General features: G+C 43.0%; 1 protein-coding gene across 2 annotated transcripts; it reads left to right on the top strand.

The window, feature by feature from the left end:
* Positions 1 to 19611: 19611 nt before the first annotated feature.
* On the top strand, positions 19612 to 117493 carry trappc8 (trafficking protein particle complex subunit 8). Of its 2 annotated transcripts, XM_014123258.3 has the most exons (30): positions 19613 to 19920; positions 23548 to 23760; positions 25683 to 25766; positions 30332 to 30421; positions 32346 to 32520; positions 43759 to 43912; positions 54791 to 54899; positions 55674 to 55939; positions 56081 to 56196; positions 60433 to 60583; positions 62141 to 62241; positions 62436 to 62541; positions 65009 to 65140; positions 65705 to 65929; positions 66757 to 66862; positions 70261 to 70455; positions 79859 to 80034; positions 80252 to 80326; positions 81897 to 82023; positions 82191 to 82348; positions 85235 to 85704; positions 89805 to 89961; positions 96023 to 96119; positions 98468 to 98536; positions 98626 to 98684; positions 98921 to 99124; positions 106536 to 106637; positions 114366 to 114508; positions 115120 to 115209; positions 115799 to 117493. In XM_014123258.3, exons 1-30 carry the CDS (start codon positions 19764 to 19766, stop codon positions 116031 to 116033), a joined length of 4542 nt encoding a protein of 1513 aa, XP_013978733.2. In that variant the 5' UTR covers positions 19613 to 19763; the 3' UTR covers positions 116034 to 117493. The 2 variants fall into 2 exon arrangements, with proteins under 2 accessions (XP_013978731.3, XP_013978733.2); XM_014123256.3 differs by lacking the exons at positions 106536 to 106637; positions 114366 to 114508; positions 115120 to 115209; positions 115799 to 117493 and having other exon boundaries at positions 19612 to 19920; positions 85235 to 85749; positions 98921 to 100414.
* The last annotated feature ends 6464 nt before the right edge of the window (positions 117494 to 123957 follow it).

The following is a 123957-nucleotide window of genomic DNA, read 5'->3' as shown; positions in this document are numbered from 1 at the left end:
TACACAAGCTGACAGAACACAATAGTTATCTTGCTGTCTGTCTCCAAGTCCACACAGCCAAACATAAATTGTATTCAGGATACGTACAGCTAACACGTTAACACATACAGTGCCTTCGGAAAGTATTCAGACCCCTTGACTTTTTCCACATTTTGTTACTTTACAGTGTCATGACGTGGCCCTTTCTGGATATAGATCGTGGCTTCCCCCTCTCTCACTCTCTCCTACACACAGGTTCTGTTATCTCAGGTCGTAAATTCCTGGTGGAGACTCTCTCCCCCTGGTCATGCAGAGAGAAAGACACAGAGAGAACAAAGGATTTCACGTGGCCAAACTCCTAAATCCCCAAAATGTGAAAATGAAACAAAATGCCCACTTGTGAGGAGGTGGGAAGGGTCCGTGGACACTTAAGGGACGTTTATGACGAGTGTGTTTCATTTGGTGACCTCAGAGAGGACAGGAAACACACATAACTATATATCTGAATGTGGACATTTCTCAGTTATGGGGTTTGCATTTCATTCTTGTATAAAATGAATGAGTAAAGATGAAACTATTTGTGAAATGATGTAATGTGATGTTAAACCTTTAATGTGAGAGAATTGTATTCCCTTTAAAGTTTAACTAAGTCATTAGCCCACCCCAGTGAGCACAAACATGATCAGGCATCATAGAACTGCCTTTTCTACTGTTACGAATAAAACCCCCTCCTGAGGAAATCCTCTTCAAACCACGCATACCTCGGTGTAAACTGAGGTGGCACAGGTTTGAGTACCAAGACTAAGCAAACCCACAGCATGAGCTGTGATTGCGAATAGTTATTGAATTCCTAACCATACCACGTGGAGCATTGGCTACACGGCGGGAAATTGTTAAACTCTGAGACTATCGATCCCTACAGAATAAGAGCAAATCTTAGATACTAATTACTAGTCCGCAGCTAGAAATTATGGAAACCTGGGATGCGAATACCAACAACCGACGAAACTTCTATTCTATGAGAGCATTTGTGAATGGTACTCTGAGGTATCCATTCTAACCACTTAAGACTTTGATCTTCAGGGAAACAGAAAGAGAGAGAGGAACTCGGATGGACTCTCCAGCAGACGGACCGGATTCCAACAGAAAAGATCACGACACCTGGGCGTAAATACAGTTGAAGTCAGAAGTTAACATACACTTAGGATGGAGTCATTAAAACTCATTTTTAAACCACTCCACAAATGTCTTGTTAACAAACTATAGTTTTGGCAAGTCGGTTAGGACATCTACTTTGTGCATGACACAAGACATTTTTCCAATAATTGTTTACAGACAGATTTTCACTGATAATTCACTGTGTCACAATTCCAGTGGGTCAGAAGTTTACATACACTAAGTTGACTGTGCCTTTAAACAGCTTGGAAAATTCCAGAAAATTATATCATGGCTTTAGAAGCTTCTGATAGGATAATTGACATCATTTGAGTCAATTGGAGGTGTACCTGTGGATGTATTTCAAGGCCTACCTTCAAACCCAGTGCCTATTTGCTTGATATCATGGGAAAATCAAAAGAAATCAGAAAACAACCGAGGCCCCCCCCCCTTGGGTTGTGTGCGAGCAAGGAGGCCTACAAACCTGACTCAGTTACACCAGCTCTGTCAGAAGGAATGGGCCAAAATTCACCCAACTTACGGTGGGAAGCTTGTGGAAGGCTACCCGAAACGTTTGACCCAAGCTAAACAATTTAAAGGCAATGCTACCAAATACAAATGGAGTTTATGTAAACTTCTGCCCCACTGGGAATGTGATGAAAGAAATAAAAGCTGAAATAAATAATTCTCTCTACTATTATTCTGACATTTCACATTCTTAAAATAAAGTGGTGATCCTAACTGACCTAAGACAAGGAAGTTTTACTAGGATTAAATGTCAATTGTGAAAAACTGAGTTTAAATGTATTTGGCTAAGGTGTATGTAAACTTCCAACTTAAACTCTAATTACTCCTGTCTAAATAAAACAATTCAAAATACTTCACCAATAAGCACCAGCTTATTTAAGTTAAAAAATTGCTGTGGATTGTTTCAAATCACAAGTGAGTAGGCCTATGCCTATTTGGGAAGCCTGCAATTTGGGTAGTGCGCTTGGCAATAGGTCTTGCTGATTGAGTTGCGGCTGTCAGTGAAAATGATCTAAAATATGTGTGAAGATATGGTGCGTCTCTCTCTGGAATGCATGCATATGTAGGAAAGTGCCCATTTGGCAATGTCTGATTTTTGATTATCTTAACTCACCACGTACACTACTAATAAACATAAACTATCAGTAATTTTATCTTCGCCTCACACAAGTCAACAAAGTATTTTTTTTATCCATTGCAAATGATAGTTACTCAGTCATTTAAAAATTCTTCCAACACTCCCGGCCTCGATAATCCCCAAGCCTCGTCTGAAAGAGCAAAATATCATGATATGATGGTCCCATATATCCATTGGAAATGTCCTAAAAAAAACAGCTGTCTGTCCAGAGCTCACTTGCCCAGGAAATTCTGAGGTGCCAGCCCAGCCGCTGTAATAGGCTAGTTGATGCAATGTTGCAAGTTCGCAAGCGACAGCTTCTGGCTGGACCCAGTGATCATACAATGTTGAACTTCACTAACAATAGCTCAAGTCAAGACAGATATAAAGGGAGGCAGACAGGCGGAACTGAGAGATGAATGTGATTAAAAGAACCAGAATTATCATCAGGATATTTTCAACAGTTTTTATTTATCGGCTTTAGGCCTATGTATTTTACTTAGTTGATGATGGGTCTGTGCTCTCATTTCTGTATAGGTCTGTGCTCTCATTTCTTTAGCCGATGTTGTACCGAAAATCTCCCCCCTGACAGAATTCTCCTCCCTTTCGCTTTGTTCATTGCTGCGACTTGTTTGCTAGTTGAGATTTCTTCTCTTCACTCTGTCAGTTCAGCCTACATTTCACTGATTTTAGTAGCAGAAAGTATTTTTGTCTGCAGTTTTCGGTTTGGCTATTTGTTTCAATTGTATGTGGTGTTCTAGGTTGTATGGCGCCCTGGGCGAACCCCCCCTTCAGCGCCCGCCCGCACCCAGGGTGCCTCGGCAAGATGTCGCCCGTACCTAAATCCGCTACTGATTTTGTATTAGTCTATAAGTAAATCTCTTTACCAAAATTCGTCATCTCTCCCATGTCTTATTCGACTAGTATTTTTGAAAGTGTAAGGATAATAATTCAGCCATAGTTGTTCTGAAACGTGTATTGCTTGCCAACATTTTACTCCCTCCTCTATGTTTAATATAACACACACATGAATTATTCATTTTGGTTGCCTATCCTGACGTGAAGTTTGTTCTTTAGAAAGTATTTGACTGATGTGTGCCACAGAAATTATATGACTCTAGAGACAAAATTAAGGAAATTAGAAGGGAATTCTGGCAGTGGGGATATTTTCGGCACAACACCGGCAATGGATCCCAGTGTATCAGTGTGTCCATGTGGCAGAGGCTGGTGGGCTCGCCATAGTTACATTTTTAGTTTGAGATTTTTAGCATTTTACTTCAGATTTTTATGATTAACCACATGACAATGATTTTGAGAAACAAAAACGTTATTATTGAAATGAAACTGTTGCACACAACAAGCGGCAGACAGGATTTTCAAGAGTGTCTGCCCCAGATAGTTTCCTTAGAGGCGATGAAAAGAATTACCAAGACATCCTTGATCTGATTGAGGAGTAAGTATATTTAAGTTGTGATATTGTTAGGAAATATTTAGGTTTACTGTGTTGATCAGGCAAATGTGGTTTATTTGAAAATAATTACTTTTTGCTAAGTTGATAACGTATTGTCTAAGGAACATAGGCAATATAATTTACTGTGTCGATAGGGGAGTAGGCTAGTGTACATTAATAACGTCATTTGATGTGCTATCATTATTTATTTCATGGATGAATTAAATTGTTAATAAAAATATACACACATGGTGCAATAGGATATGCATATTTTATATTGTAATGCACTACCCTTTCATGCCATTATGTGATGGAGCTATGGGTTTATTTGACCACTGTCAGTAAGCCTACACATTCACACCAGCACTGAATTGAATGGGTGATGCATAACTACTTTCCCCTGAAGGAGGGAAACAAGGTACAACATACAACTTCGATTGAAGACCTAAAATAATGCCTGACAAGACCAATGAAATCATAATGTTATCCTATTATAGTGTGGATACAGGAGTAGCCTATTTTACAATAATGTAACTGTATGTGCTAGTATTGTTTATTTAATTGATAAATGAAATTGTAAATGTGGATGGGTACGCTACTTCATTCAATGATTACGGTATTGTGGGCGGCAGGTGGTAGCCTAGCTGGATCAAATCCCTGAGCTGACAAGGTAAAAATCTGTCTTTCTTAACCTGAACAAGGCAGTTAACCCACTGTATTGTAAATAATAATTTGTTCTTAACTGACTTGCCTAGTTTTATAAAGATTAAATAAAAAATAATAATAATAATAATTTGTACAAGGTAGACACAGGAGTAGTTTATAGTCTAAAATAATAATGTAATTGAATGTGCTATAGAATCATTTATTTAATAGATTAATTAAATTGTAAATGGGGATTGGTATCCTACTTCATTCAGTGAATACTGAAAGTCCTGCTATCTCTGGGAGCATCTTAATGAATGATTTTCATCTGTTGAACTATGGAAATGTAGAAAATGAGTGTGGGGTGCTCTCTTTCGTCTTCCTTTTGTCATTGCTGATGAAAATTGATGTCAATGATGAGAGGAATGTAGCTTAAAAATAAATATGTACGTTTTAGTTGATTTCAGTTTGAACTGTTGCAAAACGGATGTGGGCAGTAGTACCTAGCATATGTATTTGTATGTTTCATGGATTTTATTTTGCCCCAAACACTGCTACAGTAATATTCAAGAACTGGGGAACCACAATCTGGTGTTTAATATCTTATTGGTAATGGTTTGCTTTCACACTAAATACCAAATAATGTTGACTTGTGTCATAAAACACTTGATTCTTCTAATCAGGAAGAGAACTCTAAAAGCCAAAATTCCACGAAAATAAAACACCTTGAAAAAGGGTTCCAACAGGGTTCTTTGGCTTTCACCAAAGGAGAACCCTTTTTAGTTACAGGTATAACAATTTTGGTTCAAGGTATAAGTCTTTTAGGTTCCAGTAAGAACCCTTTTGAATTCCATGTAGAACCCTCTGTGTAATGGAACCCTAAAGGATTCTACATAGTAACCGCAGGGGTTCTACCTGGAACCAAAAAGACTTCTTCAAAGGGTTTTCCTATGGGAACAGTGGAAGAATCCTTAGGTTCTAGATAGTTGAACCATTAGTTCATTGGTGGTGGTGAGATAAGATAATCAGAAATACTATGAAATATCCCCACTTTTAGCACACACTACTTGCAAGCAGGCAACGTAGTGTACTTCTATGCATGCTGAGGCATGTGTGATCAATCAACATTGACAGGACCGACAAGCCTTGATCACACCGACAGTGTCATTGCGCAGAATAGTACCCAGCATCATCTAGATATGTGTGCAACAAAAGTGCAACATTCACCTTCTGCTACCATTTCTGTCAAGCCGTCTATGCATACAGTTTGAGCATATGCTCGATAAATACAACTCCACACAGAACATACTGTAACACTTCCAACACACCGACATCGTATTTGCATTTTGTTACACCAGAATTACATGAATTTCCAATGAAACACTGCCTTTGCCTTGCAGCATTGCGTTGCAGAGGCAGTTGCAGTGTGTTTGGTGTGGTGCATATGTTGGATTTATCAAAGTATGCGTCAAACTGTATATGTAGATGGCTTGACAGAAATGGTAATTTCTGTCAGAAGGTGAATATTGAATTTTTGTTGAATACCTATCCAGATGACGCTGCTTAACATTTTGCGCAATGACAATGTCGGTGTGTTCGAAGCGTAACTGCCTCTGCAATGCAATGCTGAAAAGCAAATGCAGCGTTTCATTGGAAAATAATGTAATTCTGATGTACCAAAATGCAATGATGCTGTCATACCTGCATTTTGGTTCATACATTTCCAATGGATTCCAATAGAACTCTGTGTTTGCCTTGTAGTATTGCATTGCAGAGGCAGTTAGCTTCGAACACACCTACAGTGCCATTGCGCAAAATCTTATGCAGCATCATATGGATATGTATTCAACAAAAGTTCAACATTCACCTTCTGTTGGCATGTTCTATTGGAATCCATTTGAAATGTATGAACCAAAATGCAGGTATGACAGCATCATTGTATTTTGGTACATCAGAATTACATTCATTTCCAATGAAACGCTGCGTTTGCCTTGCAGCATTGCGTTGCAGAGGCAGTTGCAGTGCGTTCAGTGTGGTGCATATGTTGGATTTATCAAACATATGTATCAAACTGTATGCAGTAGACTGCTTGACAAAAATGGGAAATGTGTCATGGTTTTCGCTGCTGGTCATTCGAGTCAAGTGCAGGAGAGCAGAGAATAGGTGATCAGGCAACTTTATTAGCCAAGAGCAACAAACAGACGTGCGCAAACAGCTAAAACTCAAGTCAACCAGCAAAAGTGACAAGAGCAAAATACAGTCAATAATATAACAATAAGGCTCACCAATAATTCCCCAAATAGGGTACAGGCAAATGCCCAGGGTGAAAAACCAGACTGAAGCGATACAACAAACACAAAACAAAACAATTGCACACAAAGACATGGGGGGACAGAGGAATATATATATGCAGTGTGATTAGGGAATGTAAACCAGGTGTGCAGAGAACAAGACAAAACAAATGGAACAATGAAAAATGGAGCGGCGATGGCTAGAAGACCGGTGACGTTGACTGCCGAACGCCGCCCGAACAAGGAGGGGAGCCGACTTCGGCGGAAGTCGTGACAAAATGGCACCTGTTTTGAGTGTTATTTTGGCATTAATACCTGTCACATATCAGTTTGCAAACAATGTGAAAAAATATATCTATCATTGAGTTAATAAAGCTGTATACAAACATAATCTCTTTTTTGTTTTCTTGAGTGAGAGAGCTCCAAAATGCAGGTGTTTCAACCTGGCTCAGTGCTTTCTGTGGTGGTGGGGCAAGCCAGTGATTGGCTCAGTGTTCTGTCACTCATGGGGACACTACGTCACCGTCAAGTCTAAGGGTAGAGCTAAAAAATTCAAGCCCCTTGGGTGCTGCCATAGAGTTACATTAGAAGTGCCCATCCAAGAAGGCTCAAGGTCATTGGCCACAGATAAAATGACGTCAAATGATGACGTTATATCTACAGTAGCTTTGATTGGACTGCCAACATCATACTTTCAAAATCTTAGCTAGCAGTCATCTTCATGAATCATGTCGACAATCTACTGGCAAATCCTTTTTAATCCTTGTCATTTAAGAGAAACAATTAAGAGAAATTATAGATAAAACGTATCGGTGCTCATCGGCCATTGGACATAAACATTACACAACAAGTTGTAAATCGCAAATTCAACAATGAGTGGTTTGAAAGGAATCAGTGGCTAACATAGCAATCATTAGCCTGCTATTCAGAGGAGTGGCTGTGTGGTCCCAAGACTAAGATTAAGGGTCTCTTTTCCTAGTTTAAAATTATAAACATTCAACATTGGCCAGGCTGTCAATTAAGCATGATTTGTGCCATGCTCAAAACAACTGTTAACTTGGAACTGTAAAATCTGACTTCAGTGAGTTCAACACAACTGGGAACTCGGGAAAAATGAGCTACGACTGAGAAAATATGTTTTGAACTTTCATCCAATTCTGAATTGTGAATCGGGAACTCTTGCATCTTTCTAGACCTATGACTTGAAGATCACTGACATCATCATGATTCAACCTTTTTTTCCAGAGTTCCCAGTTGTCTTGAAAGCACCATAAATCCAGAGAATGCCAGACTTTGATGACAAAGTTTGATGACAAAGTTTGCCCACGAAGGACCACCGTGCCACCTTCCTGTTCAAGTGAACACAGCACAACAAGGTGAATCCAAAAATGTATTGTATGCTGTTGCATAATTTATTTAATATGCCAGGGAGCTATGTACAGTGGGGAAAAAAGTATTTGATCCCCTGCTGATTTTGTATGTTTGCCCACTGATAAAGAAAGGATCAGTCTATCATTTTAATGGTAGGTTTATTTGAACAGTGAGAGACAGAATAACAACAAAAATATCCAGAAAAACGCATGTCAAAAATGTTATAAATTGATTTGCATTTTAATGAGGGAAATTAGCAACGCCAGCATGGTGTGTGCAATGCCAGGGTTGTGGGTTCAATTCCCACGGGGGGCCAGTACAAAAAAAAAGCATGAAATGAAATGTATGCATTCACTACTGTAAGTCGCTCTGGATAAGAACGTCTGCTAAATGACTAAAATGTAAAAATGTAAAATTATTGGTCATAGTATGGATATAGTTAATATGCCAAAAGTACGTAATAAATTCACCAAAATACAAAGTATACATGCAGTGGACACTATTTCCGTGCTTTTAGGGCCCATAATGCAATTCTTCAGAAAATGGGCGTGGCTTCATAACTTTTCAGATTTGAAGAAAATGGTGGGAAACATGCAGCCGAAGTCTATCTACTCCGATTTCAGAGCACTCTTGTGCAGAATAACTCATGAATTTACAAACGCTCAACACCCGTTGAATATGGCCGGTGTCAGTAAACGTTGGCAAAAAAATGCTAATTAAATTGTTGCCAGCAGCACAGTTACAGTCACCGAACCAGCTCTGCTAGGGCGAGTAAAATGGTCAAAGTGAGATGTTCTCTCACTTGTGTCTGGAAGTAGCTAGCCAACATTAGTCAGTTAGCTTGGGTGTTTGACTGCCGTTGAACGCTCGCATCAACCCTATGTAACAGTTTTGGTTCTGTCCCTCTCTTCGCCCCAACCTGGGCTCGAACCAGGGACCCTTGCACACATCAAGAACTGACACCCACGAAGCATCGTTACCCATCGCGCCACGGCCCTTGCGACGCAAGGGGAAACCCAACTTCAAGTCTCAGAGCGAGTGACGTCACTGATTGAAACACTATTAGCGCGCACCACCGCTAACTAACTAGCCATTTCACATCGGTTACACTCACCCCCCTTTTGACCTCCTCCTTTTCCGCAGCAACCAATGATCCGGGTCAACAGCATCAATGTAACAGTTTAGGTTCCGTCCCTCTCTTCGCCCCAACCCGGGCTCGAACCAGGGACCTTTGCACACATCAACAACTGACACCCCACGAAGCATCGTTACCCATCGCGCCACAAAAGCCACGCCCCTTACAACGCAAGGGGAAACCCTACTTCAAGTCTCAGAGCAAGTGACGTCACTGATTGAAACGCTATTAGCGCGCACCACCGCTAACTAACTAGCCATTTCACATCGGTTACACCTACTCCAGTGTGTGCTCTGAATGCCCCGGGAGTGAAAAGCTCTGAATTTACGAACGGACAATTTGACAATGTTCTGGATTTATTAATGCCCAGAGCGCACTCTGGCACTCCAGATTGAATTTACGAACACATCCAAAATCGTAAAATGTTTATCGAGTCATTTGTTGCATAACAACAGCATCAACTTCCGGCAGACAGGCGAAGCTCTAGTACGCTCAACTGAAACGATACCATTAGATTACAGTATATTAAAATTAACTAATAGTATATAGTGTCGTGACGTGACTTTCATTAATGTGATGACTGTTATTTAACTAATAATTACCTACTATGTTTAATAATTACCTACTATGCTGTTTGCCTCAGGGGCATAGGTATGAGTGGGCCTGGATGGACACATGCCCAACCACTGGGGAGCCGGGCCCTGCCAGGCCCACCCAATCAGATTGAGCAAAACCAAAAACATATACATTATTAGTACAAAAATATTCCTCAGACCTCCAAAATGGTGTCCTGGTGTGGTTTAACCTCTAGGGGCTAGGGGGCAGTATTTTCACGGCCGGATGAAAAACTTACCCAATTTAAACAGGTTACTACTCTGGCCCAGACTACTCTGAATATGCATATTATTAGTAGATTTGAATAGAAAACACTCTGAAGTTTCTAAAACTGTTTGAATGGTGTCTGTTTGTATAACAGAACTCATATGGCAGGCAAAAAAACGGAGAAAAAGTGTATCAGGAAGTGGGAGAATTTAGAAATGCAGTTTTTGTTTAGAATCCCTTGGAAAACTACAGTGACATAGGATTTACGTTACACCTCCTAACTCTTCCATTGGCTGTCAACAATCTTTATGAACAGGTTTCAATCGTCATCTGTTACCGGGCAGATCATTTTGGCTCAGTCAATCACAGGCCAGTCTGAGGAGAGATGTCTTATGATGCGCGTACACGTGACGTCGTCTTTTTATTTTTCCTCTGGGATGAATAGCTATTGCCCGGTTGTAAAATTATCGCAATTTTACGTAAAAAAATACCCTAAAGGATTGATTGTAAACATTGTTTGACGTGTTTCTACAAACGGTATTGGAACTTTGAACATTTCGTCTATGGATTTGCGTCCACGGACTTTGCAGAACAAATGAACATTTCTTGTGGAAGTGGGTGCCCATCCGAGTGCATTCCGCCGAAGATCAGCAAAGGTAAGTAAATATTTCGAACATATTGTTAGAGATTTGTCGACGCCGTGGTTGTAGGCTAACTGTATAGCTTAGCATTGAAGGCTAAGTTCTGTACTCAGAATATTGAACAATGTGCTTTTTCCGTAATGTTATTTTGAAATCTGACAAAGTGGTTGCATAAGGGAGTAGATTATCTCTAATTCTTTAAATAATTGTTATAAACTTTTTCAACGTTTGAGTTCTTCCGTAAATTAATATAAATATAAACTTGATCGAACAAAAAATGCATGTATTGTCTAACATGATGTCCTAGGAGTGTCATCCTGATGAAGATTGTCAAAGGTTAGTGCTTAATTTTAGCTGTATATCTGGTTTTGTGATGGCTATCGTGCTTGGAAAATAGCTTTTTTTTCCTTTGCTGAGGTGCTATGCTAAAATAATCTAATGTTTTTCTTTCACCGTAAAGCCTTTTTGAAATAAGACAATGTGATTGGACTAACGAGTTGAGTATCTTTAAAATGCCGTATAATACTTGAAGTTTAATTTTGAGATTATTTTGTTTTGAATATCGCGCCGTGCTATCTCAGTGGTTGTTGTGCAACCAATCCCATTAGCGGGATTGTAGCCTCAAGAGGTTTTAAGCATTGTTGTGGACTTAGAACATCACATTTTTGTGATTTTGAGAGTGAAAATCAGAAAGATATATTGGAAAACTAATTACAAAACAAAGGAAATCATAGGATTTTTCAAACCGTTTGCCTTTCTTTCGCTGGGCAGGTCATTTTGGGATATCTTTGGCAAAATTGGAGTATACCCACTTCTCCAGGTACCACTACACCACTGTATAGGATCGATGGAAAGAAAACAAAAACTGAAGAGATTAAATCAGAACATAATTGAAAAGAATAATATAATAATTATTATTATTTTATTAATCCTTAGCCCTTCTCTGAAGCCTATAGGGAGACGCCAGGACAACAATCTCTCTCTCAATGTGAGCAAGACAAAGGAGCTGATCGTGGACTATAGGAAAAGGAGAGCCAAACAGGCCCTCATTAACATCGACGGGACTGAAGTGGAGCGGGTCGAGAGTTTCAAGTTCCTTGGTGTCACACATCACCAACAAACTATCACGGTCCAAACACACCAAGACAGTTGTGAAGAGGGCACGACAACACCTTTTCCCCTCAGGAGATTGAAAAGATTTGGCATGGGACCCCAGATCCTCAAAAAGTTCTACAGCTGCACCATTGAGATCATCCTGACTGGTTGCATTACCGCCTGGTATGGCAACTGCTCAGCATCAGACCGGAAGGCGCTACAAAGGGTAGTGCGTACGGCCCAGCACATCACTAGGGCCAAGCTTCCTGACATCCAGGACTTATATACTAGGCGGTGTCAGAGAAAGGCCCAAAAAATTGTCAAAGACTCCAGTCACCCAAGTCATAGACTGTTCTCTCTATTACCGCACGGCAAGCGGTACCGGAGCGCCAAGTCTAGGACCAAAAGACTCCTTAACAGCATCTACCCCCAAGCCATAAGATTGCTGAACAACTAAACATATCAAATGGCTTTTACACTGCTGCTACTCGCTGTTTATTATCTATGCATAGTCACTTTACAAATTACCTCAATTAAGGTTAGGTTTCTTCCTAGTTTCTGGCCTTTCTAGGAAGTTTTTCCGAGCCACCGTGCTTCTACACCTGCATTGCTTGCTGTTTGGGGTTTTAGGCTGGGTTTCTGTACAGCACTTTGAGATATCAGCTGATGTAAGAAGGGCTTTATAAATACATTTGATTGATTGATTAACAGGTACCCCCGCATATAGACCCGGTACCCCCTGTATATTGTTTCATTATTCTTATGTATATTTCTTGTGCTAGCTTGTGATTGATTAGATTTTTTTTAACTTTAGTTTATTTAGTAAATATTTGATTAACTCCATTTCTTGAATTGCATTGTTGGTTAAGGGCTTGTAAGTAAGCATTTCACGGTAAGGTCCACACCTGTTGTATATGGCGCATGTGACAAATACAATTTGAAGGCGTAGAAGGCCCTCATTGTTCCCCACTGTGTTTGGGTAGGTAATAATTTGTGGAATGGGTATATTTGACCTCAGCATACATTTTTCACCATTCTGAATCTCTAAAGAATCAATATGTTCTTCTGAAATATGAACACAGAAATACTGGACATTTTTCACTCTTATTACGGTGGCGATTTGACAAAATTATAATCATGGTCTTGAATTGGACTCACATTTTTCTTGTGAAGGTCTTGGCTCGGTATCGGACCCCTTGTCCCCTCCCGGAGACCCCTTGTCCCCTTCCCGGTCTTGGTCATGACTCAGTCTCGCCCCCCTCTGGTCTTTGTCTTGACTCAGACTCGATTTGCTCCGGTCTTGGGCTTGAATCTGTCTCGCTTTAGGTGGTCTCATACAAAACATTGATGTACACATAGAAGTCATATAGACATTTTTAAGGCATTCATGGTGAGATCTTTCATAATAAACGTACACGCAAACTGACACTTGACATGTCAGTGTCACGTGTCCACAATGTGACACTACGTCTACATGACATGTATGTCACAGGAGGTTGGTGGCACCTCAATTGAGATAGGACCCAAGATAGTGTAGCAGTCGGACGTGTGTTTGTCTTGTCCCGTGTAAATAGTCGGTTTCTTCGGTTTTTTTTCGTATGTATTTTAATCTCACTTTCCATCTACGAACTAAATATACTTTCCTGCAACCCGCTTCACCCAAGGTGGTACGGATCTGCTATTTTTATACTTTATAACTGGAACCCCCATCAGAAGCTAGCCAGCTAACTAGCTACTAGCTAGTAGTCACTTAGCCACTGCTAGCGGTCTTCACCGTTAGCTCGGACACCAGCCAGCGTTAGCTCGGTCAATACCTGCCAGTCTGCACAGCGTGATATCAACCCAGAGCATATCGGACTGCTTTTCTCTACCACATCACCGGATTCCTGCCGCAAGCTCTGGACCATTACACCGGATCATCGCAGCTAGCTAGCTGCAACCGAGGGGCTATTGCTGGCTAATGCCTCTGTCCTGAAGCAAGCACCAGTTAGCCTTGAGCTAGCCTCGAGCTAGGCCCATCTCCCGACTAGCCGAAGAGGTATACCAGCTAATTCTTGGGCTACAATACCTCTTTTGACAATTGGCCTGGACACTTTATGGCCGACACGGCCATCAAGACTGGTCTGCCACGTAATCGATGTGGTTTTAACAGGATTTTCCATTGCGATGTTGCCAAAGACCCATCTGCTTGCCCCGGCCCGCTAGCTTTCTGAACGCCGTGTCTCCCGCTCGCCTAGCGGAGTAGCGACTACCGAACAGCTCCCTGACTAATCTATCGCTGCTCATTGGACCCTATGATCACTCGGCTACACATGCCTCTCCCTAATGTCAATATGCCTTGACTACTGCTGTTATGGTTAGTTATTATTGTTTTATTTCACTGTAGAGCCCCCAGTCCTGCTCAACACGCCTTAGATAGCTCTTTTGTCCCACCCCCCACACATGCGGAGACCTCGCCTGACTTAACTGGTGCCTCTAGAGACACAACCACTCTCATCGTCACTCAATGCCTAGGTTTACCTCCACTGTACTCACATCCTACCATACCCTTGTCTGTACATTATGCCTTGAATCTATTCTTCCGCGCCCAGAAATCTGCTCCTTTTAGTCTCTGTTCCCAACACACTAGACGACCAGTTCTTATATCCTTTAGCCGTACCCTTATCCTACTCCTCCTCTGTTCCTCTGGTAATGTAGAGGTTAACCCAGGCCCTGTAGCCCCCAGCACTACACCTATTCCCCAGGTGCTCTCATTTGTTGACTTCTGTAATCGTAAAATCCTTGGTTTCATGCATGTTAACATCAGAAGCCTCCTCCTAAGTTTGTTTTATTCACTACTTTAGTACACTCCGCCAACCCTGATGTCCTAGCTGTGTCTGAATCCTGTCTTAGGAAGGCCACCAAAAATTCAGAAATTTCCAACTACAACATTTTCCGACAAGATAGAACTGCCAAAGGGGGCGGAGTTGTAATCTACTACAGAGATAGCCTGCAGAGTTCTGTCACACTATCCAGGTCTGTGCCCAAACAGTGCAAGCTTCTACTTTTAAAAATCCACCTTTCCAGAAATAAGACTCTCACTGTTGCTGCTTGTTACATACCCCCATCAGTCCCCAGCTGTGCCCTGGACACCATATGTGAATTGATTGCCTCCATCTATCTTCAGAGTTTGTACTGTTAGGTGACCTAAACTGGGATATGCTTAACACCCCGGCTGTCCTACAATCTAAGCTAGATGCCCTCAATCTCACACAAATTATCAAGGAACCTACCAGGTACAACCCTAAATCTGTAAACATGGGGACCCTCATATATATCATCCTGACCAACTAGCCCTCTAAATACACCTCTGCTGTCTTCAACCAGGATCTCAGTGATCACTGCCTCATTGCCTGCGTCCATAAAGGGTCCGCGGTCAAACGACCACCCCTCATCACTGTCTAACGCTCCCTAAAACACCCGAGTATCCTGGAAGGATATTGACCTCATCCCGTCAATAGAGGATGCCTGGTTGTTCTTTAAAAGTGCTTTCCTCACCATCTTAAATAAGCATGCCCCATTCAAAAAATGTAGAACTAAAAACAGATATAGCCCTTGGTTCACTCAAGACGTGACTGCCCTTGACCAGCACAAAAACATCCTGTGCTGTACTGCATTAGCATCGAACAGACCCTGCGATATGCAACTTTTCAGGGAAGTCAGAAACCAATATACACAGTCGGTTAGGAATGTTAAGGCTAGCTTTTTCAAACAGAAATTTGCATCCTGTAGCACTAATTCCAAAAAGTTTTGGGACACTGTAAAGTCTATGGAGAATAAGAGCACCTCCTCCCAGCTGCCCACTGCACTGAGGCTAGGAAACACTTTCACCACCGATAAATCTACGATAATCAAGAATTTCAATAAGCATTTTTCTACGACTGGCAACGCTTTCCACCTGGCTACTCTTACCCCGGCCAACCCCCCCCCCCCCCCCCCGCATCTCCTTCACCCAAATCCAGATAGCTGATTTTCTGAAAGAACTGCACAATCTGGATCCCTACAAATCAGCTGGGCTAGACAATCTGGACTCTCTCTTTCTAAAATTATCTGCCAAAATAGTTGCAACCCCTATTTCTAGCCTGTTCAACCTCTCTTTTGTATCGTCTGAGATCCCCAAAGATTGTAAAGCTTCCGCGGTCATCTCCCTCTTCAAAAGGGGAGAAACTCTAGACCCAAACTGTTATAGACCTATATCCATCCTGCCCTGCCTTTCTAAAGTCCTCGAAAGCCATGTTAACAAACAGATCACCGACCATTTCGAATCTCACCTTACCTTCTCCACTATGCAATCTGGTTTCCGAGCTGGTCATGGGTGCACCTCAGCCACGCTCAAGGTCCTAAACGATATCATAACCGCCATCGATAAAAGACAGTACTGTGCACCCGTCTTCATCAACCTGGCCAAGGCTTTCGACTCTGTCAATCACCGCATTCTTATCGGCAGACTCAAATGACTGCCTCGCCTGGTTCGCCAACTACTTCTCAGATAGAGTTCAGTGTGTCAAATCGGAGGGCCTGTTGTCTGGACCTCTGGCAGTCTCTATGGGGGTGGCACAGGGTTAAATGCTGGTAAAACTAAGTGCATGCTCTTCAACCGATTGCTGCCCACACCTACTGCCCGACTAGCATCACTACTCTGGACGGCTCTGACTTAGAATATGTGGACAACTACAAATATCTAGGTGTCTGGTTAGACTGTAAACTCTCATTCCAGACTCACATAAACATCTCCAATCAAAAATTAAATGTAGAATCGGCTTCCTATTTCACAACAAAGCCTCCTTCACTCATGCTGCCAAATATACCCTCGTAAAACTGACTCCTACTGATCCTTGACTTCGGCAATGTAATTTACAAAATAGCCTCCGACACTCTACTCAGCAACTTGGATGTAGTCTATCACAGTGCCATCTGTTTTGTCACCAAAGCCCCATATACTACCCACCACTACAACCTATATGCTCTCGTTGGCTGGCCCTCGCTACATATTCGTCGCCAAACCCACTGGCTCCAGGTCGTCTATAAGTCTTTGCTAGGTAAAGCCCCGCCTTATCTCAGATCACTGGTCACCATAGAAACACCCACCTGTAGCACATGCTCCAGCAGGTATATTTCACTGGTCATCACCAAAGCCAACACCTCCTTTGGCCGCCTTTTCTTCCAGTTCTCTGCTGCCAATGACTAGAACGAATTGCAAAAATCACTGAAGCTGGAGACTTATATCTCCCTCTCTAACTTTAAGCATCAGCTGTCAGAGCAGCTTACCGATCACTGTACCTGTATACAGCCCATCTGTAAATAGCACACCCAACTACCTCATCCCCATATTTTTTATTTGTTTTTTTGCTCTTTTTCACCCCAGTATCTCTACTTGCACATTATCATCTGCACATTTATCACTACAGTGTTAATGCTAAATTGTAATTATTTCGCTACTATGGCCTACTTATTGCCTTACCTCCTTAATCTTACTACATTTGCACACACTTGTCATGATGTTGGCCTGTGGGTAAGGTTTATCACCCCCCCATAAATACCTTTCTCCCTTCCCTCGCTCTCTGAAGGACTCTTGAATAGCCTTTGTTAAACATAGAGAGTCTGGGAACATCAAACAAGTGGGTGAAAGGAACCATATTTCGGTAATAGAACCAGTTGAAAATATGCGTTGGTACTTAATGTATATAATGTCTGTTCGGTTGTCATCTGAGACATTATGACTGATGACAGGACAACATAAACTGTATCTGGGAAAGTATACACCCTCTAGTTATCAGATTCACATGGAATTGTTGTGCAAATTAAATGTTTGAATATGAAACAATTTATGATAAGATTAAATGTAATTTTAGCTTCCAAATGAGAGAATTGGGTTTTCATAAGGTTAGAGCCTGCTCAATCAGTGGCCCGCCCCTGTGAAGAGACATGGGTTATAAACTATGAAACACACCCTTCTCCCCCTCCACTATATAAGCCCTTGACAAAAATGTAACCTCCTGTTCCGGGTACGTGAGGTCTGCAGCCTCTGCGTTAAAAAGGACTAACATGTCAATTACAGAACTAAGCCAACCTCAGCGTGAGCTTTGGTTGTGAATGGTATGAACTTTGAACTCTTATTCACTACAGAAGTGATACCTCATAGCCGTTGAGTTTGCAGCGGCCACTGTAAACGTGGCTAGGAAAGGACGGACGACGTATCCAGTCTAACACGCAACGAAGATACTACAACGTATCCAATTTACCACCAGAGATATTCTTCCAAGGACAGGAAGATCTCTGTTGGCCAACACGGCCAGCATCTACGACCAACTTACCGAAGCGCAGCTCAGAGTAAATATTTATTGCATTTTCCTTTTCCAAATGGGCGGTAATTTAGAATGCATAAGATACTGTATTTACGATAGCACAGCTTCTCCCTTTGTTCCTCAGTCTTCCCGCTCTTTCATTCAAGCCCAACCCTCTCTCTTTGTGTAACAAGCCTCATTCAGGTTCCGTCCACCAGGGACAGGTTCCGTCCACCAGTATGACATAATTTGTATTATGTGTATATGTAATTCTGTGTGATTAGTTAGGTATTTGGTAAATAAATAATTAAACCCAATTTTGCATTGCTGATTCAACTTGTTAGCCAGGGTTCGTGAAGATAACCAAGAATTTACAACTTTCATATGAGACTGAAATAAGGTGAGGATTAATATTGACTGCTATTGATGTAAAATATTACTAGGTCTTTAAGAGTTTATTCGGAAGATAACAGCTCTATAAACATTCTTTCGTGGTGCCCCGACTTTCTAGTTAATTACATTTACATGATTAGCTTAATCAGGTAATATTAATTACAGAGAAAGGATTTTATAGAATAGCATGTCATATCACTTAATCCGGCATAGCCAAAGACACAACACACTGTACATGGATTTTTCTATTGTGTTATTGACTGTACGTTTGTTTATCCCATGTGTAACTCTGTGTGGTTGTTTTTGTCACACTCCTTTGCTTTATCTTGGCCAGGTCACTGTTGTAAATGAGAACTTGTTCTCAACTGGCCTACCTGGTTAAATAAAGGTGAAATAAAATAAAGAAATAAAATTAGGGAGGATGGCTGGAGTGGAATAAGTGGAATGGTATCAAATACATCAAACACGTGGTTTCCATGTGTTTGATGAAATTCCATTTGCTCCATTCCAGCCATTATTATGAGCCATCCTCCCCTCAGCAGCCTCCACTGGTGTACGTGTCATGTGACATGAACGTGTCAGCAGTTTGATGCCTTCTAAAAAACTTGTCTCCGTTAATTCATGGTGGTATCTTATGGGCTAGGGAGATGTTAGGTGACTTGGTGAGAGGTATCAGTAGCCTCACTAGGCTTAATTTTGACATGTATCAGTCCCCATAGGCATGAATCAGAATCACACCCATTAAAACAGTACCCGACAAACTGGGTGAAGGACACTGTCTACTGTTGTAGCCCTCGCTTCTTCTTTTGTGGGGTTTATCGGCGATTGGCATCCAACTGGTACCTACTGTACAGCTGCGCCCCTATCTCTCGCCTATTGTAGTTTAAACGTTTACCAATATAAGTATAAAGAGGGGTTCCTGCAGATGCAGGAACGCCCTGAATTGCGGACTGCAATTGCATATTTCCAGGAAGCGAATGGTTTCCACTAAATAGCATAGACACAAAGTCACATTTGGCTATATCGTAAAAATGCATTTAATTGTATTTATTTTTGTCTTAATTTAAGGTTAGAGTTACGCATAATGTTAGTAGTTTGTTAAATAACGAAGAGACATTTAAAAAATAGGCGGAGTTTATGACTTTGTGGCTGTGGTAACTAGTCACGACCGAAGCGAATCAGGCAACTGTAGAATTCAACATGGCTGCCTTGCACTGTCAGTAGGGGAGTTGTTTTCAACTCAGAAGTGGATAGCTTTTCACTATCTAAATCCAGAGAGAAATATAATTTCGTAGTCTGGGCCTCTCAAGCAGACCACAATGGCTCAGTGCGTACAGTCTGTGCAGGAGTTCATCCAGGACTCGTTTGTTCCGATGGTGGCTGTCCTGTGCAGCGAAGATGCGGAAAAAGTGACTCGTAAAAACAACCTTAATTTCTCGGAGCTGTTAAGACCTTTCTGCCGGTTAACCTCCGAAGGTGAGGGCTTTGATACACAACAACTTGAAGTTTTCATGCTAGAACTTCCACACTACACAAGGGGAATCTAAAATCAAGCTTTTGCGACATTTGTGTGTTTGATGTCCACAGTTGTTAGCTAGCTACTTATCATTAACGTAACATGTTATCCTAGCCAGCTAAGCGTGCTAACGTTAGCAACACTAACTAGCTAGCTACACTCCACAGCTACTGCCGTCACTTTGACAGTCAAGTCAAGTGACAGGAATGGTTAACCAGTAGCAGATGTGGTGCTGAAACAGAGGCCTTTGTCTTGTTTCTTCAATGTGTCACCCGATAGGACACGATATGTCCGCCATTGTCGTACGTCTGCAACCGTCTTGGGTGTCTTTGCAGCTAATGCCGTTAGCAAATTAGGCTTTCTGGTGTCAAAGGGCTGGGAAGAGGCCCAGCTAGACTAACGTTAAGTGGGGCTGGCAGGGACGTGGGAGTTAAACTTCGCCTGTCATACTAAGTTGTTTAGCTGCAACTTCAAAGTAGACTGTCTGCTTTCTATCTTAGCCAATTTCAAAGGTACTTAGCCAGCTAACAGCCAGTCATCTTGTGGGACAGTGTCACTGACTGAACAACGCCCGACCATATTTGACATAGTATACGCTAAAAAGCTGGCTAACAGGAGGAAGATGGAGTCTGAGACAGAGATGGCCATTCAGTTGAACTTGGATTAAGCAGCTACAGTTGAAGTCGGAAGTTTACATACTTAGATTGGAGTCATTAAAACGTTTTTCAACCACTCCACAAATTTATTGTTAACAAACTATAGTTTTGGCAAGTCGGTTAGGACATCTACTTTGTGCATGACACAAGTAATTTTTCCAACAATTGTTTAGACAGATTTTCACTGATAATTCACTGTGTCACAATTCCAGTGGGTCAAAAGTTTACATACACTAAGTTGACTGTGCCTTTAAACAGCTTGGACAATTCCAGAAAATTATGTCATGGCTTTAGAAGCTTCTGATAGGCTAATTGACAATTTGAGTCAATTGAAGGTGTACCAATGGATGTATTTCAAGGCCTTCCTTCAAACTCAGTGCCTCTTTGCTTGCCATCATGGGAAAATCAAAATAAATCAGCCAAGACCTCAGAAAAACAATTGTAGACCAAAAGTCTGGTTCATCTTTGGGAGCAATTTCCAAACGCCTGAAGGTACCACGTTCATCTGTACAAACAATAGTACGCAACTATAAACACCATGGGACCAGGCAGCCGTCATCCCGCTCAGGAAGGAGACGCGTTCTGTCTCCTAGAGATGAACATACTTTGGTGCAAAAAGTGCAAATCAATCCCAGAACAACAGCAAAGGACCTTATGAAGATTCTGTAGGAAATAGGTACAAAAGTATCTATATCCACAGTAAAACGAGTCCTATATCGACATAACCTGAAAGGCCGCTCAGCAAGGAAGGAGCCACTGCTCCAAAACCACCATAAAAAAGTCAGACTACGGTTTGCAACTGCACATGGGGACAAAGATCGTACTTTTTGGAGAAATGTCCTCAGGTCTGATGAAACAAATATAGAACTGTTTGGCCATAAAGACCATCGTTATGGTTGGAGGAAAAAGAGGGAGGCTTGCATGCCGACGAGCACCATCCCAACCGTGAAGCACGGGGGTGGCAGCATCATGTTGTGGGGGTGCTTTGCTGCAGGAGAGACTGGTGCACTTCCCAAAATATATGGCATCATGAGGAGAAATTATGTGGATATATTGATGCAACATCTCAAGACATCAGTCAGGAAGTTAAAGCTTGGTTGCAAATGGGTCTTCCAAATGGACAATGACCCCAAGCATACTTCCAAGTTGTGGCAAAATGGCTTAAGGACAACAAAGTCAAGTTATTGGAGTGGCCACCACAAAGCCCTGACCTCAATCCTATAGAAAATGTGTGGGCAGAACTGAAAAAGCGTGTGCGAGCAAGGAAGCCTACAAACCTCACTCAGTTTCACCTGCTCTGTCAGGAGGAATGGGCCAAAATTCACCCAATTTATTGTGGGAAGCTTGTGGAAGGTTACCCGAAACGTTTGACCCAAGTTAAACAATTTAAAGGCAATGCTACCAAATACTAATTGAGTGTATGTAAACTTCTGACCCACTGGTAATGTGATGAAAGAAGTAAATCATTCTCTCTACTATTATTCTGACGTTTCACATTCTTAAAATAAAGTGGTGATCCTAACTGACCTAAGACAGGGCATTTTTACTTGGATTATATGTCAGGAATTGTGAAACTGAGTTCAAATGTATTTGGCTAAGGTGTATGTAAACTTCCGACTTCAACTGTACTTGTATTAGTAATTCGGCTTAGTGCTAGTTTACCACTGGCATTTACAATGCCAGGTTACTCATGGTCTGACAATGAAATGTCCTGGCTACCTTAGTCTTAATGCAAGCTAGCTAGCTAGTTAGCTATGTAGTTTCCAACCGATATCCATAGCTACCGTATAGTCTTGCTACAAAGGCCTAGCAACCACATCCATAGCTACCATGTTTGTTTTTGCTATGGCTCATGTGAAATTGGAAAACTATGTTTTGGAATAAACAAGACTGGGTTTTAATCATCAGGCTATGATAAAATCACATCCATTACATTCACTGACCTGTAATAACCCTGGTTGTCTTATAATTACCCCTATCGGGCTTCCCGAGTGGCGCAGTGGTCTAAGGCACTGCCCATAGGTAAAATAATAAATAAATAAAAATAACCGCCTCTCATCGAGACACAAGACACCATTTACATTAGATTTGTGGAATGCATAGCTTACATATTCTGCTCAAGAGAAGAGGAGTTGGACTAGGGGTTTCCTATTGTCCTCCTGCACCTGTCTCCCCAGAGGGTCAGTCAGCCCTACATTACAGCACAGTTGTCACAGCTACCTGTAGAACAACAATAGACTAACAATTTAGAAGCTGCTGAGCTGGTGTTGATGTGTGTATTCTGGGGGAAATTCCTCGAATTAGTGATGTTACTCCCGCAAACGGGTTGTGGCATTCTCACAAATTTCTTACACACCACTGAAAAGCAAATTCTCTGTATGTGTGTCCCTGCTTTTCAGTCAAATGTAATCTAATTTCTGTAGGAATGTTTCCAAATTGTTGACAGGCCAGACAGACTTAGAGGGGGACACAACCCTTCTCTTCTCTATGTAAAAAATGAGAAGTGCCATAAGAGTTAGGCTACATGACCGTTTGAATGTGAGTGTATGCTTTGATGTCCGGGCTGTCCAAACATGCTGCTTCATGATAATGTTCTTACTGCATGAAGTTGTAAGGACGCTGTTTCTGTGGAGCCTTCATGCAGTAGTCAAAAGTAGTTGGGTGTTTTGTACGACCTTAATTTAGTCTCACGTCCACGTCTCTTCACACGTTTAGTATCATCCCCCACTTTCGTTAAAATTTTGAATTATTTTCTTCCTTTGACTGTCTGTATCTGAAAGGAAAAAGGAGATGCACACTTCAATCAACGCTCTCATGTGGTTTATTGGTAACATCTGAATAGCCTATATTTTCTCATGTCCAGCTCAAAGACATATGATGTATGATTGTGCGTATGTAGCCTAATCTTGTCCCATACGGGTCTCTCAATAGGTCACATGAGGGACCCTAACAACCAGGTGCAGGTGGTGAAGAACCTTCGCATCAGTGTCAACAACGTGGTGACACGCCCGTCTGTTCCCACCTCCGGCGTCCATGGCCCCGCCCAGCGACGGCTGCTCAGCGAGGTGGTGTCGGCGTGCCAACCAGCAGAGGGGGGTGTGGCCAATGTCATCACCGCCGGAGACTATGACCTTAATATTAGTGGTGAGTAATTTGGACAGAGAAAGAAGGGGATGAGCGTGACATGGATAAAGGATGGAGTGTTTAATGAGTTGTAGGAATGTAGTGTTTATTGGTGATGAACGTGAGACTTGTCCTGTAGTTTCATAGACTGTCCTGCAGATGGCAGCAGACACTCGAGAGGCATGACTGGAGGGATTTATTAAAAAAAAATCCAGACGGACAATAACAGCAAACATATTGCAATATGGGAGTGATTTGCTTATTCTTTTCTTTTGCTCATTTTGTAATTTATGAACTTCTCTCGTTTTATGTTCTCTTTTATTGACCTGGACGACCCTTGGGTAAGAGCCTACTTCAACCTCTAACCTACAACGTTACAGGTCAGGCCGTTTGACAGTGGAACAGAAATATCCCTAAACACTTTTAGTTACCTGACATTTAGCTCAGAGAAATGCTTTTTGCAGGACATATTATTTTTCTGTGTGTATAGCTTGGTTTCCATCCAATTGGTGACAGATTTTCATGCGGATATTCACAAATCTGCATAAAAACAATATGCATATTTTCCCACCAGGTATGTGTTTCCATCAAATTGACTTGTTGCAGATAAAAGGCTGTGTGAGGTGACAGTGCACATAAAAATAACTTTTGTAGTTAAATTCCCATGTATCGAGAAAAAAACCAGAACAAGTTAAGTGGGTTTCCATCTAATTTTCAAATCTACTGATGGTTTTAACACATATGCCAACTCTGGAATAGGCACGTGCGTTCAAGCCAACAGCTCGCAGATACAGTGTGGGTATAGCCTACATGATGATATTATGGACAAAGGAGTTAAATTATTTTTAATTGTCAATTGGCAGCCAAGCATTGATCATCATATCACCAGAATAAGACCCTTGATATTTATTAGAAAGGAACATCAAGCTCATCACCTTGCACTTTCACCAGCCTGTGAAGTTCATCATAGCTTATTTCATCTGTAGCCTAATAAACTGCATGCTTTTCCGAGTCGTAGTTTGAGAGCCACACATGTCATCGCGTGACTCCATGTTTACTTTGATATGATGGTTGTTATATTCAATATTTGCACGTAAGAGTTAACAACTCGATTTCTTGCATAATTAATTTTACCAACAAGAAAAGATCCCACCTTGTCTAGCGTATTTTGTTTTGTGGACATTTGTAAAGTTTAACAACAACATTTGCTGTTTCCATCAGGGATGTCGTAATGTTTTAAAAAACATTTGTTTTTATCCAGCATGTACTTTGCTCACAAAAATGTTGGATGAAAACCTGGTTCGTTATATGAGTACAGCCTGGAGAAATTTCTGGAAAGTTAATGGAGATTCCTGTTCCATTTTCACAAGGAATGACCTTTGGGTAGCAGTGCAGGAACTTTGTGGTGACTATCAAGCGTGTGTTTCCCCCTGCTGGTCCACATCCACAAACCTCTCCAATCCACTCTATTGCTCCCATACTGTTAGTGGACCTTGCTTGGATCAAACAGCCTCCTCTAACCCTAACCTACAGTTAAGTTAACCCAACTATGGCTCTCCTATTTCTCCCTTTGACCTATGAATGGAGCATAGAAATTGTATATTATGTCGTCACTGTTTTGTTGAAAGCTAAACTGGAAGCTAAGCTTATGATTTGGGCTAACCTTTTTTCCAAGCTATCTATAGGTCACATTTGTAGGTCAAAGTGGAAGCCATGGTTGTGAGAATGACCCTCTCCAGCAGCACAGTCTCATATACTGCTGTTCTTCCCTGGTTTTCCCTACAGTGGTCAACTAGCTACAATGTGGTATCTACAATGTGATGTATACTATCTATGATATTGGTACTGTGGATGAGCTATGAATGGTAAACATCAGTGGGAGATCTTGTACAGGTAATGGGATGTTGCTAACGCTAGTCACTGACTCTCTCTCCCCCCGTCAGATTGCTCTGTTAAAGCTAGCGTCCCCTGGTACAGTGACTGGAGGGACACACTAACGGAACTCAGCACCTCCAAGCATTATACAGGTACCTGTACTCTCGCCTCACCCGACATAACCTCACAATATCTATGTAGGGGGTGGCCCTACCTCTCCCCCTCTCTTCTTTCCGTTTACAGCTATCCCTCTCTCCGTTCTTCTTTCTCTCCGTAGCATAGCTGTTTCAGACTGTCCTTCTCTCATAACATCCTCCATTTTTATAATTTAAACTGGCCTATCCTTGGTTGGTATATTGGTTCCATTGTGCCAGGCAAGATCAATCAAGCACAGCTAATGTATTTGAAATGGTTTCAAATAGGTTTAAAATACTATGTATGAGCATTAGTAGCATATAACTCCTGTGTCCTTCTGTTCTCTCTTAATCAGCTTTAACCTGCGGTCCTCTCTGAAAAGTAAGGGATAGGAAATGATTATGGGTGACATAAGGTTTGCTTGTTTGTAAACATGGTACAAACTACGCTAATAAAAGTAACAACCAATCATTCAATGACTAATTTCAGGTTTGGCTAATTTGCCTTAGTACATACACTGCTCAAAAAAATAAAGGGAACACTTAAACAACACAATATAACTCCAAGTCAATCACACTTCTGTGAAATCAAACTGTCCACTTAGGAAGCAACACTGATTGACAATACATTTCACATGCTGATGTGCAAATGGAATAGACAACAGGTGGAAATTATAGGCAATTAGCAAGACACCCCCAATAAAGGAGTGGTTCTGCATGTGGTGACCACAGACCACTTCTCAGTTCCTATGCTTCCTGGCTGATGTTTTGGTCACTTTTGAATGTTGGCGGTGCTTTCACTCTAGTGGTAGCATGAGACGGAGTCTACAACCCACACAAGTGGCTCAGGTAGTGCAGCTCATCCAGGATGGCACATCAATGCGAGCTGTGGCAAGAAGGTTTGCTGTGTCTGTCAGCGTAGTGTCCAGAGCATGTAGGCGCTACCAGGAGACAGGCCAGTACATCAGGAGACGTGGAGGAGGCCGTAGGAGGGCAACAACCCAGCAGCAGGACCGCTACCTCCGCCTTTGTGCAAGGAGGAGCAGGACGAGCACTGCCAGAGCCCTGCAAAATGACCTCCAGCAGGCCACAAATGTGCATGTGTCTGCTCAAACGGTCAGAAACGGACTCCATGAGGGTGGTATGAGGGCCCGACGTCCACAGGTGGGGGTTGTTCTTACAGTCCAAACACCTTGCAGGACGTTTGGCATTTTCCAGAGAACACCAAGATTGGCAAATTCGCCACTGGCGCCCTGTGCTCTTCACAGATGAAAGCAGGTTCACACTGAGCACATGTGACAGACGTGACAGAGTCTGGAGACGCAGTGGAGAATGTTCTGCTGCCTGCGACATCCTCCAGCATGACTGGTTTGGCGGTGGGTCAGTCGTGGGGTGGCATTTCTTTGGGGGGGCCGCACAGCCCTCCATGTGCTCGCCAGAGGTAGCCTGACTGCCATTAGGTAGCGAGATGAGATCCTCAGACCCCTTGTGAGACCATATGCTGGTGCGGTTGGCCCTGGGTTCCTCCTAATGCAAGACAATGCTAGACCTCATGTGGCTGGAGTGTGTCAGCAGTTCCTGCAAGAGGAAGGCATTGATGCTATGGACTGGCCCGCCCGTTCCCCAGACCTGAATCCAATTGAGCACATCTGGGACATCATGTCTCGCTCCATCCACCAACGCCACGTTGCACCACAGACTGTCCAGGAGTTGGCGGATGCTTTAGTCCAGGTCTGAGAGGAGATCCCTCAGGAGACCATCCTCCACCTCATCAGGAGCATGCCCAGGCGTTGTAGGGAGGTCATACAGGCACATGGAGGCCACACACACTACTGAGCCTCATTTTGACTTGTTTTAAGGACATTACATCAAAGTTGGATCAGCCTGTAGTGTGGTTTTCCACTTTAATTTTGAGTGCGACGCCAAATCCAGACCTCCATGGGTTGATAAATTGGATTTCCATTGATTATTTTTGTGTGATTTTGTTGTCAGCACATTCAACTATGTAAAGAAAAAAGTATTTAATAAGATTATTTCATTCATTCAGATCTAGGATGTGTTATTTTAGTGTTCCCTTTATTTTTTTGAGCAGTGTATATGGCACTAAATGAATTGTGCAGAACAGTGGACACTAACAATTATGTGTGAGTTATGCTTGTTTTGACTTTTCAAATGAATGTTTATTTAGGCCTTTGTCTCGACATTTTTCAAAAACGGAACTGGTGTTGTCACGATATGCAGATCATTATTTTTTACATATTTTATACTTCGATATCTGGTTTAGTATCATAATACCAAAACGATACTGGAATGATACCATGGCAACAAAAAAAAGAAAACATATTAGCTGAAGTCACAGAATAACCACTCGGCTTAATTTTTTGAAACGTTGAACAATATGTTGATAACTAGTAGAATAAATGGAATATATTCCATATTCAGTAAAAAAAAAAGAGATCATGCACCATATTAAATAACAAGAATATCAAAAATGTTAATTATGCAAAAACATATGAGACTCAGGGCATACAAAATGATTTTACAAAAACTGTTTTGAAATATAATTTGATACATATCAGGGTTCATTTTCTCATCTATGGCCATAATATTGGGTCAAAGGACATTCTTTAGACCTAGGATTCATTACAGCTAAATATTTTAATGTATTAAATTAATAGTTACAAAACAACAAACACTTTGAAGCTACTTTCTGAAGCTTCTATATTGTAATAGTCTACATGCAATAGAAATGCAATGGAATTTACACAGCATAGTACATTTCACTTCCCAGGGTGCAATTCTCTGCCCAGGGCTGCTGGCTGGCTAGTGGCTACTGGTAGCAAGCCCAAACTAACGCAAAGTGGTCTACATATATTGCTGTCAAGTTTGAGTGCATTTCACATGATTTTTGGCTTGTGTAATCATATTATAATGCTCACGTGAATGTCATGCTGAATATAGGCAGGTAGCCTTGTGTTTAGAGCGTTGGACTTGTAACTGAAAAGTTGCAAGATCAAATCCCCGAGCTGACAAAGTAAAAATCTGTCGTTCTGCCCCTGAACAAGGCAGTTAACCCACTGTTCCTAGGCCGTCATTGAAAATAAGAATTGTTCTTAACTGACTTGCTTAGTTAAATAAAGGTTTAAAAAATATATATGTTCATGTCATTGTCACTCAAAAATAATTCAAACTTAGTAGAATAATAACAGTTACATTGCAAATGTCATTTGTAAAAATGTTTTTTTTTGTCGTTTTAGAACTATGGTCTATGATCTTTTGCTTGCTTTTCAAAAGCTTGCGCTGTATGCATTAGTGCAGCCTGGCAAGCTACTGCCCCCTTGAAAAGATTCAGACAAATTACAAGACAGACTCGATCCTCTCAATTGGTATATGACGTGAGACACATTTGACAGATGTAGCTAAAGTAACAGAAATTCTGGTACCAAACCGTTTTTCATGTTCTAGTATCGAAAAAGTACTGAAGTTTTGGTGTATACCGTGCAACACTAGACTGACCTCTGGTGGTTTTAGATTCCCTTTCTCATGATTTCTCTGCCATACAATGATTAATGTAAATGTCTTGCTGCCTAATCTTTTGGAAAATGGACTGGAGCCGTGCCCAGAGGTTTATAGGTTCATCTTCCTCATTGTGCTGTTGTGCCTGTGTTCTACTATAGTAAATGTACTGCTATATAACCAAATTATTATTGTTTTACTGGCAGTCTTGGTTGAAAGTTTCTCCATCCATAGTCAGATTGAATCTGAGATTCAATGGTCTCTTTTGATTTGATTGTTGCTTCTTGCTGTGCTATTTATTTAGGCCTATATTTTTGTAGAGCTGACGCGTAGAGCTGTTCTCTGTCCAAAAATATACGTGGGTCTGTCGGTTTTTGCTTCCACACATGGAGCGAGACACCGGCAGCTCTGTACAGTTCACTTATCAGTTGATCTAGTCCAAACACACAGCCTGCTGTCGTTGTGTTGTGATGAATGTGAAGAGGGAGAGAACCAGAGATGGTGGAATTACCGGGATGTATTCATTAGGGCACACCTTTTAAAGATCACGAGAGCTTCTTATTGGACGAGTTCTGATAGTACCTGAGTCAGTATGCAGACAACACTATTTCCTCACTCTCATACGTAGGTGTCTACACTTGCTTTGATCCTCATTGTCCTGTCAATGTTACTGCCTGACAATACTGGGTGTATCTCTTGATGACAAATATAGTCTGCAATAAGCAGCAAGATGCTCTCTGCATCTCAATGGGATTTAGGATAAAAGAAGTATTGACTGCTGGTAAAATCCTTCCTCTCTTTCATCTGGCTAATCATTCATTTATTTCTCTCCCTGAGTATCATTTGTTGCAGCTACACAATCAGACCCTTCAGAAATCAGTGTATGTGTCACTTCCCAGCCTCTCCTGTCTGGTTGAGCTGGGTGTGTATAGACCTCTCTCAGCAGCGCCCCTGGGTGTCAGACTTCAGGTGGTCTCGGTGCAGCTCCACCCTCTCAGGGTTGTGTTGCATGGAGGTCAGGTTAGAGTGATGTTCTTGCTCTCATTTTGTTGTTGTCCTCTCTCCAGCCACGACTCCCTGGTTTGAGGCGTACAGGGAGAGCTTCCTCCAGTCCATGCCTGCCTCTGACCATGAGTTCCTCAACCACTACCTCGCCTGTATCCTTCTCTGCTTCAACATACTACAATAAACACTATGATCATGATAAATCAAATCATTTTTAGGTAACAATTAAGTACCTGACTGTTTATTTTTTTATTACAACAAATGACATATTACGAGTGTGATCATATACAGTGCATTCGGAAAGTATTCAGACCCCTTCCCCTTTTCCACATTTTGTTACGTTACAGCCTTATTCTAAAATGGATTCAATTAAAAGAAATCCTCATCAATTTACACAATACTGACGAAGCGAAAACAGGTTTTTAGACATTTTTACATAAGTATTTAGACCCTTTGCTATGAGACTCGAAATTGAGCTCAGGTGTTTCCTGTTTCCATTGATCGTCCTTGAGATGTTTCTACAACTTTATTGTAGTACACCTGTGGTAAATTCAATTGATTGGACATGATTTGGAAAGGCACACACCTGTCTATATAAGGTCCCACAGTTTGCAGTGCATGTCAGAGCAAAAACCAAGCCATGAGGTCGAAGGAATTGTCCGTAGAGCTCCGAGACAGGATTGTGTCGACGGACAGATCTGGGGAAGTGTCTGCAGCATTGAAGGTCCCCAAGAACACAGTGGCCTCCATCATTATTAAATGGAAGAAGTTTGGAACAGCCAAGACTCTTCCTAGAGCTGGCTGCCTGGCCCAACTGAGCAATTAGGGGAGAAGGGCCTTGGTCAGGGAGGAGACTAAGAACTCGATGGTCAGGGAGGAGACCAAGAACTCGATGGTCACTCTGATAGAGCTCCGGAGTTCCTCTGTGGAGATGAGAGAAGGACAACCATCTCTGCAGCACTCCACCAATCAGACCTTTATGGTAGAGTGGCCAGATAGAAGCCACTCCTCAGTAAAAGGCACATGACAGCTCGCTTGGAGTTTTCTTAAAGGACTCAGACCATGAGAAACAAGATTCTCTGGTCTGATGAAACCAAGATTGAACTCTTTGGCCTGAATGCCAAGGGTCATGTCTGGAGGAAACCTGGCACCATCCCTACAGAGAATCATGGTGGTGGTAGCATCATGCTGTGGGGATGTTTTTCAGCGGCAGGGACTAGGAGACTAGTCGGGATTGAGGGAAAGATGAGCGGAGCAAAGTATGGAGATCCTTGATGAAATCCTGCTTCAGAGCGCTAAGGACTTCAGACTTCCAACAGGACAACGACCCTAAGCACACAGCCAATACAATGCAGGAATGGCTTCTGGACAAGTCTCTGAATGTCCTTGAGTGGCCCAGGAAGAGTCTGGAATTGAACCTGATCTAACATCTTCGGAGAGACCTGAAAATAGCTGTGCACGATGCTCCCCATCCAACCTGACAGAGCTTGAGAGGATCTGTAGAGAAGAATGGTAGAAACTCCCCAAATACAGGTGTGCCAAGTGTGTAGCGTCATAACCAAGAAGACTCGAGGCTGTAATCGCTGCTGAAGGTGCTTCAGCAAGGTACACTGAAAGGGTCTGAATACTTATGTAAATGTCCTAGTTAAGTTCTGCAAAAATGTCCAAAAAACTGTTTTTGCTTTATTGTTATGGGGTATTGTGTGTAGATTGAGGGGGACGGGGACGATTTAATCAATTTTAGAATCAGGTTGTAACATAACAAAATGTGGGAAAAGTCAAGGGGTCAGTGATAATGCGTTGAGCCTATAGTTCTGAGATTTGTGCGTAGGCTATCTTTAAAGGTCAAATGCAGCTTTTGTATCTCAATATCAAATCAAAAGATGGTCTTTTCAAACAGCTCTTACACTAAAAGGGCATTCATTTTTCAGTTTGTCCCTCTGTCAATCTCCAGCTATTTCCCCTTCTCTAATTTCATCCTCTCTCCCCACCCTCCCTACTCATTCTCTTCTCCTTTTGCTGCTCTCTCTCCCCCACTTCTCTCTGGTTGTGGTTCCTTGACTGGTGCTCCTGCAGGTCTGTTGGTGGTGTCGTCCAGTGAGCCTGTACCAGTGGAGCAGTTCCTCAAGCTGTCTCAGGAGCAGCACAGGATCCAGCACAATGGAGAGTACACCAACCCCAAGTGGTTCATCCCCAACACACTGAAATACTACGTCCTCCTGCACGACATGAGCCAGGGGGACGAACAGAGGTGGGCAATACACACGCTCTCTCTCATTCTCTCACACTCTCACACTCTCACTCACTCACTCTTACTCACTCACTCTTTCTTACTCACTCTTTCTTACTCACTCTTTCTTACTCACTCTTTCTTACTCACTCTTTCTTACTCACTCTTTCTTACTCACTCTTTCTTACTCACTCTTTCTTACTCACTCTTTCTTACTCACTCTTTCTTACTCACTCTTTCTTACTCACTCTTTCTTACTCACTCACTCACTCTTACTCACTCACTCACTCTTACTCACTCACTCACTCACTCACTCACTCACTCACTCACTCACTCACTCACTCACTCACTCACTCACTCACTCACTCACACACTCACACACTCACACACTCACACACTCACACACTCACTCACACACTCACACACTCTTAGACAGCCAAGTCTATGACCTCAGCGCTTCTCTTTAATCCATTGACCTCGGCAAACTCCTGTGTGTGTGGCCCTCTGCATCATTAGACCAAAAGCAGTAAAGAGGAGGGTGTTGATTCTGTTCCCCACCGGCAGTTATGGATTCCTTTCATTTTTGCCAGTACACGACCTTCAATTAAAACTTCACTATTAGCATAACCTTGATGCATGAATGAACCAAGGGATGATTAATGTGGATTGAGAATGTATTTTTATAATAAAATTATGGCGGGATGTAAATCATTTGATTTTATTTAACTGGTTTTAAAAAATATGGCCGGATGCTGTTTACTGGTTGAGTTAAGTAGTAGTAGCCGTTATTTTTTATTCTCTCTCTGAGTCTATGGATTCGTCTCCGTCCATTCATACGTTTCAAAAATGACTATTGGGGGGAGGGACTATAGATCTGTCTCCATACGTACAGTGAGGGAAAAAAGTACACTGCTCAAAAAAAATAAAGGGAACACTAAAATAACATCCTAGATCTGAATGAATGAAATAATCTTATTAAATACTTTTTTTCTTTACATAGTTGAATGTGCTGACAACAAAATCACACAAAAATAATCAATGGAAATCCAATTTATCAACCCATGGAGGTCTGGATTTGGAGTCACACTCAAAATTAAAGTGGAAAACCACACTACATGCTGATCCAACTTTGATGTAATGTCCTTAAAACAAGTCAAAATGAGGCTCAGTAGTGTGTGTGGCCTCCACGTGCCTGTATGACCTCCCTACAACGCCTGGGCATGCTCCTGATGAGGTGGCGGATGGTCTCCTGAGGGATCTCCTGGCCAGTCTGTGGTGCAACGTGGCGTTGCATGTCTCGCTCCATCATGGAGCGAGACATGATGTCCCAGATGTGCTCAATTAGATTCAGGTCTGGGGAACGGGCGGGCCAGTCCATAGCATCAATGTCTTCCTCTTGCAGGAACTGCTGACACACTCCAGCCACATGAGGTCTAGCATTGTCTTGCATTAGGAGGAACCCAGGGCAAACCGCACCAGCATATGGTCTCACAAGGGGTCTGAGGATCTCATCTCGGTACCTAATGGCAGTCAGGCTACCTCTGGCGAGCACATGGAGGGCCTTGCGGCCCCCCCCAAAGAAATGCCACCCCACACCATGACAGACCCACCACCCTCATGGAGTCTGTTTCTGACCGTTTGAGCAGACACATGCACATTTGTGGCCTGCTGGAGGTCATTTTGCAGGGCTCTGGCAGTGCTCGTCCTGCTCTTCCTTGCACAAAGGCGGATGTAGCGGTCCTGCTGCTGGGTTGTTGCCCTCCTACGGCCTCCTCCACATCTCCTGATGTACTGGCCTGTCTCCTGGTAGCGCCTATATGCTCTGGACACTACGCTGACAGACACAGCAAACCTTCTTGCCACAGCTCGCATTGATGTGCCATCCTGGATGAGCTGCACTACCTGAGCCACATGTGTGGGTTGTAGACTCCGTCTCATGCTACCACTAGAGTGAAAGCACCGCCAGCATTCAAAAGTGACCAAAACATCAGCCAGGAAGCATAGGAACTGAGAAGTGGTCTGTGGTCACCACCTGCAGAACACTCCTTTATTGGGGGTGTCTTGCTAATTGCCTATAATTTCCACCTGTTGTCTATTCCATTTGCACAAAAGCATGTGAAATGTATTGTCAATCAGTGTTGCTTCCTAAGTGGACAGTTTGATTTCACAGAAGTGTGATTGACTTGGAGTTATATTGTGTTGTTTAAGTGTTCCCTTTATTTTTTTGAGCAGTGTATTTTGATCCCCCGCTGATTTTGTACGTTTGCCCACTGACAAACAAATTATCAGTCTATATTTTTAATGGTAGGTGTATTTGAACAGTGAGAGACAGAATAACAACAAAAAAATCCAGAAAAACGAATGTCAAAAATGTTAAAATTATTTGCATTTTAATGAGGGAAATGAGTATTTGACCCCTCTGCCAAACATGACTTAGTACTTGGTGGCAAAACCCTTGTTGGCAATCACAGAGGTCAGACGTTTCTTGTAGTTGGCCACCAGGTTTGCACACATCTCAGGAGGGATTTTGTCCCACTCCTCTTTGCAGCTCTTCTCCATGTAACTAAGGTTTCGAGGCTGACGTTTGGCAACTCGAACCTTCAGCTCTCTCCACAGATTTTCTATGGGATTAAGGCTAGGCCACTCCAGGACCTTAATGTGCTTCTTCTTGAGCCACTCCTTTGTTGCCTTGGCCGTGTGTTTTGGGTCATTGTCATGCTGGAATACCCATCCACGACCCATTTTCAATGCCCTGGCTGAGGGAAGGAGGTTCTCACCCAAGATTTGACGGTACATGGCCCCGTCCATCGTCCCTTTGACGCGGTGAAGTTGTCCTGTCCCCTTAGCAGAAAAACACCCCCAAAGCATAATGTTACCACCTCCATGTTTGACTGTGGGGATGGTGTTCTTGGGGTCATAGGCAGCATTCCTCCTCCTCCAAACACGGCGAGTTGAGTTGATGCCAAAGAGCTCCATTTTGGTCTCATCTGACCACAACACTTTCACCCAGTTGTCCTCTGAATCATTCAGATGTTCATTGGCAAACTTCAGACGGGCATGTATATGTGCTTTTTTGAGCAGGGGGACCTTGCGGGCGCTTCAGTCCTTCAAGGTGTAGTGTGTTTCCAATTGTTTTCTTGGTGACTATGGTCCCAGCTGCCTTGAGATCATTGACAAGATCCTCCTGTGTAGTTCTGGGCTGATTCCTCACCGTTCTCATGATCATTGCAACTCCACGAGGTGAGATCTTGCATGGAGTCCTAGGCCGAGGGATATTGACAGTTCTTTTGTGTTTCTTCCATTTGTGAATAATCTCACCAACTGTTGTCACCTTCTCACCCAGCTGCTTGGTGATGGTCTTGTAGTCCATTCCAGCCTTGTGTAGGTCTACAATCCTGTCCCTGACATCCTTGAGAGGTCTTTGGTCTTGGCCATGGTGGAGAGTTTGGAATCTTGATTGATTGATTGCTTCTGTGGACAGGTGTCTTTTATACAAGTAACAAGTTGAGATAGGAGCACTCCCTTTAAGAGTGTGCTCCTAATCTCAGCTCGTTACCTGTATAAAAGACACCTGGGAGACAGAAATCTTTCTGATTGAGAGGGGGTGAAATACTTATTTCCCTCATTAAAATGCAAATCAATTCATAACATTTTGACATGCGTTTTTCTGGATTTTTTGTTATTCTGTCTCACTGTTCAAATAAACCTACCATTAACATTATAGACTAATTTATTTGTCAGTGGGCAAATATGCAAAATCAGCAGGGGATCAAATACTTTTTTCCATCACTGTATGTTAGTCACACACGATAACTCAGACACCACTGGCCTGACTTTGACAAGCTTTGGGGAATGATGCGTCTGCCTTGGACAGTATAGAACAAGAAGGCCCGCACACTGTTAAAGCTCCCAGTTCACCACTTTATTGACAACGTTTCGAGTGCTCATATCCCAAAATGTACACATTTCACCTCACATGACCAATTTGTATCTGTAATAATTTAATTACAATGAGATGTGTACATGTAGTAGTTCCAGGGATTTTTATTTTACATGATGATACTTTGATTTGTCTTGCCTTCCAGTATTTTTATTTATATATATATTTATATTTATATTTATATTTATATATTTATAAAAAAAATACTGGAAGGCATGACAAATCAAAGTGTCCATGTCAGAAATGTTCTGATATCAAACTCTTGGTTCAGACCTCTAGGAGACATGGTACACAAACGGTGAATCCAATATAATTATTTTCTCAATAATAGATTATAAGTACACACACTGCCCCCCCACCCCCCCAGGAGTCTTAACATGTTCGACGCTAATGTTGTGACAAGCCTCCATGAAATGCACAGCCACAGGGTTTCTCTGGTCAAGGGTCCTGATATTACTCCTGTGTTCAGCTATCCTTGTTTTCAGAGCTCGTTTAGTTTTTCCTACATAGACCACAAATACTCTTTATCAGGAATATGACATTTTTTGTGGAACATGTAATGATGGCCTTAATCTTAATGGCCTAGCCTGTAATAGGGTGATTGAACGTTGTGCATTTGTTCGTAAAGTTACACTGGGTATATTTGCCACCATCTACAGTTACCGTCTAGGACAGCCAACATTTGCACAATTACACTGATTGGCCCAAGGGGGGCGTTATAGTAATCAACTGAACTTTTGCTAAGCAAATCTCCTTTCCTGTTTGAGCTGCAGTCATGAAATGGTGTACATATATGCGCGCCCCTCATAACAACAAAGTTTCCCCTTAAGGACATATAAGCTCCGCCCATTGATTTCCAGCAAGGGGGATTTTTATTACTTTTTTTTCTTCTCATTAATCCATGCAACATAAATAATTGTCACTAATTGGCCCAAAGGTGGGGTGCTGCATCATTTGTGGGGGATGACATTTTTACTGTTTCACCTCACTGTAAACCAGTGGTCACCAACCGATCGACTGGCCGATCTCCAAGGCTTTCCTCGTCACCAAACATTCCTGTAAAAAGCCCAATGATAGGAACATAAAACTATTTTTTTATTCGGTAGGTGCACTTGATTCAACGGCCCTGCACGCTGGTTAATTGAAGTGTTCCCATTTTGAAACGTTTCATGTGTCTGAAGGTACAAACTCTGCCTACCCGGCGCGGCCTGGAGAGCAAATCAAGTTCACCTGTCGGGCGACCACTGGCTAATCGGATAGCTCGGATCTTCCACGAGCCTATAGCAAAGTTGATGGTCAACTCTATTAATTGAGATTTCAAAAAAAATGAAAAAACATGACTAGAGAGAGACTGTCAACGAATACAGCAAAAACCTGCTGTTTTCTTTGGGCGAGTTCATGTTTAAGATTTTAGTCAGCACTGTCAACACTTTTATAAGCCATAAAACACCCCTTCTATCCACTCGCACTACAAAGTCTCGATAGGCTTGCGTTGTTATTAGTGGCTTGTCTTTCTCATTTCGAGGAGTATTTCATGTTCTCTGGTCATATGAGTAACAACATGAATTGGTGCATGAGCTAGAAATAAAGAAGTGTAACTTGAGTTTAGCCATCAGATGGAAGACAGTGACCCCTTTTTGGTCAGTCAGCTGAGGGAGGAAGAGCAGATGGGACAGTGAGAGGCAGCCTTTCCGCTGCTCTCTTACTCTCGTCCCCTCACACTCTTTCTCTCTCTCCCTCCATGATGCACCATCAGTCCAGTAAAATAAAGACAAATCTATTACTCGAGGCATAAATGTAAATCAACAAATTATATATTACCAGTGTGATCATATCTCATGTTTTGAAATATAATTTTAAATAGTTTGAGAAGAAGAACATTGGCAAGGCAATTCAAGAATAGCCAATATGCAGTGATAATGTGTTAAACCTATAGCCTACTGCACAAACCTCATTAAAGGTCCAATGGAGCCATTTTGATCTCAAAATCAAATAATTTCTGCGTAACAAATAAGTACAATTTATTTTTATTTGATTGTATTAAAATGGGGAAAAAAAATAATAGCTTCTTAGCAAAGAGCAATTTCTCAAGCAAGAATTTTGCTAGGACTTTCTGGAAGTGGGCTGCGTGGTGCGGAGAAAATTGAAAACTAGCTGTTATTGGCAGAGGTTTGGAACTCTTTATTGGTCTATTAACTAAACTCCATCCCACCAAAACAGGTTGAAATTTCAGACCGTCTTCTCGAACAGCTCTTACACTAAAAGGGCATTTCATTTGATTTTTTTTACTAGGAGAGATTAAAATGTATTTAATTGTCATTTTTGTCAATGACCTACACAATATATAAAGACTGAAAGAGATTTTGCCTGTGCTTAGCTCTATTACGGTTATTTTATCAACAAAAAAAAAACTCCTAGTCCTTGTCAATGATAAGCATACCCATAACATGATGCAGCCGCCACCATGCTTGAAAATATGATGAGTGGTACTCAGTGATGTGGTGTTAGATTTGCCCCAAACATAATGCTCTGTGTTCAGGACATACAGTGCATTTGTAAAGTATTCAGACCCCTTGAGTTTTTCCACATTTATTCTAAAATGGATAAAAAAATATAAAAAAATACTCATGAATCTACAGTTGAAGTCGGAAGTTTACATACACTTAGGTTGGAGTCATTTAAAACTCGTTTCTCAACCACTCCACAAATGTCTTGTTAACAAACTATAGTTTTGGCAAGTTGGTTAGGACATCTACTTTGTGCATGACACACGTCATTTTTCCAGCAATTGTTTACATACAGTGAATTATAAGTGAAATAATCGGTATCACAATTCCAGTGGGTCAGAAGTTTACATACACTAAGTTGACTGTGCCTTTTTTTTAAACAGCTAGGAAAATTCCAGAAATGTATGTCATGGCTTTAGTAGCTTCTGATAGGCTAATTGACATCATTTGAGTCAATAGAGGTGTACCTGTGGATGTATTTCAAGGCCTACATTTCAAACTCAGTACCTCTTTGCTTGACATCATGGGAAAATCAAAAGAAATTAGTCAAGACCTCAAAGAAAATTGTTGACCACAATTCTGGTTCATCCTTGGGAGCAATTTTCAAACGCCTGAAGGTACCACGTTCATCTGTACAAACAATAGTACGCAAGTATAAACACCATGGGACCACGCAGCTTCATACCGGTCAGGAAGGAGACACATTCTGTCTCCTAGACATGAACGTGCTTTGGTGCGAAAAGTGCAAATCAATCCCAGAACAACAGCAAAGGACCTTGTGAAGATGCTGGCGGAAACGGGTACAAAAATATCTATGTCCACAGTAAAACAAGTTCTGTATCGAGATAACCTGAAAGGCCGCTCAGCAAGGAAGGAGCCACTGCTCCAAAACCGCCATAAAATATCCAGACTCCGGTTTGCAACTGCACATGGGGACAAAGATTGTACTTTTTGGAGAAATGTCCTCTGGTCTGAAGAAACAACAAAAATAGAGCTGTTTGTCCATAATGACCATCGTTATGTTTGGAGGAAAAATGGGGAGGCTTGCAAGCCAAAGAGCACCATCCCAACCGTGAAGCATGGGGGTGGCAGCATCATGTTGTGGGGGTGCTTTGCTCCAGGAGGGACTGGTGCACTTCACAAAATAGATGGCATCATGAGGAGAATAATTATGTGGATATATTGAAGCAACATCTCAAGACATCAGTCAGGAAGTTAAAGCTTGGTGGACAATGGACAATGACCCCAAGCATACTTTCAAAGTTGTGGCAAAATGGCTTAAGGACAACAGTCAAAGTATTGGAGTGGCCATCACAAAGACCTGACCTCAATCCTATAGAAAATTTGTGGGCAGAACTGAAAAAGCGTGTGGGAGCAAGGAGGCCTACAAACCTGACTCAGTTATACCAGCTCTGTCAGGAGGAATGGGCCAAAATTCACCCAACTTATTGTGGGAAGCTTGTGGAAGGCTACCTGAAATGTTTGACCCAAGTTAAACTATTTAAAGGCAGTGCTACCAAATACAAATTGAGTGTATAAACTTCTGACTCACTGGGAATGTGATTAAATAAATAAATAATTCTCTAGTATTATTCTGACATTTCACATTCTTAAAATAAAGTGGTGATTTTAACCTCTCTAGGGTCGGCGGGACGAAATCCCGTGGCGCGTTATTCAAATACCTTAGAAATGCTATTACTTCAATTTCTCAAACATATGACTATTTTACAACATTTTAAAGACAAGACTCTCGTTAATCTAACCACACTGTCCGATTTCAAAAAGGCTTTACAACGAAAGCAAAACATTAGATTGTCAGCAGAGTACCCAGCCAGAAATAATCAGACACCCATTTTTCAAGCTAGCATATAATGTCACATAAACCCAAACCACAGCTAAATGCAGCACTAACCTTTGATGATCTTCATCAGATGACAACCCTAGGACATTATGTTATACAATACATGCATGTTTTGTTCAATCAAGTTCATATTTATATCAAAAACCAGCTTTTTACATTAGCATGTGACGTTCAGAACTAGCATTCTGGTGAATTTACTAAATTACTCACGATAAACATTCACAAAAAACATTATTTTAAGAATTATAGATACAGAACTCCTCTGCACTCGATATGTCCGATTTTTAAAATAGCTTTTCGGTGAAAGCACATTTTGCAATATTCTCAGTAGATAGCCCGGCATCACAGGGCTAGCTATTTAGACACCCACCAAGTTTAGCAGTCACCAAAATCAGATTTACTATAAGAAAAATGTTATTACCTTTGCTGTCTTCGTCAGAATGCACTCCCAGGACTTCTACTTCAATAACAAATGTTGGTTTGGTTCAAAATAATCCATAGTTATGTTCAAATATCCTCTGTTTTGTTCGTGCGTTCAAGACACTATCTGAATGGTAAAGAAGGGTGACGCGCACGACGCATTTCGTGGCAAAAAATTCTAAATATTCCATTACCGTACTTCGAAGCATGTCAACCGCTGTTTAAAATCAATTTTTATGCCATTTATCTCGTAAAAAAGCGATAATATTCCGACCGGGAATCTGTGTTTAGGTTCAAAGACGAAAGAAAATAAAAACATGGGGTCGACTCGTGCACGCGCCTCAGCCCATTGTCCTCTGATAGAGCACTTGCCAAAAGCGCTAATGTTTTTCAGCCAGTGGCTGGAATTACATCATTCAGCTTTTTCCCGCCTTCTGAGAGCCTATGGGAGCCGTAGGAAGTGTCACGTTACAGCAAAGTTCCTCAGTCTTCAATAAACAGAGTCAAGAAGCTCAAGGAATGGTCAGAGAGGGCACTTCCTGTACAGAATCTTCTCAGGTTTTTGCCTGCCATATGAGTTCTGTAATACTCACAGACACCATTCAAACAGTTTTAGAAACTTTTTAGGGTGTTTTCTATCCAAAGCCAATAATTATATGCATATTCTAGTTTCTGGGCAGTAGTAATAACCAGATTAAATCGGGTACGTTTTTTTTTTATCCGGCCGTGTAAATACTGCCCCCTACCCCCAACAGGTTAATTGACCTAAGACAGGGAATTTTTACTAGGATTAAATGTCAGGAATTGTGAAACTGAGTTTAAATGTATTTGGATAAGGTGTATTAACTTCTGACTTCAACTGTACACACAATACCCCATAATGAGAAAGTGAAGAGGTTTTTAGACATTTTTGCAAATATAGAAAATAGAATTACCTAATTTGCATAATTGTTCAGACCCTTTGCTACTAGACTCGACGTTGAGCTCAGATGCATCCTGTTTCCATTGATCATCCTTCGTGTGTCTACAATTTGGAGTCCACCTGTGGTAAATTCAATTGATTGGACATGATTTGAAAAGCCACACACCTGTCTATGTAAGGCCCACAGTTGACAGAGCATATCAGAGCAAAAACCAAGCCATGCGTTCGAAGGAATTGTCCATAGAGCTCCGAGACAGGATTGTGTCGAGGCACAGATCTGGGGAACGGTACCAAAACATTTCTGCTACATTGATGGACCCCAAGAACACAGTGACCTCCATTATTAAGTGGAAGAAGTCTGGAATCACCAAGACTCTTCCTAGAGCTGGCCGCCTGGCAAAACTGAGTAATCGGGGGAGAAGGGCATTGGTCAGGGAGGTGACCAAGAACCCGATGGTCACTCTGACAGAGCTCCAGAGTTCCTCTGTGGAGATGGTAGAACCTTCTGACAACCATCTCTGCAGCCCTCCAACAATCAGGCCTTCATGTAGAGTGACCAGACTGAAGCCACTCTTCGGTAAAGGGCACATGACAACCCGCTTGGAGTTTGCCAAAAAGCTCCTAAAGACTCTGACCATGAGAAACAAGATTCTCTGTTCTGATAAAATTAAACTCTTTGGCCTGAATGCCAAGCGTCGTGTCTGGTGGAAACCTTGCTCCGTGCCTACGGTGATGCATGGTGGTGGCAGTGTAATGCTGTGGGATATTTTTCGGTGGCAGCAACTGGGAGACTAGTCAGGAAAGATGAACAGAGCAAAGTACAGAGAGATCCTTGATGAAAACCTGCTCCAGAGCACTCAGGACCTCAGAGTGGCTTCTGGAGAAGTCTCTGAATGTTCTTGAGTGGCCCAGCCAGAACACGATCGAACATCTCTGGAGAGACCTGAAAATAGCTGTGCAGCGACGCTCCCCATCCAACCTGACAGAGCTTGAGTGGATGTGCAGAGAAGAATGGGAGGAACTCCCCAAATACAAGTGTGCCAAGCTTGAAGTGTCATACCCAAGAAGACTCGAGGCTATAATCGATGCAAAAGGTGCTTCAACAAAGTACTGACTAAAGGGTCTGAATTCTTATGTAAATGTAACATTTAATTTTTTTTAATTTAACACATTTGCAAACGTTTCTAAAAACCTGTTTTTGCTTTGTCATTATGGGGTATTGTGTGTAGATTGAGGGGGGAAAAAAACGATTTAATCCATTTTAGAAAAGGCTGTAATGTAACAATATGTGGAAAAATTTAAGGGGTCTGAATACTTCCTGAATGCACTGTTTATCAAACACAGAAAAGTCATGTTTTTGACTGCACTTTGCCTCGAATAGTTTAATGTTGCATTGGCTAACGTTTTTAAGTCATGTAAAAATATATATATATATATATATATATATATATATATATATATATATATATATATATATATATATATATACTTATACTTATACTTGATTTTGGCCCAAAAGGTCTGCTTTACCACTGCTTTAAACTGTTAATGTGTCATTCTTAGCCTGTCATTGTAATTGTATATATTTTTTTCTCTCTTGTGCTCTCAGAGCTGACTCTGTGTATGAGGATATGAAGCAGAGGTATGGTTCTCAGGGTTGTTACCTTCTGAAGATCAACTCTCACACAGCAGCAGCAGGAACAGATGAACAGATACCGGACCCATGGAGCCAGTACCTTAACAAGAGCAGTCTGCAAAGCCAGGTACGGTAGAGCCCAGACAAAGTTTTCCATGTATCTAATTCAGTGGTCACCAACCGGTCGACCGCATTCAACTTGTCGATCTCCGAGGCATTTCTAGTCGATCACCAAACATTTCTGTAAAACTAGAGGCGGCGTTCCTAGTGGCCGGAGACTTCAATGCAGGGAAACCTAAATCAGGTCTACCAAATTTCCATCAACATGTTAAATGTGCAACCAGAGGGAAAATAATTCTAGATCACCTGTACTCCACACACAGAGACGCGTACAAAGCTCTCCCTCGCCCTCCCTCCATTTGGTAAATCTGACCACAGTTCTATCCTGATTCCTGCTTACAAGCATAAATTAAAGCAGGAAGCACCAGTGACTCGGTCTATTTAAAAAAGTGTTCAGATGAAGCAGATGCTGAACTACAGGACTGTTTTGCTATCACAGACTGGAACATGTTCCAGGATTCTTCCGATGGCATTGAGGAGTACACCACATCAGTCACTGGCTTTATCAATAAGTGCATTGAGGACGTCGTCCCCACAGTGACTGTACGTACATACCCCAACCAGAAGCCATGGATTACAGGCAACATTCGCACTGAGCTAAAGGGTAGGTGCTGCTGCTTTCAAGGTGCGGGACTCTAACCCCGGAAGCTTACAAGAAATCCCGCTATGCCCTGCGACGAACCATCAAACAGGCAAAGCGTCAATACAGGGCTAAGAATGAATCATACTACACCGGCTCCGACGCTCGTCGGATGTGGCAGGGTTTGCAAACTATTACAGACTACAAAGGGAAGCACAGCCGCGAGCTGCCCAGTGACACGAGCCTACCAGATGAGCTAAATCACTTCTATTCTCGCTTCGAGGCAAGCAACACTGAGGCATGCATGAGAGCATCAGCTGTTCCAGGCGACTGTGTGATCACGCTCTCCGTAGCCGACGTTAGTAAGACCTTTTAAACAGGTCAACATACACAAGGCTGCGGGGCCAGACGGATTAACAGGATGTGTGCTCCGGGCATGTGCTGACCAACTGGCAGGTGTCTTCACTGACATTTTCAACATGTCCCTGATTGAGTCTGTAATACCAACATGCTTCAAGCAGACCACCGTAGTCCCTGTGCCCAAGAACACAAAGGCAACCTGCCTAAATTACTACAGACCCGTAGCACTCACGTCTGTAGCCATGAAGTGCTTTGAAAGGCTGGTAATGGCTCACATCAACACCATTATCCCAGAAACCCTAGACCCAATCCAATTTGCATACCGCCCAAACACATCCACCGATGATGCAATCTCTATTGTACTCCACAGTGCCCTTTCCCACCTGGACAAAAGGAACACTTACGTGAGAATGCTATTAATTGACTATAGCTCAGCGTTCAACACCATAGTACCCTCAAAGCTCATTACTAAGCTAAGGATCCTGGGACGAAACACCTCCCTCTGCAACTGGATCCTGGACTTCCTGACGGGCTGCCCCCAGGTGGTAAGGGTTGGTAGCAACACATCTGCCACGCTGATCCTCAACACTGGAGCTCCCCAGGGGTGCATGCTCAGTCCCCTCCTGTACTCCCTGTTCACCCACGACTGCATGGCCAGGCACGACTCCAACACCATTAAGTTTGCAGACGACACAACAGTGGTAGGCCTGATCACTGACAACGACGAGACAGCCTATAGGGAGGAAGTCATAGACCTGGCCGGGTGGTGCCAGAATAACAACCTATCCCTCAACGTAACCAAGACTAAGGAGATTATTGTGGACTACAGGAAATGGAGGACTTAGCACGCCCCCATTCTCATCGACGGAGCTGTAGTGGAGCAGGTTGAGAGCTTCAAGTTCCTCGGTGTCCACATCAACAACAAACTAGAATGGTCCAAGCACACCAACACAGTCGTGAAGAGGGCACAACAAAACCTATTCCCCCTCAGGAAACTAAAAAGATTTGGCATGGGTCCTGAGATCCTCAAAAGGTTCTACAGCTGCAACGTCGAGAGCATCCTGACTGGTTGCATCATTGCCTGGTATGGCAATTGTTCGGCCTCTGACCGCAAGGCACTACAGAGGGTAGTGCGTATGGCCCAGCACATCACTGGGGCCAAACTGCCTGCCATCCAGGACCTCTTTATCATATATGCATAGTCACTTCAACTATACGTTCATGTACATACTACCTCAATTGGACCGACCAACCAAAGTTCCCGCACATTGGCTATCTGCATTGTGTCCACCCGCCAACCTCTCTTTTACGCTACTGCTACTCTCTTCATCAAATATGCATAGTCACTTTAACCATATCTACATGTACATACTACCTCAATCAGCCTGACTAACCGGTGTCTGTATGTAGCCTCGCTACTGTATATAGCCTGTCTTTTTACTGTTTTATTTCTTTACCTACCTATTGTTCACCTAATACCTTTTTTGCACTATTGGTTAGAGCCTGTAAGTAAGCATTTCACTGTAAGGTCTACACCTGTTGTATTCAGCGCACGTGACAAATAAACTGATTTTGATTTGAAAAACCCAATGATAAAGCCTTTTGTTCCTATTTTTATTTTTTTATTAGTCTCTGGTTGTTGGTGGTAGGTGCAGACAATTCCGCTGCCCTGCGCGCCGGGTAGTCAAACTGTACCGGGTAGGCAAACTGTACCTGTCTGAAGGTACAAACTCTGCCTTTTCGGTGGACTTGGAGAGGAAATCAAGTGCACTATGCCTCCGCTGGCCAATCAGATTGCTCAGATGACCGAGTCTGCAGTAACGAAGCAGGCATAAAAGAAAGCTACGGCAAAATTGATACCGTGACATTTTAAAACGTTTAAAACCATGACCAGAGAGAGACTGTTAACGAATACAGCAGAGCTGCTGTTTTTGAGTGAGTTCATGTTTAAGTTCTTACTCAGCACTGTCAACACTTTGTATTCAACACTTTTATAAGCCATAAAATGCGTGTTCTTCCTATTTCCACTCAGCGCTACAACAAACAGTGGAGCAGTAATGAATGAGTAGGAAAGTGTATCTATAAGCTTGCGTTGTTATTAGCGGCTTGGGTCTTTTTTAATATCAAGGAATATTTCACTTTCTCTGTTCATAGGAGTTACAACATGAATTTGTGCATGAGGCAGAAGTAATGCGGTGCGACTCGTTTGGCCATCAGCTGGAAGACGGTGTCCCTTGGGTCAGTGTCAGTGGAGGAAAGGTGGAGAGCAGAGGGATGTTGAGAGACGGCCCCTCAGTCTGCTGCTCTCTTCCCTCCGCTGAGACTGACCATCAGATGCAGGCACCATCAGCCCAGTAAAATAAAAATATAATTATTTAAATGTATCCTTACTCAGCTGTGCCTCACAAGTAATACAACAATGGATCTATTACCAGTGTGAGATCATATAGCCTACCTCAAATTTTGAAATATAATTTAAAAAAATGTCCCAAACAACAATGCATTGGCAGGTAAATTCAAGCAAAGCCAGTATGTGATGATAATGTATTGGGCCTATAGCTTAGTGCACAAAACTCATTGCTACAGTACTGTTTTTAATTGGTTAATGTTGCATAGGCTTACATTTTTTGGTAATAAAAAAATCAGAGCGGTAGATCTCGGCATGCATTTTGACTCAGAAAATGATCTTGACTCAGCAAAGGTTGGTGACCACTGATCTAATTGTCAGTTGCTAATGTACTGTAGCAGATAACTGACCATACCATTGTCCGGTTCATTTGGACACTTCGCAAAGGAAAAGGAGTGTAGCTTATTACATAATTCAGTTAGTACCTTCCCCTTTTACTCAGTTACTGAGCACTTTCTTCTTGAGCCGACCAATAAATTGGTTGACTGATTTATCGCCTGTTATCAGCCATTCACAGAAATATTTGTGTCGGTCTATATTACGCCGATATTATATACATATGGAATGAACAAATGCGTTTGCTCATTTGCGGTTATTTTTTTAATAAAAAAAAAAATGTTTTCCTAAAGAGGGCGCCCTACGAGCTGCTCACTGAACATCATTCAGCCCGTAAGTCACCAAGCAAGCAGCCCTGTCCTCATCACATGCTCACTTGGTTAACATTAGCTGGCTAGTTAGCCAGCAATGTAGTTGTGCTGTATCTAGCCAGCAAGGTAGTTCGCCTAGCTAGCAATCTGTGCTATTTATGTATGAACACTGGACTGGTGCCAAAGTGAACACCGACTCATCCTTGATACAAAAATAACAGTGTTATTGTCTAAGTGTATTATGTTTGTTAGTTGGTTTATTTAGTTAGTTTTCCAAAATATACATTATGCAAAAAGCACGACCGTTGGCGCAGATCTATCATTCAGGCCATGTGCTTACATTTAATGATGAGATCAGATTGTTAACTAGCAAGCAACATTTCAACGTGTCTGACTAAAACCAATGGGGCAAGCATTTATCAGCATGAACGTTTTCAGTCATCAGCTTATGCCATTTTCAGTTGAAATATATAGCCAATATATTTTAGATTGAATAACTGTAATTTACTTCATGGTTTCAGGAAGAAAACGTTTTTGTAATGAACACTTAGCGTATGCTTGTCCTAACAAGCTCTCATTGTGAGGTTGCCATGAATTGTTTCTTTACATGACCTTGTTGTAAAGCACTAGTGAATCTACTCAATACGAATGCTGATTCTAACATCTAGTGGTGACATTATGAACTGCATCTTCTTGGGTTTCACTGCATTCTTATTGAAAAATGTTTAGTTTTAGGTTTACTTTGTGACAAAGTTTAGTTCATTCAACCCTTGTGTATTAGGGTACTTGTGGTGCTTCAGTACAAACACTTACGCATTTTTATCCAGTGCCATAGATGTACAAATCTTTACGTTTTACTTAAGAAGGTAAACTGAACAAGTGTTTCGTATTTATAGAGGATATACATTGCATTCGGAAAGTTTAGAACCCTTCACTTAAAAAAAAACTAAACAAAAAAAAAGTACGTTACAGCCTTATTCTTAAATTGATTAAACTCAGCAAAAAATTAATGTCCCTTTTTTTTCAGGACCCTGTCTTTCAAAGATAATTTGTAAAAATCCAAGTAACTTCAGATCTTCATTGTAAAGCGTTTTAACACTGTTTCCCATGCTTGTTCAATGAACCATAAACAATTAATGAACATGCATCTGTGGAACGGTCGTTAAGACACTAACAGCTTACAGACGGTAGGCAATTAAGGTCACAGTTATGAAAACTTAGGACACTAAAGAGGCCTTTTTGCTGACTCTGGAAAAACACCAAAAGAAAGATGCCCGGGATCCCTGCTCATCTGCGTGAATGTGCCTTAGGCATGCTGCAAGGAGGCATGAGGACTGCAGATGTGTCCAGGGCAATAAATTGCAATGTCCGTACTGTGAGACGCCTAAGACAGCACTACAGGGAGACAGGACAGACAGCTGATCGTCCTCGCAGTGGCAGACCACGTGTAACAACATCTGCACAGGATCGGTACATCTGAACATCACACCTGCGGGACAGGTACAGGATGGCAACAACAACTGCCCGAGTTACACCAGGAACGCACAATCCCTCCTTCAGTGCTCACACTGTCTGCAGTAGGCTGAGAGAGGCTGGACTAAGGGCTTGTAGGCCTGTTGTAAGGCAGGCCCTCACCACACATCACCGGCAACAATGTTGCCTATGGGCACAAACCCAATGTCGCTGGATCAGACAAGACTGGCCAAAAGTGCTCTTCACTGACGAGTCGCGGTTTTGTCTCACCAGGGGTGATGGTCGGATTTGCGTTTATCGTTGAAAGAAGGAGCATTACACCGAGGCCTGTACTCTGGAGCGGGATCGATTTGGAGGTGGAGGGTCCGTCATGTTCTGGGGCGGTGTGTCACAGCATCATCGGACTGAGCTTGTTGTCATTGCAGGCAATCTCAACGCTATGCGTTACAGGGACGACATCCTCCTCCCTCATGTGGTACCCTTCCTGCAGGCTCATCCTGACATGACCCTCCAACATGACAATGCCACCAGCCATACTGCTCGTTCTGTTCGTGATTTCCTGCGAGACAGGAATGTCAGTGTTCTGCCATTGCCAGCGAAGAGCCCGGATCTCAATCTCATTGAGCACGTCTGGGACTTGTTGAATCGTAGGGTGAGGGCCATTCCCCCCCAGAAATGTCTGGGAACTTGCAGGGGCCTTGGTGGGATAGTGGGGTAACATCTCACAGCAAGAACTGGCAAATCTGGTGCAGTCCATGAGGAGGAGATGCACTGCAGTACTTCGTATCTGGTGTGGCCACCAGCTGCATTGAATGTTACTTTTGATTTTGACCCCCGCCCCTTTGTTCAGGGCCACATTATTCCATTTCTGTTGGTCACGTCTGTGGAACTTGTTCAGTTTCTCAGTTCTTGAATCTTATGTTCATACAAATATTTACACATGTTAAGTTTGCTGAAAATAAATGCAGTTGACTTTTTATTTTATTTTACTGAGTTATTTTTTTTTCTCTCCAGAGATGTTGGATCGGGTTCAAGTCTGGGCTCTGGCTGGGCCACTCAAGGACATTCAGAGACATCTCCAGAAGCCATTCCTGCATTGTATTCGGGTCATTATCCTGCTGGAAGGTGACCCTTTGCCCCAGTCTGAGGTCCTGAGCCCTCTGGAGCAGGTTTTCATCAAGGATCTGTCTGCACATTGCTTTGTTCATATTTCCCTTGATCCTAACTAGCCTCCTAGTCCCTACTCCTAAATAAAATCCCCACAGCATGATGCTGCCACCACCATTCTTCACAGTACGGATGTGTCCTCCAGACGTGACAATTGGCATTCAGGCCAAAGAGTTCAATCTTGGTTTCATCAGACCAGAGAATCTTGTTCCTCATGGTCTGAGAGTCCTTTAGGTGCCTTTTCGCAAACTCCAAGTGGGCTGTCATGTGCTGTTTTACTGAGGTGTGGCCACTCTACCATAAAGGCCTGATTTGGTGGAGTGCTACAGAGATGGTTGTCTTCTGGATGGTTCTCCCATCTCCACAGAGGAATTCTAGAGCTCTGTCAGAGTGACCATCAGGTTCTTGGTCACCTCCCTGACCAAGGCCCTTCTCCCCTGATGGTTCAGTTTGGCCGGGTGGCCAACTCGAGGAAGAGTCTTGGTGGTTCCAAACTTCTTCCATTTAAGAATGATGGAGGCCATTGCATTATTGGGGACCTTCAATGCTGCAGATATGCTTTGGTACCTTTCCCCAGTTCTGTGCCTAGACACAATTCTGTCTCAGAGCTCTACTGACAATTCCTTTGACCTCATGGCTTGGTTTTTGCTCTGACATGCACTGTCAACTGTTGGACCTTACATAGACGTGTGTGCCTTTTTACAAAATCATTTCCAATCAATTGAATTTATCACAGGTGGACTCCAAGTCGTAGAAACGTCTCAAGGATGATCAATGGATCGAGTCTCATAGCAGAGGTCTTAATACTTATGTAAATAAGCTATTTCTGTTTTTATTTTTAATACATTTGCAAACATTTAAAAAAAAAAAACGTTTCGCTTTGTTATTGTGTGTAGATTGATTGGGGGACAATTTTCTTTTTAGAGTAAGGCTATAATGTAACAATGCGGAAAAAATCAAGGGGTCTGAATTCTTTCCCGAATGCACTGTAGTTTGTAATTGTGGTTTACTTGATAACCACCAAAAATTGTTCTAAAATAATGTTTATTTTAATATTTTGTAAAATTATATTTGAGTATCTGTTAATCAGTTGGACCACAATTTGTGATAAAAAGGCCTGTTTTTCATTACACCTAAAACATACTGTACAAGTCAAAAGTGTGGACTCCTACTCATTGCAGGGTTTTTCTTTATTTTTCTACATTGTAGAATAATATTGAAGACATCAAAACTATGAAATAACACACATGGAATCATGTAGTAACCAAAAAATTGTTAAACAAAGTAGCCACCCTTTGCCTTAATGACGGCTTTGCACGCTCTTGACATTCTCTCTACCAGCTTCACAAGGAATGCTTTTCCAACAGTCTTGAAGGAGTTCCCACATCTGCTGAGCGCTCGTTGGCTGCTTTTCCTTCACTCCGGTCCAACTCATCCCAAACCATCGATATTGGGTTGATGACAGGTGATTGTGGAGGCCAAGTCATCTGATGCAGCACTCCATCACTCTCCTTTGTCAAATAGCCTTTACACAGCCTGGAGGTGTGTTTTAGGTCATTTTCCTGTTGAATAACAAATGATAGGATGGTGTAACGCTGGTGTGGTAGCCATGCTGGTTAAGTGTTCCTTGAATTATAAATAAATCACTGACAATATTACCAGCAATTCACCATCACACCACCACCTTGCTTCACGGTCGGAACCACACATGAGATCATCCATTCCCCTACTCTTTTTCTCAATGCATTGCAGTTGGAACAAAACATTTCTAATTTGAACTCATCGTACCAAAAGACAGATTTCCACTGGTCTAATGTCCATTGCTCGTGTTTCTTGTCCCAAGCAAGTCTCTTCTTATTATTGGTGTCCTTTAGTAGTGGTGTCTTTGCAGCAATTTGACCATGAAGGCCAGATTCTTGCAGTCTGAACAGTTGATGTTGAGATGTCTGTTACTTGAACTCTCTGAAGTATTTATTTGGGCTGCATTTTCTTTGGCTGGTAACTCTGAACTTATCCCCACTTGAGGTTACTCTGTGTCTTTTCTTTCCTGTGGCGGTCGTCATAAGAGCCAGTTTCATCATAGCGCTTGATTGTTTTTGGCGACTGCACTTTGACCTTCAAGAACTTTGAAAGTTTCTTAATCATTCCGGAAAATTTCAAGTAATGGACTGTCGTTTCTCTTTGCTTATTTGAGCTATTTTTGCCGTAATATGGACTTGGTCTTTTACCAAATATACTGCTAAAAAAATAAAGGGAACACTTAAACAACACATCCTTGATCTGAATGAAAGAAATAATCTTATTAAATACTTTTTTCTTTACATAGTTGAATGTGCTGACAACAAAATCACACAAATATAATCAATGGAAATCCAATTTATCAACCCATGGATGTCTGGATTTGGAGTCGCACTCAAAATTAAAGTGGAAAACCACACTACAGGCTGATCCAACTTTGATGTAATGTCCTTAAAACAAGTCAAAATGAGGCTCAGTAGTATGTGTGGCCTCCACGTGCCTGTATGACCTCCCTACAACGCCTGGGTATGCTCCTGATGAGGTGGACAGTCTGACAGTCCTGGACAGTCTGTGGTGCAACGTGGCGTTGGTGGATGGAGCGGGACATGATGTCCCAGATGTGCTCAATTGGATTCAGGTCTGGGGAATGGGCGGGCCAGTCCATAGAATCAATGCCTTCCTCTTGCAGGAACTACTGACACACTCCAGCCACATGAGGTCTAGCATTGTCTTGCATTAGGAGGAACCAAGGGCCAACCGCACCAGCATATGGTCTCACAAGGGGTCTGAGGATCTCATCTCGGTACCTAATGGCAGTCAGGCTACCTGTGGCGAGCACATGGAGGGCTGTGCGGCCCCCCAAAGAAATGCCACACCATGACTGACCCACCGCCAAACCGGTCATGCTGGAGGATGTTGCAGGCAGCAGAACGTTCTCCACGGCGTCTCCAGACTCTGTCACGTCTGTCACATGTGCTCAGTGTGAACCTGCTTTCATCTGTGAAGAGCACAGGGCGCCAGTGGCGAATTTGCCGATCTTGGTGTTCTCTGGCAAATGCCAAACGTCCTGCACGGTGTTTGGACTGTAAGCCCAACCCCCACCTGTGGACGTCGGGCCCTCATACCACCCTCATGGAGTCTGTTTCTGACCGTTTGAGCAGACACATGCACATTTGTGGCCTGCTGGAGGTCATTTTGCAGGGCTCTGGCAGTGCTTCTCCTGCTCCTCCTTGCACAAAGGCGGAGGTAGCGGTCCTGCTGCTGGGTTGTTGCCCTCCTACGGCCTCCTCCACGTCTCCTGATGTACTGGCCTGTCTCCTGGTAGCGCCTCCATGCTCTGGACACTACGCTGACAGACACAGCAAACCTTCTTGCCACAGCTCGCATTGATGTGCCATCCTGGATGAGCTGCACTACCTGAGCCACATGTGTGGATTGTAGACTCCGTCTCATGCTACCACTAGAGTGAAAGCACTGCCAGCATTCAAAAGTGACCAAAACATCAGCCAGGAAGCATAGGAACTGAGAAGTGGTCTGTGGTCCCCACCTGCAGAACCACTCCTTTATTGGGGGTGTCTTGCTAATTGCCTATAATTTCCACCTGTTGTCTATTCCATTTACACAACAGCATGTGACATTTATTGTCAGTGTTGATTCCTAAGTGGACAGTTTGATTTCACAGAAGTGTGATTGACTTGGAGTTACATTGTGTTGTTTAAGTGTTCCCTTTATTTTTTTGAGCAGTGTAGTTTTATCTTCTGTTTACCATAGAAAGAAATTCCACGAATGAACTTTTAACAAGGCACACCTGTTAATTGAATTGCATTCCAGGTGACTACCTAATGAAGTTGGTTTAGAGAATGCCAAGAGTGTACAAAGCTGTCAAGGCAAAGGGTGGCTACTTTGAAGAATCTCAAATATAAAATATTTTCATTTAACACTTTTTGGGGTTACTACATGATTCCATATGTGTCATTTTATAGTTTGGATGTCTTCACTATTATTCTACAATGTAGAAAATAGTAAAAATAAAGATTAACCCTGGAATGAGTAGGTGTCAACTTTTGACTGGTACTGTATTTTGGCAGATAGCTTTAGTCGGTGACTATTGCATCCCTAAAATCGGTATCAGTATTGGATCTAAAAATCCCATATCGGTCAGGCTCTACTGTCTTCAGTTTCGTGCTGTGATCATGACCCATATATTGTCATGTTTGCTCCTGGCTGTTCTAGGATCAGTCTGAGGAGCCAGCCCCAACCCCTGTAGTGGTGAACAACACGGCTGTAGAGAACAATGTAGGAGGAGCACCAGAGATGGACGGACATGACTCAGCAGACAATGGTGAGCTTAGCCACTTAGAAATACCCAGGAGCTGAAGGTTTCATATCATTAGTCACTCCTGGGGCGGCAGGTAGCCTAGTGGTTAGAGTGTTGGACTAGTAACCGAAAGGTTGCAAGATCAAATCCCCGAGCTGACAAAGTAAAAATATGTTGTTATGCCCCTGAACAAGGCAGTTAACACACTGTTCCTAGGCCGTCATTGTAAATAAGAATTTGTTCTTAAGTGACTTGCCTAGTTAAATAAAGGTATAATAAAAAATAAACAACTCTGACTGAACATACACATACTTGTGGTCCTGTGTGGCTCAGTTGAACAGAGCCTGGCGCTAGCAACTCCAAGGTTGTTGGTTCAGTGGGAGTGTGTGTGTATATACGGAGATGGGGAAGAGGTTTCACACATACAAATGTTAATTTTAAAATACTCATTTGTACGTGTGAAACTTCTTCCCCACCTCCGTTGTCTATGCGTCTCATTCTCCCTTACTGAAAGATTGATGAAGGATCAAGAAAGACACTGCTATAGTTGAGTTTAATTATTTAATCCAGATGGAGAAATTATATGCTCATTACTAATCCATCTGAAGCATGCCTGGGTTGACAATGTATTGTTTATTCAGATGTAGTTTCCATGAAGTCTGGACACACACCCTCATTTGAAGTGTGCCTAGGTTCTTGACAATACTTTGTTTATCTAGACGGAATCTCCCAACAGTCTGGACACACACCTTTACATTGTTGACATTGTGTTGTTGTTCACAATGTTTTGTTTATCAGACGGAGTCTCTGTAAACAGTCTGGACAACACCCACCCTCTCCAGCTGGAGACTGCCATTGACATGCCCGGTAGCCTGGACTCCCTCAGGGCCGTCGCCGTGGAAACCAAGACTACGACAGTCTACACGGGAGTGGCGGCGGGCACCAGCCATGGGGCATGTCTAACGCTGAACGACCACAACCGCCTCAGATTATTCATCCAGGAATTTACCTTCAGGGGACTACTACCTCACATAGAGAAGAACATCAGACAGCTCAATGACCAGGTAGACACACACACAGGAAATAGCAGCGGAATCCTGGAAGGACTGGTAAATGATAGATGGACACAATCTATTATATGGCCTAAGGCATTCTAATGATCTGATCTCATTCCCTCTCTCTCCCTCCTTCCCCTACATCTGTAGCTGGTCTCCAGGAAAGGCTTGAGTCGTTCTCTGTTCTCAGTCACTAAGAAGTTGTTTGGAGGAGGGAAAGTTCCAGAGAAGAGTATTGCTGAATTGAAGAACACTTCCGGCCTTCTGTAAGTACATCACCACCCTCCTTCTCCTCTTCTCTGTCCCCTTCCTCCTCTCCCTCTGAGATACCTACTCCAGCCCTCATCGTCCACATACAACACCCGTTCTGCCATTCACTTTTGGTTAAAGGTCCTCAAAGCACACACATCCCTGGGTCGCTCCTCTTTTCAGTTTGCTGCAGCTAGCGATTGGAACGAGCTGCAACAAACACTCAAACTGGACCGTTTAATCTCCATCTCTTCATTCAAAGACTCAATCACGGACACTCTTACTGACAGTTGTGGCTACTTCGCGTGATGTATTGTTGTCTCTACCTTCCTACCTTTGTGCTGTTGTCTGTGTCCAATAATGTTTGTACCATGTTTTGTGCTGCTACCATGTTGTCATGTGTTGCTGCCATGCTATGTTGTCTTAGGTCTCTCTTTATGTAGTGTTGTGGTGTCTCTTGTCGTGATGTGTGTTGTCATATATTTATTTATTATCCCAGCCCCCGCCTCCGCAGGAACCATTTTGGTAGGGCGTCATTGTAAATTGAATTTGTTCTTAACTGTTCTTAAAAGATGGCAAGGTTCTCTCATTAACAGATTACACCTCGAATTCCACAATCAATCAATCAAATGTATTTATAAAGCCCTTTTTACATCAGCCAATGTCACAAAGTGCTATACAGAAACCCAGCCTAAAACCTCAAACAGCAAGCAATGCAGATGTAGAATAACGGTGGCTAGGAAAACTCCCTAGAAAGGCAGAAACCTAGAGAGGAACCAGGCTCTGAGGGGTAGCCAGTCCTCTTCTGGCTGTACCGGGTGGAGATTATAACAGAACATGGCCAAGATGTTCAAACGTTCAAAGATGACCAGCAGGGTCAAATAATTATAATCACAGTGGTTGTAGAGGGTGCACCTCAGGAGTAAATGTCAGTAGGCTTTTCATAGCCGAGCATTCAGAGTTAGAGACAGCAGGTGCGGTAGAGAGTCGAAAATGGCATGTCCGGGACAAGGTAGCCCTTCCGGTGAACAGGTCAATCACTATGTCTGGTACATACGGTATGAACACAACCACCAGGTAAGTTGACTGAACACTTTCTCATTTACAGAAATGACGTGGGGAATAGTTACAGGGGAGAGGGGATGAATGAGCCAATTGTAAGTTGGGGATGATTAGGTGGCTATTATGGGACAGATTTTGGAAATTAGCCAGTACACTGGGGTTAACACCCATACGATAAGTGCCATGGGATCTTTAGTGACCACAGAAGGTCAAGACACCCGTTTAATGTCCCATCCGAAAGACGGCACCCTACACAGGGCAATGTCCTCAATCACTGCCCTGGGGCATTGGCTATTTTTTTTTACCAGAGGAAAGGGTGCCTCCTACTGGCCCTCCAACACCACTTCCAGCAGTATCTGGTCTCTCATCCAGGACCAGGACCAACCCTGCTTAGCTTCAGAAGCAAGCCAGCAGTGGGATGCAGGGTGGTATGCTGCTGGCTGTATGTCTGGTACATACGGTATGAACACAATCACACATTTACTGAGTTAAACCGTCCATGTGTCCAATCAGAGGTGCAGAATAAGAGGATAGAGAGAGAGAGAGAGAGAGAACTCAAAGATTAGCTTTAGGCTTTCACCCAAGAGTGTATATGTACAGTGCATTCAGAAAGTATTCAGACCCCTTGACTTTTTCCACATTTTGTTAAGTTAGACTTATTCAAAAATTGAGGGGGAAAAAACAATTTAATCAATCTACACATTATACCCCATAATGACAAAGCCAAAACAGGTTTTTATTTAAAAAAATGTAACTGAAATATCACGTTTACATACAGTACCAGTCAAAAGTTTGGACACCTACTCATTCCAGGTTTTATCTTTATTTTTGACTATTTTCTACATTGTAGAATAATAGTAAAGACATCAAAACTATGAAATAACATGCATGTAGTAACCAGAAAAGTGTTACAAAATCAAAACATATTTGAGATTCTTCAAAGTAGCCACCCTTTGCCTTGATGACAGCTTTGCACACTTTTGGCATTCTCTCAACCAGCTTCATGAGTTAGTCACATGGAATGAATTTGAATTAACATGTGTGCCTTGTTAAAAGTAAATTTGTGGAATTTCTTTCCTTCTTAATCCGTTTGAGCCAGTCAGTTGTGTTGTGACAAGGTAGGGGTGGTATACAGAAGATGGCTCTATTTGGTAAAAGACCAAGTCCATATTATGGCAAGAACAGCTCAAATAAGCAAAGAGAAATGACAGTCCATCATTACTTTAAGACATGAAGGTAATTTAAAGAAGTTTCTTCAAGTGCAGTCTCAAAAACCAAGTGCTATGATGAAACTGGCTCTCATGAGGACCGCCGCAGGAAAGGAAGACCCAGAGTTAACTCTGCTGCAGAGGATAAGTTCATTAGAGTTACCAGTCTCAGCAATTAGCAATTATCTGCACCTCAGAGTTCAAGTAACAGACACATCTTAACATCAACTGTTCAGAGGGAACAGTGTGAATCAGACCTTCATGGTCTAATTGCTGCAAAGAAACCACTACTAAAGGACACCAATAAGAAAGGAAAGGGAAGAGACTTGTTTGGGCCAAGAAACACGACCAAGAAATACTTCTTGAGTATGACGCTACAAGCTTGGCACACCTGTATTTGGGGAGTTATTCCCATTCTTCTCTGCAGATCCTCTGGGCCACTCAACGACATTGAGACTAGTCCCGACGCCACTCTTGCGTTGTATTGGATGTGTGCTTGGGGTTGTTGTCCTGTTGGAAGGTGAACCTTCGCCCCAGTCTGAGGTCCTTAGCGCTCTAGAGCAGGTTTTTGTCAAGGATCTCTCTGTACTCTGCTCCGTTAATCTTTCCCTTGCTCCTAGTCCTTGCTGCTGAAAAACATCCCCACAGCATGATGCTGCCACCACAATGCTTTACCGTAGAGATGGTGCCAGGTTTCCTCCAGACGTGACGCTTAGCATTCAGGCCAAAGAGTTAAATCTTGGTTTCATCAGACCAGAGAATCTTGTTTCTCATGGTCAGAGTCCTTTTATAGGTTCCTTTTAGCAAACTCCAAGCGGGCTGTCATGTGCCTTTTTACTGAGGAGTGGCTTCCATCTGGCTACTCTACCATAAAGGCCTGATTGGTTCTCCAATCTCCACAGAGGAATTCTGGAGCTCTGTCAAAGTGACCAAGGCCCTTCTCCCCGATTGCTCAGTTTGGCCGGGCGGCCAGCTCTAGGGAGACTTTTGGTTGTTCCGAACGTCTTCCATTTAAGAATGATGGAGGCCACTGTGTTCTTGGGTACGTTCAATGATGCAGACATTTTTTTGGTACCCTTCCCCAGATCTGTGCCTTGACACAATACTGTCTCTGAGCTCTTCGGACAATTCCTTCGACCTCTTGGCTTGGTTTTTGTTCTGACATGCACTGTCAACTGTGGGACCATTATATTGACTGGTGCGTGCCTTTCCAAATCATTTCCAATCAATTTAATTTAAAACGCAGCACAGTACTGCTCATGCTCCCAGGTGATATTATTTACTTTAAGTTTCCTCTCAATGTCCCCTCCCCTGCGTGACATCTTGACCCTTTCTATTCCAATGTATCTCAGAGAACTAATAGGATGTCCAGCTTGTGTAAAATGACAAGCAACCAGATTTTGCCTACAACTCCAGCACCTGCGGAAAGTACCTGAATGTGCATATGTTCTTTACCTTTTGTAGAATCAATTGAATTTACCACAGATGGACTCAATTAAAGTTGTAGAAACATCTCAAGGATGATCAATGGAAACAGGATGCACCTGAGCTCAATTTCAAGTCTCATAGTAAAGGGAGTGAATACTTATGTAAATAAGATATTTGTTTTTTATTTCTAATACATTTGCACAAATTAACAAACTTTTTTCCCCCTCGTCATTATGGGGTTTTGTGTGTAGATTGAGGATTTTTTTATTTAATCCATTTTAGAATAAGGCTGTAATGTAACCACGTGAAAAAAGTCGAGGGGTCTGAATGCTTACCGAATGCACTGTACAGTTTGGATGTGTCCCAAATGGCACCCTATTCACTATAGTGCACTACTTTTGACCAGAGCTTTGTTGGCCCTGGTCAAATGTATTGTTGTCAATAAGAGAATAGGGTGCCATTTGAGTCTGACTTTGGATGGTGTTTTCTAACGCCTCCACCTATACCTCAGCTGAGTATATGACCTCTGACCTCTGCCCTGTGTGATGTCATCAGTTATCATCCAGAAGCCCCTGAGCTGCAGATCAGAAAGATGGCTGACCTGTGTTTCCTGGTTCAGCACTATGAGCTGGCCTACAGCTGCTACCACACGGCCAAGAAGGACTTCCTATCTGACCAGGCCATGCTCTATGCTGCTGGGGCGCTGGTGAGAACACACACACAGAAAAGGAGAGGGAGATGTGGCGCGCACACACACACTGTTGTGGAGATTCTAATCAATAATGAGGAGCGACAAGGTCAATCACTGATCAGGATATTACTTTATTCACAACTTATTTATAATGGTGCATAGAGTAATTGCTCTGCAATAATGAGGCTGGTCGATTCAACAGCGAGCAGCTCTGACATGCCAAATATATTTTATAGCAAAGATACACCTTCTTAGTCTACATGACAAACAACAGATGTATGGAATGGGTCACAAGGTGATACTTGATATATGAGAAAGCAGTGTCCCCCAGCCAGATAGCTTTTGTTATGGAGACTTTTCTTATTGTACAGAGTTAGCCCCTAAGATCTCGTCCCTGGTACTTCACAGTACAGAAACACCAACTCATTTTATGGCATAAATCAATTGTAAAGTCCTGAGGGGAGTGAGCCTCTAGGTCATACACTATCCCAAGATAGGTGCAACATCAGAGATGACGTACAGTGGTTCCAGACCCTACCCCACATCTTTTCGCAGACCTTATCTCCCCCAAGTCCAAAGGAGGGAGTGACTGGCGCACAGACATCGTGGAGACAAGTAATTGGTTCCCCATTTAATCACATGGTTTAAAATAGGTAAAGACACATTCACATATGAAGACAATGTTCCAGCCTGTCCTCTTCTTTTTCTGATATTCTGCATAGCAACAGGGACATGTGATAGACAAGCCTGACTTCTCCCCTCTCTGGGCCCCAGGTGACGGAGGCCCATATGAGGGAGGAAGTGCCACTGCTAACACCAGAGTCCAAAGGGATACATTCTAATAACAAGAGTTCAACAGTTCAATCAAATAAGCATATTATACAGATAAGACATCTTAATAATCTATATTACTGAGCTAATTCTGATTCTTCCGCCACAACACTCAGAGAACCTACACAGATAAACACAAGTGAATACTGTACACGCTCACGTCACATGCGCACACACACACAGTACATTGTCATGAAGGTAATGAACAGTCTTGCAGAAAGGACACCGCAGGATCTAAGGTTCCGGTGCCAGAAAGTTAGTGCTTAGCAGCACATGCAGTACAGTACTGAGGCTGAGCACACACCAATCTAACCTGCACCTCTGAATGACGTTAACAAAACAGAGTCCTGAGCAGTGGGGTATCTATCACAGTAGACTAGAAAAAGAGGCAATGTGAAGTTTGTCCTAGCATTCCGCTGTGTTAGCCATGAGGCGTGGCTGCATCGTTATCTGGGTCACGGGAATATTAACAGCAGACCTGTTTGTTTGAAACTCGTACAGGTGCGTGTGTTTGCGACTCTAGTAACAAGAATATTTTTGACAGTCTGATGTGGTCTGGAGCTGTGACATGTCCATTCCTATCCTCCACACACCCACCATATTACCACTTATGACACTCAAAACTATTTGGATAAATGAGAAATGGATACATCTTAAATGGTTATCATTCTCTCATATTGCTGAACCCTCTTTCTTGTTATCTCTCTCTTTCTCTGTCGCTGTCTGTCGGTCTGTCTGTAGGAGATGGCAGCAGTGTCTGCGTTTCTCCAGGGTGGGGCTCCACGGCCGTATCCAGCACACTATATGGACACGGCAATTCAGACCTACAGAGATGTGTGCAAGTACGCATTAACACACACAGCTGCATGTGTTGTCACAAAAACACACATTGATTAACAATATCCAGTAAGCTAAAATACCCAGCCTCATAGTTCAACAGCCGCATACAAGTCACAAAACACACAACTACAATGTACTGGCTCTCCCACTCCTGTGCTAGTGTGTATGAATGTTTTATAAATGTCCCCCCCTGCAGGAACAAGGTCCTAGCTGAGCGTTGTGCTTTGTTCAGTGCTGAGATACTGAAGAGTCAGTCCAAGTACTCCGATGCTGCTACCCTCCTCATCAAGATGACCAGTGAGGTGAGAAGTAGACACTGCTTGTCATTGTTACCACAGGTTCTATGTTTTTATTCTGTAGATTGACCTCTGGCTTTGTGCATCTCTGTGGAAGTCAGATTATTGAATGTTACGTGTATCATATACAGTTGAAGTCGGAAGTTTACATAGACTTAAAATTCGTTTTTTTAACCACTCCACAAATTTCTTGTTAACAAACTATAGTTTTGACAAGTCGGTTAGGACATCTACTTTGTGAATGACACAAGTAATTTTTCCAACAATTGTTTACAGACATTATTTAATTTATAATTCACTGTATTACAATTCCAGTGGGTCAGAAGTTTACATGCACTAAGTTGACTGTGCCTTGAAACAGCTTGGAAAATTCCGGAAAATCATGTCATGGCTTTAGAAGCTTCTGATTAGGCTAATTTACATCATTTGAGTCAATTGGAGGTGTACCTGTGGATGTATTTCAAGGCCTGCCTTCAAACTCAGTGCCTCTTTGCTTGACATCATGGGAAAATCAAAAGAAATCAGCCAAGACCTCAAAAGAAAATTGTAGACGTCCACAATTCTGGTTCATCCTTGGGAGCAATTTCCAAACGCCTGAAGGTACCACATTCATCTGTACAAACAATAGTACGCAAGTATGAACACCATGGGACCAGGCAGCTGTCATACCGCTCAGGAAGGAAACGCGTTCTGTCTCCTAGAGATGAACGTACTTTGATGCGAAAAGTGCAAATTAATCCCAGAACAACGGCAAAGGACCTTGTGAAGATTGTTAGGGCTGCGTCAATTCAATTCTGGTATCAGAACAAAATTTAACACTAGGCTACTGAATATATTTTCAGCTGTTTATTAATAGAATTAGTCAAGCAGAATAAATGGTAAATGCAATCTTCGTATATACGGGTTCACTGTAACACCTCGCAGGGCAAACAGAGAACTGAAAATGACATAAGTTCTTCATTAAATACTCTGACAGAGATAGTTCCCGCTCACTGCTGGCCTGTCAGAGGGAGGATGAGCGTGGTTTAAACTTACTCATCCTATCGTTGGCGTGCAGGCTGGTCCCAGCCTCTAGACGCATCTTTGTTGCCAAGCATAGTTGTCTTCTAGCTTATCTTCGTGTGTGTACCCGAGAGTCAGACACCCAAGGACAGTGCCTGTTCTTGTGCCACAGCCATTCTCCCCTCTATCAGTTCCTCACATACACCTGTCCATGAGCGGCCCCACAACCAGGCATTGTGTGTGTGTGTGTGTGTGTGTGTGTGTGTGTCACGAGTCTACTCAGCCTACACTCCTACTAGCCAGCAACCCTCCAGTTAGTCATGTCTATTATATGTTGCTCAATCTATGTTAATACAATATAAACCTATTAGTGCATTACAGTCCGTTCATACTTAGGCCTACATCTACTGTAAATGGTAATGCATCACATCTAATAAGTGAAATAAAACCCAACAAGATGCTGGAGGAAACAGGTAAAAAAATATCTATATCCACAGCAAGGAAGAAGCCACTGCTCCAAAACCGCCATAAAAAAGCAGACTACAGTTTGCAACTGTACATGGGGACAAAGATCATACTTTTTGGAGAAATGTCCTCTGGTCTGATGAAACAAAAATAGAACTGTTTGGCCATCATAATCATTGTTATGTTTGGAGGAAAAAGGGGGATGCTTGCCAGCCGAAGAACACCATCCCAACCGTGAAGCACGAGGGTGGCAGCATCATGTTGTGGGGGTGCTTTGCTGCAGGAGGGACTGGTGCACTTCACAAAATAGATGGCACCATGAGGAAGTTAAAGCTTGGTCGCAAATGGGTCTTCCAAATGGACAATGACCCCAAGCATACTTTCAAAGTTGTAGCAAAATAGCTTAAGGACAACAAAGTCGAGGTATTGGAGTGGCCATCACAAAGCCCAGAACTGAAAAGGCGCGTGCGAGTAAGGAGGCATCCAAACTGACTCAGTTACACCAGCTCTGTCAGGAGGAATGGGCCAAAATTCACCCAACTTATTGTGGGAACCTTGTGGAAGGCTACCCAACATGTTTGACCCAAGTTAAACAATTTAAAGGCAATGCTACCGAATACCAATTGAATGTATGTAAACTTCTGACCCACTGGGAATTTAATGAAAGAAATAAAAGCTGAGATAAATCACACACTCTACTATTATGACATTTCACATTCTTAAAATAAGGTGGTGATCCTAACTGACCTAAGACAGGGAATTTTTACTAGGATTAAATGTCAGGAAATGTGAAATACTAAGTTTAAATGTATTTGGCTAAGGTGTATGTGAACTTCCGACTTGAACTGTGTGTATTTGTGAAACTTTTGTAATGTTGCTGCCTGCCGCTGTCTTGAACAGGTCTCTCTGTACAAATAAAGGTTAAATGAACGTGTGTGTGTGTGTGTGTGTGATATGTCCATGGTATTAGCTAACCTGTCTAACTCTGTCTCGATCTCGTTCTCAGGACTCTGATCTGTGTTCTGCCCTCCTATTGGAGCAGGCAGCCCACTGCTTCATTAACATGCGAAACCCCATGGTCAGGAAGTTTGCCTTCCACATGATCCTGGCAGGACACCGTTTCAGCAAGGCAGGACAGGTGAGTGGAACACAACCTGTGTTTGTGCATACCTGTGTTTGTGCATACCTGTGTTTGTGCATACCTGTGTTTGTGCATGTGTGTGTGTGTGTTAACCACAGCCAGGCCTTTTAAAAACAGAACAAGGTTTTTCATGTTTGCTGACATCTAATTTAAAAAAACATTTGATCACCAGATGAACAGAACAAGGTGATCTGAGACAGACCGGTGATTTACAGGTAGCTAGGTGGGTCAGAGAGGTTTAATGGAATCTGTCTTTTTGAAGCCCAGTTTGGGTGGGAGACTTGTAGTCTTCTATGTTCAGAGCAGCATGATGTGAATGAAGTTCTAGAACCGTTAGAGCATTCCATTTATACCCTTTGACTGATTTTGTTCTCTTTCCCTCTCGTTTTCCCCTCTTTTCTGTCATTTTCTGCTTTGCTTTTCTTTCTTACTTTGTGTTCCATCTTCTTGCACTCTCCCTGTACCTTGTTCCCTCTTCCCCACCCTCTCTATCCCTCTCTCCTCTTTCCCCCTCCCTGTCTTCATCCCCCCCACATGCCACCTCTCTCTCACTCGCTGTAGAAGCGCCATGCGTTGCGGTGTTACTGCCAGGCCATGCAGGTATATAAGGGTAAAGGCTGGTCCCTGGCTGAGGACCATATCAACTTCACTATCGGCCGCCAGTCCTTTACGCTGCGCCAACCAGAGAACGCTGTCTCAGCCTTCAGACACATCCTCACCAACGACAGCCAGCAGACCTCCACACAGCAGGGCGCCTTCCTCCGGGAGTACCTCTACGTCTACAGGGTAACACTCACAATGTTAATACAACCCTATTACAACCTTAAAACAACCTTAACTCATTGTTAGCAGGGAGCCTTCCTCATAGACATGAAAACAAGATAACAAGATGACAACACAACCTATACATAACCACAATACAACCTCAGGGAGCCTTCCTTAGAGAGTACCTCTATACCCATGAACAAGGCCTTGGCGTGATAGACTGTTATGTCACACTCTGTCCCACTGTTTCTGAAGAAACATTCACCTGAAATCTGACAATTCATCTCAAGTATGTGGAGACACACACACACACACACACACACACACACACACACACACACACACACACACACACACACACACTACAGAACTGGTCCATCACAAACCTGTTATATTAGTACTGCTCTCTGATTAATACATCAAAGAACTTGAAGCCTATGCGTCAGTCCCAGAATCTCGATGTCATTTAACAGAGTTTGGTTATTAAAATAAGTTACTTCTAGTAGACTTGTAGTGTGTGCTTTTAGGAATCGGAAATGTGCTGAGCTTGGTCTGGATGAGTCAGAAGTGCTTGTGCATTTGTGTGTGTGTGTGTGTGTGTGTGCGCGCGTGTTCTTACCCTCCACTATGGCCAATGAGGAAGATGTGTGTGTGTGTGTGTGTGTGTGTGTGTGTGTGTGTGTGTGTGTGTGTGCGCGCTGCACCCAATTTTAAGTGTGATTATTATAACACTAACTCAGCATGCAGGGTCCGTTAGTGAGTCTTGCACAGGCTATATTTTAGTGTGCGTGTGATGTTCGGCATCAGTGTGTGTTAACAGTATGTCCTTACTCTACCTGTTCCTCCAGAATGTGCCAGGGGTGCGTGAGGTGGCACTACCCCAGCTTCCCCTACCCTGCATCAACAGCTCTGCTACCAGGGTCTACTTTGGCCACGAACGCCGCCTGGCAGAGGGTAAGACTGACACACACACAAATTTCACCGCCAAGCATTGCTCCCCAGTCACATATTTAAAGCTGCTAAATAACTGTGTGTGTGTGTGTATATAGTTAGATAGATATCTATCTGTTAAACAAAGGTCATTCAAAGTAGCCACCCTTTGCCTTGATGACAGCGTTGCACACTCTTGGCATTCTCTCAACCAACTTCACATGGATTGTTTTTCCAACATTCTTGAAGGAGTTCCCACATATGCTGAGCACTTGTTGGCTTTTTTTCCTTCATTCTGCGGTCCAACTCATCCCGAACCATCACAATTTGGCTGAGGTTGGGTGATTGTGGAGGCCAGGTCATCTGATGCAGCTCTCCATCACTCTCCTTTGTCAAATAGCACTTACACAGCCTGGAGGTGTGTTTTAGGTCATTGTCCTGTTGAAAAACAAATGATAGTCCCACTAAGCGCAAACCAGATGGGATGGTGAATCGCTGCAAAATGCTGTGGTAGCCATGCTGGTTAAGTGTGCCTTGAATTCTAAATAAATCTCAGACAGTGTCATCAGCAAAGCACCATCACACATCCTCCTCCATGCTTCACGGTGGAACCACACATTCGAGGATCATCCGTTCACCTACTCTGCATCTCACAAAGACACGGCAATTGGAAACAAATATCTAAAATTGACTCATCAGACCAAAGGACAGCTTTCCACTGGTCTAATGTCCATTGCTCGTGTTTCTTGGCACAAGGAAGTCTCTTCTTAGTATTGGCGTCCTTTTAGTATTAGTTTCCTTTCAGCAATTCGACCATGAAGGCCTGATTCACGCTATTCCCTCTGAACAGTTGATGTCTCTTACTTGAACTCTGTGAAGCATTTATTTGGGCTGCAATTTCTGAGGTGGAGTTAACTGTAATGAACTTATCCTCTGCAGTAGAGGTAACTCTGGGTCTTCCCTTCCTGTGGCGGTCCTCATGAGAGCCAGTTTCCTCATAGTGCTTTGCGACTGCACTTGTAGAAACTTTCAAAGTTCTCGCGCGCATCGTCGGTGGTTGGGGGGGGCGTGGGTGTGTGTCGTGGGTGTGTGTCGTGGGTGGGTGGGTGGGTGGGTGCGTGCGTGTCGTGGGTGCGTGCGTGTCGTGGGTGGGTGCGTGGGTGTCGTGGGTGCGTGTGTGTGTCGTGGGTGGGTGCGTGTGTGTGTCGTGGGTGGGTGCGTGTGTGTGTCGTGGGTGGGTGCGTGTGTGTGTCGTGGGTGGGTGCGTGTGTGTGTCGTGGGTGCGTGTGTGTGTCGGTGGGCGGGCGCGCGTGTCGGTGGGCGGGCGCGCGTGTCGGTGTGTGTGGGCGCGCGTGTCGTCTGTCGGTGCGTCGTCGGTCTGTGTGTGTGTGTGTCGTCGTCGGTGTGCGCGTCGTGGAAAGGGTGCGTGCCTTGGGCAGGTGCGCGCCGTCGTCTCTCTCTCTCTCTGTGTGTGTGTGTGTCAGGGTTTCCTTTATGAAATGTGGTACTAGACATTTGGACGGCAGCAATTTAATGTACACCGGGGATATGGCCGATCAGTCTATTCATTGTCTTCTCTTTACAGCACGTTTTCCAAACCACGTTTTCCCGCGATTTAATTTTTAAATATTGGGATATGTCTGTCTGGTTAGTCTTCTCTATATTTCAGTGACAGTAACAACTCAACAATCATCTATTTGGTATCTATTTGCAGCACACTATGCCTTTCCTTCCGACTTTAGGGATTACGATTTAAAACACTACAACTTATTTAATGATCCTCAGTGGCCAAATCATGCTTTAGTAGCCTATTTGGAAGGATTTTATTTATTTATGTATGGACAGGAGTAGGCTAATTTAGTTAGGTTAATTAGGTAGGCTAATTAGGTGAGTAGACTCATTTGGCAATTTAATTAAATTTACTTAGGGAAAGCTTAGCTTCCCCTAGCCTTATAGAAAGGCCACCTATGAGCCTATGTCAATCTACTATCTCCCGTAGTACAAATGTTGACCCATTATATTGGTCAGCTTCTCGAGAAATAAATAGCCCAAGCAGACTCTGGGACAGTTCTGGGACGATAGATCACAAATTCATACAACCAGTAGGCCTAGGATACATAATAAAATGTTAGAAAGCATTGAATCTGATGCAACAGACTAAAACGTTTCGCTTGAAATGTTGATAAACTATTATTTCTTAACATTATTAGCGCAGCAATGCGCTCAAGGCAGTAGACTACACGCGAATGTGCATTTGGCTACCAGACAAGGAAAGAAAGTTGAAAACCAATAGAACATGAGAGAAATGGGCTACGGGTTTCAGTAATTGCCTCCATATGGTTGGGTTTTTGCCTAGGCTGCTGTGTAGCGAGGTAATACATGCCTCATAGTATGTAGTAAAACATTCAGGTTTCAAATAATTTAGTAGCTATATGTTTTCAAAATCCATACTGCCTCCAGCTCATTGCAATGTGGTGTGTGATGCGTTGATGAAGCCTGCCTTCTGTTGCCTATGCATTTGAATGGCGAATGGGAATCGTGCTTCAATTACCAGTTGCGAAATTTAAATATTAGCTATTTTTAATGGTTACCCCAAAAAATATTTTATTTAGAATTGTTGTGCAATGATTGGCTTATAAAAGTGCTGCCTGACAGATTTTCTGCTAAAAGGCTCTATCTGTATGCTGTGTGTTAACTAAGATTCATAATGAATTTAACACCAATTTAATTCCACGAAATTATTCAAATGAACCTATAGACAGATGAGCATGACCCTTCAAATGTATTTACATCACCTGGTATTTCCATCAATGAATACCCCAAAAAGCATTATTTCGCAATCGGGTTTTGGTTCATCTTCATCTCTTGGCGTATGACTACTTTAAAACGTTTAGTATTCGGTCCCAGATTCCTAGAACGCAATGAGGACATCAAGCTTGTGACTACACACTAGTTGAATAGATTTGTTTTGGTAGTTATGTTTTGCCCAATAGAAACAGAATGGTGAATGATGGCTTTAGTAGTTGAGTAGATAACATATTTCCGAACACTTCTAAATTAATCCTGATAATGTAATTTAATAATGAAGATTAGAGGCTTCAACAACACGATAACCTATCACCATTACCAATAACAGGGGAGATTAGCAATACGTTATTCACCATTCACTTCCAAAATGCTGCAGTATAGAGCCAAATTGAATATTTTAGCTTCACTGTCCAAATGCATACGGAGGGTAGTGTATGTATCCCTTTTGCACCAACCTACTCACACAGTAATTGTTTTGATCCACAATGTCCTTGTTACGTTGTTATTAATATATTGAACTTCCCAGGCAGAAATCTACTGCATAGTGCTTGTTTGATCCATAATGACCTGATTGACTGAACAATTTATTTCTTGTGATATTGGTTATTGATCAGGTGAGAAGCAGGCTGCCACCCATGTGTCCTTGGACCAGGAGTTTGACCGGGACCTAGCTGCCGTGTGGCAGGACCTCGAGGAACAGGTGGTTGCCGCCGCCAACCGTGGGCTTGTCCCGTCAACGTTCTACCCTACCCAGTGCTGCCTCAACAGTCAGACGGACAATCTCCACTTCCCGCTGGCTGTAGTAGAAGGTGAGAACAGTTACTCTCCTCCGTACCACACTTCTCCCATTTTCCTCATCACTTTTCTTAACCTGTTATGGCTAGGGGGCAGTATTTTCACGGCTGGATAAAAAAACGTACCCGATTTAATCTGGTTACTACTCCTGCCCAGTAACTAGAATATGCATATAATTATTGGCTTTGGATAGAAAACACTCCAAAGTTTCTAAAACTGTTTGAATGGTGTCTGTGAGTATAACAGAACTCAAATGGCAGGTCAAAACCTGAGAGATTCCTTTACAGGAAGTGGCCTGTCTGACCATTTCTTGAACTTCTTTGCCATCTCTATCTTTTACAAAGGATCTCTGCTCTAACGTGACACTTCCTACGTCTTCCATGGGCGCTCAGAGCCCGGGAAAAACCTGAATGTCGTCATCCCAGCCCCAGGCTGAAACACATCGCCTTTCTCAAGTGGCCGATCAAGGGACTGTGGGCTTAGGCGCGTGCCCTGGCCGCCCCCGTCTTTGTGATTTTTTCCTCTGTTTGCCGAAAAGGAGATTCCCGGTCGGAATATTATCGTTTTTTTACGAGATAAATGGCATAAAAATGGATTTTAAACAGCGGTTGACATGCTTCGAAGTACGGTAATGGAATATTTAGAATTTTTTTGTCACGAATTGCGCCATGCGCACGACCCTGATTTACCATTTCGGATAGTGTCTGGGACGCACGAACAAAACGCCGCTATTCGGATATAACGATGGATTATTTTGGACCAAACCAACATTTGTTATTGAAGTAGCAGTCCTGGGAGTGCATTCTGACGAAGACAACAAAAGGTAATCAAACTTTATAATAGTAAATCTGATATTGGTGAGTGTTAAACTTGCCGGGTGTCTAAATAGCTAGCCCGTGATGGCTGGGCTATGTACTTAGAATATTGCAAAATGTGCTTTCACCAAAAAGCTATTTTAAAATCGGACATATCGAGTGCATAGAGGAGTTCTGTATCTATAATTCTTAAAATAATTGTTATGTTTTTTGTGAACGTTTATCGTGAGTAATTTAGTAAATTGTTAGCAAATTCCCCGGAAATCGAAATAAAAAGTACAAGACTTATATAACCCCGAATTAAAGACAAAACAAAGAGTTAGATTGAAGAGAGGACAGAAGGTAAATTGACAACCTGTAGTTGAGAACACGGTTTGCAAAAAAATAAAAATATGGGGGGTATGCTAGTTCTGAACGTCACATGCTAATGTAAAAAGCTGTTTTTTGATATAAATATGAACTTGATTGAACAAAACATGCATGTATTGTATAACATAATGTCCTAGGTGTGTCATCTGATGAAGATCATCAAAGGTTAGTGCTGCATTTAGCTGTCTTCTGGGTTTTTGTGACATTATATGCTAGCTTGAAAAATGGGTGTCTGATTATTTCTGGCTTGGTACTCTGCTGACATAATCTAATGTTTTGCTTTCGCTGTAAAGCCTTTTTGAAATCGGACAGTGTGGTTAGATAAAGGAGAGTCTTGTCTTTAAAATGCTGTGAAATAGTCATATGTTTGAAAAATTGAAGTTTTTGTATTTTTGAGGAATTTGTAATTCGCGCCACGCCTATCATTGGATATTGGAGCAGGTGTTCCGCTAGCGGAACGTCTAGATGTAAGAGGTTAAGTGCGAGCTACCCACAGACTTTGACGCCCTCATCGCTTTGACCATCTGTATCAATGGGCGATTGCGGGAACGACGGATGGAGAGAGAATTCGACTTCATTCACACATCCAGGGATTCCACCTCGCTTCCGAGTAATCCCTGAAGTCCCCGATGGTCCCATGGCCGAGAGCACCCGAGATTTCCTTACCTTCCTCGAGAGTCACCGAGGAGGGCCGAGGCACTGTTTCCCGAGCCCATGCGAGTAGGCAGGGCTGGGCTGTCGCCAATGAAATGGCAACACTGGATAATGTTGTGTCCTCGTGCCCGGTAAAAGACCATGCTCAACAGTTGGAGATGGTAATCTGGTTACCATATGGGTAATTTTTCTGCTTCCCTTATTCACACTCCTTTTAATGTCAGTCTGCTGTGAAGAAACCAGTCCAAATCTCTCTGGGTCCTTATTGACTCTGGGGCCGATGAGAGCTTTTTGGACACCACACTGGCTTCCGAGCTGAACATCCCCACTCAGCCCTTCTCCATTCCTAGGAATGTTAGAGCGTTGGACGGGGGCTCCATAGTTCGGGTCACCGGTAACACCACTCCCATCAACCTATGTGTGTCAGTGAATCACAGCGAGACCATTCAGTTCCTGATCGTCAAGTCCCCCCAGATTCCCGTGGTTTTGGGATTATCCTGGCTCCAGCGACACAACCCAATCAACAACTGGTCTACAGGTGCCATCATGGGCTGGAGTCCGTTCTGCCACTCCGATTGTCAGCGCAACGTGCCCTGGGATGTCTTCCTGGGTCCTCTGAGGTGGTTCCAGATCTCTCCGCCATTCCCGCAGAGTACCAGGATCTCCGGGAGGTGTTCAGCAAGTCCCGGGCCACTTCCCTTCTGCCACACTGTCCCTATGACTGCGGGATTGACCTTCTCCCTCGCACCACGCCGCCCTAGGGGGGGCGTCTGTACTCGCTGTCGGGACCTGAAACCAAGGCTATGGAGGACAACATTGGACTCCCTAGCTACTGGATTATTCCGTCCCTTTTCCGCTGGCGCAGGGTTCTTCTTCGTGGACAAGACCCTGCGCCCGTGCATTGACTACCGGGGATTCAATGACATCACTGTAAAGAACCGTTAACCGCTACCACTCATTTATCAGCCTTTGAGCCGCTCCAGGGGGCCACTGTGTTCTCCAAGCTGGATCTACATAACGACTACCACCTGGTGCGGATACGAGAGGGCGACGAGTGGAAGACCAACTTCAACATGGCCAGCGGCTACTACGAATATCTGGTCATGCCCTTTGGCCTCACCAACGCCCCTGCCGTGTTCCAGGCTCTGGTGAATGACGTTCTCCGCGAAATGCTGAACCGGTTCATCTTCGTCTACATTGATGACATCCTCGTCTTCTCTCGCTCCCCCCAAGAACACGTGCTCCATGTCAGGCAGGTTCTACAGCGCCTTCTGGAGAATCAGTTTGTTAAGACAGAAAAGTGCGAGTTCCATCGCACCACCATTACCTTTCTGGGCTACATCATCTCTGCTGGGAGCGTCAAGATGGATCCCGAGAAGGTGAAGGTGGTCGGGGATTGGCCTCAGCCTACGTCCATGGTGCTTCCTGGGGTACGCATACTTTTTTTGCCACTTTTATCCAGAGTTACAGCACCCTGGCCTCCCCCCCCCCCCCCCCCCCCCCCGTCTGCCCTCACCTCTACCAAGGTTCCATTCACGTGGTCCACAGCCTCGGACCGGGCGTTCCGGGACCTTAAATACCGCTTCACCACGGCTCCAATCCTGATTCATTCGTACCCTTCCCATCAGTTTGTGGTAGAGGCCGACGCTTCGGATGTCGAAGTGGGGGCTGTTCTGTCCCAACGTTCTGCACTGGACCTTTAAGCTGCATCCCTGTGCCGCCTTCTCCCACTGCCTCACCGCCACGGAGAGGAATTACGATGTGGGGAATCGGGAGCTTCTTGCGGTGAAGATGGCATTGGAGGAATGGAGGCACTGGCTCCAAGGGGCACAACATCTGTTCATTGTGTGGACGGACCACAAATACCTGTAGTATCTCCGCACTGCCATGCGCCTCGTTTCCAGGCAGGCGAGATGGGCCCTGCTGTTTACCCGGTTCAACTTTTCCCTCTCCTACCAGCTGGGGTCCAAGTACGTCACGCCGGATGCCCTGTCTCGCCCCTATACCCCACAGCTACCACCCCAGAGCCGGAGACCAGCCTTCCCACCTCATGCCCACTTAGCTGGGTTATTGGGAAACAGGTCCGGGAGGCACAGCGGTCCCAGCTGAACCCTGAGGGGGGGCCCAGATAACCGGATGTTCGCCTTCGTGCGACAACGATTTTGCTGGACAACCATGGTTCCAGACGTCGCCGCCTGCATGGTCTATGCACGGAAGACCCCTCGACAAGCTCCGGCTGGCCTTGTCCAACCTCTGCCCACATCGCCCCTGGTCTCACATCTCCCTGGACTTTGTCACGGGTCTCCCACCATCTGATGACAACACCGCCATCATGACCGTGGTGGATCGCTTTTCCAAGGCCGCCCACTTCCTTCCTCTCCCCAAGTTACCCTCTGCCAAGGAGCCGACCCAAGTCATGTTGCAGCACGTCTTCCCGGATCCATGGATTTCCCGTGGACATGGTAACCGACAGCGGCCCTCAGTTCTCTTCCCGGTTCTGGAAGGCGTTCTGCACCCTCATTGGGTCATCGGCCAGCCTGTCCTCTGGGTTCCACCCCCAGTCCAATGACCAGTCGGAGCGAGCCAACCAGGACCTCGAGACTACCCTGCGCTGCCTGGTCTCCGCCAACCCAACCACCTGGAGCCAGCAGCTTGTGTAGGTGGAATACGCCCACAACACCCTTCCCTGCTCTGCCACGGGCCTATCACCCTTTGAGTGTTCCCTGGGGTATCAGCCCCCGTTCTTCCATGAGTAGGAAGAGGAGGTCGGCAAACCTTCTGCCCAGATGTTTGTCCGCTGCTGTCGTCGAACCTGGAGGAGAGCCCGGGTCGGCCCTCCTCAAGACCACCTCCAGGTATCGATGACAAGTGGATCGCCATCGGACCCCTGCTCCCCAGTATCGTCTCAGGCAGAAGGTATGGCTATTCCTCCGGGATCTGCCCCTCCGGGTGGAATCCCCCCGGTATATCGGCCCATTCCCCATCTCCAAGATCATTAGCCCCTCTGCTGTTCATCTTCTGTTACCCGTACCCTTCGTATACATCCCACCTTTCATGTGTCCAGAGTCAAACCCATGTCTCACAACCCTTTGTCTCCCATTTACTGGTTTTGACCCTTGCCTGTCCTGACTCTGAGCCCGTCTGCCTGACCACTTTTCCTGAGCTAGCCTGCCGACCTGTAGCTTTGCCTTCCTCTGGTTTACTGACCCCTGCCTGACCCCTCCCTGACCACTGCCTGACCCCTTGACCTGTCTATTGCCTTCCCCCTGTTGGAATATTAAACTATTTTTAATTCGACGTGGTCTGCATCTGGGTCTTACCTACATACCTTATTGGCAAGTGTCTTCACTGACATGTTCTACCTCTCCCCTGTCTGATTCTGTAATACCAACATGTTTCAAGCAGACCACCATAGTCCCTGTGCCCAAGAACACTAAGGTAACCTGCCTAAATGACTACTGAACCGTAGCACTCACACACGTCTGTAGCCATGAAGTGCTTTGAAAGGCTAGTCGTGGCTCACAATCAACACCATTATCCCAGAAACACTAGACCCACTCCAATTTGAATATCGCCCCAACAGATCCACAGATGATGCCGATGATTTCCTGACGGGAAGTCCAGGAGGTAAGGGTAGGTAACAACACAGGTGGTCAAGGGTAGGTAACAACACATCCGCCACGCTGATCCTCAACACGGGGGCCCCTCAGAGGTGCGTGCTCAGTCCCCTCCTGTACTTCCTGTTCACTCATGACTGCACGGCCAGGCATGACTCCAACACCATTAAGTTTGCCAATGACACAACAGTGGTAGTCCTGATCAATGACAACGAGACATAATATAGGGAGGAGGTCAGAGACCTAACCTAGTGGTGCAAGGACAACAACCTCTCCCTCAACGTAACCAAGACTAAGGAGATTATTGTGGACTACAGGAAAAGGAGAACCAAGCACGCCCCCATTCTCATCGATTGGGCGGTAGTGGAGCGGGTTGAGAGCTTCAAGTTCCTTGGCGTTTCACATCACCAACAAACTAACATGGTCCAAGCACACCAAGACATTCGTGAAGAGGGCACGACAAAACCTATTCCCCCTCAGGAGACTGAAAAGATTTGGCATGGTCCTCAGATCCTCAAAAGGTTATACAGATACACCATCGAGAGCATCCTGACTGGTTGCATCACTCCCTGGTATGGCAACTGCTCGGCCTCCGACCGCAAGGCACTACAGAGGGTAGTGCATATGGCCCAATACATCTCTGGGGCCAAGCTTCCTGCCATCCAGGACCTCTATACCAGGCGGTGTCAGAGGAAGGCCACCCTACTCATTGACTGTTCTCTCTGCTACCACACTGCAAGCAGTACCAGAGCACCAAGTCCAGGTCCAAGAGGCTTCTAAACAGCTTCCAGCAGGCCATAAGACTCCTGAACATCTAATTAAATGGATTTCCAGACTATTTGCATTGCCCCCTCGCCCTCTCTTTTACACTGCTGCTACTCTCTGTTGTTATCATCTATGCATAGTCACTTTAATAACTCTACCTACATGTACATATTACCTCAATTACCTCAATTTAATCGGTGCCCCCGCACATTGACTCTGTACTGGTACCCCTTGTATATAGTCTCGCTATTGTTATTTTACTGCTGTTCTTTAATTATTTGTTACATTTATTTCTTTTTTTATGTATTTTTCTTAACTGCATTGTTGGTTAGGGGCTTTTAAGTAAGCATTTCACAAATAAAATTGTATTTTACAATTGAAACATGGATTGTGTCTGTGTTAAGGCTGTCCCCAACAAAAACATAAAAATCTTGGTCGACCGAGAGTCGTCTGTTCTTTCAACCAATTAATTGGTGTAAAACATACACTACCGTTCACAAGTTTGGGGTCACTTAGAAATTTCCTTTTGCAATTATCTTAGCCAACATCCCGGAGTCCCCTCTTCACTGTTGACGTTGAGACTGGTTTTTGCGGGTACTATTTAATGAAGCTGCCAGTTGAGGACTTTTGAGGAGTCTGTTTCTCAAACTAGACACTCTAATGTACTTGTCCTCCTGCTCAGTTGTGCACCGGGGCCTCCCACTCTTTATATTCTGGTTAGAGACAGTTTGTGCTGTTCTATGAAGGGAGTAGTGCACAGCGTTGTACGAGATTTTCGGTTTCTTGGCAATTCCTCGCATAGAATAGCCTAAATTTCTCAGAACAAGAATAGACTGACGAGTTTCAGAAGAAAGTGATTTGTTTCTGGCCATTTTGAGCCTGTAATCGAACCCACAAATGCTGATGCTTCAGATGCTCAACTAGTCTAAAGAAGGCCAGTTTTATTGCTTCTTTAATCAGGACAGCAGTTTTCAGCTGTGTTAGCATAATTGCAAAAGGGTTTTCTAATGATGAATTAGCCTTTTTAAAATGATAAACTTGGATTATCTAACACAACATGCCATTGGAACACAGGAGTGATGGTTGCTGATAATGGGCCTCTATACGCCTATATAGATATTCCATTAAAAACCAGCCGTTTCCAGCTACAATAGTTATTTACAACATTAACAATGTCTACACTGTATTTTGATTAATTTGATGTTCTTTTAATGGACAAAAAAAATGTGGTTTTCTTTCAAAAACAAGGACATTTCAAATTGACGCAAAACTATTGAGCGGTAGTGTATATACATGTGACGTGACTATCATTAATGTGATGACTGCTATTCATCTAATAATTACTCGATTTAAATTAATCATGTAACAACTACCTCATTAGGAATCTGGGGCACCATGGGAAAAGTTTGTTTAATGGGTTAACGTTTCCCAAATTAACTTGGGTATATAGATATCATGCCAGTCATCAATTTAATAATTTCCTCATATCAGTCTTATTTTGAACGTCGTATACCCGGGTGTCACTGATCATTTGATTAGGTTATTTATTTACTAACAAGCTAAATGATAACTTAATATACACACACACACTGTATAGGTTATTGATTAGTAACTTAGTACCATGACAACAGGTCCCTCGCGGACCAACACAATATGACACGTGTTACACAAGATGGCGCTTTAAAGAGAGAGGAAGAGAAACAACACTTGGATACATTTGTAAACTACGCTTAGTTTAGCCCTAATACCTTGCCCTGAACTGCCACTCTTATGGGTAAGAAGTGTAATGCATGTATTTATGTGTTTAAGGTCTTCGTTGGGTATCTGTGGGGTAACTCTGTTGGGCCCAGGCCTTCGTGGGCCGAGTTCCGCTTAGTGAGAGAGGTTCGACGTAGGCCTTGTTCTTTGGATGGCCGTCTCCTTCGTTCTCGGGTGTAAGTCTCTGATTGTCCACAAGATGTCACAATGTCCTTTTTCTTAGTTTGTTTCCTTGTACTCGTTCTGGAAGAGTGGTCTTCTGAGCACGACTAAAATCAGTCGCATGCGTTCGTGAATGCAATTGCCGACATGGAACGGTTTAACAGTTAGGCTATTGATTATACGTAATTAAGTTGGTTTCTTCTCTCCTCATTTTTCATAGACAGTTAAGGCAAGGGGTGGCAGGTAACCTAGCGGTTAGAGCGTTGGACTAGTAACCGAAAGGTTGCAAGATCAAATTCCCGAGCTGACAAGGTAAAAATCTGTCATTCTGCCCCTGAACAAGGCAGTTAATCCACTGTTCCTAGGCCGTCATTGAAAATAAGAATTGTTCTTAACTGACTTGCCTAGTTAAACTAGGCAAGTCAGTCTTGCCTAGTTTCCAAACTCCGTCGCATTGTCCTCAACACCAATATGGGTACCTTTGCTATTATGCACATAGCAACATGGTCTTGGAAAAGGCGGCAATTCAGCAGCACGCTGGTGTTTCAGAAGCGCGGACAACCACCGTTATCCAATGCGGGAGAAAGCGCATTTGTTATAAAATAATATTTGAATTAGTGTTGCACCGTTGTTCTTACGTAATATAACCATACACAATTTCGGTAGCACATGTCTTATAGTAATGGATTATGCATTACGCAATGGATTAATCCACTCACAGGTGTCTTGTACACAATGAACTATTTTTTTTCTTGCCTAAAGGAATCTCGGTCAATCGACAGCCTATCAACCAAACAATCGACTAAATGGGGTCAGCCCTAGTATGTGTGCCATTCAGAGGGTAAATGGGTAAGACAAACGATTTAAGTGCCTTTGAACGGGTTATGGTAGTAGGTGCCAGGCACACCGGTTTGAGTGTGTCAAGAACTGAGAAAGGGGTTTTTCATGCTCAACAGTTTCCCGGGTCTATCAAGAATGGTCCACCACCCAAAGGACATCCAGCCAACTTCACACAACTGTGGGAAGCAATGGAGTCAACATGGGCCAGCATCCCTGCGGAACGCTTTGGACACTTTGTAGTCCATGCCCCAATGAATTGAGGCTGTTCTGAGGGCAAAAAGGGGTGCAACCTAATATTAGGAAGGTGTTCTTAATCCTTGTGTGCTCTGTGTACCGTATATTACGTATTGTTTTGAATTCACTATACTTAGATATCCTCACATTTCTTTGGTTGTGTTTGTCCTCATCCTGGTGTCTCTCTTTCTGCTCCTTTGTAGAACCCATCATAGTTGAGGTGGCATTCCGGAACCCTCTAAAGGTTCCACTGGTTCTCTCAGACCTCTCACTGCTCTGGAAGTTCACGCTCAAAGACTTCTCTCGACCACAACCGCAGGACATCATGGTTGAAGACGCTGTCACCATCAGCAACGAGAAGGAGGCCATCACTCCCAGGGTAAGAAAGGGAAAGGGGGATACCTAGTCAGTTGTACAACTGAATGCCTTCAACTGAAATGTGTCTTCTGCATTTAACCCAATCCCTCTGAATCAGAGCAACTGTGGGTGTTACCTTCGCTCTGTGAGGCTACAGTGCTGTAAGAGCAGTTACTTTTCATTAAATTCATCACATTCAACTCGTTAACCTCTACTTTTTACAACCCGTCTCGTTCCAGACAGTGCATAAAGATGACATCATCACCACAGAAGTCATCCCAGAGTTCTGCATGAGCCCCGAGGAGACAAGAGTGGTAAGTAGTGGCATCTTTTCTGATTTTCTGCAGTTCTTGGTCTCGGTCTCTTACCATTTTTCTCTCTCCCCCATTCTCTACCTCTTTCTTTCACCGCCTCTCATTTTCTGTGACTTCTCTCTAACCCCATGTTCAACCTTCAATCTCTCTCTCTCTCGCTCTCTCTCTCTCTCTCTCTCTCTCCCTCTCTCATCATTGTCATGTGATAACAGTATATGACTTCTTTCTGATAGAGTTGAAGTCGGAAGTTTACATACACTATAGTTTTGGCAAGTCGGTTACTTTGACAGTAATTTTTCCAACAATTGCTTAGACAGATTATTCCGCTTATAATTCACTATCACAATTCCAGTGGGTCAGAAGTTTACATACACTAAGTTGACTGTGCCTTTAAACAGCTTGAAAAAGTCCAGTAAATTATGTTATGGCTTTAGAAGCTTCTGATAGGCTAATTGACATCCTTTGAGTCAATTGGAGGTGTACCTGTGGATGTATTTCAAGGCCTACCTTAAAACTCAGTGCCTCTTTGCTTGACATCATGGGAAAATCAAAAGAAATCAGCCAAGACCTCAGAAAATAATTGTAGACCTCCACAAGTCTGGTTCATCCTTGGGAGCAATTTCCAAAAACCTGAAGGTACCACCTTCATCTGTACAAACAATAGTACGCAAGTATAAACACCATGGGACCACGCAGCCGTCATACTGCTCAGGAAGGAGACGCGTTCTGTCTCCTAGAGATTAACGTACTTTGGTACGAAAAGTGCAAATCAATCCCAGAACAACAGCAAAGGACCTTATGAAGATGCTGGAGAAAACGGGTACAAAAGTATTTATATCCACAGTAAAACAAGTCCTATGTCGACACAACCTGAAACGCCGCTCTGCAAGGAAGAAGCCACTGCTCCAAAATCGCCATAAAAAAGCCAGACTACGGTTTGCAACTGCACATGGGGACAAAGATCGTACTTTTGGAGAAATGTTCTCTGGTCTGATGAAACAAAAATAGAACTGTTTGGCCATAATGACCATCGTTATGTTTGGAGGAAAAAGGTGGAGGATTGCAAGCCAAAGAACACCATCCCAACCGTGAAGCACGGGGGTGGCAGCATCATGTTGTGGGGGTGCTTTGCTGCAGGAGGGACTGGTGCACTTCACAAAATAGATGGCATCATGAGGAGAATAATTATGTGGATATATTGAAGCAACATCTCAAGACATCAGTCAGGAAGTTAAAGCTTGGTCGCAAATGGGTCTTCCAAATGGACAATGACCCCAAGCATACTTCCAAAGTTGTGGCAAAATGGCTTAAAGACAACAAAGTCAAGGTATTGGAGTGGCCATCACAAAGCCCTGACCTCAATCCTATAGCAAATTTGTGGGCAGAACTGAAAAAGCATTCTTAAAATAAAGTGGTGATCCTAACTGACCTAAGACGGAGACTTTTTACTAGGATTAAATGTCAGGAATTGTGAAAAGCTGAGTTTAAATGCATTTGGCTAAGGTGTATGTAAACTTCCGACTTCAACTGTATCTCTCTATATGATGTATTTTCCCTCCTCTCCTGGCAGGCTCGTCTGAAGCTGCTTCCTCGCCAGACTGGTCAGCTCAACATCCTGGGTCTGGTCTATAACCTGGCCTCCACCCCTTCTACTGGAGACTCTACTATTAACAGCAACACTTTCTCACAGAGCCAAGGTAACACATACACATGGTCACACACACACACACACACACACACACACACACACACACACACACACACACACACACACACACACACACACACACACACACTGTAAAACCAGTGCTATAAACTTGTTTTGGTCCTTCTCACCCGACCGTTGTTGCGGTCCTCTCTACAGGTCCCTCAGCGACGGCGGGGACATCGGTTCGTGGTCGACAGGACCTAGAGATTCAGGGACCGCGGTTGAACCAGACCAAGGAGGAGAAGACCTCTGTCAGCCACGGTCCTGACCGACGTCTTGACCCCACCATCACCCCTCCCATGCCCCTGCTGGAGGTACTGACTCACCACTGTCCACTACCCCTTACCCAGAAATGAGCTTCAGTGTTTTTTTGGAACTAAACTATTAATTTAATACATTCAATGAATCTTAGGTCTAATGAATGTCATTTGACCCAATATTATGGCCATAGATTAGCAAATTAACCCTGATATGTATCAAATTATATTTTAAAACAGTTTAGATGTAATTGTAAAAAGTCTCATATGGTTTGCGTAAAGCAAATTTAAGATATTCTTCTGCTATTTAATATGGTGTTTTAATTTTGATAGAAATTGAATATAGAAGCTATAATATTTTGGGGTTCATGCAGCGAGGCTGGTGAAACCTTGTATTTCTTGGTGTTCATTATTATGTACCTTCTGCCAAATGGGTGAAAAAAATATATAATAATCTAATTCCAGTGAAATGGTAAGGCCCAGGAGGGTGCAACTTTACATGATGGTCAAGGCCCATACGTCACATCCTCTCATGCCGTGCCAATTGGCCACATGGTGTCACAATAACAAGCCATCTTATTGTAATAAAACTTGGTACACATGTTCCAAACACTGCCAAGACTCAACATTATGCAAGCACTTTCAGATTGACCATAGGGGGATGCTATAACCGGCACATATTTATCTCTTGACCTGTTTGGCACACATGCTCAGATATGAGTCTAGCCAGAAAGGAAGAGGTGAAGCGAGAGGACAAAATCTGTCATCTCCAGCAGGAGGCGTTGTTTCTTTCTTTCCGTCACCAATCAGTTTTTTTTTTTAATGTAGGTCGAAGTGTGTCGAATTTGGTCAACAAAACATTTAATGGCTTTTTTGCTACGTGAGGTTTATTTGATCTAACAGGAGTTTCGTAACGCTTAGGTTGTTGCAAGTCTACTGATATAAGTTGGACACGTAACATTCCAGCAAATTTATATTTAAAAAAAAGTCCTTTATATTGCTATGCATATTCATGACATGTGGTTAGTAGCATAGCATCTCTCTCCATAGAATACAGGCGGTTGACGTCAATAACCCTAATCAAATATTAAAACATTTATTAAAATAATGTATCCAAAGTGAGGAGTAGACAGGAGCTTGTGAGCCCTCCGTGCTGCTCTGTGGACAACGACTCCTATTGTTAGCTGTAAACTATGGTTCAGTTTGACCGCATGGTGGACAGGAAAAACCATTCACACAAGCTCATTGGCTAATTACGGCCATATTGTTTGCACTAGATTCCTGGAAAATAGAAGACGGGTACATAGACGCTATATACCATATTTGGTGCCAATCGGCACCACGGTTCTAGAGAAGAAAACATTTGAAAGTAGTCAAATGGTCCAAAAAGCATGTAAAGCATGATAAGGAGTACATAATTAGCTCATCCTAGGGCAATATGTCCAATTTGTCCTGCTGGTGGTGCTATGGGGCCAAAGCTTAAACCCCGGGCATTGCTTCTTGCAGCTAGCTATATTTGTTATTTTAGTTGTTCTAAAAAAAAAACAAGCGCTATGATGAAACTGACTCTCATGAGGACCGCAACAGGAAAGGAAGAACCAGATTTTGCTCTGCTGCAGAGGATAAGTTCATTAGTTACCAGCCTCAGAATTTGCAGCCCAAAAAAATGCTTCAGTGTTCAAGTAACAGACACATCTCAACATCAACTGTTCAGAAGAGACTGCATGAATGAGGCTATCATGGTCGAATTGCTGCAAAGAAACCAGTACTGAAGGACACCAATAAGAAGAAGACTTGCTTAGGCCAAGAAACTCGAGCAGTGGAAATCTGTTCTTTGGTCTGATGACTCCAAATTTGAGATTTTTGGTTCCAACCGCTGTGTCTTTGTGAGACTCAGAGTAGGTGAACGGATGATCCCCGCATGTGTGGTTCCCACCGTGAAGCATAGAGGAGGTGGTGTGGGGGTGCTTTGCTGGTGACACTGTCTGATTTATTTAGAACTCAAAGCACACTTAACCAGCATGGCTACCACAGCATTCTGCAGCGGTATGCCATCCTGGTTTGCGCTTAGTGGGACTATCATTTGTTTTTCAACAGGACAATGACCAACCTCCAGGCTGTGTAAGGGCTATTTGTCCTAGAAGGAGAGTGATGGAGTGCTGCATCAAGTGATATGGCCTCCACAATCACCCGACCTCAACCCAATTGAGATGGTTTGGGATGAGTTGGATCGCAGAGTGAAGGAAAAGCAGCCAATAAGTGCTCAGCATATGTGGGAACTCCTTCAAGACTGTTGGAAAAGCATTCCAGGTGAAGCTGGTTGAGAGAATGCCAAGAGAGTGCAAAGCTGTCATTAAGGCAAAGGGTGGCTACTTTGAAGAATCTTTATCACTTTTTGGTTACTAGATGATTTGATATGTATTATTTCATAGTTTGGATGTCTTCACTATTATTCTACAATGTAAAAATAAAAACATTTTGAATGAGTAGGTGTGTCCAAACCTTTGACTGGTGCTGTATATATATTTTAGTTTAGGTGTATATGTGTCTTTGGTCCATGCACATACATAAACTGTTCCATACATAGTCGTGGAAATAAAATGAGGGTGGTTTCTAACTATTCCATCTTTATGGATTTCATCTACTTAACATTTTTTACTTATTTTTTTTAACCTTCTTTTAGTTTTACCATTTTAGGTTGAACTGGACAGTATGGGAGTAATAATGGGGTGGATTCAGACTAGTATATATTTAAAAATGACTTGCAGCCAAGTCCCTCCCAGTTTCTGCTTTATATTTGCCTGTCTTTCTCCTGAGGAAGACTGCTACACTGGAGTAGGTCGCACAATAACTATCCCCTCTATCTGTCCCCATGTCTCCTTCACCATCTCTCTCCCCTCCTGTCTGTCTCTCTCTGTCTGCTTTTTTAACCCCCCCCCCCAGGTATTCTTCCTCCAGTTCCCTACTGCCCTACTATGCGGTGAGATCAGGAAGGCCTACGTGGAATTCTGTAATGTGAGTCACGTTCCCCTGTGCGGCCTGCGGGTGGCATCAACGCACCCAAACTTCTTTACCTTCGGAAGCTCCTCCCTAGCCACACCCCTCACACCCCTCAGCCCCACCTCCTTCGAGAACTGCTCTGCCTACAAGACCCTGGCCACACCCCCAGGAGCCACGCCCGGGTCGGTAACCGCGGTAACGCTGGTGTCGGCGGCCGACTTTGGGTCGGGGGGAGGAGGAGTGTTTGGTACGGGGGGTAAAAGAGTAGCAGAGATCCCTCTAGGAGAGGGAACGCTAACGCCTGGAGAATCTACCCAGCTGCCCCTGTGGCTGAGAGGACCAGACCAGGAAGGAGTCCATGAGATCAACTTCTTGTTCTACTACGAGAGTGCCGAGAAAGGAGGAAAGATCAGGTGGGGAGAGCAGTCTGGTATTCTAACTACGCAAGTCAAGATCAGGTAGGCGAGAGTTATTCAAGAGAGAACTCAGTACACACTACACAAGCCACATTACATCAGCCATTGAAGTAGGGGAGAGAGAGGGAGCACCCTGTTATAATCAGGTAGGGGAGAGAGGGAGCACCTTGTTATAATCACGTAGTGGAGAGAGCGCACCCTGTTGTAATCAGGTAGTGGAGAGAGAGAGCGGACCCTGTTATAATCAGGTAGGGGAGAGAGAGAGCGCAACCTGTTATAATCAGGTAGGGGAGAGAGAGAGAGCGCAACCTGTTATAATCAGGTAGGGGAGAGAGAGAGAGCGCAACCTGTTATAATCAGGTAGGGGAGAGAGAGGGCGCAACCTGTTATAATCAGGTAGGGGAGAGAGAGGGCGCAACGTGTTATAATCAGGTAGGGGAGAGAGAGGGCGCAACCTGTTATAATCAGGTAGGGGAGAGAGAGCGAGCACCCTGTTATAATCAGGTAGGGGAGAGTCATTCAAGAGAAGCCTTTTACTCGCTACACATTAGGCCTACTAGCAGACTGCTTATCAGGTAGGCGAGAGGAGCTATTATATTCAGGTAGGGCCGTGGGAAAGCTGCCTGATGCAAGAAAATATCTATTAGCATTACGATAAAGAAAAAGAACAGAGGTGATCTAGTAAAAAAAAAATCATGAAATCTACACACACAAGTGGAGATCAGGTAGGGAGAGAGAGAGAGAAGACTGGTATTCACTCACAACACATTACACAAGCAAAATAGTGTAACGTGAAAGAGTTTAGGGGAGCAAGAGCAGCCTTTTATATTCAAGTAGGACCGAAGCATAAGGAGAGTTGAAAGTTATTCACTAGTACACAAACCAAAGAGTGAATCATGAAAGCGATTCTTCATGTCTCTTCTTCAAAGGGAATTCTATAATTTAATTAAATATACTTTACATCAGTCTGACTCTTTCAGTGGTACTTTTATTTTATTTTATTTAACCTTTATTTAACTAGGCAAGTCAGTTAAGAACAAATTCTTATTTACAATGAATGCCTACCCCAACCAAACCCTAACCCGGACGACGCTGGGCCAATTGTGAGCCGTCCTATGGGACTCCCAATCACGGCCGGTTGTGATACAGCCTGGAATCGAACCAGGGTCTGTAGTGACACCTCTCACACTGAGATGCAGACGTGGAATAAAAAATGGTTCGGGTACTTATTGTAGGTGTCGGAACCCCAAGTTGCATTTACACAGGCAGCCAAATTCGGATCTTTTGCCAAATTACTGGCAAAAGAGCTGATCTGATTGGTCAAAAGACCAATTAGTGGAAAAATATCAGAATTGGGCTCCCTGTGTAAATGCAGCCTTGGTTATCCTGAATGTACCCCTGAATGTTCGTCAGTCTCGCTTTAAGTCACGGTGCTCACTGCTTAGCTCATTGGCTATAGAATGAGGTCAAATCGGGGCACTTTTGAGAAACCAAATGCTCAAGCTACCTTAGAAGTTAATTTATTTTTCCCTTCATAGGGACCTTTTCAAATCTCACAGAATGTCCCTGATCATCTCTGTTTAAGTGAAATTGTGTAATTTTAATTCAGGGACATTTTGGAGACGTGGTTTCTGTAGTTGAAACTATTATAGAGCCTGTGGCATTACTTTAAGCACCAAATCAAATGTATTTATATAGCCCTTCTTACATCAGCTGATATCTCAAAGTGCTGTACAGAAACCCAGCCTAAAACCCCAAACAGCAAGTAATGCAGGTGTAGAAGCACGGCGGCTAGGAAAAACTCCCTAGAAAGGCCAAAACCTAGGAAGAAACCTGGAGAGGAACCAGGCTATGAGGGGTGGCCAGTCCTCTTCTAGCTGTGCCGGGTGGAGATTATAACAGAACATGGCCAAGATGTTCAAATGTTCATAAATGACCAGCATGGTCAAATAATAATAATCACAGTAGTTGTCGAGGGTGCAACAAGTCAGCACCTCAAGAGTAAATGTCAGTTGGCTTTTCATAGCCGATCATTGAGAGTATCTCTACCGCTCCTGCTGTCTCTAGAGAGTTGAAAACAGCAGGTCTGGGACAGGTAGCACGTCCGGTGAATAGGTCAGGGTTCCATAGCCGCAGGCAGAACAGTTGAAACTGGAGCAGCAGCACGGCCAGGTGGACTGGGGACAGCAAGGAGTCATCATGCCAGGTAGTCCTGAGGCATGGTCCTAGGGCTCAGGTCCTCCGAGAGAGGGAGAAAGAGAGAATTAGAGAGAGCATACTTAAATTCACACAGGACACCGGGTAAGACAGGAGAAATACTCCAGATATAACAGACTGACCCTAGCCCCCCGACACATAAACTACTGCAGCATAAATACTGGAGGCTGAGACAGGAGGGGTCAGGAGACACTGTGGCCCCATCTGATGATACCCCGGACAGGGCCAAACAGGCAGGATATAACCCCACCCACTTTGCCAAAGCACAGCCCCCACACCACTAGAGGGATATCTTCAACCACCAACTTACCATCCTGAGACAAGGCCGAGTATAGCCCACAAAGCTCTCCGCCACAGCACAACCCAAGGGAGGGCGCCAACACAGACAGGAAGACCACGTCAGTGACTCAACCCACTCAAGTGACACACCCCTCCTAGGGACGGCATGGAAGAGGACCAGTAAGCCAGTGACTCGGTCCCTGTAATAGGGTTAGAGGCAGAGAATCCCAGTGGAGAGAGGGGAATCGGCCAGGCAGAGACAGCAAGGGTGGTTCGTTGCTCCAGAGCCTTTCCGTTCACCTTCACACTCCTGGGCCAGACTACACTCAATCATAGGACCTACTGAAGAGATGAGTCTTCAGTAAAGACTTAAAGGTTGAGACTGAGTCTGCGTCTCTCACATGGGTAGGCAGACTATTCCATAAAAATGGAGCTCTATAGGAGAAAGCCCTGCCTCCAGCTGTTTGCTTAGAAATTCTAGGGACAATTGGAGGCCTGCATCTTGTGATCGTAGTGTATGTGTAGGTATGTACGGCAGGACCAAATTGGAAAGATAGGTAGTAGCAAGCCCATGTAATGCTTTGTAGGTTAGCAGTAAAACCTTAATCAGCCCTTGCCTTAACAGGAAGCCAGTGTAGGGAGGCTAGAACTGGAGTAATATGATCAATATTTTGGGTTCTAGTCAGGATTCTAGCAGCCGTATTTAGCACTAACTGAAGTTTATTTAGTGCTTTATCCGGGTCGCCGGAAAGTAGAGCATTGCAGTAGTCTAACCTAGAAGTGACAAAAGCATGGATTAATTATTCTGCCTCATTTTGACAGAAAATGTGATTTTTGCAATGTTACGTAGATGGAAAAAAGCTGTCCTTGAAACAGTATTGATATGTTCGTCAAAAGAGAGATCAGGGTCCAGAGTAACGCCGAGGTCCTTCAGTTTTATTTGAGACGACTGTACAACCATCAAGATTAATTGTCAGATTCAACAGAAGATCTCTTTGTTTCTTGGGACCTAGAACAAGCATCTCTGTTTTGTCCATAGCAGTAAAATGTAACATTATGTTTTCGAATTACATCCCCAAGAGGTAAAATATATAGTGAAAACAATAGTGGTCCTAAAACGGAACCTTGAGGAACACCAAAATTTACAGTTGATTTGTCAGAGGACAAACCATTCAGAGACAAACTGATATCTTTCCGACAGATGAGATCTAAACCAGGCCAGAACTTGTCCGTGTAGACCAATTTGGGTTTCCAATCTCTAAAAGAATGCGGTGATCGATGGTATCAAAAGCAGCACTAAGATCTAGGAGCACGAGGACAGATGCAGAGCCTCGGTCTGATGTCATTTACCACCTTCACAAGTGCAGTCTCAGTGCTATGATGGGGTGTAAAACCAGACTGAAGCGTTTCGGCACCACCTTTATAAAAGTTATAAATGCATGACAAGAACATATTTAAATTACTCAATCTCTTGTTACCTTCATCTGTTTCTTTCTCTACCCTCCCTCCATCTCCTACCTGCCTCTTATCTCCTCCTTCTCTCTATCGCTCACTCTCCTTTCCCTCACTCCCCAATCTCCTTCCATCTCCCCCTCCCTCAGTCACAGGGTGCTGCGTCACACAGTATTTATCTGTGCCAGTCGTTCTCTGTCGGTCCGGGCCACCGCCTGCCGTAGCAACACACTGCCCGAGGAGGAGAGAGAGGAGGGGAGGAAGGGCAGCATGCTGGTCTTTGTCGATGTGGAGAACATCAACACAGTGAGCTCAACACGTGTCAACTTGATACTCATATGCCACTTAATCACTCTGTCAAGCTGACATTTGATGGAACATTGTTATTCATGGTCACATGTATTCAGGCCCTCTTGGCTCCAGTTTCCTACAATTATACACATTTTGTCATGGGGATGAGGAAAGAGTGGCATGTAAAGCAAATTTCCTGCAATTGTACACATTTTGCCATGGCTTATTTGTCATATGCGCAGATTACAACAGGTAGACCTTACCGTGAAATGCTTACTTACAAGCCCTTATCCAAAAATGCAGTTTTAAGAACATAGAGAGAGTTAAGAAAATATTTACTAAATAAACTAAAGTAAAAAATAAATAACGATAGTAGGGCTATATATATAGGGGGTAACGGTACAGAGTCAATGTGCGGGTGTACAGGATAGTTGAGGTAAGTTGTACATGCACAGTGGTTGGTCCACTTAAAGTTTTGTGATTATGCTGCGGTACTTAGAGGTAATTTGTGGTTTAGTACAGTACTCTGCGTCACCACTTCATTGCTCCAGACCAGCGCAAGAGGGAGTTAGAGCACTGATTATGCTTTTGGGTCCTACTGTGTCTCTAACGGACAATTAATGGGCGACATAAACCTAAATAGAAACTGATAATTGTGCAGACTTCAGTATTACTTACTAAAACTGTTGTTACAATAAGGTTTTTATTATTTTGCTCTTACTGTAGGCCACTCCCAACCGGTCACGTTGTATAATAATATTAGAAATTACATAGTTGAGTGGCGCAACGGTCTAAGACACTGCATAGCAACGGTCTAAGACACTGCATAGCAACGGTCTAAGACACTGCATAGCAACGGTCTAAGACACTGCTTAGCAACGGTCTAAGACACTGCTTAGCAACGGTCTAAGACACTGCTTAGCAACGGTCTAAGACACTGCTTAGCAACGGTCTAAGACACTGCTTAGCAACGGTCTAAGACACTGCTTAGCAACGGTCTAAGACACTGCTTAGCAACGGTCTAAGACACTGCATAGCAACGGTCTAAGACACTGCATAGCAACGGTCTAAGACACTGCTTAGCAACGGTCTAAGACACTGCTTAGCAACGGTCTAAGACACTGCTTAGCAACGGTCTAAGACACTGCTTAGCAACGGTCTAAGACACTGCTTAGCAACGGTCTAAGACACTGCTTAGCAACGGTCTAAGACACTGCTTAGCAACGGTCTAAGACACTGCTTAGCAACGGTCTAAGACACTGCTTAGCAACGGTCTAAGACACTGCATAGCAACGGTCTAAGACACTGCATAGCAACGGTCTAAGACACTGCATAGCAACGGTCTAAGACACTGCTTAGCAACGGTCTAAGACACTGCATAGCAACGGTCTAAGACACTGCATAGCAACGGTCTAAGACACTGCATAGCAACGGTCTAAGACACTGCTTAGCAACGGTCTAAGACACTGCTTAGCAACGGTCTAAGACACTGCTTAGCAACGGTCTAAGACACTGCTTAGCAACGGTCTAAGACACTGCTTAGCAACGGTCTAAGACACTGCATAGCAGTGGTGGTGCTGCAGATGCTGGTTCAATACCCGTGCCGGCCTCGACTGGGAGACCCATGATATGACTGTAGGCTTTTGGTTTCTCTCCCTTTATATACAGAAATAAATCATTCTAAATAACAAACTGGCTTTATTTACATTAGTAACTGTCTCACCCCATGTTCAAGAATCGCCTTTTTCTCGCTCATTTTACGTTATTTGAAAACGAAATCATTTCAAATATTATTTTTTAAACAAAGCGATTATTATTATTAATTTAGAATTATATAAAAGCCCCTTGGATATTCTCACATATCTTATTAACCCTGTTATTAGCAGGACAATATATATTGTTCATGGCTCCCAAGTGGCGCACAATGGGACTGCCTTGCAGTTCTCCAGCTGTATCCACTGAAAGCGTTCAAGGCACAAGGGCAGAGGGCGCGGGATGGGCTGCAGAGCCGCGCTCAGAAGACAGACTTAGCCCATGGGGAACGGAGGAAGCGAGAGGGGGTTGGACCCCCACCCTGCCACACTGGGTAGCACAGAGCAACACATTAAGGGGCATTGCACTAATAATGGCGCTGACTACGGAAACGTTCCCACTGTTCGAGCAGGTAGCTGGACAATAGACTTGCCTAGATGGAGAATTATATTGTCAAATGTATTTCTAAGTTAGGTTCTAAGTTAAGTATTATTATTATTATTATTATTATTATTATTATTATGCATCACATCTGACTGTGATTGGGAGTACCATAGGGTGGCGCACAATTGGCCCAGCGTTTCTCTCCCTCTAAAAACAGAAATAAATGTTTTAGCCTTTACAAATATTATTTTGGCATTTTTTTCAGATAACAATCGCTCACTTTATTTTTTTTGAAAACGAAATAACCCCCAAAATATCGTTATATATTATCAAGTTGTTGGCACAGTCATATAGCCGGCACCGACATAAAGCTGAGTGACTCACTCATTCATGGCTTTGGATCAAAATAAGTCAGTACCAACATTCTTTCTGATAGTCTTTAATAAATAAATGTTTTGGTTATCCTGTCCTGGACACCATGTACAGTATTATAATAACCCATTATGGGCTATTAGCAGGACAATATACCTTTACCAACACCTCTCTGTATTTTGATACTTTGTGAATGGGGCCTCCCCAGTGGCGCGGCCGCCACCGGGAGACCCATGAGGCGGCTTTTGGTTTTAATTTAGAATCCTCCAATCCTCTATTTAATTATTGTCGTAGAGTCATGTCATATTTTTTTATATACTGTAGGCCTACCGTAGGCGACATGAGTCTCACTAGTGTTGAGTAATGTTCTGTTAAGTTATTTTAAGAGCATATTGAAGTTAAAGCAATAGGATATGAAGCATTAGCCTACAACTATTTTAGCGCTGTTTCACGCTGCTCTGAGACAAGCGTGGGGACTGGTCTTGATAAATCAATGAGATTTTTATTTTGACTGAATCTCTGTTTGGGTATTGGTTAGACTAAAAGGATGGGGTAGAAATGTTATGCTCTTAGTGTAACCTTTATTTAACTAGGCAAGTCAGTTAAGAACAAATTCTTATTTACAAGGACAGCCTACTCCTTCCTCCCCATCGGGGAATTGAACCCCGGTCTCCCGCGTGCCAGCACACGACACAGGGATTCTTTAGCTAAATAGCCCAGTACTGTGTAGCCTTCTCCTGACCGTCACGTTGTACAGCGCCATATTTTCCTTTCCATCCTAACGGAAACTCGAGGGTTTTTCGTTTTTTTTCTTGGTGTATAAACACTTATATTAATCAAATTAATCCCAAACTCTAAAAGTAATTGGAACGGTAGATACAAATTATTTGTGACATTGTGGTTACAATAAAGAAAGTAAACAAGATGCTGTTTTATTATTTACAGTAGCGATGGACAGCTGGTGACATTTTGAAAACAGGTTTTCAAACACTTGTAGCCCGATTATCAGGACAATAGACTCTTTATAGCACGGCTACTGTAGGTCTGAACATCCCCCTACCTGCAATGTATTTGATGCTTTAAGTACTCTAGTGTTACATTTGTAACTCAAAACAGCAGTACAGTATTTGTTCATCAACATCTTTATGCTTTCGTTAATAAAATATCTAGAAAAAAGACATTCAAAATGCAGATGGTTATTTAAACTTTAATCAATGTATTTTGTTGCATTATAATATCGTCAATTCCTCTAGCCAAAACGTCTTCATGGCCTCAAGTTTAGACACACCGACTCATTCCAGGGTTTTTCTTTATTTTTATTATTTTCTACATTGTAGAATAGTGAATACATCACAACTATGAAATAACACCTATGTAATCAGTTAAGAACCAATTCTAATTTACAAGGACAGGCTACTCCTTCCTCCCCGTCGGGGAATTGAATCCTGGTCTCCCGCGTGCCCGCACGACACAGGGATTATTTAGCTAAATAGCCCAGCACTGTAGCCTACTCCCGACTGTCACGCTGTACAGCGCCATATTTTCCGTTCCATCCTAACGGAAACTGAGGGTTTTAATTTTTCTTGGAATAGAAACACCATAATATTAAGCAAATTTTCTTAAAATCAGTCCCATATATACTATGTTCTTACAAAAAAGGTTTTAAATTCTCTAGTACAGCAACTATTGAAGGCTATCAAATGCTTCTCAAAGATGCCCTCTGGTGGTCTAACTAGCATTAATGGTACCAGTGGTTGGCACTTAAATAACTTGCCATAGAATTCTGCAGCACTACACAAGCTGTGCTGCAGTACGTTGCAACTTTTAAAGGACGAACCACTGTAGGTAGAGGTTAAGTAACTGCATAGATAATAAACAGCGATTATGGTGTTTGCAACACCAGGGTGGTGGGTTCGATTCCCATGGGGGGCCAGTAAAAAAAATAATAATAATAAAAAACAATTTAAACATTTTAAACATTTTAAAATAAAAAAATAATGCATGAAATGAAATGTATGCATTCACTACTGTAAGTCGCTCTGGATAAGAGCGTCTGCTAAATGACTAAAATGTAAAATGTAAATGTAAAACAGCGAGTAGCAGCAATGTAAAACAAAGGGGGGTGGTGTCAATGCAGATAGTCCAAGTGGCCATTTGATTAATTGTTCAGCAGTCTTATGGCTTGGGGGTTGAAGCTGTTAAGAAGCCTTTTGGACCTAGACTTGGTGCTCCGGTACCGCTTGTCGTGGGGTAGCAGAGAGACCAGTCTATGACTGGAGTCTTTGACAAAAAAAATTCTCCCTCTGACACTGCCTTGTATAGAGGGCCCTGGCAGGAAGCTTGGCCCCAGTGATGTACTGGGCCGTACGCACTACCCTCTGTAGCGTTTTACGGTCGGATGCCAAGCAGTTGCCATACCAGGCGGTGATGCAACCAGTCAGCATGCCCTCGATGGTGCAGCTGTAGAACTTTTTGAGGATCTGGGGATCCATGCCAAAACTTTTCAGTCTCCTGAGGGGGAATAGGTGTTGTCGTGCCCTCTTCACGACTGTCTTGGTGTGTTTGAACCATGATAGTTTGTTGGTGATGTGAACACCAATGACCTTGAAGCTCTCAACCCGCTCCACTACAGCCCCGGCAATGTGAATGTGGGCGTGTTTGGCCCTACTTTTGTTGTCGTCCATGAACAGTTCCTATGTCTTGCTCACGTTGAGGGAGATGTTGTCCTGGCACCACACTGACCGGTCTCTGACCAACTCCCGATTTATGTTTTAATGATGGTGTTGGAGTTGTTCTTGGCCACGCAGTCGTGGGTGAACAGGGAGTACAGGAGGGTACTAAGCACGTACCCCTGAAGGGCCCCTGTGTTGAGGATCAGCATGACAGATGTTGTTGCCTACCCTTACCACCTAGGGGCCACCCATCAGGAAGTCCAGGATCCAGTTGCAGTGGGAGGTATTTAGTCCCAGGGTCCTTAGCTTAGTGATGAGCTTTCGTCACTATTTTATTGAACGCTGAGCTGTAGTCAATGAACAGCATTCTCACATAGGTATTCCTTTTTGTCCACGTGGGAAAGGGCAGTGTGGAGTGCAATTGTGATTGTGTCATCTGTGGATCTGTAGGTGCGGTATGCGAATTGGAGTGGGTCTAGGGTTTCCAGGATGATGATGTGAGCCATGACTTCATGGCTACTGAACATTCTATACATCTTATGCTATTTGAGGGACTCAAACATCAAAACAAAATCAATGGAGTCCCCGTGCCATGACATTTTTAGAATTTTATATTCTCCCTGACTGTCTTGTTTTTATTTGGGTGATTGTTAGTTCTCAAAGATGATCTTGTTATAAAATATATAGGTCCATTATCTTTTCTCATACCTTATCTGGTTTGAGTAGTATAACTTGACACTGAAAATTATTTACCATCCCGGAAAGTATTTTCAAAAATATTTATTTTTTTTCCCCATCGCTGCTAAATGAATATAGGGGAAACACTGCAGTGTGTAGACTTTTATAAGTTGTTTAAAAGTTCCATTCTCTCTCTTCCACTCTCTCTCCATCCACAGAGTGAGGCTGGGGTGCGTGAGTTCCACATTGCACAGGTCTCTAGCAGCAGTAAACAGTGGAGACTACACAAGTGTATAAACCCAGCAGAAGACAAAGGTTTGTCCCTCTGCTCTCCGTACCCCTCTCAGATAGCACTACAAATAGTCTTAAACTCATTTACTCGATAACTGTTTGACTTTTTGGTGTCAGGTTTTGATTTGTACATTTCCATTCAGGCTTTTTATGTTGCTGAGGAGTCTGCATCCCTAGGTGATATGCAATGTAGCAGTCCTGCGCAGAAGAATTGCCAGCCCGCGATGGCTTTAAACAGATAAAATGTTCCCTCTACTGTGGAACTTGGGATGGAATCAACATAAGTCCCTTTCAATGCAACAAACCAAATCTAAATTCAAGACCGAGTTGTTGATTTTGTTGTAGGCTGAGGAGTGCATCAGAGTAGCCTGTTTCACGAGCACAAGCATTTTTTTCATCGTCTGTGTTCAGAGAGAAGCCTAGATGTGCATTTGAGATCAGAGGGTCGCCGCATGTGCACATTTGTTGATATTCTTTACTAGTTAGTGAGTTACTAGCCCACTTATATCACATTTTGAGGGAGTGATTGCTTCCTACAAGAGCACAAAACTTGTACATATCTAATTGTCTTTGAAAAGCGAGTCAAGTTAAGAGCTTTTTTGTGTTAAAGGGGCAGTGTCCTGTTTTGAGACAAGCTTAAATTATTCAAATACTACCCTCTGCAAATCACCTATTTGGCCAATTGTGTTACAGATCATTTCTTATTTTTTAAAGTGATTTGAGCTTTCCGACAAGTAAAACGTCAGTCCCAAAATGGTTGTCATAATGTGCATAATGTTTTTAAAAAGTCTCACAGAATAAAAAAAATTATATGGTTTCTATGAAAACAAAGTCATTTCCTGTTTAGCTATTTGTGTCTATTGGATTGCTTTGGTGTATTGGGTTGTGTTCCTTAGCTGTTATGTTCATTAGATATATGCCTTTTGGTGGTTTGATCAGTGAGGTTCACCTGTTTGAAGTGGTTAGCTTGGTTGGGTTATCTAGCCTAGTTCAGTTGGTAGAGTAGGCTACTGAATCTTGTATGCTGCTAAGTCACAGTGCATTTGACATTTAAGTCATTTAGCAGACACTTTTATCCAGAGCGGCTTACAATTGGTGGCTTTTCATGCTGTACTATAGCTATGGGACCGCCCTTCGCAGTTCATACAGTGTTAAATGCTTTCATTCAGAGCTTGTTATTCAGCTTATTCAGCTCTGCCAGGCTGGGTAGATGATCCCCATGGGAACTAGCTTTGTGACTGAAGACCAGTGGTGTGGCTGGTGGCCAGGACACATAGCCGAGGGCAGAATGATCTTTTAGGCGCTCCCTAGAGCAGTGTGTGATATGGGTAGTTCCAGTAATCTCACACACACACCACTGGGGGGCACTTTTGCAAGTAGGTCACTTTCTTCATGTTTGCTCTGTAGTCAAATATGGAAATGTGGCGATATAGAGTTGGCAGTGACCAAGACAGAGTGGAAAAGAGAGACCACCCACACCCTTATATGCTATTTTATTCAATCCTGTCCTATTTGGTCTCTCCCTGTCTGACTCGTGTGCTGCTGCTGATTATAGAGAGATGGTACTGTATAAATGCCAAAACGGTCTCTTATCCTTTTCTCCCTCTTTCCATCTCTCTTCCCCTCTCTGTTCCACTGATTGGTCATACTAGTTCACAGCCTGAGACTAGAGTGTTAGTTGCATAAAAACAGTTTTCCATCTCCTGTAATAACAATACATTAAGCTACATCAGGGTTTCCGTCTCCTGTAATAACAATACATTAAGCTACATCAGGGTTTCCGTCTCCTGTAATAACAATACATTAAGCTACATCAGGGTTTCCGTCTCCTGTAATAACAATACATTAAGCTACATCAGGGTTTCCGTCTCCTGTAATAACAATACATTAAGCTACATAAGGGTTTCCGTCTCCTGTGATAACAGTACATTAAGCTACATCAGGTTTTCCTTCTCCTCTAATAGTAACAACTGTTTGTTGATCACACACATCTTTGAGTTTAGAACACTGATCACACACACACTATCTGCTTAGAACACTGAGCTGCAGCTGGCCCATAGTAATACGTGAGCTGAAAAGAACATCCAGGGTCTCTCCAATGTGTTAGAAAATCAGATGGCGTTTAGAGAAGTGTTGTGTTGGTACATGTTTTACTATACTTGTGAGTACCAGAAGTCCACACAAGAATAGTAAACTAACTACAATTCTGAGAAGTGAGGCCATTTATCCAGTCCTCACTTGTAAAATTGCTATTTTAGGCTTAGGGGTTAGAGTTGGGGCTTAGGGTTAGAGTTAGGGGTTCGGTTCAGATGGAGACAGGACATGGACATGTCTCTCTCTTACTTTCTTTCACCCTCCTCTTGTCATTCCAGACTGCAAACTCACCACCAGAGAGAGGGGCAAGCTGTGCTTCAGAGCAACACGATGCAAACCCCACGAAGGTACACACTCTCATTACCAACAATGTCAGACAGTGAGGATAATCTCTTTTCTCTCTCCTGACTTATTTTCTGTATCTTCTGTGTCTTAGCTACCTCAAAGTCACTAGAGAAGTACACCTTTGCAGACCTGAGCCTTGGAAATGAACAGGTATGTTAACCATTGTAAGAGGACAGTAACAGTGTTATCTGTCACTGCTGGTCGGTGTTGCTGAATGTATAAAAACCTTCTCTCCCTCCTTCCTTCCTTTCCCATGTATTCCTTCCTCTTGGTCTCTTTTCCTCTCTCCCCTTTTTATCTGCTATCTTGTCACTCACCCTTTCTTCTTTCCTCTTATCTTCCCCTCTCCTCCCTCCTCTCCTCCCTTGTTCTTCTCCTCTCCTCAGATCATCAGCTCCACCACTCCGTGTGCAGACTTCTTCTTCCGGAGGTGTCAGCCCTCAGAGTCTTGGAGACCGCTTATTGCCGTGGAGACACAGGGGAGACATTCCAGAAGTCAGGGGGCGGGACCTGGGGGTGGGGCTGAGGATTTAACAGGTGTGGTCAGGAAGTGCAACGAAGTGGACCTCGACATCATCGTCCTCTGGAAGGTAAATCACAGAATTAAAATACACTACTATTACTAATTGTATTAGGATTAGTACGACTGCGTAATTTAAATAGACCTCTATTGCAATTACTAGTAAACACTTTACTTGACACCCAGCGTCATCACGTTATGACACGGTCATAACCATGTCATAATGTCATAACAGCTGACATAACTTGTCATAACCTGTTATATGGTCATAACACTTATGACACATATATTTAGACCTGTTGTGACATGTATTGCGTTATTTTATGGCTGGTTATGACATCTACATAAGTGTCAAAACCCACAAAACCTACCACATAAGGCAAAACATTCCAATACACCATAGCCTACGCATCAATATTATGTTTGTTATATATAAAAAATGAAATTGACAATGTTAAATTATCATTGTAATTGAGCACTCACTGATGTCAGACATGCACCTACCCCAATGCTCTGTTGCTGATGACTGGGATGAATGCAGGAGCAGATTTCAGGAGCAGGACAAAACACCCTCTTTTTGACTGATGACTGATATAAAGACATGTACGTGATAGGCCTATCTGGCTTATATGATCCTGATGTCATAATGCTTCTTGACAGTGCCGTAAAGAGTATTTTCTTAGTTCAAATAAAGTGACATAGGATGGTCATAATGCTTCTTGACTGTATCAAAGTGTAACAGGATGGTCATAATGCTTCATCAGTGTCATAGTGTGTTTTCTGCAAGTTATTGATTTTTTTTTTTTTAAACATGACTAAAGAATTAATTACAGAAAAAACAAAGGATTTAAGAGACAAACTTTCAAATGAAAAGGCACTTCTTGGCAGGGAAAAAACGAATTAGAATAAATGTGGGTTTTGACACTCTTAAGCCATGAAATAACGCAATATATGTCACAACAGTTGTAAATATATGGGTCATGACTTTATGACTTTTGTTATAACTTGCTATGATACTGGGTGTCAAGTAAAGTGTTACCCAATTGCTACTACTATTGAACTATCCATTACTAGACATACAGTATACAGGCTTCTGGTATTATATGATGACTCGATGGGTAAAACACTACATACATCCCATTCTTCCTCGGGTCCTGTTTGGACTGGCTAGGCAGCAGCTAATTGGGATCCTAATAAACACAATCCCAAACCACTTCAACTCACTTAATACTGTTAGTTCTCCCACGCTATTCTAGGACTTCTATGGTGTTGCTGTTCCCTTCTCCAATTATACATAGATGGACTGTATATTTAGCTCATGTCATTATTGAAGATGTTGTCAATAAATGCTGAAGTTGTTTTTTTTGTTTTGCTCCATCCTGTGTTTCATTGTTTAATTATGTGTTGATAGTCAATTTTATGTCAAGTTTTGTTGAGCTGATTGGTGAAGTTGAATTTACTGTTTGTTTGTTCTTGTTGACATGCGTATGTTGGTTGTTAATATTTGTTGACAGGTGTATGTTGTTGGTTGTTAATATTTGTATGTTGTTGGTTGTTAATATTTGTTTGTTGTTGACAGGTGTATGTTGGTTAATATGTTTGTTGGTTAATATTTGTTTGTTGGTTGTTGATATTTGTTTGTTGACAGGTGTATGTTGTTGATGACAGGTGTATGTTGTTGTTGACAGGTGTATGTTGTTGGTTGTTGATGACAGGTGTATGTTGTTGACAGGTGTATGTTGTTGGTTGTTGTTGACAGGTGTATGTTGTTGGTTGTTGATGACAGGTGTATGTTGTTGGTTGTTGATGACAGGTGTATGTTGTTGGTTGTTGATGACAGGTGTATGTTGGGTTGTTGATGACAGGTGTATGTTGTTGATGACAGGTGTATGTTGTTGATGACAGGTGTATGTTGTTGATGACAGGTGTATGTTGTTGATGACAGGTGTATGTTGTTGTTGACAGGTGTATGTTGTTGGTTGTTGATGACAGGTGTATGTTGTTGGTTGTTGATGACAGGTGTATGTTGTTGGTTGTTGTTGACAGGTGTATGTTGTTGGTTGTTGTTGACAGGTGTATGTTGTTGATGACAGGTGTATGTTGTTGATGACAGGTGTATGTTGTTGGTTGTTGTTGACAGGTGTATGTTGTTGATGACAGGTGTATGTTGTTGGTTGTTGTTGACAGGTGTATGTTGTTGTTGACAGGTGTATGTTGTTGTTGACAGGTGTATGTTGTTGGTTGTTGTTGACAGGTGTATGTTGTTGTTGACAGGTGTATGTTGTTGGTTGTTGATGACAGGTGTTGGTTGTTGATGACAGGTGTATGTTGTTGGTTGTTGTTGACAGGTGTATGTTGTTGTTGACAGGTGTATGTTGTTGGTTGTTGATGACAGGTGTATGTTGTTGATGACAGGTGTATGTTGTTGGTTGTTGATGACAGGTGTATGTTGTTGATGACAGGTGTATGTTGTTGGTTGTTGATGACAGGTGTATGTTGTTGGTTGTTGTTGACAGGTGTATGTTGTTGTTGACAGGTGTATGTTGTTGTTGACAGGTATGTTGTTGATGACAGGTGTATGTTGTTGGTTGTTGATGACAGGTGTATGTTGTTGGTTGTTGTTGACAGGTGTATGTTGTTGATGACAGGTGTATGTTGTTGGTTGTTGACAGGTGTATGTTGTTGATGACAGGTGTATGTTGTTGGTTGTTGATGACAGGTGTATGTTGTTGATGACAGGTGTATGTTGTTGATGACAGGTGTATGTTGTTGATGACAGGTGTATGTTGTTGATGACAGGTGTATGTTGTTGGTTGTTGTTGACAGGTGTATGTTGTTGTTGACAGGTGTATGTTGTTGGTTGTTGTTGACAGGTGTATGTTGTTGGTTGTTGTTGACAGGTGTATGTTGTTGATGACAGGTGTATGTTGTTGGTTGTTGATGACAGGTGTATGTTGTTGATGACAGGTGTATGTTGTTGGTTGTTGATGACAGGTGTATGTTGTTGATGACAGGTGTATGTTGTTGGTTGTTGATGACAGGTGTATGTTGTTGATGACAGGTGTATGTTGTTGATGACAGGTGTATGTTGTTGGTTGTTGATGACAGGTGTATGTTGTTGATGACAGGTGTATGTTGTTGATGACAGGTGTATGTTGTTGGTTGTTGTTGACAGGTGTATGTTGTTGATGACAGGTGTTGGTTGTTGATGACAGGTGTTGGTTGTTGATGACAGGTGTATGTTGGTTGTTGTTGACAGGTGTATGTTGGTTGTTGATGACAGGTGTATGTTGTTGGTTGTTGTTGACAGGTGTATGTTGTTGTTGACAGGTGTATGTTGTTGGTTGTTGATGACAGGTGTATGTTGTTGATGACAGGTGTATGTTGTTGATGACAGGTGTATGTTGTTGGTTGTTGATGACAGGTGTATGTTGTTGATGACAGGTGTATGTTGTTGATGACAGGTGTATGTTGTTGGTTGTTGATGACAGGTGTATGTTGTTGATGACAGGTGTATGTTGTTGATGACAGGTGTATGTTGTTGGTTGTTGTTGACAGGTGTATGTTGTTGATGACAGGTGTATGTTGTTGGTTGTTGTTGACAGGTGTATGTTGTTGGTTGTTGTTGACAGGTGTATGTTGTTGATGACAGGTGTATGTTGTTGGTTGTTGATGACAGGTGTATGTTGTTGATGACAGGTGTATGTTGTTGATGACAGGTGTATGTTGTTGGTTGTTGTTGACAGGTGTATGTTGTTGATGACAGGTGTATGTTGTATGTTGTTGATGACAGGTGTATGTTGTTGATGACAGGTGTATGTTGTTGGTTGTTGATGACAGGTGTATGTTGTTGATGACAGGTGTATGTTGTTGATGACAGGTGTATGTTGTTGATGACAGGTGTATGTTGTTGGTTGTTGATGACAGGTGTATGTTGTTGATGACAGGTGTATGTTGTTGGTTGTTGATGACAGGTGTATGTTGTTGGTTGTTGATGACAGGTGTATGTTGTTGATGACAGGTGTATGTTGTTGATGACAGGTGTATGTTGTTGATGACAGGTGTATGTTGTTGGTTGTTGATGACAGGTGTATGTTGTTGGTTGTTGATGACAGGTGTATGTTGTTGATGACAGGTGTATGTTGTTGATGACAGGTGTATGTTGTTGGTTGTTGATGACAGGTGTATGTTGGTTGTTGTTGACAGGTGTATGTTGTTGGTTGTTGATGACAGGTGTATGTTGGTTGTTGATGACAGGTGTATGTTGTTGGTTGTTGACAGGTGTATGTTGTTGGTTGTTGTTGACAGGTGTATGTTGTTGGTTGTTGATGACAGGTGTATGTTGTTGGTTGTTGATGACAGGTGTATGTTGTTGGTTGTTGTTGACAGGTGTATGTTGTTGTTGACAGGTGTATGTTGTTGGTTGTTGTTGACAGGTGTATGTTGTTGATGACAGGTGTATGTTGTTGTTGACAGGTGTATGTTGTTGGTTGTTGATGACAGGTGTTGGTTGTTGATGACAGGTGTATGTTGTTGGTTGTTGTTGACAGGTGTATGTTGTTGTTGACAGGTGTATGTTGTTGGTTGTTGATGACAGGTGTATGTTGTTGATGACAGGTGTATGTTGTTGGTTGTTGATGACAGGTGTATGTTGTTGATGACAGGTGTATGTTGTTGGTTGTTGATGACAGGTGTATGTTGTTGGTTGTTGTTGACAGGTGTATGTTGTTGTTGACAGGTGTATGTTGTTGTTGACAGGTGTATGTTGTTGTTGACAGGTGTATGTTGTTGGTTGTTGATGACAGGTGTATGTTGTTGGTTGTTGTTGACAGGTGTATGTTGTTGATGACAGGTGTATGTTGTTGGTTGTTGACAGGTGTATGTTGTTGATGACAGGTGTATGTTGTTGGTTGTTGATGACAGGTGTATGTTGTTGATGACAGGTGTATGTTGTTGATGACAGGTGTATGTTGTTGATGACAGGTGTATGTTGTTGGTTGTTGTTGACAGGTGTATGTTGTTGTTGACAGGTGTATGTTGTTGGTTGTTGTTGACAGGTGTATGTTGTTGGTTGTTGTTGACAGGTGTATGTTGTTGATGACAGGTGTATGTTGTTGGTTGTTGATGACAGGTGTATGTTGTTGATGACAGGTGTATGTTGTTGGTTGTTGATGACAGGTGTATGTTGTTGATGACAGGTGTATGTTGTTGGTTGTTGATGACAGGTGTATGTTGTTGATGACAGGTGTATGTTGTTGACAGGTGTATGTTGTTGATGACAGGTGTATGTTGTTGATGACAGGTGTATGTTGTTGATGACAGGTGTATGTTGTTGGTTGTTGATGACAGGTGTATGTTGTTGATGACAGGTGTATGTTGTTGATGACAGGTGTATGTTGTTGGTTGTTGTTGACAGGTGTATGTTGTTGATGACAGGTGTTGGTTGTTGATGACAGGTGTTGGTTGTTGATGACAGGTGTATGTTGTTGGTTGTTGTTGACAGGTGTATGTTGGTTGTTGATGACAGGTGTATGTTGTTGGTTGTTGTTGACAGGTGTATGTTGTTGTTGACAGGTGTATGTTGTTGGTTGTTGATGACAGGTGTATGTTGTTGATGACAGGTGTATGTTGTTGATGACAGGTGTATGTTGTTGGTTGTTGATGACAGGTGTATGTTGTTGATGACAGGTGTATGTTGTTGATGACAGGTGTATGTTGTTGGTTGTTGATGACAGGTGTATGTTGTTGATGACAGGTGTATGTTGTTGGTTGTTGTTGACAGGTGTATGTTGTTGATGACAGGTGTATGTTGTTGGTTGTTGTTGACAGGTGTATGTTGTTGGTTGTTGTTGACAGGTGTATGTTGTTGATGACAGGTGTATGTTGTTGATGACAGGTGTATGTTGTTGGTTGTTGATGACAGGTGTATGTTGTTGATGACAGGTGTATGTTGTTGATGACAGGTGTATGTTGTTGGTTGTTGTTGACAGGTGTATGTTGTTGATGACAGGTGTATGTTGTATGTTGTTGATGACAGGTGTATGTTGTTGATGACAGGTGTATGTTGTTGGTTGTTGATGACAGGTGTATGTTGTTGATGACAGGTGTATGTTGTTGATGACAGGTGTATGTTGTTGGTTGTTGATGACAGGTGTATGTTGTTGGTTGTTGATGACAGGTGTATGTTGTTGGTTGTTGATGACAGGTGTATGTTGTTGGTTGTTGATGACAGGTGTATGTTGTTGATGACAGGTGTATGTTGTTGATGACAGGTGTATGTTGTTGATGACAGGTGTATGTTGTTGATGACAGGTGTATGTTGTTGATGACAGGTGTATGTTGTTGATGACAGGTGTATGTTGTTGGTTGTTGATGACAGGTGTATGTTGTTGATGACAGGTGTATGTTGTTGATGACAGGTGTATGTTGTTGGTTGTTGATGACAGGTGTATGTTGTTGACAGGTGTATGTTGTTGGTTGTTGATGACAGGTGTATGTTGTTGATGACAGGTGTATGTTGTTGGTTGTTGTTGACAGGTGTATGTTGTTGGTTGTTGACAGGTGTATGTTGTTGGTTGTTGACAGGTGTATGTTGTTGGTTGTTGATGACAGGTGTATGTTGTTGGTTGTTGATGACAGGTGTATGTTGTTGGTTGTTGATGACAGGTGTATGTTGTTGTTGACAGGTGTATGTTGTTGGTTGTTGTTGACAGGTGTATGTTGTTGATGACAGGTGTATGTTGTTGGTTGTTGTATGTTGTTGATGACAGGTGTATGTTGTTGATGACAGGTGTATGGTTGTTGATGACAGGTGTATGTTGTTGGTTGTTGTTGACAGGTGTATGTTGTTGGTTGTTGTTGACAGGTGTATGTTGTTGGTTGTTGATGACAGGTGTATGTTGTTGGTGACAGGTGTATGTTGTTGGTGACAGGTGTATGTTGTTGATGACAGGTGTATGTTGTTGATGACAGGTGTATGTTGTTGATGACAGGTGTATGTTGTTGATGACAGGTGTATGTTGTTGATGACAGGTGTATGTTGTTGATGACAGGTGTATGTTGTTGGTTGTTGATGACAGGTGTATGTTGTTGGTTGTTGATGACAGGTGTATGTTGTTAATATTTGTTTGTTGTTGACAGGTGTATGTTGTTAATATTTGTTTGTTGTTGACAGGTGTATGTTGTTGGTTGTTAATATTTGATGGTGTTGACAGGTGTATGTTAATATTTGTTTGTTACATTTTAGTCATTTAGCAGACGCTCTTATCCAGAGCGACTTACAGTAGTGAATGCATACATTTAATACATTTTTTCCCCCCGTACTGGTCCCCCGTGGGAATCGAACCCACAACCCTGGCGTCGCAAACACCAAACACCATGCTCTACCAACTGTTGATGACAGGTGTATGTTGTTGGTTGTTAATATTTGTTTGTTGACAGTTGTATGTTGTTGGTTGCTAATATTTGTTTGTTGTTGACAGGCATTTGTTGTTGAAGACAACAAGCAGGTGATCCTGGAGGGACAGCTTCACGTGGCACTACAGACCATTGGCAAAGAGGCCTGCTCCCTCACACAGAAAGAGGTGCACACACACGTACATACAGTGCCCTCTGTAATTAGTGGGACAGTGAAGCATTTTCTTCTTCTTTTGGCTCTATACTCAAAAAGTTTGGATTTGAAATCAAACAATGACTGAGGTTAAGGTGCAGACGGTCAGCCTTAATTTGAGGGTATTTTCATCCATATCGGGTGAATAATGATGAGTGAGATAGTTAGCTGCACGAATATCATACCCCCCAAAAATGCTAACCTCCTCTGTTATTGTAAGGGTGAGAGGTTTGCATATCTTGGGGGTATGATATTTGTGCATCTAACTTTCACTCTTATTAACGATTCATTCAGGATTATCCGTAATCATGGTAGCATCCACATTACTGTAGAGGTTTTTAGAAACATTCTATTCTTATTTACAATAAAAGTGACTCTAAAATGACACACTACATTATTTACCATTCATGTCTATTGGCCACAGAGTAATCTAAAACGCAACCAAAAGAAAGTGCAAATGCATCCAACATATTTGTAGAGTCAAAAGCTGAATGTAGTCATTTAGTACTATGCATATGGCACCAAATATTACACTTTTTACTACTTTAATGAACATCTAAGTATATTTGTTTCAATACTTTTGGTGCCCTAAAATGCTCTGCACGTATAATTTCTAAACGTTTCACCCAATTATGGATGAAAATACCCTCAAATTAAAGCTGATAGTCAGTGTATCATTTAAAATCCAGTACAGAGCCAAAAAAACAAAAACATTGCCACTGTCCCAACACATAGTGTTCTGGCTGTCTCCTCTCTTCTCTCTCCTGGATGACTCATCACACTGAATGAACGCTGGCCATTTAATGATCAAGTGTAAACATTGAAATCACCATTGTGTTCTTACTGTGTAGTGTACACAAGCTATTTAGTGTACACACAAGCTGAATAACTATACACTCTTCAGGACTGAGTTACCTGCATTGAGACTGAAGCACAAACAAAACCACACACACAACTCCAGCTGAGTGTTTAGTGTGCCCCCTCCAAAACACACATACACAATCTGTGACCATGCTGTCAGTGGTGGCACTGAGACGTTTGGTGTCTGGAGCCTGGTACAAGTTTTTACAGGGTTAGGTCTACACCGATAGCCAAAGGTTACGCTTCCAGTGTAGCAGGTAAAAAAAACTGCTGCTTTTGTGACGTCCAAGTGTAGCTCTTATGTAAAAGTTAAGTGCTTTCAAGGCAGGCACTGCCTTACTATTTGAAGGCTGTGTGAAGAAGTTCATTGTTCTTTATTTATCCCTAGATGGAAAATTCCATTTGTCACCGCTAGGGCTGTGGCTGCCATGAAATTTTGTCAGCCAACTATTTTAATGCTAATGCAGGTCTCACGGTAATTGACAGTTAATTAAACACCTTTTAGCATCTCCAGGCCTTCACGCATACAAGTCGCTGATGCACACCATTTAATATACACCATCACAATAAATCCATTATTTATTTTGGGCAGGTCTAAAGAAACATATGAAGAAAAAATATTTCAGAAGAACAGAATGAGTTGGCCTACTGTATGTTATCTGGCTATGCACTATGCCGTAAGCTGTAAGCTTGTTCATTTAGCAGACATGATATGCTTAAGTCCTGTGCCATTATTTTATATTATATGATTTTATAGTCAGAAGAATATAATTGAACTTAGCTGAATAAAATAGGAAGGATATTTTCCCCATTCCAGAGCAACTGTGCATATGAAGTGGCTATGTTAAGCATAACAGTGATCATTTGAAATGTGCTAGATGTAGAGTTATTTGGCAACATTAGTTGTGAATGATGCAAACCCTTAGAATGTCTTAGAAATCAATACATACAGTGCATTCTGAAAAATATTTAGACCCCTTGACTTTATATATTTTAGGCCCCTTATAGCCTTATTCTAAAATTGATGAAATACATGTTTTCCCTCGTCAATCTACACACAATACCCCATACTGACAAAGCGAAAACAGGTTTAGACATTTTTTGCACATTTTTCCAAATAAAAATCTGAAATTTAGTATTCTCAGACCCTTACCTATCAGACTCGAAATTGAGCTCAGGCGCATCCTGTTTCCATTGATCATCCTTGAGATGTTTCTACAACTTCATTGGCGTTCACCTACGGTAAAATTCAATTGATTGCACATGATTTGAAAGCACACACCTGTCTATAATAGGTTCCACAGTTGACAGTACATGTCAGAGCAAAAACCAAGCCATTTTCTGTAGAGCTCCGAGACAGGATTGTGTCAAGACACAGATACGGGGAAGGGTACCAAAACATTTCTGCAGCATTGAACATCCCCAAGAACACAGTGGCCTCCATCATTCTTAAATGGAAGAAGTTTGGAACCACCAAGACCCTTCCTAGAGCTGGCCGCCCTGCCAAACTGAGCAATCAGGGATAATGACCTTGGTCAGGGAGGAGACCAAGAACTCGATGGCCACTTTGACAGTGCTCCAGAGTTCCTCTGTGGAGATGGGAGAACCTTCCAGAAGGACAACCATCTCTGCAGCACTCCACCAATCAGGCCTTTATGGTAGAGTGGCCAGATGGAAGCCACTCCTCAGTTAAAGGCACATGATAGCACGCTTGGAGTTTGCCAAAAAGAACCTAAAGGACTCTCAGACCATGAGAAACAAGATCTCTGGTCTGATGAAACCAAGATTGAACTATTTCGCCTGAATGCTAAGTGTCACATCTGGACAAAACCCGGTGAAGCATGGTGGCGGTAGCATCATGCTGTGGGGATGTTTTTCAGTGGCAGGGACTAGGAGACTAGTCAGGATCGAAGGAAAGATGAACAAAGCAAAGTACAGAGAGATCCTTGATGAAAACCTGCTCCAGAGTGCCCAAGATCTAAGACTGGGGTGAAGGTTCACCTTCCAACAGTACAACAACCCTAATCACAAGTCTCTGAATGTCCTTGAGTGGCCCAGCCAGAACCCGATCGAACATCTCTGGAGAGACCTGAAAATAGCTGTGCTGCGAGGCTCCCCATCCAACCTGACAGAGCTTGAGAGGATATGCAGAGAAGAATGGGAGAAACTCCCCAAATACAGGTTTGCCGAAGCTTGAAGCCTCATACCCAGAAGACTCAAGGCTGTAATTGCTGCCAAAGGTGCTTCCACAAAGTACTGAGTAAAGGGTCTGAATACTAATCTAAATACCGTAAATCCTGGACTATAAGCCGCAACTTTTTTCCCAGGCTTTGAACCTCGCGGCTTAAACAATGACGCGGCTAATATATGGATTTTTCCCGCTTTCAAATTTTTTCTCACAAAAAGCACATTCTGTGACGTGCTCAGTTTTTTGCCGGCATGAAGCGTTCATTAGACCAATGAAATTGCCGAACGGGTTAAGGTCAAACAACTTTTGTTTACTGTTTAGATTAAATCGAGCGCTCTCAAACTTCCCATCATTCTGATTACGGTAGTCATTTTGTCACCCTCATCATGGCAAAGACACAGAGAAATGCATATGATGCAGCTTTCAAGTTGAAGGCGATTGATCCGGCTGTTGGAAATGGAGCTGCTGCACGGGAGCTTGGTCTTAATGAGTCGATGATAAGACGTTGGAAACAGCAGCGTGAGGAATTGACTCGCTGCAAAAAGACAACTAAAGCTTACTGCTAATTTTTTATTTTTTGTTACAAGCCGTGTTTCGTTAAAGCCTGTACCGGTAGGCACCTGCGGCTTATAGACATGTGCGGCTTATTTATGTTCAAAATAATATTTCTTTTTTAATTCAGTGGGTGCGGCTTATATTCAGGTGCGCTTAATAGTCCGGAAATTACGGTAAGTATTTATCAGTCCCCAACTGATAGTTTTTTTGTTTGTTTATTTGTGGGGGGTTTTGGCAAACATTTCTAAAAACCTGTTTTTACTTTGTCATTATATGGTATTGTGTGTAGAATGACTCTTGGCTCCTGCCCCAGATTTATCTGCGTAAGCCTTTTTAACTCTGACACACAGAAAGAGACACACACACAATCTTATACACATACTCACACACTTACTCACCCACATTTAAGCTAATGTATTTTTTTTGTGGGGGGTCTCTGAAGATATGAAGACAAAGGGAGAGTGATTAACCAAGCCATTACTTTGTGTGTGTGTGTGTGTGTGTGTGTGTGTGTGTGTGTGTGTGTGTGTGTGTGTGTGTGTGTGTGTGTGTGCATGTGCAAATGTGACAGAGAGCTCTAACCCTCTTAACCTTAGTCTAGTTAGTCACCACTGTCTTGAATGATTGATCAGCACTTCTCAATAACACTTCATTCATTACCTCTCTGAAACAGTGTCACATTAGAAAAGTTGAGCGTCCACAATTGTTTTTACAAATGTTTTAATACTTTGCCATTTTTAAAGTCATGTCCCCCCCGTCCTTGACTTTTCCTAAATAAGTCTATATAACACAGTCATTGTTAGAATCTTAATATCACTAACATAACTTCCGTTTTAAGAGGACATAAAATATTCATCCAAGTCGTCTTATCAGAAACATGTTGGGTAGTTTTCACAACTTTAAATTTGTTGATGTCATTTAGAAATTTAGCATGGAAAATCTTTTGTTATTGCATTTTCTCCCCAGTCCCTAAATATATTTGCTGTGTGCGAGAAGAGGAGATGAAAGAACTTTACCGATGTCAACTAGATTGAAGCATTCATTCTATCGATTTATGGCATTATTATGGTGAACAGCGGTTTATTTTGTATTATAGGGCAACAAGTTATGACAGAAGAGAAGCTGCATGTATCTATAGGCAAATCGACTAACAAATAGCACACCAAAATGTCAGAGATTATAAGCCTATCTCTGACTGTACAGCGCATTTTCTAGTTGCCATTGTTTATATTTGTAGGTTAGGGTCTGGTGTGGGCCTCAGATTTTCACTTTACCACACAGTCGGGCGTTTGCGGATTGGTTATTAGCAATTGTGGGCGGTTCCGGGTGAACAAACCGCTGACCTGCGCATCACCAGTGTGTCTGGCTGGCGTGTGAGAGAGCGAGAAAGTGACAGATGGCTCTAACCCTGTTAACCTCTCTAGTTAGTCCCCACAGTCTTGAAGGATTTGAGAAGCACTTCTCAATGACTATGCATTTACATTCATTACATTCATTATCTCTTAAACACAGTCACACTTTACAAAATACCTAATTTCATTTTTTTTACATTCACATTTGCCATACACGGTCACATCACAGCTGTACACCTCCCTCCCACACACAAAGTGTGATTTAATGACATAGTGAGTTTAACAGTGTCTGTGCGTGTATGTCTGTTAGGCACAGACTGTACCCACTGCACGATGCAAGCAGTTTCTCACCTCTCTTATTCTGTCTACCTCCTGTGGAAGTAGTGTGTCATTGGTTTAAGTGTGTGTGAGAGCGATTGCGATGGAGATATAAATGGCTATTATCATCAGACCGCCTCATTTCCAGTCTAAAAAGAACTCTCCAATAACGACCACGGAGACAAAACGTGATCTCTGCCACCACCTTCCTCCCTCGTTCCCTCATTCCCCCTCTCTCCTCTACCCACTCACGCGGCCAGACCACATCCATTTAGTCTGACACTTTCTTTTTACTCCCCCTCAGACACACAACTTCCTCCAAGCCAAGCTGTTGGCATAGCAACAGTGTCTGCGGCGCTCATTCGTAACACTGGCGTGCACAAGAGAACTTCTCTCATCCTTCTTTATCCCTCTGGTTTTTTACAGCTCTGCGCGTAAGCCGCCGAGACCACCATTTTCCCCTACCTTCCTCCCTCACTCCTGCCGTCGCTCGTTAGCTTTCTCTCCTCCCAGAAGAACTCACTGCTCCCACATAATTTCCTAGACCAATTGCCTCTATAGCAAAGGCATTGTTTTGAACGACTTAGCTTTTATTTCTACCTACTTGAATATCAATGTCATACAATATAAGGGAATGTCACTAATAGGGCTGAAATGTTTTTAGATATAAAACATAAATGTATTGATATATACACACACACCAACTGAAAAGTTGTCTATTGTGAAAACGTCTAATTATAGTTCTCTGAATGTCTCTATCAAGGCATTTTGCCAAAGAGGCCATTCATTATATTTTGTAACAGCAAACGTTCTGCACGGGGCAGGCTGCACAATGGCAAACAAATTATACCACAACAAAATGTCTGTATCTACATGTATATAAAAGCAATGTTTGTTTGACACAATGGTCTCTGTTTCTCTGTTGTGTAATAGGAGGCTTAGCAGATGTATAGGTGGTGTGTTGAAATGGCATCTGTTCCTGTGTCCTGACCTCGTGTTGTGTTCCTCTGACCTGTTGTAGGAGGCTGTGTGGATTCTGTTGTTCCTCTGTCCTGTGTTAGGAGGCTGTGTGGATTCTGTTGTTCCTCTGACCTGTTGTAGGAGGCTGTGTGGATTCTGTTGTTCCTCTGACCTGTTGTAGGAGTCTGTGTGGATTCTGTTGTTCCTCTGTCCTGTTGTAGGAGTCTGTGTGGATTCTGTTGTTCCTCTGTCCTGTTGTAGGAGTCTGTGTGGATTCTGTTGTTCCTCTGACCTGTTGTAGGAGGCTGTGTGGATTCTGTTGTTCCTCTGACCTGTTGTAGGAGTCTGTGTGGATTCTGTTGTTCCTCTGTCCTGTTGTAGGAGGCTGTGTGGATTCTGTTGTTCCTCTGACCTGTTGTAGGAGTCTGTGTGGATTCTGTTGTTCCTCTGTCCTGTTGTAGGAGGCTGTGTGGATTCTGTTGTTCCTCTGACCTGTTGTAGGAGTCTGTGTGGATTCTGTTGTTCCTCTGACCTGTTGTAGGAGTCTGTGTGGATTCTGTTGTTCCTCTGTCCTGTTGTAGGAGTCTGTGTGGATTCTGTTGTTCCTCTGACCTGTTGTAGGAGTCTGTGTGGATTCTGTTGTTCCTCTGTCCTGTTGTAGGAGGCTGTGTGGATTCTGTTGTTCCTCTGACCTGTTGTAGGAGGCTGTGTGGATTCTGTTGTTCCTCTGACCTGTTGTAGGAGTCTGTGTGGATTCTGTTGTTCCTCTGACCTGTTGTAGGAGTCTGTGTGGATTCTGTTGTTCCTCTGACCTGTTGTAGGAGTCTGTGTGGATTCTGTTGTTCCTCTGACCTGTGTTAGGAGGCTGTGTGGATTCTGTTGTTCCTCTGACCTGTTGTAGGAGTCTGTGTGGATTCTGTTGTTCCTCTGACCTGTTGTAGGAGTCTGTGTGGATTCTGTTGTTCCTCTGACCTGTGTTAGGAGGCTGTGTGGATTCTGTTGTTCCTCTGACCTGTTGTAGGAGTCTGTGTGGATTCTGTTGTTCCTCTGACCTGTTGTAGGAGTCTGTGTGGATTCTGTTGTTCCTCTGACCTGTGTTAGGAGGCTGTGTGGATTCTGTTGTTCCTCTGACCTGTTGTAGGAGTCTGTGTGGATTCTGTTGTTCCTCTGTCCTGTTGTAGGAGGCTGTGTGGATTCTGTTGTTCCTCTGACCTGTTGTAGGAGGCTGTGTGGATTCTGTTGTTCCTCTGTCCTGTTGTAGGAGTCTGTGTGGATTCTGTTGTTCCTCTGTCCTGTTGTAGGAGGCTGTGTGTATAATGGTGTGGATTCTGTTGTGTTCCTCTGACCTGTTGTAGGAGGCTGTGTGTATAATGGTGTGGGTTCTGTTGTGTTCCTCTGACCTGTTGTAGGAGGCTGTGTGTATAATGGTGTGGGTTCTGTTGTGTTCCTCTGACCTGTGGTATTGTAGGAGGCTCAAGAGATGGTGCTGCTGAAGTTTAAACCAGAGCTTCCTCCTCCTACGACACGGCCCTCCATGGAACAGCTTTCCCACCTCATCAAGACCAACCTGCACTACCCCGAAAGCTACAGCCACCCCTTCGTACAGAAGAGGTAACACGTCATGCATGTTCACACACATTCCACAGGAGTCTGTCAGCCTGCCTGTCCCGAGGGTGGTTGTTTGTGTGACACGTGTACTCTCGCACAATTCACTAGTCAGAACTGGACTAACACGATTATCTTTTGACATGACTTGTTTCTAAACTCCACTGTTAATGTCATTATTTCTAGGAAAACCAGAACTGTTGTAGCTGGCAGAAGAAGTGCTTTGAGGAGATGAAATGATAACTATTAGTGTGGTTTGGTGACAGTGAGGAGAAACAGACTGATAGTCAGGGACCTTAAGTGCAGTGCTTTAGTTAAATTGACACAGAATGAGTATAATAACCGTATCTCTCTTTCTGTCTATTTCTATTTCACTTTCTCTCTAACTCTCTCTCCTCGCCCCCTCCCTCTCGCCCCCTCCCTCTCGCCCCCTCGCTGTCGCCCCCGCTGTCGCCCTCTCGCCCCCGCTGTCGCCCCTCTCTCTCGCCCCCGCTGTCGCCCCTCTCTCTCGCCCCCGCTGTCGCCCCTCTCTCTCGCCCCCTTCCTCTCCCCTTCCTCTCGCCCCCTCCCTCTGCCTCTCTCCCCCCTCCCTTCTCTCCCCCTCTGTCTATATGTAGTCTCTGTATGGTTCCAGTCACTTTGACGCTATCTAACTGCTCCCTGGCTCAAGTTGATGCCATCATTGACCTTCGACACAAAACTACCAGGTAAATATAATCACACACACACCCACAGTAGTTCCTAGTCCTATTTTCTCCTATTACAGTGCATTAGCTCCGCACTGTACTGTTAAAGATGCAATATGTAATGTTTTGGGTGACCCAACTAAATTCACGTAGAACTTGTACTTATAGATCTGTCATTCTCATTGAAAGCAAGTCTAAGAAGCAGGAGATCTGTTCTACGTGCACTATTTCTATGCTTCCCTTGCTTAATCTTTCATTTTTGCATCTTTTACTTTTGGTTTTGTACACCAGCTTCAAAATACAATATTTTGATTATGGAAAATATATTTCACAGCGGTTTAGATGACACAATGATTCTCTACATGATACTTACTTGTTTTGTCACAAACTTAAATTAGGCGCGCTATTAGAATTTTAGCAACCAGGAAATGACGGAGCGATTTCTGCACAATGCATCTTTAAATCTGCCATCTGTTCCTCATGTCCCTGAGCAAATGTTTACCTGATAACTGCATCCTGTTCATCCTCCTGGTTTTAATTTTCTTTCTGTTTTCCTCTCTTCGCCCTCTTTCATCATCCCCTTTTCTCTCTCTCTCTTTTCCTCCATCAGTCCTGAGTCTCTTGAGGTGCACGGTTCGTTTACATGGCTGGGCCAGACTCAATACAAGCTGCAGTTGAGGGCACAGGAAGTGATGCGGCTGCCGCTGAGAGCCGGCTTCCTGCATGCGGGCGTCTATAACCTGGGAACTCCACGGGTCTTCGCCAAGCTGGCGGACCAGGGAGCCATGTGTGAGACCAGCCAGCAGACGGCCACGCCCGCACTAATCATCATTAACAGCACCTGAACATTGTCCTGCCCCATCATCAATAACAAATTAACCACCATCTGTCAATCATCACTACCAAGACTCCCCATTGGTTGGCAGCAACAGGGTTGAGAGCTCGGAGACCCACACAGCAAGAAATATCTTCCAAATCCCAAATCACCCGCTCTTCACCATCAACAATGCTTGAACACTGGGCTGTCCTAATTAGGCATACAACTGAAGAAAACGGTCTATAACAGGGAGGGACTACTTGAAAGGCTCTTTTTCATTTTCTGTTGCAAAAGGTTTTACTGCGGTGTGCCCTAATGAATAGGATCCTAATTCTGCCTGCCCGCCCACCCAACAATAACCAAAGAACAAATGATCTGCAAATCATCACTACCAAGGCTCCCCATTGGTTAAGAAACTGTTGCGTGCTCTGAACCAGCTACCAAGCAGAAATATCTTTCCACCAAGTCTCAAACATCCACTCCACTCCCTAAAAATTTGACCCCTTTTTCCAAACTAATATACTCAATACTGGACTAAGGAAAGCAGTTTTGTATTTTGTAATTAAAATGAGGGCGATAAGATGTATTTAAAAAAAATATATAAAATGTTTAAATGAAATTGTGCATCAGTTGAGCTTGTAACCACTGCTATGGTCAGACTGTTGTTAAATAAACCCCCCAGTAGCTATTTTATGTCCCAGCAACAAAGCAAAGCATCATGGACTTACATGTGGAAGAAGGATCTGTTTTCTCTCTCTCTCTGTGTATTATTCATCTGTCATCTCAGCTGATGCACTTTGGTTTTGACCTTTTTTTATTTGATGAAATCAACCTGTGAAAGGGGAGGAGAACAGACAGACGTTGTAAACTAAGACGGCAACAGCGTGTCTCCTACGGTACTGGTGTCATCTGTCTGCCGCCAGACATTTATTTTCTTTTTAGTGTTGAAAAACTAATCACGTTGTTGAACAGTTGTCGTTTACTTCTTGGATTAACCAGGATGAGGAAGTAGGAGAAACTGCCTCTGCCTCAATGAGTCTGACCATGACCAGGGTTTTCTGTTGTGTGGTCACATGGACCAGACCATCAGCACATCACAAACAGAATATGACCCAGCGTTTAACCACTATACTACAGTATGTGACTGACAAACAAACTCTTTGACTGACAGGTCCTGATACAGATACTGCCTGCCCACCTGTCTGTGAGCCTGTCTGTTGTTGGTCTGTAGTCCATCTGGACTGACAGTGCTGTCAGTCTCCACGTGCACACGTTTAATTTTCTACAAAACAAACACAAACAAACCAACGTATGAACCAATCAAATCAACATGATCCCTATACTTCTCCCTCATTGGACCTCCACCTTGTGCTTAAGCTGTTATTTAAATGTATGTATTTACTCAACTGCTTTTCAGATGATGTATTATATTTATAACAAATTTCCTGTAAATAGAAATAAAAATGTAACCAATGATGTGGGCTGTGAGATACAGTAACCATCTCCCCTCTGTGTGTAGACAACGTTGTGATTTGTAGTTATACTTTTCAGACTGACTGAGTTTTAGGATGTTTTCCAGATGGCATCCTATTCTCCATTACACTACTTTTGACCAGAGCTCTATGCTCACTATAAAGGGAATGGGGTGCCATTTGGGAAGCAGAAGCAGAAGCATTTAGAGGCAGCCCAATTCAGATTTTTTTACCTCACTAATTTGTCTTCTGATCAATCAGATCAGCTCTGAAAAAGATCTGTGATTGAATGCAGCCTTAGTGACAGCCTCTTTTATTATGGTTTAAGGAAGGGTTGATTGTAGATGCAATGAATGTACTCCAACCCTCAATTAGCCTCTGTCCATCTGCTTCGTCTCAATGCCATCTCTGCTAAATGGATTGCAGTTATTATGCTTTTTATGATTTGAATGCATTAAGAGCGACGTCTTCATGTCATGCTGTCCTGTCACTCTTTCTCACTGGCACACACACTTGCACTTCTTTGGCATTGCTTCAGGATCAAGGTATAGTCAATCAAATATTTTTTCAAGCCCTTTTTACATAGGCAGTTGTCACAAACTGACAAAGCTACTTACCTGGGGCGGCAGGTAGCCTAGTGGTTAAAAGCGTTGAGCAAGTAACTGAAATTTCACTGGCTTGAATCCCAGAACTATGTGAAAAATCTGTCGGTGCCCTTGAACAAGGTAATTAACCCTAATTTCTCCTGTAAATCGCTCTGGGTTAAAGTATCTGCTAAATGATGAAAATATAAATATATAGTTCCAGTCAAAAGTTTGGACACGTACTCATTCAAGGGTTTCTTTATTTTGACTATTTGCTACATTGTAGAATAATAGTGAAGACATCAAAACTATGAAATAACACATATGGAATCATGTAGTAACCAAACAAGTGTAAAACATATATACACATCCTTACATGCATACATACATACCCAGCCTAAAACCCCAAAGAGCAAGCAATGCAGATGTAGAAGCACAGTGGGTAGGAACAGAAAGGCAGGAAATTAAGAAGAAAATAACAGGATCCGAAGGAGTAGCCAGTCAGTCCTCTTGCATACTTACGAGCCCCTAACCAACAATGCAGTTAAAAAATAAAAGTAACAAGTAATTAAAGAGCAGCAGTAAAATAACAGCGAGACAATATACAGGGGGTACCGGTACAGAGTCAATGTGCGGTGTTACTGGTTAGTTGAGGTAATAGGTACATGTAGGTAGAGTTATTGAAGTGACTATGCATAGATGATAACCGAGAGTAGCAGCGGTGTAAGGGGGGGGCATTTGATTAGATGTTCAGGAGTCTTATGGCTTGGGGGTAAAAGCTGTTTAGAAGCCTCTTGGACCTAGACTTGGCGCTCCGGTACCGCTTGCCGTGCGGTAGCAGAGAGAACAGTCTATGACTAGGGTGGCTGGAGTCTTGGACAATTTTTAGGGCCTTTTTCTGACACCGCCTGGTATAGAGGACCTGGATGGCAGTAAGCTTGGCCCCAGTGATGTACTGGGCCGTACACAATACCTTCTGTAGTGCCTTGCGGTCAGAGGCTGAGCAGTTGCCATACCAGGCGGTGATGCAACCAGTCAGGATACTCTCTGGTGCAGCTGTAGAACCTTTTGAGGATCTGAGGACCCATGCCAAATCTTTTCAGTCTCCTGAGGGGGAATAGGTTTTGTCGTGCCCTCTTCACGACTATGTTGGTGTGCTTGGACCATGTGTAGTTTGTTGGTGATGTGGACACCAAGGAACTTAACTCTCAACCTGCTCCACTGCAGCGCTGTCGATGAGAATGTGGGCGTGCTCTGTCCTCTTTTTCCTGTAGTCCACAATCGTCTCCTTTGTCTTGATTACGTTGAGGGAGAGGTTGTTGTCCTGGCACCACACAGCCAGGTCTCTGACCTCCTCCCTATAGGCTGCCTTGTTGTTATCAGTGATCGGGCCTACCACTGTTGTGTCATCGGCAAACTTAATGATGGTGTTGGAGTCGTGCCTGGCCGTGCAGTCATGAGGGGACTGAGCACGCCCTGCCCCGAGGGGCCCCTGTGTTGAGGATCAGCGTGGCGAATGTGTTGTTACCTACCCTTATCATCTGGGGGCGGCCCGTCAGGAAGTCCAGGATCCAGTTGCAGAGGGAGGTGTTTAGTCCCAGGGTTCTTAGCTTATTGATGAGCTTTAATGGCGCTATGGTGTTGAATGCTGAGCTGTAGTCAATGAATAGCATTCTTACATAGGTGTTCCTTTTGTCCAGGTGGGAAAGGGCAGTGTGGAGTGCAATAGAGATTGCATCATCTGTGGATCTATTGGGGCAGTATGCAAATTGGAGTGGGTCTAGGGTTTCTGGGATAATGGTGTTGATGTGAGCCATGACCAGCCTTTCAAAGCACTTCATGGCTACAGACTTGAGTGCTACGGGTCGGTAGTCATTTAGGCAGGTTACCTCAGTGTTCTTGGGCACAGGCACTATGGTTCTCTGCTTAAAACATGTTGGTATTACAGACTCGGACAGGGAGAGGTTAAATGTCAGTGAAGACACTTTCCAGTTGGTCAGCGCATGCTCGCAGTGCATGTCCTTGGTAATCCGTCTGGCCCTGCGGCCTTGTGAATGTTGACCTGTTTAAAGGTCTTACTCACATCGGCTGTGGAAAGCGTGATCACACAGTCTTCCGGAACAGCTGGTGCTCTTATGCATGTTTCAGTGTTATTTGCCTCAACGAGCATAGAAGTAGTTTAGCTCGTCTGGTAGGCTCATGTCACTGGGCAGCTCTCGGCTGTGCTTCCCTTTGTAGTCTGTAATGGTTTGCAAGCCCTGCCACATCCGACAGCATCAGAGCTGGTGTAGTACGATTCGATCTTAGTCCTGTATTGACGCTTTCCCTGTTTGATGGTTCATCGGAGGGCATAGCGGGATTTCTTGTAAGCTTCCTGGTTAGAGTCTCGCTCCTTGAAAGCGGCAGCTCTACCCTTTAGCTCAGTGTGGATGTTGCCTGTAATCCATGGCTTCTGGTTGGGGCATATGCGTACGGTCACTGTAGGGACGATGTCGTCGATGCCATTATTGATGAAGCCAATGACTGATGTGATGTACTCCTCAATGCCATCAGAGGAATCCCGGAACATATTCCAGTCTGTGCTAGCAAAACAGTCCTGTAGCTTAGCATCTGCTTCATCTAACCACTTTTTTATTGACCTTGGTTTTTGCTCTGACGTGCACGGTCAATTGTGGGACCTTATATAGACGGATGTGTGCCTTTCCAAATCATGTCCAATCAATGAATTCACCACACATGGACTCCAAGTTGCAGAAACATCTCAAGGATGATCAATAGAAACAGGATGCACCTGAGCTCATTTTCGAGTCTCATAGCAAAGGCTCTGAATACTTATTGTAAATAAGGTATCGGTTTCTTTTTTTAAATACATTTTCAAAAATGTCTAATAACCAGTTTTTGCTTTGTCATTACAGGGTATTGTGTGTAGATTGATAGGGAAAACATTTAATTTAATACATATTAAAATAAGGCTGTCACGTAACAAAATGTAGAAAAAGGGAAGGGGCTTGAATACTTTCCGAATGCACTGTATGTCTGTGCTGCTGCTGTGGGGAGAGTTTTCCACACACACACCAGCAGGATAATTGTATTTTATAAATGTACAAACATTTCGAAAAACCTGCTTTCGCTTTGTCATTATGGGGTATTGTGTGTAGGTTGATTAGGAGTTGTTTTTATTTAATCAATTTTAAAATAAGGCTGTAACGTAACAAAATGTACAAAAAGTCAAGGGGTTTGAATCATTTTCTAATGCATTGTACATGGCCATTAAGGCCAGATTGTTCTTCAAGACAATCTGGCAGTGTCAAAGCAGTGTTAAGCAGTGTCAAAGCAGTGTCAAATAATAACCATAGTGGTTATAGAGGGTGCAACAGTTCAATGTCAGTTGGCTTTTCATAGGCGACCATTCAGATATCAAGACAGCAGGTCCGGGAGAGAGTCCACTCACAGACACTTGACACAGTAATGGCTAGCTGCCTGTAGGAGTTTGCAAAACATCACAAACCGATCTGGGATCAGGCTAAGTAATGGCTCCTTCCCCCTGATTATCCCTGTCCACTCAAACACTTCCTACCTGTGATTCTCCAAGTAGCAACACCTCTGGCTCCTACTCCTCTCAATTTACACCTGTGCCAAATGGTGACAATTGGACACTCATCTCTTCATGGGCTCTTTGATGCTCATCTTCAAAAAGCATGTTACAATGCTTTTGTAGCACTCTCAGGTTAACCCTTGTTGCAAGACAACCAGTGACAGTGATGTGACATACCTAGGTTGACAAAGCTTGCTGTAAATTCTGAGCACAAGATATTACAATAATAATACAATAGGCCAAGAACTTTGTTGTCCATAGTGACAGAAAACAACAAATGTGTTTTCTGCTCTTCCTTTCTCAAGGGGGGGGGGGGGGGGGTCTGTATGTGGCTCTGATGCTGGACCTTGCTTTATCACTGTCCATGGTTCTGAAACCACTCTCTGCAGTGGTTGGTGGCAAGCAATGTTCCCTCAATTGTTTTGGGCCACTGAGCAAATTCTAGGTCTTGTTAACAGAAACTTGATCATTGGGAGAATTTTGTACAACTTCCGGTGCACGTTTACAGTGAACACTGAGGCTGTACCCTTACAGTTTTAGACTGTGGCTATTTGAGCATAATGTAGGCCTACAAACAAAACAAATGGAGCGAATCTCATAACATTTTCACGTGGAAATGAATGATGGAGCAGAGTTTGCCTTCTTTTCCCATAATTTCATTTAAGGTGCTCCAAAGCTTTTTACTATCATTCTTTGTCATGTATCGTTGTTTCGTAGTGTAGTTTATTTTTCTTCAGTTTATTCACATGATTTCTCAATTCGCAGTACGTTTGCCAATCGGTTGTGCAGCCAGACTTATTTGCCATTCCTTTTGCCTCATCCCTCTCAACCAAACAATTTTTCAGTTCCTCATCAATCCACAGGGATTTTACAGAAATGTTCTTAATGGGTGCATGCGTATTAGTAACTAGGATAAGCAATATCATAAAAGTGTCAAGTGCAGCGTCTGGTTGCTCCTCATTACACACCACAGACCAGCAAATACTCTTTACATCAACAACAGTAATCACTACAAAACGTATTTTATGACCTCATATACAAGTTCCAAAGGTCCAGCCTTTGGAACTTTGGTTTTCCTTGATATGGCTACTATATTGTGATCACTACATCCTATGGATTTGGATACTGCTTTGAAGCACATTTCTGCAGCATTTGTTAAGATGTGATCCATACATGTTGATGATTTCATTCCTGTGCTGTTTGTAACTACCCTGGTAGGTTGACTGATAACCTGAACCAGGTTGCAGGCACTAGTTATCGTTTGAAGCTTTCTCTTGAGTGGGCAGCCCGATGAATGCTGATCAATATTCAAATCACCCAGAAAATATACCTCTCTGTTGATATCACATACATTACCAAGCATTTCAAGCATGTTATCCAGATACTGACTGTTAACACTTGGTGGTATATAGCATCTTCCCACCAGAATGGGCTTTAGGTGAGGCAGAGGAACCTGTAGCCATATTTTTAAAACAATATTTAACATGAGATCCTCTCTAAGCTTTACAGGAATGTATTTCTTACTTGGTCTATAACTCCATAGGCCAAATAGCTGACTAAATCGCATTTTATTGTGTTGTATGATGCAAGAAACCACTTTAAAAAATACAAATATTATTATTACAATACAGAGAATTAGAAGCTACCCCTCTGCCTATTGGCTTATTTGCATATTCAAGCCTGTCTCAAAATGCAACTCTGCCCCTTTAAGACAATCCTTTTTACCTGACTGGCTTTTCAAAGATAGCTTGAAATGTAGTCTACGCGTTTCCTTGTGAGAAGCAGTAACTCCCCATTGCTGACCTACACTTGTCTATAACTGGGCTAATAACTCGCTAACTAGAAAATAATATCAACAAATGTGCACACGCGCGGCTCTGCGCTGTGATCTGAACTGATCTGAAAAGCGCATTCACTCGCTGACAATATATTTATACACTGTTGCGCTCTGGCTCTCCCTACAACAAAACCACAGACTCAGTCTTGCAAAGTTAGATTTGATTTGTTGCATTGAAAAGGGGATAATTGAATGTTGATTTGATTTGATTTTGAAAAAAACATTGATCTATATACTGCAAACTAATGACGCGAACTCGTCTCTGCGCGGTTTAGGATTTCTTCTGCGCGGCAGTCCTGGAGGAAGTGCGGCACGGGCGTAAACATTGGTGACAAGTAGGCTACCCTCGAACCTCGCATGGTGCTATTTCCGCATGTTATTTTGTCGGAAAAATAAACGTTTCTTATTAGCCTATTGAGTTAAGGGAAGTTTTAAATTCCCTTGACTTCAGTTAAAGGGCAAAC

Source organism: Salmo salar, chromosome 10 (assembly GCF_965601325.2).
Source record: "Salmo salar chromosome 10, fSalSal1, whole genome shotgun sequence".
NCBI lineage: Eukaryota > Metazoa > Chordata > Actinopteri > Salmoniformes > Salmonidae > Salmo > Salmo salar.
Note: the sequence above shows the minus strand (reverse complement) of the source record. Positions and strands in the feature narration are given on the sequence as shown.

Bases quoted from the DNA above. Each gene is read 5' to 3' on its own strand.
- trappc8 (XM_014123258.3), top strand. From the start codon at position 19,764: ATGGCTCAGTGCGTACAGTCTGTGCAGGAGTTCATCCAGGACTCGTTT. The intron at 85,705-89,804 runs GTGGGGAGAGCA...CCCCTCCCTCAG, and splicing joins GAGAAAGGAGGAAAGATCAG to TCACAGGGTGCTGCGTCACA. The intron at 89,962-96,022 runs GTGAGCTCAACA...CTCCATCCACAG, and splicing joins ATGTGGAGAACATCAACACA to AGTGAGGCTGGGGTGCGTGA.